Raw genomic sequence first — 144,179 nt, 5'->3', positions numbered from 1 at the left:
AGGCATTGCGCCAGAGGGTGGCATATGGCTCACTGGGATACCTACCCATCATGCACCACACTTTGTGTCGACACAAGCAATCCTAGTGAGTATGATAACTGGAGGGGGGGGAGGGGTAGCTCCCTTATGGACACCCAGCCAGCCAGTTAGCTGTAAAATCCCTCTTGGTGTCTGTTCTCTGCTTGCTTTACCTGTAAAGGGTTAACAAGCCCACAGGTAAAGAAAAGGAGTGGGCACCTGACCAAAAGAGCCAATGGGAAGGTAACTTTTTAAAATTGGGAAAGAAACTTTCCCTTTGTCTGTTGTTCTCTGGGCTGGCGGGACGGAGCAGCAATGCTATAAGCAGGAATGCTGTATAAGGCTTGAACCAGATATGAAAATTCATCAGATCATACGTAGAATTACTTATTTGAACCCCTCCCCCCCAAATATGTAAGTAAATTAGGAATGTTTAGATAGATGCGATCAAGTATGTTTCTTTATTTGGCTTGTGGACTCCTCTGTGCTAACTCCAGATGCTTTTGTTTGCTTCTAACCTTTAAGCTGAACCCCCAAGAAAGTTATTCTGGGTGCTTAATTTTTGGAATTGCTCTTTTAAAATCTAGCAAAAACCTAAGTTCCAGATGCATTTTCTTTCTTTTTGTTTTTAATAAAATTCACCTTTTTTAACAACAGGATTGGGTTTTTGGTGTCCTAAAAGGTTTGTGCATGTTGTGGGAGTAGCTGGTAGCAACAGCTAATTTCCTTTGTTTTCTTTCTTAGCTCTTCCCCAGAGAGGGGGGTGAAAGGGATTGAGGGTACCCCACAGAGAGGAATTCCCAAGTGCTCCTTCCTGAGTCCAAAGGGGTTTTTTGCATTTGTGTGGTGGCAGCATTTACCAAGCCAAGGTCAAAGAAAAGCTGTAACCTTGGGAGTTTAATATAAACCTGGAGGGGCCAGTATTAATTTTTCAAATCCTTGCAGGCCCCCACCTTCTGCACTCAAAGTGACAGAGTTGGGATTCAGCCTTGACAGTATCAATGCACTAACACAAGCAGCCAAGTGTGCGCACACACACAAGCAATATACTAACTGCGGTGGCTTTACGCCAATGTAACTTGGGTTAACAGAAGTTTGTAGTGTAGACATAGTCTTAGCATCTTCTACACTTCTCTCCAGATGTGTTACAACAGGCCAATTCACTGCTTTCACTATAGGTTTGTGAGTTGTAATACAACCTGCCCCATCTGTATTCACAGTTGAGATTGTAGGTTCTTTGTATTTTCCTTACAGTGTGGCTTGTTGTCCTGCTCGTTTGTGATAAAAAGGCCATGAAAGTATCTCACATTAGGACACCTTTTTGCTGCCAAAGTCATATAGAAGGGCCTTAGTAAGAATTGGGGCCCCATATATCTTGCATAGGTACAAAACAACAGAGTTAAGATGAATGATTAAAAACCAAGGAATGTTGATCAGTATGGTTCAAATTTTCAGAGATCAACATTAGCACTGATCTCTCCTAGACCTTCCTTTTTTAGTGCAGGGGCAATTATTGCAAAGTAGATCTGTGCTCTTAGGAATAAGCAACAATAGTAAAGGAGCCAGAAATTAATTTGAAATGTTTAAGTACATTTTCTTCTGGGGTGAGAATTCCCAAGTTAGCTCCCAGACCAGAGGGCGTCTTCACAGCCAAGTCTAACTTTCTCAAATTATTTATACTGGAAATATTGACAGCTCGCACTAGTGCTGCTATGCACAGATGGTTGACGATTAATATGGTGGAAATCAACTTTTTTGAAATGCATGGATTAAACAATCTTAGTAGTTGGCTGTCTCTTAAATATTATATTTCCTTTAAAGTGGAGTGTATTGCAACATGAGCCATCTTCTGACTCTGACTGGGATGTTTCAATTCTTCATGGTACCAGATTGACTTGTTACCGCAGCCATGCTAATATCAATCTGGCTAAAATTCACTTTGATCACTTCTAATGAAACGGAAGTCACTTTTTAGAAAATGCTTCCTCTTATGTAAAACACAGTATCCAATATGGTTTTGGAATGTATTGGGAACAACCTTTTGTTTCAGAAGCTGGAGGACGTAATCAGGGGGACAACCATTTTAAACCTGATTCTGATTAACAGGGAGGAATTGGTTGCAAATCTGAAGGTTAAAGGCAATTTGGATAAAAGTGATCATGAAATGGATAGATTTCCTGATTTGAAGGAAAGGAAAGAATGAAAGCAGCAGAACAAGGACAATGGACTTCAAAATTCAGACTTTAACAAACACTGAGAACAGGTAGGTAAGGTCCCATAGGAAGAAAATCTAAGGGCAAAAGGAGTTCAGGAGAGCAGGCAGCTCCTCAAGGAGATAATATTAAAGGCATAACTCCAAACTATTCTGAGGCCAAGAAAAGTTAGGAAGATTAGTAAGAGACCAAAATGGCTCCATGAAAAGCTCTTTAATGACCTGAAAATCAAAACGGAATCCTACAGATAATGGAAACATGGACTAATTGCTAAGGGTGAGTACAAATGAATAACACAAGCATGTCGTGACAAAATCAGAAAGACTAAGGCACAAAATGAGTTAGCTAGCAAGGGACATAAAACATAATAAGAAGAGGTTTTATAAATACATTAGGAGCAAGATGAAGGAAAGTGTAGGTACAGGAAAGGAAGGAGTGTCTCATTTTGGTGACACAAGGAAGTGGAGCTTGATGTGTGAGCAGAACTTGCTTGCTTGCTTTCCAGTGCTACCCCTGCAAAAGACAAGTGAACAACAGTGAGATTGTGCACATGATGTGAGGTAGGGAAGGTCTGTTTTCTGTTTGCTATAAAACATACAACTTTAAGGGCCCTGGGATTGATCGTGTGATCTTGGACCTGTGGGATAAGAGGGAGCATCCCTTCCTTTATCCTCTTCTCCTTTAAAGGCTGGTTTTCTTTGCAGCTTTAGCTGCTGACTGGGAAGAGCCTAGGAGAGAAAAACTCTACAGGAATGTAGGAGAACCAGTGAGTAAAGGGTACATGCACTTTCCCCAGATTTCTTTAGTAGGTCTAATTATATAGAAAGAGTTGGAGTTTTGTTTTTTCTTTTTTTTTTTTAGTTGTAAACAATGATTTAAAAAAAAAATCTCCATTTTGAGGGAACCAGTGTAAGCCCAACAAAACCAGCTTCTCCTCACTTGGCACTTCGAGCATGCCTGCCACAAAAGTATCCACATGCCTTGATCTGATCCACTTATTTTTTGAGCACTGTTCAGGTTTGCAGTAGGAAATTGCCCTTGGTCTACACGTAAAAATTCGGTCAACATAGCTAAGGCACACATGGGTGTAAAAAATTCCCACTCTTGAACAACGTCGCTATGCCAAACTAACCCCCTGTGCAGATACAGCTAGATCAATGGAAGTATTCTTCTATCAACCTAGCTACTGCTGCTCTTAGACGTGGAGTATGTATAGTGATGGAAAAACCCCTGCCATCGCTGTAGGTAGCATCTATACTACAGTGCTAAAATGGCAGCACTATAGCTATGCCACTGTAGCACCTGTAGTGTAGACATAGCCTAAGAGAGATGTGTGGTTTTGTGTGCTCCTGAGTGGTTTCCTGCCTAAAGAAGGCATATGGCATTGTTATACTTTAGGTCAGAGTCTTGTTATGAAAATGCGTGGAGAAAGGGAAGAATCTGCCTGCACCAGAGCAGCTATTGTGGAAGGGGCATACAGGAGGTATAAACTTCCTACACCATCTCACTCCCTCATCTCTTCCCAAAGTCCTTTTACTTGGGCTCTGAGTGGTTTCACACATTGTTCTGAGGCCATAGCTAGCTAAGAAATTGTGACACTTTTCTTATTCAGGTCCTAGTGGTCCTACCATTCTTAAAATATTTGTAGCTTTTGGCACATCAAAACTTGTGCATGAAATATATTAGGGTACTCCACACCAAAGAGATCTTTCTACATTTAAATCAGTTCTTCGAATGATTGCTCATATCTATTCCAAATAGGTGTGCGCGCACCGCATGCAGTCGGCGGAAAGTACTTCCCTTAGCAGCTCCCGTTGGGTTGGCTGTGGAGCCCCCTCGAATGGCGCCTTCATGGCGCTGAATAGATATGCCCCTGCCCACCTGGCCCCTCCTCAGTTCCTTCTTACCGCCAGTGACGATCATTGGAACTACGGTTGCTTGCAAAATAGCAAGTGCTTCCCTTAGCGTATCTTCTAGTTTGTAGTTGTAGTTTCCAGTTCACAGTAAATTATAGTTGTATATAGTTGATAGAGAAGGTTTGGAAGTGGGGTTTCCCCAATCCCTGACCCCCCTCCCTTGGGTTCTGGGGCATGCCTCAATCCCAAGGATTTAAGCCAGGGGTGGGCAAACTTTTTGGGCTGAGGGCCACATCTGGGTGGGGAAATTGTATGCAGGGCTGGGACAGGGGGCTGGGGTGCGGGAGGGAGTGCAGGGTGTGGGAGAGGGTGCGGTGTGCAGGAAGGGGCTCAGGGCAAGGGATTGGGGCAGAGAAGGGGTGCAGGGTGTATGAGGGGGCTCAGGGAAGGGGGTTGGGGTGCAGAGTGCAAGGGGGGCTCAGGGCAGAGGTACAGGAGGGGTGTGGACTGCAGGAGAGGGCTCAGGGCAGGGGGTTTGGGTGCAGGAGGGTGCGGGGTGCAGCAGGGAGATTAGGGCAGGGAGTTGGGGTGCGGGGTGTACAAGGGGGCTCAGGGCAGGAGGTTGGGGTGCACAGGGGTGCGGCAGGGAGTTGGGATGCAGGAGGGGTGAGCGGTGCTGGCAGAGGGCTTAGGGCAGGGAGTTGGGGGTCAGGATGCAGGGGGGGTTCGGGCTCCGGGGTGGCAGCGGTGCGCACTGGGGCCAGGGCAGGCTCCCTGCATGCCTGCCCTGTCCCCGGCCCCACGCCGCTCCAGGGAGTGCTGCGGCCCCTGGGGGAGGGAGGGCGAAGGGCTCTGTGTGCTCTGCGCTTGCCGCACCTCCAGGTACCTCCCCCGAAGCTCCCGTTGGCCGCACTTCTCCGTTCCTGACCAATGGGAGCTGCGGGGGGTGGTGCCTGGAGGCAAGGGCCCGGGGGCCACAGGGACGTGGTGCCAGCCGCTTCTGAGAGCGGTGAGGGGCCCATGGCACCACAGGGGGCAATTCCATGGGCTGGATCCAAAGCCCTGAGGGGCCGGATCCAGCCCATGGGCCATAGTTTGCCCACCCCTGATTTAAGCCCTGCAGAACCTGCAGCAAGTCTATGCCAACAGGCGACCCCCCCCCCACAACTCGTGCCTGAAGTATCTGGGGGACGTACACAATTGGCAAAATTTGCAGAGCTTTCCAACCCAGGACGAAGAAAGAATGCGATTTCCATCTAAAACAACTCTTGATGGACTCTGCTCTTAACCCCCAGCCTGCTGTGGACTGACAGGACCCAGCACCGAGCATGCCCGTGCGGAGCGCCCCGGCCTCTGTACACAACACGGTGCCAAGGAAGGACTCTGATCTAAGAGACCCTCGGCACCGGCACTCCTCGGCACTGCAGGCTGCGGCGACAACCTGGCACCGCTCCCACTCCCCAGTGCTGCACAAGCAGCATAGGAAAACTGATAGGGGCTGTTCCCCTGTGCCGAAAACAGCGGTGCCGCCAGGTGCAACAACAGTGCGTCCTACGCAGGAGCACTCGGTACCCAGAGCACAGGAGTCGGTGCTGTCAACTTCAGTTCCCCTGAGGGGATTGTCGAGTCTCCAGACTGGCAGCACCAGCTAAAACCTCTCCGGCGCATCATCAACGATCTACAACCTACCCTGGAAAATGATCCCCCACTCACACAGGCCTTGGGAGGCAGGCCAGTCCTCGCTTACAGACAGACCCACAACCTGAAACAAATACTCACCAGCAACTACACACCACACCACAGAAACCGCAACCCAGGAACCAATCCCTGTAGCAAACCTCGTTGCCTACTCTGTCCCCATATCTACTCTGGCGACACCATCAGAGGACCCAACCACACCATCAAGGGCTCATTCACCTGCACATCTACTAATGTGATATATGCCATCATGTGCCAGCAATGCCCCTCTGCCATGTACATTGGCCAAACCGGATAGTCTCTATGTAAAAGAATAAATGGACACAAATCGGTAACATACAAAAGCCAGTAGGAGAACACTTCAATCTCCCTGGACATTCTATAACAGATTTAAAAGTAACTATTCTTGAACAAAAAAAACTTCAGAAACAGACTTATCATAGAATCTCAAGGTTGGAAGGGACCCCAGGAGGTCATCTAGTCCAACCCCCTGCTCAAAGCAGGACCAATCCCCAACTATTTTTTTGCCCCAGATCCCTAAATGACCTCTCCAAGGAATGAACTCACAATCCTGGGTTTAGCAGGCCAGTGCTCAAACCACTTCAAAGAGAAACCGCAGAACTAAAATTCATTTGCAAATTTAACACCATTAATTTGAATAGGGACTGGGAGTGGCTGGCTCATTACAAAAGCAGCTTTTCCTCTCCTGGAATTGACACCTCCTCAACTATTATTGGGAGTGGACTACATCCACCCTGATCGAATTGGCCCTGTCAACACTGGTTCGCCACTTGTGAGGTACTCCCTTCTCTTCATGTGTCATTATATAATGCCTGCATCTGTAACTTTCACTCCATGCATCTAAAGAAGTGAGTTTTTTTACCCACAAAAGCTTATGCCCAAATAAATCTGTTAGTCTTTAAGGTGCCACCGGACTCCTTGTTGTTTTTCCAGGGGACTATGAAATTGTTGGGTATGCACACCCCGGTAACCCAAGGCAGGCCTTTAAAGCCGTAACCCCAGCAACACTGCCCCTATCCTCCTCACCCGAGGCAGGACTTTTACAGACTTTTACAGCACAAGCCTTCCCATCCCCCACCCAGGCAGAGCCAAGGCCCAACCAAGCCATTGTCGGGCTCATAGCAAGGACGGCCCACCTGACTCTGCACTGGATCCTTTCCCCTGTTTCATGAACCGTCTATCCCACTCCTACTGTGCTTGGTCCCAAATAACATTGGACCACTTGGTTCTTTGCATGGTAGAAGTGGCATATTCTCTCCAATTCTGCTCCTCTCCTCCCTCTCACCCCTCTTCCCCATCCCTCTTCAGGGACCCTTCTCACGAGCAACTCCTTATCCAGGAGGTGCGGGTGCTCTTCGCCATAGGAGCAGTGGAGGAGGTTCCTCAGGGGCAATGGATTTTATTCCCAATACTTCCTATGTTCTCCTTGCTTTTCTCCATAACTACCAGTTGTTCATCCTAGTCAGATGATCAAGCAGGTTTTCAACATAAGAAAGGACCTGAGTTTTCCCTCATTTTCTCAAGTCCTCCCTCCCCGACACCCAAAAAACCAAACAAGAACAACCAAACAAACAAAAAATCAGCTGAATGAGTGGAATAACCAATTCTCAGAATGCTATTTCAGCACTGATTTCTTAAGTGGCAACCACAAAGGACCTTGAGTTCACGTAGAGATGTCACATTATGATCCATTGGGCAAGTAGAAAATAATGCCCTCTCCAATTACAACTCATTCAAGGGTTGCTATTTTGTTAAGAAAAATCTAGTGTGCCATATAGTGCATATTTGGCTTTACTATCTTGAATAAGAATTTGCACTGGAAGAGTTTGAGAGTAGCAGCCGTGTTAGTCTGTATCCGCAAAAAGAAGAACAGGAGTACTTGTGGCACCTTAGAGACTAACAAATTTATTAGAGCATAAGCTTTCGTGGACTACAGCCCACTTCTTCGGATGTCCACGAAAGCTTATGCTCTAATAAATTTGTTAGTCTCTAAGGTGCNAAGGTAGACAGTCTAGGAATGGGGGCTGGCCAGCAGTCACAGAAGTTTCTCTGCCTATGCAACTTCTCCAGCCTTAGGCTTACCACTCATGGATATTAAAAAGAGTAGAACTCCCCCTAGAGGAAGAGAGAGGTAGACAGGCAGAGGAAACCAAAATTGCAGCATGCTCAATGAATGGTTAGATAAAGCTAAATTTCCAGGAAGACTAGATTTCTGTAGCTGGGAAGATTTCTGTGCTCGCTAGCCAAATGATAGATTTTGCCTCTGCAGAATTTAGAAGAGCTGGATAAACACCCTCGTCTTTACGGAATATATATTTTCCACACAGATAGTGAAAAATCAAAAGATTCACTGAATCATTGAATAATCAAACTCTTCCAAAAAAGAACAGGAGTACTTGTGGCACCTTAGAGACTAACAAATTTATTAGAGCATAAGCTTTCGTGGACATCCGAAGAAGTGGGCTGTAGTCCACGAAAGCTTATGCTCTAATAAATTTGTTAGTCTCTAAGGTGCCACAAGTACTCCTGTTCTTTTTTGGAAGAGTTTGATTATTCAATGATTCAGTGAATCTTTTGATTTTTCACTATCTGTGTGGAAAATATATATTCCGTAAAGACGAGGGTGTTTATCCAGCTCTTCTAAATTCTGCAGAGGCAAAATCTATCATTTGGCTAGCGAGCACAGAAATCTTCCCAGCTACAGAAATCTAGTCTTCCTGGAAATTTAGCTTTATCTAACCATTCATTGAGCATGCTGCAATTTTGGTTTCCTCTGCCTGTCTACCTCTCTCTTCCTCTAGGGGGAGTTCTACTCTTTTTAATATCCATGAGTGGTAAGCCTAAGGCTGGAGAAGTTGCATAGGCAGAGAAACTTCTGTGACTGCTGGCCAGCCCCCATTCCTAGACTGTCTACCTTCCAGGTAGCCAGGCACTAGGGTGACCAGATGTCCCAATTTTATAGGGACAGTCCTTATTTTGGGGTCTTTTTCTTATATAGGCTCCTGTTACCACCCACCCCCACCCTCTGTCCCGATTTTTCACATTTGCTGTCTGGTCACTGTACCAGGCACTCAGACACCACAGAATATGCTCCACAGAGAAAGTCTGGGATATACATTCAAAACTGCCTTCACCAAACAAGGACACTCCCCCAGAGAAGTAGATCCCATCATAGACTGGATACCCAAATATCCTAAAAGAACTTGCTTCAATACAGAAATAAAACCCCCTCCGACCACACACCCTGAGTTGTCACCTGCCACACTACACTGGAAACCATACAGGGTATCATCAAACAACTACAAGCCATTCTTGATGAGGACCCCATATTTTTTAAAAAAAGCAGTTTCAAATAATGTCACCCCATATGAAAGAAATTTTCTTGAATCCCTTCTTCTGATATTCAAACAGCCCTCCAACCTCACCAAGCTCATCGTCAGAAGCAAGCTCCCCACAGACCAGGCCATACCAACTCAAAGTGGCAGCAGAACCTGCCAGAACAACAGATGTAAAACCTGCAGACAGTTCTCCACTGCTACAATGATCAACACCACCCCACAACACACTTTTCAAGACCCATCGGACCTACACATGCATCTCACAACATGTGATGTACCTCATCCAGTGCACTAAATGCCCCAATAAACAACTATGTGGGTGATACCAGACAATCACTATGTCCTCACATAGATAATGATAAAAGACAAAAAACACCAGATCACCTGCAGGTGTACATTTTTCACAAAGCGATCACAATATATCTGACCTCTCAGTCCTCATCCTCAAAGGAAACCTGCACAACACTTTCAAAAAATGAACCTGGAGTTTAATTCATAACTTTGCTAGACACTAAAAACCATGGACTGAATAGAGACATTGGATTTATGGTTTATTACAGGGGTCGGCAACCTTTCAGAAGTGGTGTGTCGAATCTTCATTTATTCACTCTAATTTAAGGTTTTGCATGCAAGTAATACATTTTAACATTTTTAGAGGGTCTCTTTCTATAAGTCTATAATATATAACTAAACTATTGTTGTATGTAAAGTAAATAAGGTTTTTAAAATGTTTAAGAAGATTCATTTAAAATTAAATTAAAATGCAGATTCCCCCAGACCAGTGGCCAGGACCCGAGCAGTGTGAGTGCCACTGAAAATCAGCTCTTGTGCCTCCTTTGGCACGTGTGCTATAGGTGGCCTACCGCTGGCTTATTACAACAATCTGTAACACTGACAACCCTTCCCTCCCTCCCTCTCTCCCTCGGCCCTCTTCCTTTCCTCCCTGTGACTGGAGGGATGTTAATGGGTCACTTCACCTTGAATGGTCCCTTGAAATGTGTGTTAACTACTTATGCTAAACAATCTGTTCCACTTTGTATTTAGCTGTGACATGGAGTAACATGGAGTTAGTTTCACAGACCTGAAGAAGAGTTTTTGTGTAAGCTTGAAACCTGTATTCCTGGCCCTTTCCCACTTCTACTCAGTGCTGTTTTCCTACCTACTGTCTGAGTGCCATATCCCATTATACTCCATCTGCATCCCCATTCCCACCCCTGACATCCTTGGTGCTTCGTGGCACGTAGTCATTCTGAAGCAAACTGGAAATTAAGTGGCAGCCTGAAACATGGGGAGGAAACACCCTTTCAAGTGGCTTTTAATAGATTCAAAACACAATCTATCCTGCTATATAGAATTCAGTTTAAAAATAATTTTCTATTTCCCTGTGCCACTTTCCCATAGAATTCAGGGCCACAGAATATATGGCCTGTGAGCTAAGTTTGTGTTTATTATCTTCACAACATAGGTCCTGATCCTGTAAACATGCAAGTGAATAGACCCATTGAGCTAATAGGACTCCTCCCATGAGTAAAATTAAACACATGTAAGTGTGCTCAGGATTGGGACTATAGTTGAAGGCCCCCAGATTTGTGTGCAGAGTGCTGGTTGCTACTTTAGTTCAGTGGGGAAGAAGGTTCTTTGTTAGAATTACAATCATTTGTTTTCTTCAACTCTCACTAATGTTCTCAGTTCAGCTTCAGTAAATATATCTCATGAATGTTTGTTTCTTTAATATTTATTTTTATAATGCAATGATTTGCTAGGGTTATATTATTTACGAGATAATTGTGTATGCATCTTATTTATTTAAGACACATTCTTAGAAAAAAGAACATAGCATCGGAGAGTAATTCATTGTTAATATACAATGTTATGAGGTTTTTTCTGATGAGACAAACTATCAAATATCAACTTAGCCAGCAGACTGAAAGTAAATATATACACTGAATTATTCATTAATCCTGTGGTGCAGTGAATGCAAATTCTGGGAGCCTCCTTTGCAATGCACACAATGATTTAACCAGCGGTTCTCGACCTTTCCAGACTACCCCCTTCAGGAGTCTGATTTGTCTTGGGTACCCCCAAGTTTCATCTCACAAAACCTACTTACCTGCAAAATCAGACATAAAAATACAAAGGTGTCACAGCACACTATTACTGAAAAATGCTGACTTTCTCTTTTTTACCATATGACTATAAAAAAATCAATTGGAATATAAAATATTGTACTTACATTTCAGTGTAATACTTCAGACAAGGTTCACAAGTGAAAACCAGGCTCAAGCCCAAGCCCCAGGTGGCAGGGCTGAAGCCCTGCTTGCCACCCCCTAATGCTAGCCTGCACTTGCAACCCCCAAAACCCATCCCACAGCCCCCCTGGGGGTCGCAACCACCAGGTTAAGGAACACTAATCTAGATGAGTTGAGTATGCCCTGGAAGACTTCTGTATACCCCTATGGGTACACATACCCCTGGTTGAGAACCACTGTTCTAAAATACAACAGAAAGAAGTAAACACTGAAAATCTCTGTTGCTCTGTAGTTCCTACCAGGAAAGAACCCCCTTTGCATTTCATTAGACACTTAACATTCATGGCTAATGACTTGGGTTCAGAACAGAGTTTTTTAGTATGAAAAAAATTAAATACACAGTAAAGTTTTTCTACAAATAAAGATTCAAACTAAACAAAAGTCCTGGGCTAGAACTGGGTCCCTGGCTCCCAACCCTGCAAGGCTATAAGCTTTGTTCCACTTCTGCAAAGGCACATAGATGGTGGCAAAAGATTTTTCTAACTGGAAGACGCATAAAATAGCATAGATGGATACACAGATTTCTATGGAGCCATAGTCATTTGGAAGGAAAGTCACTGCAATACAGGGCTTTGATGAATGCAGGGAAATGGAAGTGAGAGATCATCATGGATCTGATATATACCAACGAACAGAATAGCATTTTCAGATGATAGAAAAAGGAAAAATTGTGGCCTGAAATATTTCACCCATACACTAATCTTGAAATTTTCACCTATCTGCTAACATACAACCTTGGGTCCTGATGCTACAAACAATTGCACGCCTGTTTGTGTAGACACTAATGGTTTCCTGGAACTTGCTGGGACTATGTGCATGTTAAAGTTACTCAAGTAAACAAGTGTTTGTGGGATTGAAGCCTAGATATGCATCTTTGAAGAAAGCTGGCTTTTATAGCAGCAATGAAAATACTCTTAATGAAAGGCATAAGCCAATTTATAAAAGACATCACAAAAAAGTCACCTGAAGCATTCAAAAAGCAAATGCATTAACTAGAGCTAGTTTTAAAAAAAAGCAGTTTCAAATAATGTCACTTTATTGGAATGTACCAGTGTATGGTGGAACTTAAAGACAATTCCATTTTTATATTACCTATGAGAATTATTTGCTTTATTTCACTTGCATCTTAACTACATGTATTTTGCATCTGGTTTATAAAATAATATAAATATGGTTGGCATGGCTTTAAAAATGAAATTAAAATGAAAGAATTACTCTCCCCCCCACACACATTATTAAACTGAAGAAAAACAGTTCAGTTTTCATTAAAAATGATATATTTTAAAGGCTGAAAAGTTCATTAAATGTTCTATTTATCTTCTGTCTCCCCATCCCTGTACCACACCCTGTTCTGTTTACTGTATCCTGGTACACTTTGGCCATATAACTTCCAAATAATTAGCTTGTAGGGTAGTAAATCCCCACAGAAGCCTAGTGTTGTCTCCTCCCTAGTTTGACCCAAGTCCTGCAATTTGCTGAGGCCCAGATCTGCAAGAGTATTTGGGCTCCTAACTTCCACTGAATACCTAAATACCTTTGTGCTTCTGGGCCTGTGTAACCAATTATTTCAGTGGAGCTCTGCAGCGATGCGGTAGTGTATGTGCATGCAGTCAATCACAGGATCAGGTCCTATGAGTGTTATGTCATGGTTGCCAAATGGATTCAAGAATGTTTGGGTAGTATGGAGGTGGTAGAATTGCCCAAAGTAAATAAAATCCTACCAGCAGAAAACTGCTTGCTTATTTGTTCACTCTCTGTGTCATATAGAACAAATCCAGAGGTTGCTTAATAAGTAAGTGGCAGTGGTAGTCTGCTCATTAATTGGTGTATCTCACTTTGAGCACATTAGTGCTCCAGTGTGCACGTTGGCTACCTGTTGGTTTTCAGGTGGCGTTCAACATGTTGAACTTACCACTGCCAAGTTATAAAGCAACTTCTGGATGTGTTCTATTTGACAGAAAGAGTGAACAAATAAGCAAGCAGTTTTCTGCTGCTAGCATTTTAAAGTCTTAAATATCAATTTTATTATCCATTAAAATTAGAAAAAAAAAGTCACATTCTGCCAAGCCTCATTATGTCCTATAAAGCCACCAATTATTTGGTACATCCCTATCTGAGAAACTGCCTTTCTGTTGATGTGAGCCTGCCACATTTGAGATGCATAGAGGTGGAATTTCCTTAGCGTACCACAGAGGGAGCTGCTGGCAGAATATTTTCTGTGAGAGTCCGTTGATGGTTTTGGAATTTACTCTCCAAAATAGCCCAGATTTGTTAACCTCTAGGATTTTGCAGAATGCTCATCTATTTGGGTCAGAGTTTAGCGAGTGTTGAGATGTGGGTGTTTCAGGTGGGGGATTAGGACTTTGCAGGAGCTGAGGTTGGGACTCACTTTTCTGCAGAGAAAAGTTGTTAGCTTGCTAATGCCATTTCTGTCTTAATTGGAAGGTACTTCAATTCTGTCAGGGTGCCTAGAACCTGGGGCACGTTTTCCTTTCATGTTTCCGTGTTGAACTATAAATATAATTTTTAAAACAAATATATTTTTGGTGGGTTTAATTTTCTGCATTACTTTTATGACAGTAAACTTGCCCTTACTAGAGTATTAATAAAACTTCAATCCTGCAGCTATTACATCAGTAATCCTTACTCATGCACGTAGACCCATCAGCTTCAATGAGACTGGCTGTATGAATAAAGACTACTTGTGTGAGTACACATTGCAGGGTCAGGACCTTAGTTAGGATTTATAATCATAGGAATACAAATGTAAGCGTCGATAAATCAAAACCATTTCAGGGATATAAAGGTGGTAACCTAATGCAGCGAGAAGTTTCAGTAAGGTACAACACTTTCAAAGGAGACAGGAGAGAAATTAAACCAGAATGACTCTGCTTAAAGATATTTTGCTTGTTTGTTGTTTTACAAGACCTGTGGACCCTCTAAAGTCTCCCTTTGGAGGATGTGTTAGCAACTCTGCAAAATAACTTTAAAAAACTTAAAAAATAACTAAAATTTAATCAAAACATGCTTCTGATTTTCAGAGAACAAAATCAAAGGTCCCTCTTAATAAAAGCCATGTGATCAGGAACAAAAAAAGCATTGTTTCAGCTTCAATCACCAGGAAATGATGGAACAACCAGAAGAATGTATATGTTGAGAAGTCCAAAGATAAACTCTGCAAACTGGTATTGTCAAGTCACAATGCATTTTACAGTGTAACTACAGTACTCTAATACAACTTGCATTTCAATAGCTTTGAAATTGTGGGGTAGGGGACGCCTACAGACAATATCCTGCTCTAGGAAGTGAACTGCCTCAAAGCTCATTTACAGCTTTGCTCGGATGCTCAAACATAAATGGGGCGTTCTTGTGCACATCTTAAATCTTGGTCTTAAATAATGCTTGCTCTCAGCGGAAGGGTTTCGTATGGTTCCATCTTACTGCCATTCCTGCTGAATGTTTCTTTGCAATCACATGGAGAGAGGGGGGCTCAATATTGTGTGTTCAGCGCTTGGCGGAACTGAGCATAAAATAAATTATTATTATTGTGGGGTAGGGGAAGCCTACAGCTAATAATAAAAAATAATCCTACAATTTACCTTTTAAAAATAATATCCCTTCACAAGAACTACAAAGTATAGGAAAGACACCAAGTTGAGAAGATTTCTTTAAAAAGGACTAATTTCTCCATTTTATCGGCTGCAGTGGCCACTCACAATTAGTAAGCTATTGAAATGCAAGTTGTATTAGAATAATGTAGTTATACTGTAAAATGCATTGTGACTTGACAATACCAGTTTGCAGAGTTTATCTTTGGACTTCTCAACATATACATTCTTCTGGTTGTTCCATCATTTCCTGGTGATTGAAGCTGAAACTCAATAGTCCACAAAATGCCAAGCAAGACTTAGTACTACACCCAGCTGAACAGGATGGCTCACCATCCCACTTGACTGTGCTGGCGGTTGGAGCTAGAAGTTAGATACTTAAGTGTGATTGTAGGTAAAGAAATAAGGTACTTTTAGCTGCTATCTCAGCCTAAAACATTAATGCCAGGTCCTGACTGTACTAGCGCCCTAGGCAAATACTCAGCAGCAGAATATAGTCATGGCTGTACAGGACCTGTTTGAGACCTTACCATTGGAATGGCACCAAAACATGCGGAAATCCACCCACACACTGGGCCCCTGTTTTATATTGTGATCTGTATCTTTAAAATATGTTGAGAAAGTTGCAAAACACCAAATACAAACTCAGGATTCCCAAGTGCTTTAGAAAGACAGGGAGGCAGAACACACATACAAATAGCAAATTTGATTAAATCTATGGCTTTTTCTGCTTTGCAGCTCCTGAAAGCCACACTGGACCATAAAAATGCAAATGTTTAATAAGCGATGTGGGAGCATGGAGCCCTCTGTACTCATTCCCTGTAAGGCATATATTGTCTTCATCAAGCCAGAGACAATGGTGAATGATCAGCACTCAACTATCCTCTATTCAAAGTAAAGCACCTTGGGGACAATAGGTTTGCTCTACCTGGGAGAAAAACTTCCTCCTCTTATCTGAAGGGAAGCAGTTTGGGAGCAATGGAAAATTACCAAATAGCAGAACAAAAAAGACAGGTGACCCCAGCAGGGGTCGATGAAGGGACTTACAGAGGGGAACTGGGAGAGAGTGCCATTTTGCACCCGATTAAAATGAGGGAGTCTGCTACAAGGGCAGGGCAGGCAAAGGGCGGAAGAGCCTGCCTGCTGATCTCCCAATGGAAGGATGAGCTAGTGAGGGACATTGTGTTTAGGGTATTTTATTGTGTTGAATGAGCTGTATTTGCCTGTGCTTTATCTGTTAAGTAAAGAACATAAAGTTGATAGATTGAACAAAATGTTTGTGTGTGTGTATGTATATATGTGTGTGTGTGTGTGTGTGTGTGTGTGTGTGTGTGTGCGCGCGCTTGCATTGACTACTTCACAACTGGTGCATGCTCCTGAGAGAGTTAAACTGTAAACCAGAAGCATTATACCTTCTGGGGTGGAGCTTTGGGGAATCTGAAGGGTCAGCACTGTGCCCAGAGGGGCTAGGTAGCTGGACAGTAGGTTCAATACTCAGAAGGGGGGGTGCTAGTAAGAAGGTCTGTGCCCAGAGATTGTGCCTAGTAACCGCAAGACTGGGGCAGTGGCTGGACTCTCTTCAGGCTCCAGGAGCTTAAAACACCCTCAGGGAATCCACAGCACAGAGTCTTGGATTCCCCTCACAGTTGTTCTAGTGGATGACCAAGAAGGGGCGCTTGCTGGGATCTCTCTCACATTACACAATAGAAGTGGAAATAGCAGGCATAACAAAATCCTGCCACCACACAAAACAAGACCAGGTATTCCTAATAAATTACATAGCCTGTAATGCCTGTTAGATAATGTAAATAAACCCCCCTCTTTTCACCTCTCTCTCAAAGAAAATTGATCTGTGTGTAACCCATCAGATCTGGTTTTAGAAATTATAAAGCTTTACGTGTCCTTCACCTATAATTATAACCTAACTATATTTTTTTACTGGGTCATCATCAGGCCATTTGGTTAAATAGTGCCGAGTAAACAATATCTGTTTGGTGCCTGACAGACTCTGTTCACACACAATTCTAAGCACATCAACAGCAGTCTCAGATTTGAAGAGCCACTGTAAAAATCCATGGTCCATTCTAAATACAATTTTCCCCTAATACAAATATTGGTGAAAGCAGTACTGAGATGGAATTACTGCCTAAAGTTTCTTTCCAATAGTGCATAATTTCTCTCTGCAGAACTGAAGCTTTGGCTATGATGTGGCCACTATCTTTTCCAGCTATTCTCATTCTTTGGGATTGCAGAGAAATTACTCACAGTTTGAAAGCACTTACATCTGTTTCAGATATGTAAGGGGTTTTGAAAGAAGGGCAGCAGCTCTGAACTCTGCAAATGCTAAACTGCATCCATGCCCACTTAACACGGTTTATTTTTCATTTAATTTAGGAAATGGATTTGTGCTGTTAGCAAACCCAGAAAGAAATCTTTAACAGGAGCAGAGCCCTAGAAAATTCAGTACATCTGAGCCAGTATTGCCTGAATTTTCTCTTTGTCAATCAAAATTCCTTCTTCGCTAATCAGTTGGAAAAGGTGATCTGGGCACTTGAAATAGCTCACATTTCTTTGGGTTCATTTTCAAATTGGCATTCTTGACCCTATCACAAACCAGTTGTAAATGCATCTGTTCCTGTTCAAAAGACTTAGCATGTACCAGGATATCATCGGGTAATAACAAGATGAATGAAGTGTGCTACGCAGTACCCTCTAGATGAGCAATTCAGATCATGGCCCCTTTTGGTGGGAAGTCTCCCAACACGGACAATGCAGCTCTTTTAATTCAAGAATATTATACTTGAAACAATTTGTTCAATGATTACATAATGTTCTGCTAATAAAAAGAAATGCCTTTTAGATAACTAAATATTTAATTTTAATTAATCTTAATTTGCCTTAAGTAAATTGATGAAAAGTGGTTTATTAAATTTACTACAATTGGTTGAATACATATGCAGTATTTATTTGTAATTCCAAATATATTGTGAAAGTATAAAGAATCTTAATTTTTTTTGAGGAACTTGAGCAAACCTGCTGCATTAAGTAAATTTTATCAAAAATATCAAATTTTACAGGGTGGGAAATGTGACTTTTTATGATTGTATAGAACCTAGCACAAAGTGAGACTGCTGCAAACAAATCATCAAAAATAAGAGAAACTTACTAAAAATAAAGCCACATAATTCAATACAAGTGTCCAGCAACTGCATTTAGTAGAGGACACAAACAAAACAATTTGTTTGGAAGGATTAGATTTTTATTGGCAGATGTTGGTAACTGTCAATTTCAGTGAACATACAACTGACAAAAACTATTTCCATCAATAAGAATAAAAATTTACAGACAGGCAAAGTTAAAAAAAATGCTGCTTGAGAACTTAGTTTAAGACTATTTACTTTGTTTATTTTGATATGTGGTATTGATAATTTTTAATAGTTATAAAACTAACTTTTTAAATCTCAATATTTGCTGTCATTAAATAATTACTCTGACTGCCCCCCATTGTTTGACTCACCCATAATTTCCTGCAATCGTGAAAAGTTAAATTGACAAAAAAATGTGCAAAATTGTGGGTTTTAAGCAACTGTGAAAATTTACATCTATTAAAATTAAAAATTAATATAGATACTATCTGACAAAATTATAAAAAAAATAATCACATTTTGCCAAGCCTAATTGTAATTTAATCCAGTAATGTCTTTCCAATAAGCAGGTAATTTCTGTGCGCTAATAACACGAACAATGTCTATCTGTCACTGCTTATTAATTTAGGGTGTCATTTTGCAATAATAATGATGGACAAAATATCCATAAAATAAACAGACTCAATATCAGGGCCAGGGATCTAGCCTAACATATTTTTATGGATATTGATTTTAAAGGCCCAAACAATTAAAATTAAACTCTTTTCCTATCCAACATTAAACAGTGATAGGTAGGTTCCAGATCATTTAAAACAGAGACCTTGGGGTTTTACTCTGTTACTTGGGAAACACCCAAAAAGCACTCTTCACTTTAAAAAAGTTTATTGAATAAATGCCAAAAAAAAACAAGAAATCAAAACAGGCATTTTTGTTGGGACTGGTGTTGAGTGATTATGCAAAGTAAACTTGGTCAAAACCTTTAAAGCCTCTCTCATTTTGGAAGCAAAATCAGTTTCTTATTTTCAGGCTAACCTTCCTTCGATAAAAAGGAAAGGGTTCCTTTCACTTTCTCGTCTGATGCATAGAGGGTATTTACTTATCCTGTTCTTAACAGACAGACAAGCTGGAGAGGCAGGATAGAAAAGATGGGCAAAATACAGCTTTTGTTGATATCTTTGAATTACTGGACCACTGTTTAGTTACAAGGGGATGCTTTTTGGTTGGCAAGTCAACCCCAGCACCTGTTGCTTGGATCCTGGTTTACGATCTGGTCAGGGAGGTCATCTGATTGGATCTTTTCTTCTTAGACAAGACAAGCTTAGATGAATACAGCATAGTTGATTTCAGGATTTCATGAAAAGCCAAGAGAGTGAAAGATAGGATAGAAGGAAAGAAAAACAATGTAAGATCTTACATACCTCTGCAGTGCTGGCAGTTAAATATCCCCACTGATGGGCTAAGGATTGGATGTCATGATGATGTGGTGACTTTCAGTACTCACTGATGAAAACAAAGTTCCTTGAACAAGACTAAGGCCAGCCAGCCTTCCACTCAGGGAAAAAAAGTCTGTTAGATGAGTTGAGATGAATTGCAGTGCTGGGAGGAGGGAGGAATGACTGGGATGCAAGGTGGGATGGGAGGAGAGGGAGAGTTGATCTGAATTCAAGTGATCATGTCTTTTTTCAAAGGCTGTTTTTAAGGAACCTGAAAAGGTGGAAAAGTGGTAGTCAGTTCATTTCCCTCATTATTTTGTCCTCCAATTAGGACTAATATCCCTCATACCAATCTTGGTCTATTAATTTCTAGTTCCACATTTTCTGTTTTTTTTTCCTACATGTGAAAAAAGGTTTTGCAAGCTTTTTTTTTTTTTTTTTTTTGGTCGTCCCAATACTATAAATCAACTGAGATATTCTACTTTTTGGTGTAATCATCAAGTCTAGTATTTTTAAAAATAAAAATAAAATTGAAATGGCAAATATTTACTCTTGAAAACTGCTTTTGATGCACGTATAGGTGGTTCCTTTCAATAAGTCTCATGCTGCTTTTTACTGATCACAGTGTTGTTTGCAGCAGGTAAAAATATATATTGACTTGAGAAACCATCCTGGAATTATCTTTAAAATTAAAAATCAAAATACATTTTTCACAATAAGTGTTTCCATCAGCCCACTCTCCCTTCCAGACAATCATTTGGCCCTAACTTAATCCACTTGTAGTTAAATTTCCTAAAGTTGAGGAACTGACTATTAATATTAATGGAATTACTTCAGATTTACACCAGTATATGTCCTACATCAAAATCTGGCTCTTTATCCTTAACCTCAACTATTATTACCCATAGAATGAAGTATATTCTTTACTGTAAAGTGCACAGACCCACATTGCAAGATGTAGCCAGTCAGGGTGAAAACCATTTCTCAAGGAGACTTTTTAAAACCAAAATTCTATGATTTTAGCTCTCAGTGGAACTCCTCAAATAGACATATACAGTAAGAGAGCCTAAGATTGTCATCAAAGCATGCTGAGTCTTACACAAAGTAAGACATTACTACAGATGACCTACAATAGTAAAGAAAAAAAAAATTACACCTGAATATTTTAATGAGAACAATTATCTGCAAATTTAGGTGAGGCTATTGACAAACCAACTGCAGTTCTTTGTCTTCAAAGGAGAATGCTGAAGTTTCTCTCATGCTTGCTACAACGTCCAAGCTCAAGATGATGCTTTTGATTTCCACTGTTGGTCTAACTTAGTTTGAGAGGAATTACTTGACTTCACTATATTTAATTTATCTTTGATCTATACAACATTCTTCTTGGGCACACAGAACACATAATTGCTTGTTTGCCTTTGCCCAGGATAAAGAAGTACTGCATGCAGTTATTATTCACCTTTAATTGTTTTTGATTTTTTGGAACAATTATCGAGAGAGTGAGTGTGTGCGTGTTTTCAAGTTTGTCATCTGCAGCCATTATGTGACACAAGATAGTCTGGACATACAGCCCATGCCAATCAGGGAGCAGGGCCCCATTGCTGTAGACATGGTACAAAAAAAAACAAAAAACCAAAAAGATTATCCCTGCTGCAAAATACTATCCATCTATGTAGAGCTTACATTCTATATCTAGGTTTGTACTCTAGTATCCGGGTGCCTTCCAGGAGAAAAAAAAAAAAAAAAAAAAAAAAAAAAAATCACAATTTTTTTTTCCCCAGCCCTGCCAGCAAGAACAAACTTAAATCTTTCTTTTTAAATAAAATCTATTAAGTGTGAGAATGTGGCTAGGTTTGAGAAGGTTGCTGCCACCAAGCTAAGTGAAAGAGATGGGTTTTGGCTAAGTCAAAGAGAGTTTCTAACTGCAGTGAGGGTGGCAATCATGCTTATTTTATAGGGCAGTGAGTTGTGTCAATGTTCTTTGCTGGCACAAAGGGTGTGTGTTTGTTTTGTGCAGGGGAACTGTCATCTGAAGTTAAAAAAACCCAGCCTAGTTAAGTGCTGACATACAGGAATTTAACAATTAAAAATGCACCTTTCAAAAAGCAAAAACTGTGCTCACTAGCCATTGAGAGTAGAATACACAATATATCAGGGTAGCGTTATACTGAAAATACTCAGTGCAGAGAGAAACATGAAGAACGGGTAGCCAAAGCTAATTTTTAAAAAAATCCCTAAAAAAAAAAAAAAAAAAAAAAAAATTATACTAGAAGTAGTAAGGCTTGTAAGCCCTCCTCATACAATGGAGTGAAAGGACTAAGAGGGGAAAATTAGAGCATGATAAGATTGCTACAAAATTGCATTCTCTGCTATGTTTACCATAAATGGTGAGTCTATGTCCAAGGACATTTTTCATGTGAAATCAGAGCATGGCTTTAACAGAAACTGAAATTATGAAGCCATTTCAACAGTTGAATCACTAGCACCAGATGAGACCCACTAAGGAGATCTAAAGGAGATGTGAAATAGCAAGAATATGAGATTCTTTGAAAACAGCAACTGTTCCTAAAGACATCTCTAGCGTGGTGTTCATCTTCAGAAAAAGAAACCAGTGGAGATCCTAGGAATTATATCATGGAGTCTCACCTCAGTTAAGGGGAAATGACAATACAATTAAGAATACAGTAGTTCAACACTTGGATAGTTATAAGATTATTCTAATAATAGCCAGCATGACTTCAGTAACGGAAAAATTATGCCTGTTGAACTTTGGAAAAGTCTAATAAAGACAACCTTCTGGGGACAGTATCTTTATTAAAAGATTTTTGATTATCTTTCTGAAGGACCATAAGGGACAATGGTGAGTAAGGATCCAAGTCCTGTTATGTATTAAAATGTGTTTAAACATTAGGAAACAAACAGCTGTTTACTACTTATCTGAGTAAAATAAGTAGATAGGTAACCTGGATGATGGTATTGGGACTTCTAAAAACATTTTAATTAGTCATTTAGAGGAAAAGTACAGTGACTATATTGAATTTCCAAATGATAAATTTGAGGGGTTGGCAGTAATTGAGCATTGTGGAAAAATGCCAGATGGATTTGGGCATCAGACACGACCAGATGAAATTTAACTAGTAACAATACAAATTGGCCAAAAAACCCACTAGTAAATAAACTGATGGTCTCTGCATATGAATGATCCTCTAAAGAAAAAGACCTGACATTGTAATTTTCTTAATAAGCTGTCTGCTCAGTAATAGCAAAAAATTAAATCTTGAATACATAATGCATAGAATTCATACAAAAATGACCTGTAAAATAAGTCTACTGTTTAAGTGCTAGGTGGAATTTTTAGCTGCTTCAGCTTACAAAACAAAACCAAGATTGAAGTTTTACCTACATGCTTATGGTAAAGCGGACATGCTACTGCTATTTCAGCTCTGATGTTTTTTATACATATATAAACATTAAACTTGCATAAACTCCCAAGAACATTGCTCCCAAGAACAGTTTTTTTAATTGAATCACACAGTTCCATATGACTATGGGGAGAGAGAGAGAGAGAGCACTTAATATAATTTCCACCTTTTTTCTCTTTACAAGATTTGCTTGGAGGGACCACTAACAAGCACCCAGATCTGACTCATTACTTATGAATGTCAGAAAGATTCTGAAATCTGTTAGTCTTCAGTGTACTAAACTATTTTTTCCCCTACAGTATTACAGCTATATATGGCACTTTACAAATAAGAAATGGCAGATTCTTGCTTAAGGAGTTGACAGTCCAGATTAGGCAGACTGCCCCACACAGTATGACAAATGAGAGTGGAAGGTTTGTTAAGTAGGAGGGCAACAATAAAAAAATCATATGCTTTTGTTATGTACACAGTTAATATTTTGTATGCACATGTGCATACAAATAGGATTTTTTAAATAGAAAAATGTGAAGCTACTATAATGTTCACATTAGCTAGAAGGAGCAGAGTTGTGCAGGCATGGAGATCAGTGCTGGAAGGCTAGTTGGAAAAAAAAAAGATCAGATGTTGAGATGGCTTTAAAAGATTGCATATAAGGTTACAAAAAGAACAGTAGGGAAGAAAGAGGCAAGGTATAGGCAGCAGCAGAACCTCTAGGATGAGACGTTTGAATTTGATCCAAAGGGAAATCAGGGATTCAAGGTAAAGAATGACAGCTGCAGTGGCAGGCAAGAACAATTTTTGTTGCAGTATATTTAACAGAGGCATCTACTGGGGACATAATATAGAAACCAGAAGAACAGAAATGGCTGCAGTAGCTGAGACAAGAAAGCCAATGTTTTAGCACATGGGATGGCATGGAAGGGCAGAATTTAGCACCAGTCTGAGTGAAGGAGCACGGATAGGAAAGGATTCCACTATGAAAAAGGTAGAATTACTAAAAATGATGAAGAGGAGGAGATGGGAGAGGAAAAACGTGGAATTCAATTTTAACTATATTCAGCGTCTGTTGACAGCTAGACATCCTAGAAGGAATATCAAAGATAGCTACAGACTTGAGACTAAACAGAGGGGAAGAAGTCAGAGGTACAAGGAGATTTGAGGGATCATCACTGTAAATGTATTAATTATGAGGTCATGCAGAAATAAGAACGTAGAGAAGAGACAGAACCCAAGCTGATGGTTCCCTATTACTCATTCAGCATTGTGAAGGTGGCCTAAGTCATTTTTTAATCTGGTCCTAATCAGTTACAGATAATATCTTACGATAGTTTGACATTAACTTAAACAATATACAAAGCCTACAATGGTGTGCTATGAAGCTCATTCCTGTAGAATAAAGAGCTTACTTAAACATAGTTTTATTTTCCCTTCTGAAGAAGTTTGATCATTTTGATTTTTACTAGTTTAAAAAGGTTATATTACTATACATGCTGCAGTTTGGAATGTTTGCTAAATTAATCATGTCTTACACAAACCATATAAATGTTTAGAGCATCTAGAATTTTGTTCACATTGAGGTTTTTTCAGATTTGACATTTTATCAATTTATGCACCACTTTCATTTCCAATGTATGATCTTTGCACATCTGAGACCTTGCACTACACAACATGGAAGCATATTTAAGGAATTAATACTCCTACAATATAAAAGGGTGTTTTATTAGGACTTTGTTATTTTGTTGTGCAATAGCACCATCCAGCAATAAAACAAAATGGTGAAACATCTTAAGAAATATAAAGCACTTTCTAGACATGATGATTATAACTCTTGAGAGTAAAAATAGACTACAGTGAAGAACAACCTTGAGGGTTTAGTACTACAAATTCAAAACATTTCTAGAATTTGTTGACACAATTGAAAGCAGGGGCAAACATGCTATTTCTGTGTTTAAAAAAAAAAAAAAAAAAAAAAACACCTAACCCTCCACCCCCAACATTATGGCCTACCTCACCTGATTAAAAAAAATGGAATGTAAGCTTTGTGATAGAAGGAAAAGGCCAATATCCTTGGCTCACCAAAGATAATCACACAACAAAAATGAGTGGAAAAACCTCAAACTGTTGCATACATAAGGTTGTTTTGCATTCATAATTCATCACTCAGTCTACTGCATTAAATGTGAACACAGCAGCCCCTGGTGAGGAAATATATAATATCACAAGTGAGACTAAACTTATGGAGAACTATTGAAAGGCACAATAATGTAATGTAAAAGCATTGGATTTCTTCAAGCAGTTTTCATATAAAAAAGCTGGGCAGTTTCTTGACAATAACTAGTGGTAGACACCTCAATGCATCAATATATCATATTTCTAAAAGTGATGACTGGCTATCTTCTACAAGGCCACTTGTAGATACAGTCTCTGCATTCAAATCTTACCTGTAGATCCAGTTTTGCCGTGACACCTCCAAGAAGCAACGTTGTCCACAATTGATAGTTGATGGATAATTGGGATGTCTACAACAATCCTTTTATTACCAAAAACAAACTGGCCACTTATGTCCTATCACTTCCCATTACATTGTGTCTGCCTTTTGCTTTATGAACTCCTCAGGGCAGTGACAGTGCATCCTTTTCTGTTTGGAAAGCACCTAGCACACTGGTGTAATTCTAGAAACAAATTTATTAGTGAAGTCCCAAAAGAGCTAAGTAAACATTTAAACAGTGGTTTGCTTGAAACTGAAGAGAAAAAGGAAGACACTACTCCTGCCCAAATCACTTTAAAATGTAATATATAGCCCTTGGCCCCCCCCCAAAAAAACACACCAGTTTCACAGTTGGTGTTTTAATTCAAACTATGAAGAATATTTTATTCGGGTTTGAAGAGTCATCTTAGGTCATATCTCCAGCCATCCAAAAAAATACAATTGGCAAGGGTTTTGTGTTCAAGGGGGTCATATGCTCTCAACAATCTCTTAAGATTTTTTTTTTTTTTTTTTTTTTTTTTTAAATTCAGTTGTCAAGCTCTGGGGGTATGGTAGGACACAAATAGCTACTGAAAATCCAAACCTGAAGCAGTGATATTTTATTTTTATTTTTTAAGTCAGGAGCTGAACTTCATGCAAAAGGCAAGAAGAAATCAGCAACGGCATTTAAAGAAGAGCAAGATGGGTAGCAAGGTTTTGTTTTAACTGAAGCAGGGTGGCAGAGAAGAGATGACAAGAGATCATAATTTAGTGAAAGGGTTTTAAGCTATAGGAAAGAAGAAGAAAGTTCTGTGTGATGTAGGTGAGAAAAATAATATCATGGTCTTTCTTTGAGGAAAGACTATGTTGACTATAAAATTATAGTAAAACATAGCAGATGATGGCAAAGAGACAATTCAAAACACAAGACTGCACTGACTGGGAGAGCGAAGTGCAGAGAGCAGTAGCTGAAGCCATAACAGATACATCTTGCCCAAAGACAGAGTGGCGAAGCCATGACAAAATGCTAGTGGTCACACTGAAAGATGACTTAACACTGAAGAAATAGGTGAAGAGCTTAGTGGACCAGGACAGCTTACATGACAAAGCCAAGAGGAGCAGTCAACTCTTTCAAAACTGTGGACAAAACAGGAAGATTAGTACCAACTCAAGGCCCTTGCCTTATCAGGCAGAGAGCTAATGTTAAGTGTGACTAGCAAAGGGAACAGAACCCAGCTCTCAAGTAAACCAAGAGTGGGAGAGACAGTGAGTATTAAAGCATGTATGCAACAAGCACACTAGAGACAAGAGGGAAATGGTCCAACAATTAGAGAGGCCACATAGGCCCCCAGAAGTATGTCCTTGTATCCTCTTTCCCTAAAAGGGGCAGGAGAAAAGTGGAATGAGAGGACAGAGGAAGTCAAAAGGCTAAAAGGTAGTAGGAAGGAAAGTTGATAACAAGCAGGGAAAAACAAAAAAGGTTAGTAAGTGGAGGGGAACTAAAAATGTAGTTAGAGGTGGTGGTAGACTACATCTGGGAGAATTCTCTGGATAGGGTCACTTCTATCCTAAAAACTATTGTGAAAAATGGTGAAGTTTGAGTCAAAAGGTGGGGAAGATGCAGGAGTGGACTTGTTTAGAAAGGGAGCAGGGTTATCAGGTTTAAAAAAAAAAAAAAACCCAAGCTTATAGGGCAGAAAGGCTATATGGGAGCCTGGACTCAGCAGAAATGCTCTACAACATAGAACAGCAAACAACCAAAGCTGGGGATTTGGGATACCAGGGAGAGAGGAAACAAAGTGCAGCAGAGCATGTGGTAAATAGCACTAAAAGGAAAGGCAGTGAGAAAGGTAGTAAGAGCTGCAGACTAGTCAGTTCAATCACATCCGTTAGTTCTCCATTCCCAATCAGACAAATGCAAGGAAGGAACAAGCAGCATCCAGGAACATGAAGTGGTGATAAGGAAATATACACAGTAAGAGCAATGCTTAGCAAAGACAAGGCCAAGGGTCACCAATTCACTCAGGAGGCACAAAAAAAGGGGACATATCAGACAGGCACTAACCATGCAAACCAGGATGAAGAAGAGCTAGGCTTCTAACGGAAGAATAGTGAGAAACAGCAGCCAATTGCGGGGAGAAACTGGAGACCATGAAGTGTTGCCAGGATACACTAGTCCATTACATTACAGACAAAAGCATCCATCCTATCAACTGGAACACATATGCAGCATGAGTGGAAGTCAGCCAAGATATTCTTGCTAAGTCCATTGCAACAGGAGCCTTAACGAACGGTTCCACATTGTCGAAGTTGTTCCCTCTGACAGAATGGGATCACAGCTCACACTTTAAAGCCAACACTAGGGGATTTTCTTAATGTGGTAAGATAAGGTGGTTGATTAGGCAGGTACTTTATGTACTATACATGCTCAAGTTGTGGCTTCACAGATTTTTTTTTTTTATTTAAAAGTGCTTCTGGTCTTGATTGAAGGTTCCATAGAGAGGAGGAACTGGCTACACACAGTGCTGTTAAATGCCCAAAATAAGATTTAATATCTTATCTTACAGTAATTGTAGGTTAAGCATTTTCAGTCAACAGTTATTTGTTAATATCTACTACTATTTACCTGCTGACGATGGTATAAAAAAGTATTTCATTAAAAGTAAACAGTTAATCAGAAAGTACGTTAAGAGCAATAGCGTTCAACTTCTTCCTCACAAGCCTTTCCCTAGAGAAGCAGATGGCTACTGTACAAACCTGATTTATTTATTTTTTTGCTTTAACTAGAAATTAGTTTCCATTGAAATCCATGTATGTATTTTTTTCCTAGTAGTAGGTTGTATTGTTTGTTTTTTTAAGTTGTAACTTCAGTGATTGTATTGTCAGATGCCTCCAATTAGAGCGGTGATAAGTGTGACTACTCATGTCAACGCTGGTATTTTCACATAAATATGAAAAACCCAGAATAGGGACCTGCTACTTTAACCATTATGCAAAACAATAGAGTAGTAGTTATTGGTTAAGTTGTACCAAACCAGTCTTAGTTCCTCTTCCTCTGTAATTCTCCCTCTAGGCAGCTGCTCTGTCCCCTGCCACATATATGACTCTAGGCCAAACCTTGTTTTGAAGACGCTGTCAAATATCAAAGGCCAATTATGTGGTATTCAGCATTAAGTGAAAGTTTAAGAATCACTTCCATAACTGCCTTGAGGCCATCTTTGTACATGTCTGTAGTGACCCTTTTAGGCACATAGTAATTACTATTTATTTGCATCATGGTAGCACCTAGAAGACCTACTCTGACCAGGACCCTATTGTGCTAGGTACTGTACAAACAGAAGAAAAGCTGTCCCTGCCGCACCATGTCCCCCAAACACCCAAAGAGCTTTACAATCTAAGGTAACGTTCTTTTTTTGGTTGGCAACATCTTATGATTAAATAAACAGACGCAATGTTAAAAAAATTTAATGCCTAGCTGACAAATCTTCATATGTACATAATATTAAACAAAGATTGTGTGATCAGTATGGTGTTCCTCCTATTGACTTCAATATATTCTCTCTCTCGTCTGCTGTAGGCATATTTGGTTTCACACCATCTCTTCTCCTTTGTATCATAATGGCATGCTGTAAACAGAAGAAAGAGAGTATGAGAACACACTGATGTCTCAGAAGTCTCTGCCTCTAATTTAGCTCCTAGTGAATGTACTTCTGAGAAGTACTTTATAGAAGAAACTAGGTACTTAATCTGATTAGTTGATAACTTCAGTTAAATGCACTGGCATTGGGCAAGTAACATCAGATAATCCACCTTACCGTTTCAGTAGACGGTGAAAGCAAATACTTTTAAAGAACTACAGTATTCTCCTGGCAATGTCAGATTAACTGCATAATTGTGCAACCTACCAAAAAAGCTGTTTGCAGACAAGTATTATTGAAAGTCATTAGCTAAAGGGTGTTGCTAGTACAGCACAGAAGGAGTGATTTCTCTGCTGCCATTCCCACTGCAGAATGTTTTGTCTGAACAAGAAAAAGCTGGAGTTAGAAGGAAACTTAAGTGGCAGCAGCAGAACACCCCATGGGGGGGCAGGAGGGAGTTATGATATATTAATAGGAAGCAAGATGAAGTGTAGGAGAACAATTTCAGGGAAGACAAAGGGTAGGTCTTCACTACCAGCAGGCAGCGATGGATCCAGTGGGGATTGATTTATCGTGTCTAGTCTAGATGCAATAAATCGATCCCCGAGCGCTCTCCCATCGACTTCTGTACTCCAGCTCGGTGAGAAGTGCAGGCAGAGTCAACGGGGGAAGTGGCAGCAGTCGACTCACTGTAGTGAAGACACCGCGGTAAGTTGATCTAAGTATGTCGACTTCAGCTACGTTATTCACGCCCAGCGTAGACCAGGCCAAAGTGAATAGAATGGTGAGGGAAGTTAACATAGGAAGGAAAACTCCCTGATTATATTGTTTAAAAATTTTGTTCTAATATATCCATGAGATTTGGGTCAGGATATAGTACCAGTACTAAATTCTAAGGATTTAGAAGGAGACTGGGCGTATTTAACGCTGCAAAAAACATTTGAGTAGACCCACTCAGATTTGTAAAAAAGGACAAATATAGCAGTTTAAGACTTGCACTTATGCATTACTTTAACGTCCGAAAATTACTTAGTATAGTCATTGTTCTTAAAATTACAGAGGCAAAACTAAAATTACTTTTGTTCTTTCATTACTGTTTTAGCACTATTAAAATGAAAATACTAGACCCTTAATACATGTCAGAGTATTGACTGTATAAACTGGAATTATCTAGTGCAAAAAGTTTGATTAGTGCTAGGCATTAGTTACCAGGATAAACCCAAAGGACTGTTTTGTTAAACCAAAATATTCTGTTTGATTGAGAATTTTGCTCAAGCCTACTTACCCAAAATTTTCTGCAGTTTTTGTACTTTAAAAAATAAGAGGCACACATATCCTTTCTGTAGTTATTGTCATCCAAACATTGTCTAGAGGCATCCGTTTCCTTTAATATGGAAGACATGTCACACTTAAGAGCTGGTGGGGATAAATATATTTACACATTTTTAGTGCATTATTTCATTCTAAAAAATCCCCAAAGTATTTTAGAAATTAAGATTAAGGGAGGCAGCCAACCTGTTTAAGTGCTACAAACAATAGTTGGGGAAGTAGAAGGAGAAACTTTACATCAAGGATACTAGGGCAAACTCCTGCTCTTACAAGAAGGGCCAGGGAATCTGAAAGCAGACTTCAAAACTAGGAGTTGTGGCTGCTCAGAACCTCGGGGGGGGGGGGGGGGGGGGAAATCAAGTCGTCCATCTGCAGAACGCAGATAGAAGTTCTATTTGGCTCTTTCAAAAGAACACAGCAAACTGCAAAACACATGATTTTTTTTTTTTTTTTTTTTAGGTAATTAAAAGAGAGGGGAACAAATCCAAGCTACAAGGATTTAAGTCTGTCCTTGAAACCACAATCAGAATTCCAAACCTGATAACCAGAAGCCTACCCCATCCATTCATGAAGAGCTATTAGTTTCTGAACTTAATATTTTCAACTTAAAAGGTCCAAATATTTCTGATGTTTACAGCCACACATACACCCCTTCAGAAGGAAGATGAAGAATTATAAACTACTTGCTTTTAGAAGGAACTATTTGGGTAGTTTTCATACCCCTACAGTAATGCATCTTCAGATTAAATCATAACTGACCAATCTTACCGCTAGACATGGATTTGTATCGTGGTCTCTAAGTCGCTGCACATTTCTGGACATCCTAAAATGTCTTACTGCAGCTAGAAGCAGAAAAGAAAGAATTTTTTTATATTTGACCCACGAGTGCCATTAATGTTAAGAGCCTCAGTTTGAATTTCCATTTTAAGTGGGTTAATGCAGAAACCTCTACCATAGCACATACATGCAAGATTTGGCAGAGATTTTTTTAAAAACATAATTTAGAAAAAACAGGCATACAGAAACTTGTTCTGTTTTCTGTATACAAGAGGCCTGGTTTTCTACTGTATTAGGATGCTTCATGCTACTCTGATGGTAGAAAGCAGCTCAGAACAGTTTAGCAAGCCACTAGGATTCCATTTTCCTAGCCATGTAGTAGCTCCTATGCCAACTCCTGATGATCAGTGTAGGGATTTGGCTGAGGAAAGGGGTATGTCTCACATAGTCCTACACCCCCAAACTCCCCATATACTACAAAAGGCCCTGGGGACTTTTAACAGCCACTGCATATTTAGAGAACTCTCAAACTGCTCTAATTTAAACTGGTGACCAGCCTTGCACCCAGATGGCACAGAACTGAAAAGGAGTAATGTGCACAAGCAAACCCCTCCTAGCTTGGATCAAGTGCTTCTTGGCCAGTCCACAAGAATCAGGGCCATAGTGGAAACTAGGCTTTGAGTACAGAAACATCTAGATCTACTATATTACCAATTAGGGACATGTTTGAGATACAAAAATGGTTCCTTAGGGTCCACTTATGTCCTACTTAACCCACATTTAACAAATCAGATTTTTAAACAATGATTACATACTAATATTGAAGCTAGTTTCTAATCGCTAAACCAGTGTGAAATAAAGTAGAAAACTAGTTTCAGTTTGACACTGAGCTTCCTATTTGATCTCAAATATTTTTCTGCAAAAAGCTGCTGTTAAAGACATGCTTAGAAATACAAATGTAATTTAAGAGTATCTACAGTAAAAATAGCACCCTGTACTAACTCTGCTTATATCAGTAACAAATCTATTTAGTCCTTTTTAGTGTTCTTACCACTGCAGAGCCAATACATAGGAGGTAGTGGGATTCTAGTACTTTTTGTAAATGAACTGAACTGTTAAGTTTCAATTGCAGGCCAAATTCTGCCCTTAGTTACACTTGGGCAGCCTCTCTGAAAACTAGNATGCCTGCAGGAGCTCCAAGTAAACAAAACAACAATGTATTAGATATTCAATTCAATGATTCCATAGAGTTTAAAATCATCAAATTTTGGTGTAAACCCATTTATAAGCCGACCCCCACTCTTTGATGTGTCACTTTTTTTTACCAAAAACATTCAGCTTATGATCGGGTATATAAGGTACATCCTATCTACATAATTGCTATTAGCATGACATTTCAGAGGTTTGCCCAAGTATTACTTATAACTGGTGTGTTGCATTTATTTTAGAAAAGCAGGCTCAATAAGGACACATTGCTGGTATGCTTTTAAGACCATCGCCATGAAAGTGATCTTTCAAATGAAGAGGCCGAAGGTCACTTACTGGAAGCAGATTTTGTCTAATGTTTACACTATTAATGTCAGTCAGTACACAAATGACTAATAGCTCATTTAAAGCAGAGATATTTCCAGTGCTTGTCAATCTGTCCAGTCCAATTGACAATGAAATGTAGAAAGTGTATTGTTTGTCAATTTGATGTTTAAAAAGTAGGTTTTGTTCTTATGAAGTTGTTTAGTAATTTGGTTTAGAATGTGCAAAAACTTGTCTATTTGCAAAAATACTGAGCACTACTACAAAAAATACTTCACCGGTAAGGGCACCGTGGAAGATAATCTGATGACTCTTGAACTGAATTTTCTATGAAGTGCTTCAACAACATTAGGAGCACAACCCACTATCAAGCCTGACAGACAGGTAGCTCACATGCAAATGCTACTACTATTTGAGTTAACAGGAAGTAATCTCTTCCCCCTCCCCCCCTCCGATTTTTACACATACACAGACAGATCTGCCTGCTTTAGGAATACAGGGCCAACCCCAAACACATCAAGGCTTTGTTTATACTACAGTTTTTAATTATGTTTTACTAAATTAACGAACAGTTGTAAATAATAGCACAGACAAGGAAAATATTTCTTACTAGCACAGTTTAACCCCAGGGCAGACTTTCAGTTCAAGAGCCATCAAGCTATTTTCCAGGGCTCCCAGGGCCAAGTGTTTAAGCGGAACCCAGTACAAGTCAAGCCCTAAAACTGTCATTAACGAGGTGGGCTGAATTAACACCTCGATCTGTGAGAGCGGAGGAGGCTACAAAGGGGGCTGCCCCTCGCCTGGCCTCTCCCGTCTCAAAGCGGGGACAGGAAGGTGCCTCCAAAAATCTGCTTACGGGCCAGTCACTATCTCGGGCGCTGCGCTCCGGGCACCTGGCGGGTCTCGAGAGGCCCCAGGCTCCGTCCCCGAGCTGTCCCCGGGGACACGCAGCACACGCTGGGCGCCTGTCACACGGGAGCCCGGGGCCTTTTACACACTTGTTCCCCCGTTTCGCCGGCAGAGGGTCGGCGCCGCTTCCGGAGGGTAGGAGGGGGGCAGGGCGCCGCCCGCAGCGGCGAGGGGCTGCAACGAGCGGAGACACCGCCCCCGCCCCCCCGTTTCAGTGACAGGGAAGCCTGAACTCCGGTGCAGGCTCGCCCGCCTCTCCCCCGGGCCCAGCTGCGGGGGCGCCACCTGCCGTCAGGGCAGCCGCGGAGGTGAAGCGAGCGGGCCCCGCTCCTGCTCCCCACCCTGAGGCGGGAGGACAAAGCCCCGCTCCCGGAGCGGCGGGTCCCCGGCCGGGCTGCCGGGGGAAGGCGGCGGGGAAGACCGGCCCGCGGCACCCTGGCCCCGCACTTACCTCACGGGCGGTTAAGCAGGCGCGCGACCCCGTCTCCAATTCGAAAGACGTCAGCGGCAGCTCGGGCGGCAGCAGTTATGTAGGGGCGCAGCCTAGCCCGCTCCCGGCCCCGCGGCTCCCCCCGGACTGACACCGCCGCCGCCCACTCCTGGCTCCCCGGCCGGTTTGAGTGACAGCGCCGAGCCCGCGGCCGGGCCGCCAATCCCCGCTCGGCCCCGCCCTCCCCCGGCCTGAGCGGCGTCTTCTTCCACCAATCAGGCGGGCGGCGCGGGCCGCAGGCGCCTCCAGCGGGGCGCGGCCGGAGCCCTGAGTGACGGGGGGAGGCGGCCAACCCGCGGCGCGTGTGGGCGGCGGGCGGTGTGGGCGCGGCGTGTGCGGCAGGCTGGGCTGCACCGCAGCGCATACACTACAATGGCTGCTGGAAAGAGGGGAAAGCAAACAATTTCCAGGCCCGCCGCGTCCAGCCCGAAATATGGGGAAAAAATTACAGAAAAATCGGAGAACACTGTAAAGGGTGGAAACGGGGCGCAGAGGGGATGCTGAGGCTCCCGCGGTGAGTCTGCTGCGGGTTTGGGGGGCAGGCGCCGGGGTTTAGCAGGGAAATATCAGGGTTATTTAAATTATGAAGGGGGAGGAGGAGAAGGAGGAGGGGGGAGCGGAGAGAGGAGCAGCAAGCAGCGGCAAGGAAAAGTTTGTGTTAATCGCGCCCCCTCCCATCTCTGAGCTGCCCCCACTATCCTTCTGGGCACCCCAAGGCAGAAAGTAGGGGAGAAAAATAGATGGTCTGGAAAATGTATTTTATAAAAATATATCTTAGGAGTTTAGTCCACCCTCCCCCCTTCTTCCCTCCTGCACCGTAGTAGTTAAAGAGGGAGAGAAGTTTGCCTGGGGAACTTAAGGAGGGAGAAGGGTTCTCCCCCACCCCTTAGCTTCGTTGGGGAGTTCTGAAAAGTTTTTTACAGAAGTTCCCCCCCTCTCCCATCTTCTAGCACCCCCCCCCCTCCTTCTCCAGGGTCTGTGCTGTGAATAGAGTGACAGCAGCGAGAGGGAGCGGAAGACATTAGAGACCGTGTTGCCCAAAAATGAGGGAAAAATTAATATAAATTCACCCGAACTATCAAACCAGGCGCATTTTGCACAAAAATTTCCCGGGTGGACACCACTCTCCAGAGTTTGTCCTAGGAAGTAGGCAGCTCAATCTTTTGGGGGGATCTGGAGTCACTTTGCGGAACTCAGCCCCCCTTTCCTTCGGTTTTTTTTTTTTTTTTTTTTGGTGGGGGGAAGACTAAAGTTTTTCCTTCCATAATAAAGAAAATAATTTATCTGCTCTCCCCCCTTCGAGTCGCCCAGGAGCCTTTTGCTTCCCTCATTCGAGTATGTTTAGAGGAAAGTGTGAATCCAAGTTAATGCTGAGTGTTGTTGCATTGGGGAGAGGGGTTTGTTAACTGAAAGCAGGAGAGATCCGGAGAGAGAGAGCAGGGACAGCTTGTTGTCAGTATCATAAACAACCAAAATGGAGGGAGAACTGAGGCATATAACAAAATAAAAATTAGAAAAAAATTCCCAAAAATACTTAAAAAGCGGGGCTGATCCCCCTTTTCTTCCTAAGGGTAACGGAATAAACCCCGTGTCCTCGCATGCCCCTTTTAACGTTTCAGGGAGCAAGGAGTTAATATTTATTATTTTTTTTTGTTGATGAATTCTTTGGAAAGGCAAAAGCCTCTTATAACTCGCCACCGACAATAAGAAAACGTGAAAATCCCATTCAGATGAGAGAGGTAGGGGGAGATGGTAGTGCAGAAACTACATAACTTTGGGGTAATGTGGAGTGATTTTTAGATAAGATAAATGCTATATTTGCTCCTTTATAACTTCCTTTTTAATGCTCTTTGTGTGCGGTTGGTTTCTCTTTTTCTTATTTTTTGGCCGGAATGTAATGCCTTTGTAGTGTCACTTTCCTGATCTAATTAGGATGTGTGAAGCAAAGAGTAAACCTTTCCGGTTTATAAAGTACATTTTCGTTGCATTTGAAATTCAAATTTTACTTGTGACTCCATCCTCTATTTAAACTGGATTCTTCAGTGTAGTGTTGGATTGGAACATTTCCTCAGAGAGAGAGAAAGTAAGGGCACCTCTTCTGGCGTAGAGGGCGCAGAGTAAGGGCACCTCTTCTGGGGATGCCTGGTGATTTCACTGGCATGCTTAGTTCACCTGTTTGTGTCCCATAAAGAATGTATTCAGCAGCCTTCTTGTTTTATTTATATAAAATGATGCCTCATCTTGCATCACATTGAAGTTAATGCGAAAGTGCTGCTGATGTTGGTTCCACGTGGGATCAGGGACAGAGCAGGGCATTTTAAAGAGACAGCTTCTCTTTTCTTATAGTTATCACCTATGCAGAACCTCTGCCTAAAGCAAAGGGGTGGTTCCGTTTTTTTTTTTTAAGATAAAGACATTAAAGTGACCTGTGTATGATAAATTAATGCCACATAATAGGGATACACTTGCAGATTCGTTTGGATCCAAGCATTTCTTTTGTTGTAGCAAGCCTTCAGGAGAGTTTTCTTAATGCATTAGTTAAAATGCTGTGTTTTGGAAACGATTTTGGAATGGATGTTGCAGAAATTAAAAAGTCTAACATTATTAATATAAAAATAGTATACTTCTACTAGTTCTCAATTCCTTGAAAGGAGACTAAAGGCTATTGTGTAACAAAATTTCATAGCCATCTTGTAAAAAGTTATTAAGTGCATAATTTTCACTTTGAGTAATTTCAGCTTTATGGGGGACATCTGTCTATTGAAAAGCAGTGCAAAGCTTCTTCTGTATTTAAAACCTGTGAACAGTTCCAAAAGGTTTAGAAAATAGTGCAGTAACTGTTTGCTTTTAATTGGCCAGACTAGGGACTTTTTACACCTTAGTTGTGTAATTATAACATCTCTTGAAAAATTACCTTCAGTTTTTTACAGAATCTTAACCACACTCAAGCTCCATATGTATACATTTAACATCAGTATGGTAGCTGGTACAGATTCCTGCTGTATTTTTAATTTGTAAATATTTAACTACTATGATGTGAATTGTTCTACTTGTCTATATGCCTGTTATCTTGTATGTATTTTAGTTCTCAGTAAGACACCTAACTTTTAAAATTCTTAGCATAACTTCTTAATATACCAATTAGATATCTTTATCAGAAATTATTACATTTTTTCATTACAATTGCTTTGTTTGTGTAGTCTTTATATTTAATTCTAAATTAAAACTTAAATACAAGGAATCCACTTCCAGAGATAGGAGGAGGGCTGAACTTGTAGGGAAGCCTTTTCAGCAAATGGCTTCTTTTGCCCTATAGAGATTAAATATAAGTTGTTATAGCCCACTGTGTTCAATAGCCTTTCCTTACAAGTAATCTGTACCTTTATTGTAAATGTGACTATAAAACTATTGTTGACTGGGATAGGCTTGTGGTTACAGATTTGGAAGAAATCACAAAGTTTTCCAGTGACTCACAGCTTTGAAAATTAAATCACATCAACTATTCTTAGGCAAGAAAAAAGCTCATTAAGGGGGAAGGATTAATCTGTTAGCATGAAGGAATGAAATTGTACATTTTTATAAAACTGTCTTTCCAGGTTTTAGAGATCTTTCACATATTTACAAAAGAATTAAAATTTAGAAGGGCCTCTCCAATTATTTTTCCATAAACCTTTTCCTTTTTTGTTGATTAAAGTTATACTGACGTGAAAAAAACAGAAATTTGACAAAATTCTTAAAGTGTCATATGTTTATTTAGTGAAGTGCAATTTTTTGGTTCTTTAGTTATACAGAAGTAACTTTATTACACTAGTTAATGATACTGAAAATAAGATGTATATTTTTTAAATTTTAAACTAATGCTGCATTGATGATAATTGGAAGTATTTAATGTACGACATTTCATTTATTTGGAAACTTAAATTATCATTTACTTTTTGTAATCCTGAATATAGATATAGGCATTGTTCATAACATCAAGTGTGGTGTAACAGTTGCTGAGTATCTTTCTTGACTCACAACTGCTTATTGTGAAGTGAATCCAGTCCATCCAAGTATAGTACAAAATTCAGTGGGGGAAGATATTCAGACACTCTAATTTGGGTTTTATCTATATTCTGTTATTCTATTTGATTATGTGGTAAATGTTACTTAATAGTATTCTTTATATCCTTAGTTGCTCTCATTTTGTAGAATACTGAATTATTCTTAGAGTGATGAGGTGGTGTTTGGTAGAAATAAAAGTAACATTTCAAGGAACTGAAGCTTTTAGAATTTAGATACTCCTTTTTCTAATATCTATAGTTCTGACTTGATACATGATAAATCATTTGAAAATTTGCCCTTTAAGTACCTAAGGAAATAAATGTTCATGGGCTGTTTGTTGTTGGTAAAGTTGTCCTAGTTTCTGTAGGTAAACTAGAATGTTCTAAATGCATTAAAAGCTTTTGTAGGCATTTATCTATCCTATCAGATAATGTTTGTGTAGTTTTTATTAGCTACACTGATTCTAAAATTGTTCAACAAATGCAAGAATATAGATTCTCATACATTAAACTTTTCTTGCACACTTAATCTAAGTATGATTCTTGGCATGCACACTTTATTTAGTAAATTAGCCTGAAAAATGATTTTCCCCAAGTACAGATCTTTGAAATGTAAATTAAATTTTTTTTTCAAGTTTTTCACTTTATGTAATACAAAAATTCACTGCATCCAAAATGCAACTACTTTAAATGGTCATCCATCTCTAGAGCTATTGAGCCAAAATGGTGCTCTTAAGTCTCCTCCTTTCAGTGCAGTGCAGATGTTTTATAAAATGAATGGGATAAAGTGGGTGACTACTTACGTTCTGAATTAACCAGTATTGTAATGGTTTTAAATGATTTTACTGAAAGACTTGTTTTATTGCAGAATCTAAAACCTAAGGTTTTTATCTGGTATCTATAGCATGTTAGATCTTAAAAACTAGCTTTCATGATTAGAGAAATATTGTTAGGAAGGCGTCCTAAACAAGTTAATTTGTTTACCAAAGGATAATATTTTGGAAAATGTAAAACATGTAACAGTGCTTAAATCATCCTCAGATGCACTGTAGTGTTAAAAGGAACTAGCAACTGCCTCTTCTGTGGTGACAGAATACTCGGTGAGAATATCCTCTTGAAATAGAATAGTGAACTTTTAACTTTCTTTACTTTTGATATTGCATATTTCTATCTGCCCAGTGAACTGCTAACCATCTTTAACCAATTACCAAATGTTTAGGTAGCTTTAGGGAACTATTTCAAAATAATTCAAATATGAGAACAAAGTAACATTTCATATTGATCAGTTGTGAAGTAAGTGTTCTGGAGTTCTAACGTGTGGCAGAAGGTTGCTGCATTTAGCTAGTAAAATATCTTGCTAATAAAATAATGTGTGTTTTTTCTGTTAATCAAAAATCACATCTAGGACTTAGTCAAATGTTTATTGATTTATAAATTGTGCAAACTTGGGGCCTGAACTTAAAACATATTACTTATAACTCATTAGACTCGCTCATGCAGGTTCCTATACTTTAAATTATTTTAATGTAATGGGGAACATAATTATCTATAATCTACAGTTGAATAGATTGCAATTAATAATGGATTTTAAATGACCAGTTGTCCACAGAACATCAAACATAACTACACCAAATATGAAAAGAGTTCTAATTCTTTTGTATTACAATAATTAGAAATCTGCAACTATGAGAACCTAATAATGAATAGACTTGAACATAATAATGCCATGTTAAGTTCTGTTTTCAAGTATATTAATCTGCTACTTGGATTCTTTTCTTCCTTCCACCCTCAAAGTGTACACCTGTCATTCTCATCTTTTTAGGGCATATTAGCAGAAACTCCAAGTACAATTTCATATTTAAAAAAAAGTTGACAAGACATGCTGTAATACTGTAAAAAACCCAAAATCGTGATGTGACACTACTTACAAAGATGGGGCATTCTCACAGAATATATTAAAATTGCTAATATTTAAATAGTCCCTGGATAACTTGTATACAGAGTTACCCCAGGATCATGGTATTAAAACTGCCCACAGTGAGTGAGGGGAATCTGAGATGACTACATATGAAGTGTGTGTGCATACTTGATCATTGAGAAGTGAGAGAGCTTATGCAATTATACTCCTGTTAATAGGATAAATTAACTTGTTTTGTAAGCTTTCCTAATATCTCTTCTTACCTTTAAAATACACTTATCTGTTTAGAATCTGAATAAATTTTGTCCAGTATATTTTATAATAAAAAGTAAATGGACAAAATTCTGTTCTCAGATGTACCATGAAACCCTGCTCATTTCAGTGGAGTTGCATAGGTATAAATGAGGGTAGAGTATGATCTGATGTTCATGATTTTCTTTTTTTAAAAGAGATAACGAGAGTTGTCAAAGTAATACAGCATAAAAACAAAGACTAAAATAGGTAAAACAAGTGAATATACCCAAGGTAGTCAATAATGCATAGAACAGTCATTCAAAACTATGAAGTAAACTAACTTTATTGAATTGTAAGAAGTTAAATGGGAAACAGAAGAGCAAAGTTTAATATGACAATAGAAAGAAATGAAGAATTACATATGTAAAGGAACTTGGAAAATACAAAAAGTGTCTGTTACAGTAAATTGAATTGTTATAATCTTCTTTTGCACTTAGCATGCCAAATGCCTCTCTGAGGAGAATATCCCTAGAAATCAGATTAGAAAGTGTTTAATGGGAATTTTGTCATACTTGTTTTGAGTAATGTTAGGGTAACTAAAAATAATTTCATGTTTCTGTAAAAGACAGGTCATCTGGTTGTGTAGTTTGCATGCTGATAGTGACCTAGGATTTTAAAAAAATGTCTTTTCAAATCTTTACTATCACATATACTATAATTAAAAAAAAAATAATGGAAAGTTCTAGTCTTATGTCTTTTAATGTGGGGTCAAATTTAATATTTGTAGACTGTCAAAAACTGGAGATTTTTCATTAATAAAATTTGCATAGTAGAATCTTGCTTATTCACATTGACCAGGGATCCCATTCCCAGTTACTGAATTGTGCAAATCATAAAGTAAGCAAACAAAAAGCAAAGATAATGCATCACAAAACTCATCTTGTTTGTTGATTTGACAAGTGCATACTGTGGTGTATCTAACTTACTAGTAAATGTTCTGTAACATATTTTGAGAAAGCATTCAAGTCTGAATTAATGAGACATCACTACAACATCATGCTATTTAGCCTTTGAGAAGTGCAAAGACCATTTCTTGTATGCAAGTTAGTGTGATTTTACAATACTACTTTTAATAAGCCAGTGCTTAGTGTGGTATACATATTCATCATGACTGTTACCGATTTCTTTAAAAATGAGACTTTTCTGATCTGTTAGGGAGTATGTTACAGTCGTTGGGTTATGTGTAATATAGGAAACTATTCCAGACTACTAAGACAGACCTTTTGAAAAGGACCATTTAAAAAAAGAAAAAGAAGAAAAATTCTATCCCAGAAGTAAAGGAGTTCTGGCAGTTTAATAATAAACTTCAAGACTGTATATTTAGTAATAAAATATATTTAAGACTTGGTAAATTTTTATTATTTCTTAAACTTCTTAGTATAAATAAAAATTCCTAAAGTGATATTAGTTGTACATTTAATACAATTGATTAATCTCTAGCAAGTACACTATTCATCACTTGTAAGTATGGATTTACATTTTCATACTCAATATCTAAAATTGAAAAAATTAACCTCTACAGCTTGCAGCTATTCTTGTGTGTTTAGTCAAATGGTATACTACAAAGGGGTTCATATACTCTGCTTGCTGAATGTTATCCGTTATTATTGTCCATTTCCTCCAAAAAGTATTTTAAACAAAATGAATATTAAGCCGAATGAGAACAAAATACATGGAAAAAGCCCCTAGAATTTAGCACTTTGTCTGAAAGCCAAATACAGATATTGTCAAAGCTGATTTTGTTCACTGGAAGGTACTGTAGTTAATGCAGATTTAATTGATCTCATCCAGGAGACTTTAAGAAACTGTGAACCATGGAGCTTAAAAAACAGCTCAAACATGGCTGATCGCAATAGGTGCCAGTTTAATTTGAATCTGATGGATTTTTCTTAGTGACTTGACATCATTTTCTTTAGTGTCTTAATACTGGGATTATGTATAGACTAAACCATTCTAATTAATATATTATGGGCTACTTTTCAGTTTCAGAAAGAGTAATAAAAATATTGTTGCACATATGAGTGCATGGTATTACTACATATTGTTTTAAATGGTGTTTAAATACAAGTATAAGCATACTAATACAATGAAATCGAGAGGAAAGTTATTCCTAAGTGATAAAACTTCATGATTTGTTACTTAAGACGTTATTGATAAGCATATTATGTTAATCTAGATGATCAGATTGTTCTTTATGATGTAAAGTTCATGACTGTGGAAACTGCCATAAAGAGTTCATATAAAATAATTATCTAGTGTTCCCCTTTCTTTCTTTATGCTTTTCAAATGTAATTGCTTCCTTATAATAATTTTTGAAGATGTGTTGCTTTGTGTAATACGTTCATGTATGTTTCTCTTTGGTCCTGAAATCAAAGTCAAAAAGTGGTCTTGACTTTTATTCTGTTAGTTTCTTCCTACGCATGACATCACTCGTGCTGATAATATTACTAATATAGAAATGGATTCTAAGCTAAAATGAAAGAGTAACTATCACTAGTATTTGGGCGATGGGAGCAAGCCCAAACTGGATGAACGTTGATACTAGCCTCTGAGAAAGAGATGTGAGTTCTTGAAGACTTGGAGTATTCCTTGCAATCAAATATATGTTGTATTATCATTTCCCTTAGGAAATACTTGAGCATACTCATTGGTACCAACTGCTGTAGAAAGCAAACAGAAAAATAGATTGTGGTTTTAAAAAAAGATGCACTATGAAATACATTGCTTGGTAAGTATCATTTGTATAGGTAACTTGTTTCTCTGAAATGTAATCAATTTTACTAGCTTTGAAAACTGGACTACTCTACAATATTTTTTTTAAGAGAGAAAGTAAGCTAAATATATCTTGGATAACAAGTAGATACAGGCGGTACTAAAAAGTCAGTGTGTTCATGTAAATCTAACTTGATTCTCTTTGTTAAACTTATATGCTGATTTTTGAGTAATCTTTAACTGAAGAGTTTACTAGTTCAGTTGTTTGCAAAAGAAGTAGGGGTTGTTTGGCATATTTATGAGTCTCTTCTATTTTTAAGATATTTTCATGGAAGTTTTTAAAATCTTGAATATAAAAAGAGGTTGGATTTTTCATGACACTTGGTGGGAGGGGCGCTCTAGCTATTTAATCTGGTAGGGATAGACATTTCGAGAAAAATGAGGCCCAGCAGTTTTTACTACTTCAATCACACTGTTAGTTACAGCCATGAAGCTCTCACTATATTCAGTTAGCTTGGGTCAAAGTCCACAAAACCTGCTTGGGCAAGTTGATGTCACTAAGAGTTTTGTCTCAATAATGACTTTCGGATTGTATTCTTTGTTCCTCATAGGAGTGAGTGACAAGCAGATGGACACCTCTTCGTTGATATAGATTATACAGTATTAAGCTTTCTTCCGATATATGTGTACATGTTTTCTGAAGGAATTAACTCATTATGTTAGATAACCTATTTTAGTGATAAATCTCTTTTATTCTCTGAATTAACAGAGGCTTCTTTTATGTCCAGAGTTTCATGTTAAGAGCATTGTTAAGCTGTGCTTGAATATGATGAAATAATCATTTCTATCAAACTGTCCTTTTAGTGAAAGGGTTGATAACTTCATTTATGGTTTTTAGTAAAGAAAAATAAGACAGTCATCTCTTTGAGTAGAAGTGGAATACTCTAAAACTAGCTCCTTAAGTAGTACTTAAACTTAATTATCTTCAGCTCTCATGACAGTTGTGGGAAATGTGCATTGCAGAATGTAGGGCTTAGCTGACTTGTGAATTCTTCCCTCCCAACACATGGTAAATAGGTGGCCCCCCAACTTTTGCTCTTCCCTCCCCCCCAAAAAAGCTTTAAAGGCACTTTATTTGAAGTGACTCCCCAGTGCATGTATATCCAGCCTTTCTGAATCAGAGGCCTTTGCAAGAAATTAAAGGAACTAAAGACAAAAAGATGTTTGCATCTCTCTTAAAGTTTTAATGTGCTATACGTATTTGTAAATGCATGCTGTGACTTCATATCAACTCAGCTATTTAGACTGGAAGACAGGGAACAAAATATATGCACAGCCTGTTGTGTGCAGCCGTGCAGTGTATGACAGTGCCCAATTCTTTAGCACAGTTGTCCTGCCCTTTTGCCCAGGGAACTGAGGTTGCTGCCTTTAGATGCGAGTCTATTTCATATGTTTTTCTGCATTTGATAGGCTTGTTAAGCAGTTTTGTTTTATGTGACTGCTTACAAGGTGCAGTGGCAAGAATAATATATGGTCTGATCTACAGAACTTTTAGACAAAAAATACGTAGTTTCCCTTCATGCCCTCAAGCAGTAAAGCCAGCAGCTGTTCTTCATTGCAAGCCAAAAAATATCCAACCACAATTAAATCCAACCAGTACTTCCCTACCTCACAAGCCCTCTCCCCTTTTCATTCCCAAATTCTAAGTAAATTCATAGTCATCACTGTATGCCTTGCAGATCAACAGTTTCATGCTGTTTCAGTCCAAGGACTAGTTTTAAAATAGTGAGCACCTGCCAGAGAACACTCTAATGACAGCTCCTCTTCTCTTTATACCAAAGGGACTACCGTTTGCATGTCTTCTGATTGTTGGCATGAGAAGAGAAGCAGTGTCTCAAGTAGGCAAGAACCAAGTCATTTAGGGCTTTATGGATCAATACCAGTACTTCAGACTACATTGTGGAACCAAGTCATTTAGGGCTTTATGGATCAATACCAGTACTTCAGACTACATTGAACCTAATCATCAGCCAGGGCAAATCAAGGAACCCTGGTGTCATGTGCTTCCAACAAGATAACACAACAACTTGGTTAGTAAATAATTTAACAGATTACCTCTTTCCACAATGATGGGCAAGGGACTCTTCTTCTTTCTTGCCACTTCCCTGTTCAGGAGTGGTGACTTTTATAGTCTTCTTCCAAAACTCATAATTGTATGACTGGCTACCATGCAAATTAGTGTCTCTAAGCTCTGCTGATATCCAGTCCATGTACTGAGTCTTTGGCCTCCCCCTTGGTTGTCTTCTGTCCACAATCCTTGTAAAGGCCATCTTACCAATATAACTTTGAGGTCTCTGCTGGACATGTCCATACCAATGTAGCCTAGCCTTCCTCAACTTGTCCTCAGTTGGGGTGAGCCACAGCAGGCCCCTCCCAATCTCATTTTGTTTACTATGTTGGAGTGTCCAACCATCTGAACATCTTCATTTCTGTGGTGGAGGGCATACTGATTTCTTTTTTGTGGCTGGCCATCTCTCTCTGCTCTGTACATTAGGATGGGTCAAATTACTGGCATCTTTTTATCACAGAGAACTTGGGTCACCTCCTGCCATTTGCACCAAGCAGCTTTGGTATAATGCCAGGCATGACTCAGGAGAGCACCAGTGATAGGTGGGGAACTGCTGTTAGGAATTTGGTTGTTTTGTAAATAAGAAAAAGTATATCAGTTTTCAGTAGGAAAACCATTGCAATTAATCCAAAACAGCATAATTCCACTAGCAAATATATCCCTGAAATGTTTATTTAAAAACAGTAAATTAATTAATTAAAAATACTTGCTGAATTCTGAAGCTACATATTGCTACAGCAACCTTGTCTAGCCATTTGTTAATGCTGTATTTTAAGAATCCTCAAGAAGTTTAATATTGATTTTGAAATTATTTTAGATTTTTTTTTCAAATTTCAGAATAAAAAGGAAATATTGAGTGACATTATTAAAGTTAGAAACACTTAACAAATTAAATACACTATATACTCTGAGTATTTTTCTAAACAAATTTTAATATATGTATTGTGTAGCTTGAATTGATTGCACAATACTATGGATTGGACGTAGAATAAAAACTTGTTTGTTAAAATTACTGTACTCAGTGTATTTGCCTTCGTTGGAATGTTGTTCTGTGATTGCATCATTTTTAGTTTATACAGCGTTGTGCTAATGTCTTATTTCCCCAAATGAATTTAATTACATTGTCCTCCCTCTCTGATTATTATATGTAGCATGACTGATTCAGCAGATCAAAAGTTATGTTTATTGGAAAACAGGATTAATATTTTATACTTTTGCTAAGACCACTTTAAAATAGCCACATCAAAGATTATGCTTTTAAGTCTAATGTGCTAATCTATTAAACCATACATCATTCTGTGTGGAATGTTTTTAAACTGAGGCAATTGTCTCTTACAACAGTTTGTCTGAGTGGTTTCAAATTATTACAGAAATACACTTATAACATTTGAACTGTATGGGGATAGAATTGTGTTACAGGGTCTCAGTAGGATGCAGTGAGTGGTAGTGCCAATTTAACAGTATTTCCTGGAATTGTATGAAATGTATAGCTCAGCATAGTTTGGCTTACATTAAGGCATTCTGAATATTGCAAACAAAATTATTAAAACCAGTATTTTTTAAAAGCTAAATTTGTAATTAGCAACTTGCTGCCGGTAGACACTGAGATTCTGCCCACTATTTTTACCTTCTTTCAGGTGAGCAGTGAAGTGTGTTTTATTTTAAATGAGTTATATTCCTGAAACGAAATATCTTATTGTATATTGAAAATTTTCCAGAAATATTAGAGTTTTGGAGGCTCATCTGAAGCAGAGTTACTGATCCTGCTCAGAGTTCATCTTCCATATTTTTGTTTCTTTCAATCACATATTCCTCTTTTAAATTTTTGTAAAAGTGTCTTCTGTTGCTGTGTAAAAGACCCTCAACAAACATCATGGGGAAACAGTGAAACGGACTATGCACAAAATTCTGAGAAATGCATAAAGTACAAAATTAGATATTTTCCTCATCTTTTGACTTCAGTAATTTTAAGTGTTACTTGTAACAACAGTAAATTAAAATATTGAGGTTGGTGTGCCTTTCTTTTTTAAGATGACTGTCCCTTTAAACTAGAACCTGCAAGATGTTAAGCTGTTTAATACAAGGACATTTGCATGTACCTAAATTAATTTAGATTGCAAAGTCTATTGAAGGAGCTTAGCAAGAACAGTTTTCATTCTAAATTATCATCTAACAGCAAAAGGTAAAATATCTGAGAAATGTTCAATTAGTTATTATTACTTGATAGTAGTAGTAGGCTGTCTATAGGATTTAGTAATACTAAATTCCTGGGGGAATTCTGTGCCAAAAAATAAAAATTCTGCACACAATATTTTAAAATTCTGCATATTTTATTTGTTAAAATAACACTACATAATCATGCCAGTGTCAATTATTTTGGTAATATATTTCAGAATACCTATCAGCAACTATGTCTGTAACAATACAGACACAAAAAAAATTCCTCTAGGAGTAGAGTGTTAAGGAAACCCGTATGACAACCCATTTCCTGTTTCTGTGCCCCTTCCCCCCAGAGCCCAGCAGGAAGGCCAGATACCTACAGCTCCTCCCCACCAGAGCCCAGCCACGGTCCCCCTCTCTCCCAGTTCAAACACTTACATGCACCCCTTACCGCCCACCACTCAGAGCCCAGCGGTGGGGTGCCCCCAGCCCAGATACCTGCACCCTTCCCCCTCATAGCCCATCTGTGGGGCCCTCAGCCCAGATACTCTCACCCCCTCCCCCGCCCCCCCCCCCCCCCCCCCCCCCCCCAGGGATCCAGAGGGAGAAACAGCCTGATGCTGGGTCCTGGGCTTGTACTGAGTTACCTGTGTGGCGCCTACCTCTCCTTCCTTGAGGGCATGCTGGGAACTGCAGCTGCCAGGAACCCTCCAGCTCCCTCCCCTTTCCCCTGGCAGTGTCTTCTATTTGTGAGCTGGGCTCTGCTGGGTCCAATGCCCCCTAGTGGTGGTCAGCAGCTCTGCTGCCCATTTCAGGGTGGCAGAAATTCTGTGCAAAAAACATTAATTTCGGTGCCAATTCAGCATTGCGCAGTGGTGCAGAATTCCCCCAGAGTAAACTTGGAAGTCTTCCTGCTGCCTGATTGGTGAGCTGTCATATTATCCACAATGGTGTGCTATTGCTAAGAGGTCTGAGGAGCATATAGAGCCAAACTCAGCCTTATTGTAACTTCACAGAAACCAGCAGTATTACACAAAGGATGAATTTGACATATACTGCGTACTAATGTACTTCACTCCTCAGAGCAGTGCATTTTTAAACTGAAGAAAATTTCAAATAAGCCTTACAAATTTTCCTAATAAGTAACAAACTCAACTATGTTTCATTATTGTTTTATTTCAGAGCTGCACCTACATCCACAGCATTGTGTTGAATTAGTGATCACCTTCATCCACAATCATATGCCACTCAGTTAGGAATCACAGAACAGTGAGGGTTGGGGAAAATGTGGGAGATGAGATAGAAGTATTGGTAAACATTTAAAGGTAAAGCCGCAGTGCCCATGCTGGGAAAATGACAAGCTAAGAAATATTGTTCTAAAAAGTATTTTGTTGTAATCCTGTATCTGTTATATGTGAAAATACTTATTAGATTAAATTGTGTTGAAAGGGATATAGATAATTTAAATATTTTTAACTTTAGTCATTTTATAAACCAATATCATGGTGTTATAGCAGAAGAATAGCAAAAGACAGATTATTAACCAAAAAACCTATGTAAAACATATGTCTCTAAATAGGCTGTTGAAATAGGACTTGTCTACGCATACAGTGATGCAGCTACGCAGCTGTAGTGCTTTGGCGTAATACTGTCTTCACCGATGGGAGAGCGTAATCCATCTCCGCAAGAGCTAGTGAAGACTTCCCGTTCACATAGCACTGTCTAAACTGGGGAGTTAGGTCAGTATAAATACATGGCTCAGGTGTGGCTTTTTCACACCCCAAGTGACGTAGTTTTACCAATGTAAATTCTGAGGGTAGACCTGGCCTAAGATTATTCCCAATACACATCCTGAACATTTACAATTTAAAGCCTTGATGGGAAAGCCGTTGCATTAAGCTGTTCTGTTTCAAAGCTGTGCAGCTAACCTTTCTAGCAGGTAGGATGTTTGGTTCTTCTAAGATTATATCTTAACTCAAGCTAATTCTGCAGTAATCTACACTCAAATTAACTCCTTTCTAGTTAGGTTAGCTAAAATGAGAACGGCCGTACTGCAAAATAACACTCGAGCAGCACAGTGTAATTGGATTAATAGTAGAGAGTAGCTGTGCCCCAACTGCATTACTGGTTTGAGTGTCATCTGTGCTTAAACTTCAGCCTATGCTCCTTATGGTCCAGCTAGCTTGAGTTAGAGATATTTGTGTGTGGACAGGACTGGGTTAAGGGCAACACTTGAGTTATACCTTGAACTAACTGCACTGAAGACAAACCCTAATATTAACAAGTGGTGTATATGTCGCTCCCTAAAGCAGCAAGTGGAGCTATCTCAGTTCGCAGCTCTGCAGCAAGATTACAGAGAACTGCTGTATGCACATTCCCTTACTAAGCAGACAGGATAAATGCTAAATCAGAGCTTTTCCCAAAAAATAACTAAAGTGCATTTACTCAATAAAAGAATGATATTGAATAAACTTAGAATGGTAGCTGAGGGTTTATCTGTCTGGTTGGCTTGTTGGTTTCTTTGTTTTTGTTGAGGGGCAGGAGGTGTTAGGAAATTTAAGATTGACTCACTTCTCTCAGGAGCTTCTTTAGGACATTTGTCCTCTCTCAAACACACTCAGTAATCTTATATAAAATTAAAGTAGACCATTGCTTATTTGCAGACTCTAATTCATCAAATAGCAGTCTCTCTGCCAACCAGGAAAGACTCCCGACCACTGTAGTGAATGCGATTTCTTAATAATAAGACTTGATTGTTTAAAAAAACAAATACTTTACAGTATGTTTAAATCATGAAGTATTATTAAAATGATCCAAAAATTGGCAAAATAATAAACAGATTCCTTTTACTTGTTCACTTGCTAATTTGCAGAAGTATTGTTCATGATGGGCTTCCCAATCAGTATGAACTTAAGAAGTTAATGTGTCCTCAGAGTTTCCTGACACATTAATCCATGCTAGTATAACATGTATTATCTTTACAGAGATTGCTCAACATTTCCTTATCTTAAAAATATCGTAGTTTAAATGATTTTTATTAAGAAACTTGTTCCTTAGGAAAACTATTAAATACTTCTAAATACCTTGCCCTTTATATCTAATATTTTTGCAACTAAGTATAGATTTTTAATTTAGTATTTGTGGCTGTATTCTCAAATTGCCATATTGTTACATACGTCTATGCAAGTAATATAGACCTTAATCCATTGCTGTCCACCTCACCAGAACTAATTTCAGTCAAAAGACATAGCTTGATTGTCACAGTCCAGGGTGAGTTTGCAGTTAAAAAACAGCACAAAAACCAAAAAAAGAGCTAGCAGCTCAGGGGAAAAACCCATAATTTTACTTGTTAATTGACTAAGTTTGAGACAGAAAACAGGACGTGAATGGGAGGCTTCAATGCTATTTTTAGTTTCCATTTTCAGAGCAGAACTGTGTGTTTTTTAAAGACAAGAATCTACTTACTGAAAAAGTTTATATTTAAACAAGACATGACAGGCAACAGTTCAAGCCTGTAATAAACTCATTGCAGTGAGGGAAGACCAGGAGGACAAATTAGTTTTTTTTTTTTGTTTTGTTTTTTAAATGTGGATTGAACAGGTTGCTTTTCTTTCTTTGCTACTTAATCGCTGCTTCTGAGAGTTTCTCCCTCTTTTCTCTTCCTTATTTAATGACTTCTTTTCCATACATTATTATTCTTTCATGCTTTATTCCAAGACCTATTAACTTTTCCTCCTTGACTGTTGCATACATACCTTGAATATACTAAACAGGGAAAACGATAAAATAGGGTAAAACTGTCCAACAACTTTGTCAGCACCTAAACTGCCCTTTCAAAACATAATCCATTGATTTTTAAATTTTTGTTTTAAAAAAACTTTCCTCTTGATCTTTCTTTTACATCCTTTTACATAGATATAATCATTAAGAAACAATGTCTTCAATATTTGTCTGAAATATTTGATTTTGTAAATTTCCATTTATTCCTCAATTAATCCTTTATATTCTATTATATATATATATATATATATATATATATATATTATTCACCATTTCCATTGATTTTTTTCATTATTACCTTTGTGTTAATATATATCTTTTTCCTGTGTGAGTTTCTCATTTTTTCACTTTCCTCTGCTCAGATAGAGTATAACTATCTCCTCCCTCTCAAAAGAAAAACATTAGGGCCCTGATTTCTGATGGATGATTGGTCATGAAGGGGCCCTGAAAGTGAAAACAAGCAACTTATATTTGATGCAATAGAGAAGAGGGAGCCACTGGAGGAATGCAGAGAGACGGGTGACACGTTCAAAGTGATGTGCTAGGAAAATGATATCTGCAGCAGCATTTTGAGTGTATATGAACAGGGCAAGATTGCATTTGTCAAGGCCAGAGAAAAGGATGTTGCAATAATCAAGATACGAGATGAGAGCCTGGGCGAGAGTTTTAGCTATGTGGAGAGGAAAGGCCATATTTTAGCAATTTATGCATAAAGAATCCGTAGTCTGGATGTGAGAACTAGGCATCATCTTGGACTCTGACCAAGTTTATGGGCCAGAGTGATAGGTAGAATGATGATGAGGTTCACAGTGATCGAGGAACGGCTAGTTGGGGAGATTAAGAGCTCTGTTTTAGTCATGCTGAGCTTGAGCTAACAGCTAGACCTCCGCAAGGAGATGTCAGAGAGACAGGCTAAGCCTTTAGTATGGATAGGAGGGGGTAGGGTAGGAATAGTGGAGATACCAGCCCTGTCAAATTTTCTGTAATCTTCCCAATTTTTACATGTAATTATGAATTCAGGCCTTACATCTATGACTTTTGCATCATTCCCCATGACTTGGGTCCAGTGAACATATCAAATATTGCTGCAGGGGCCATTCTTCACCACCAGCCCTATGGCAGATGCACAGACTGCGCAGTGACAGGTCTGACAGGAGGCAAGCAGTGGCAGTTTTGAATGGGGTTTGAGGTGCCAGATCCATCACCTAGGCTGGGTGTTGCACTTTAGCTGCCGTGTGCACTTGCTGGATTATGTTAATGTGCTCTAGATACCTTGTAGAGTATGCCAGCAGGATCCACACTGGGCAGTTAGAGCACAACACGCCACCTGTGACTTGGGTGGTGAATCCCATGCCCCAAACTCCATTCAGAATCGTTGTGGCTTGCCTACTATCTGATCTGTTGCGGTGCAGTCTGTGTGGGAGGAAAAGCCAGAAGGGCAGAAGGAGGCAGTTGTGGTGGAGGAGGAGAGGGAATGGGACACTGAAGGGAGAAGAGGAGGATCATCCCGGGAAGCAGGTCTGGGCCTGGCCACGGTAATTAAGGAACCTAGGTAGCATAACAGGGAGGCTTTCCTAGGACCAATCATCCCCTTCTTTCAGTTTGGGGTTCAGGTGCAATTGGGGGGGGGGCTTGGCCTTAGACAGGAAGGGTGCCCCCCCCCACGCCTCTCAGGCTCCCTCCTTAGAATCATAGGTGTGTAGGACTATAAGGGACCTCAGTAGGTCATCTAGTCCAGGGGTTCTCAACTTTTTTCTGTAAGTTCTCCCCCCCCCCACCACCAACATGCTATAAAAACTCCATTGCCCACTTCTGCCACACCACTGTTTTGCTGCATATAAAAGCCAGGGCCAAGCAGGGCAGTTATGCAGGATCCCATGCCACATAGGGTCCCGTGAAGCTAAGTTACTCAGGCTTTAGCTTCAGCCCCATGCAGTGGGGCTTCAGCTTTCTGTCCTGGGCCCCAGCAAATCTGTTGGCCCTGCTTGGCGGCCCCCCTGAAACCTGGTTGCAGCCCCCCGGGGGACCCTGGGCCCCAGGTTGAGAATCACCGATCTAGTCCAGCCCCCTGCACTCAATGCAGGATAAGTAATAACTACCATCCCTGACGGGCGTTTGTCTAACCTGTTCTTAAAAACCTCACTGATGGAGATTCCACCAGGCGTCATAGCAAGGCAGCTTTCCTGAGACCAATCCTCCCCTTCACCCTGTTTGGGGTGAGGAGTGCAATGGGGAAAATTCTGATTGCATCCCTGGTGAGAGTAGTGCCATGGGGGCAAGTAGGCACGATTTTCTTTCTACGCCCTACTTGCCCCAAAGCTTAACCACCACTGTTTATCAAAACGACTGGTACGGGTGATAAAATGAGCCACATGTACCAAAAAACACTCAAAAAGGTTTCAGAAGTTAAAAAATGAACTATACAACCAAATGTGGTTAAGCTGTCAAGAAAAGGCAATGATTATGTCTACTGTCAGCTTTGTCCTATGGACAAATCTGTTGTGCATGCCGGTCATAACGATGTGAAAATTCACGTTGGTGTGAAAAAGCATGTTGAAACTGCAAAAAACAGCAGCTAGCAGAGCACAGATATAAAGCAGTTCTTCACCATGGAAGTTGACAACAGCATGCTTTATACCAGAATGTTGGTAAGAGGATTTCTCATCAGGTATAACTTGCCAGTTGTGGCGAGCAGTTTTCAGAAAATTTGAGAGATGATTGCATTTCCTGATTTCAAAATTGCCAGAAAATATGAATGTGCACACACAAAAACAACAGCCATCATCAGAGATGGCAAATGATGTAAACCATCTAGTAGAAAGCGTTCATGATTTAGTCTAGCTAGTAATACCAGCAGTGAAGCAGACACCAGCAAGCTGTTCCCAGTCGTGATTTGACATTTTGATTACAGCAAATGTAAAGTGATCACCTAGTTGCTATTGGTCCCAGCATGTCCAGAGTGTGCCACTGGAGAGAATATTTTTCAGCTCTGAATCCAAATATGGAGACCAGGAAAATCCTGTTTGGCTTTTGGAAGTGATAGTGCTTCTGTCACAATGAGCTTGCACAAGGGTGTTGCAGCATTAATTCGAGAGCAACAGCTGTCTTTTTTTTTTTCTTCTTCTTCTTCTTCTTCTTCTGTCCTGTTCTCCCTATTTCCCCGCTCCGTGGGCTGCCCATGTCACCTTGTGCACATCATGGCTGAGAAAAGTGTGACGTGCCTGTACATCAGTGTTAATTTTTAGCCTTGCGTGTGCTTCATCATTTGTGCCTGGAGGTAATAAGCATTCTTATTTTATTTGCTCGCTGTCTGGACTTTTTACTGCCATTTTTTATAAGTGTGGGCCACAAAATCATTCCACCTAGTTCCAAGTCCTGTGAGCCTGCTGAGCTAATATTCCACCCAATTTACTGTGTAGGGTAATTGCCAAGAACACCGTGCAAACAATCAGATAAATAGTGTGGTGATCCCTGTTGCACTTTCATATGGAAATTCCCACTACAATTGGGGAAAATAACTTCCTAACTCATTGTTTACTCGCAAATGACTAATTTAATAATACTTTTGAAACTTCAGGTTTCTTAATCAGAAGGAGGTATCCTCTTTTTTTGAACTACATAGTCTCGAATGGTGTTCTCCAGTGTAAATGACACTCAGATACCACATTGGTGGGTGTAGTAAATATGGATACACCTATTCTCCTTTGCTTTATGGCTTGAATCCTTTATTATTTGTAATGTGGTAGTGCCTGCAGGCCCCCATCAGGATCCATTGTGTTAGAGGCTGTACAAAAACACACACACACATCACATTACAGTGTAATCGTGAGACTAGATGCAACAAACAGGAAATGGGGAAGAAAGATAAGGGTAATAAAATAAAGTACTTACAGTACTTTGTAGTAATTGCACTGCTTGACAATTACTGAAGCTACCAAAAATTTAATAAATAAATAAATAAATAAAATCCGCTATCCCTGACTAATACACAGTTAAACCATCATTCCTCCCACTGAACAAAATTTTCTCTGGAGGGAAACTTTGTTGTGAAGAATTAGAATGGTCTGCTGAGACAAGCGTCAGAAGTGAGAATTAAGTCACTTCTAGAAAAAAGATAACATCCAGCTTGTCAAACCCTAGGCTATGAGGGAAGATATACAGTAGGATGCGAACAGATGATTCTTGAAGCAGCCTGAACCCCAGCGAGGGTGTGCTGCAGATCGGAGCTGGGGGGGGGGGGGAGGATTTCACTTCCCATTAGGCAACAGAACATATTTCCTTGGAGCTTTGGTGCACCAGCTAGCTTGATTGTCTGTCCTTTCCCTTGGGTTCTCTGCATCTTACCATCTTATAAAACATCTTAGTGCATATGCACTGTGCAGGACAAGACTGAGCCCGAAGGTTCAAGTGAATGGCTCTTCTGTTTTTTAAGAATCAAATTTCTATTACATTTTGACAGGAATTTTTTAATTAAGGGATCGGATAATTCCATCAGTTATGCTTGAACAACAAATGTTGAGGTCAACTGACAGGATGACTGGACGCATAAGTTCAACGAATCTAGGAGCATTTTGAAGAAAAATAATTTTTTTCTATGTAGCACATTCTCAAAAAATGTCATTTCTTCAAGAGTACTCATCAACTGGAAGAGGGTGAAGAGAAACAAACAGGTAGTTGCAAAAAGGCTGCTTTAGAGCTGCAGCTATGCCTTCTAAATTTAAGGGCTATCCCCAGAAAGGCATCTAAGAATATCTTTCTATCAGAAGGCAACCCAGTTTTAGGGAGGGTCAAGAAGAAATCCCCAGAGAAAGTGTCCCCAAGGAAGGAGCTGTTTTTGTGTTGTATGCAGATCCACCGTATTATGACTTTACTTTTTAAATTATAATTTTTTGCAACATATAACTCTGTGCATAATATGTTATACCTCACCTCTCACATGTTGGTGCATATTAGAAAAGAACAGGGACTGAAATATTCAGTCAACCAAGCTGCTTCAAACAATCCAGTGTTTTCCAAATGTTTTGAAAGCTGAGCCTCTCTTCAGGAAAATGAAATAAATTCCACACATAATCCTCCCCTCTCCCCCAACTGTGCCATGTGTTGTTAAAGGCCTACCTGTCTTAATTTATATATTTTAAGAATACCCCCAGCTTATCTTTTGTACACCATTTGGTGGGGGGGCACATCTAGCACTTAGGGAAATGCTGAGGTAATCTAACTAGTAGCATCTGTGACGGGTTGGATCACAGAAACCCCCTTGGGAGCTGCCACCCGATGTGTAAAGACTACCCCTGCTTCTGTTTTCCCTGCCAGCTCAGGACTCCAGCACCCTGTCTTGCTGAGCCAGACACTCCCGTCTGGCTCCAGACACAGATCCAGGGTCAGAATCTCCTGTCCCAAAGCTGCAAGTTTACCTGAAAACAGCTCGCAGTAGTGTACTTGTCTTTAGCACTCAGATGCCCAACTCCCAATGGGGTCTAAACCCAGATAAATCCGTTTTACCCTGCATAAAGCTTATGCAGGGCAAACTCATAAATTGTTCGCCCTCTATAACACTGATAGAGAGAGATGCACAGTTGTTTGCTCCCCCAGGTATTAATACATACTCTGAGTGAATTACTAAATAGAAAGTGATTTTATTAAATACAGACAGTAGGATTTAAGTGGTTCAAAGTAGTAACAGACAGAACAAAGTAAGTCACCAAGTAAAATAAAATGCGCAAATCTATGCCTAATCAAACTGAATACAGATAATCTCACCCTCAGAGATGCTTCAATAAGTTTTTTCTCAGACTGGACACCTTCCAGGCCTGGGCACAATTCTTTCCCCTGGTACAGCTCTTGTTGCAGCTCAGGTGGTAGCTAGGGGATTCTTCATGATGGCTCCTCTCCCTCTCTGTTCTCTTCCCCACTTTATATATCTTTTGCATAAGGCGGGAACTCTTTGTCTCTCTGGTTTTCCACCCCCCCTCACTGGAAAAGCACCAGGTTAAAGATGGATTCCAGTTCAGGTGACATGATCACATGTCACTGCAAGACTTCATTACTCACTTGCCAGCACACACATATACAGGAAGACTCACAGGTAAATACAGCCATCTGCAGACAATGGGAGTCATCAAGATTCCAAACCATCATTAATGGTCCACACTTTACACAATTACAATAGACCCTCAGAGTTACATTTTATATTTCTAGTTTTAGATACAAGAGTGGTACATTTATACAAATCAGATGATCATACTCAGTAGATTATAAGCTTTGTAATGATACCTTACAAGAGACCTTTTGCATGAGGCATATCCCAGTTACGTTACATCCACTTATTACCGTATTTTCTCTAAAACTATCTCAGTTACATTATATTGACTTATTATCAAGTTTTTATAAAACCATATAGACTGCACAACGTCACAGCGTCTTCCCCTCTTCTTCCTCTTCTGTCCTGCTTCTCACCCCCAAAAAGTCAGAGACCCGCAATCTGTTCCATTCACAGGCAGACTGACTAGCTTGGATATGGCTGAACTAAAAATGCCACCAGTGGGTAAAATATGGTCTACAGCAGGGATTGGCAACCTTTGGCACGCGGCCCGTCAGGGAAATTTGCTGGCTGGCCGGGACAGTTTGTTTACCTGCAGTGTCTGCAGGTTCAGCCGATCGCAGCTCTCACTGGTGCGGTTCGCCATCCCAGGCCAATGGAGGCTGCGGGAAGAGCAACCAGCAGCCCCCGTTGGCCTGGGACGGCGAACCGTGGCCAGTGGGAGCTGCAACCGGTTGAATCTGCAGATGCTGCAGGTAAACCGTCCTGGCCCACCAGCGGCTTTTCCCACCAGCTGCTTTGGCCACATGCCAAAGTTTGCAGATCCCTGGTCTACAAAGATCTTCAGTGGCCTCCAATAATGCCTTCTCTAAGTGCGGAATGAAGGCAAAGCAGATCACCTCCAGGTTCTATTACTGAATTCAAACATTTTCAGTTCCTCTATCATGGAAACGTAAATACTGTTTTGAGACTTTATTTTTTATTTTAAAAATGTACATTTGCATTATAATTAGTTTTAGCACTTAAGTTCATGGCAAATTTACCTGTTAACTTATTTTCTATAGCCTGCATCACCAAAGCATGTAGAAGTTAGGCCTTAAAATATTTTTTTAATTTCTCTTGTGGAGCTACATAATTGACTGCCAAATTAAGTGGTGGTGGTATATGTTCCCCTCTGTGCAAGAGCAGCCCATCTGCATTAAGAGTTTGCATTGATAGAACTAACTTGATTTAGTTACTGATGCAAATTTTATTAATGTCTAGTTATAAAGATTTAATACAAATTATATAATCACCCACGATAAATTGGGGCATAGGAATTAAAGCTATTGTTACCATTATTGTTTGCCAGTGAACTTTAGACATTACCTGTTAGGACAAGATATTAAACAACCTAAATCAAGAATCAAAAAGAAAACCTCTAAAACCAGTTAACTGAACTCTGAATAAAATAAAAGATCTTTAAACAAAAGAAAAGTCCTAAAGTAAACGTCTGGTTTTGTCCATTATGATTCTTGATATCAACACTAGTCTTCTATATTTTAACACCCCCCTTTGCTTTTATGAACATATGTTCCTAGTTGATTTCATTCTTTCAGGTTTCTGGCTGGAAACGTCTTGTGTTTAAGGATACAGTGGTAAGGGCTTTATCTGGAAAGTGGCTGAATACCCCAACTCCCACTAAAGTCATTAGGAGTTGAGGAGTGCCCAGTCACTTAGGGTATGTCTTCACTACCAGTGTTAAAATGCTGCCTCGGCAGCGCTTTAACATGGCTGTGTAGTCACGGCACCAGTGCCGGGGGGGAGCTCCCACAGTGCTGTAAAAAACCCACCCCCATGAGGGGAGTAGCTACCGCTCCCAGTGCTGGTACTTTACACTGCCACTTTACAGCGCTGAAATTTGCATCACTCTGGGGTGTGTCCCAACTCTCATTTTGTGAGCTCAGTCTTGGCATGGTCCATAGCTAGGGCCCTACCAAATTCATGGCCATGAAAAACGTGTCACGGGCCATGAAATCTGGTCATGTGTGCTTTTACCTTATATTATACAGATTTCACAGGGGAAGACCAGCGTTTCTCAAATTGGGGTTCCTGACCCAAAAGGGAGTTGCAGGGGGGTCACAAGGTTATTTGGGGGAGGGGACTGTGGTATTGCCACCCTTACTTCTGTGCTACCATCAGAGCTGGGTGGCTGTTGGCTTAGTGCCCAGCTCTGAAGGCAGCGCCCCACCAGCAGCAGTGCAGAAGTAAGGGGGGCAATACCATACTACACCATGCCATCCTTACTTCTGTGCTGCTGCTGCTGGTGGCTCTGCCTTCAAACCTGGGTTCCCAGCCACTGCCTTCCAGCTGCCCAACTCTGAAGGCAGAGCTGTCGCCAGCAGCAGCACAGAAGTAAGGATAACAGTACCACAACCTTCCCCCCCCCCCCCCCCCCCCCCCCACACACACAATAACCTTGCCACCTCCCCACAACTCCTTTTTGGGTCAGGTCCCCTACAATTACAACACCATGAAATCTCAGATTTAAATAGCCGAAATCATGAAATTTATGATTTTTTTTAAAAATTCTATGACCGTGAAATTGACCAGAATGGGCCGTGAATTTGGTAGGACCCTACCTATAGCAGACACTTGCAATTGCAGGGAAAGTCCTGCTCATCCCCAGGCTGGAACATACTGAGGGCAGACAGAATCTTCAGGAAATTCAGAGCTTAAAATCTAAGACGTCTCTATTGAGCATGGGTGAACTGTAACTTTTGAAAGGCTTATAACTAGATCAAATTGGGCATATTTCCAGGGGGAGGTATCACATTACCTCACTGGTGCAAAGACCACGCCCTGTCAAATTTCAAGTCCCTACGCCGGGGTAGGCAACCTATGGCACGCAGGCTGAAGGCGGCACGTGAGCTGATTTTCAGTGGCACTTACACTGCCTGGGTCCTGGCCACCGGTCCGGGGGGCTCTGCATTTTAATTTAATTTTAAATGAAGCTTCTTAAACATTTTAAAAACCTTATTTACTTTACATACAACAATAGTTTAGTTATATATTGTAGACTTATAGAAAGAGATCTTCTAAAAATGTTACAATGTATTACTGGCATGCGAAACCTTAAATTAGATTGAATAAATGAAGACTCGGCACACCACTTCTGAAAGGTTGCCGACTCCTGCCCTACACCAAAGCATAGGTATGCTAAGAGCTTTTCAAAGAAAAGGTACCAGAATTCTTTAACATTTTTTTTCTGTAGCCTTATTCTTGGAAATGGCTGAACTGTTCTGGCTGAAATTGGCCATGCTGGGTGTATGCCTTCAGGATTAATTTTTTGGCAGATTTCAACTATATAGTTTCACAGTTAAAAGAAACTGAAAATAGGGTCTTATAATGGGAAGTGCCAGGCAACCTTAATAAGCCTATAATAGAGTGGGTTGATATTTCTGAGCCTGTGGCAGGTGGAATCAGTATTATTGAGTGTGAAATCCTGTGTAAGATAGTATAAGAATTATTGTCCTGCTTTTAGTTAAAGTTTGTTAACAAGCCATTTTGTCAGGGCTTATCAGTCCACTTAGGAGGCAAGATGAAGGGCAGTGCATTTCACACCACTGTTCTCTATTGGATTGATTAAAGAGTGGGTTGTCTTATAATAGAAAATTTTTAAAAATCAAAACCGTTTTCTTTGAATTTTGGAACCTAATATGGTTTGATAACATTGGTGTCTGAAATGGCCACATGTTGAATCCCTTTGCTATCCATTTAATGCACCTCAGGCTGGCTACTGTTAGTCCACTTCACTTGGGAAGACTGCCAACTACCTATTCCCATTTCCTGCAGCCCTAAAATTTGTGTGGAGACCACCAGTGGAGTGCATTCTTCTCATCACACCCACCTGCATGGGAAAGGCTTCCAGTGACACTTGTCCGCACCCTTGCAGAGCACCTTCACTTTTTCGCCATCACAGAGCTTGTGAGGAGGTTAGCAGCAGATTTCTTCCCAGTATGTCACATCAGTTTGTATGAGGATGCTGTTAGTGGATTGCTTCCATTTGGCAGTGAAATGTCCAGTGAGATCAAGGTGTTAAATGAACCATTCTGAGTGCTGCATTTGACACATTGTCCCTTTCATTTTAGAAGCATAGGGTTAAAATGTTAATACACCTTTGAGAATCAGTATATTAAGATTGATAAAAGTTTTCAATTGATGTTCATTTTGAATGATGTTTCTTCAGAAAAACTCTGCAGCCTATAGGCACAAATAGGACATAAAACATTTTCCAGGCATAACTAAATTACACATTCTCAGTGTAAAAATCTTTCACTGCTTAAGTCAGGAATTTGTGTCATTTGGCTGTAAAGCTTCAGTTTTATTTCCAGCTTTGGGCTAATTAAAAAAACAATAGAACTGTTTTGTTTTTGTTGTTTTTTAAATTATCATGCAAAAATGTTTGTCTTGAATCAGACGCCATGTAATTATGGATAAAGGCTCTGTTATAGAACAAACTGGGTCTTTGCAAGATTTTTGTGGTGGGTAACTTTTTTGTTTGGGTTTTTTAACTAAAAATACTTATTTTTCAAATTGTTCATTATGCCTTTTCTCGTGTTGGATATTGTTTGAGTGTTATACGTGAGCAGTTCTTAATGTATTGATGTCTGAATTTTTTGGTATTTATTTCAGTGAGATTTTGTCAGTTTGAGAAAGATGTATACTGATTAGCAGATTACCGTAATCAAGCTGAGACTTTAGTAACTTTTAGCCTCAAGGTGTTTATTTTTAAGAACTTTGCTTTTTTGTAGTTAGTCCTAATCAACTGTTGCTATGGAGTATAGTTTTACTTGGTTAATGTCCTAACTATGAATATGATAAAAGAAAAATATTTTTCAAACTCCTAGCTTAAGTAGATAGAAAAGATGGGGAATAGTAGGTGGTGGTTTCCAGGATCAGTGAAGTTCAGGAATCATAACTGGTGAGCTCCCTGTCTCCCTTCTCTGCTACCATGTTTTTTGTGAATGGAGAAAGTGCTGGCTTTTTAACAGTGTGCTGTCCCTGGTTCTTGCCTGGGAGCTCCGTCTCTTCTATCACTTTGGTTACTAGATATTTGACCAACTTCAAACATCACTCATTCCTTTGGCTCCTGGAAGAAACAAGGAGCTTTCTCTCTTGTGTTCTCCACTTGCCATACCCTTGTAGCTGCTATAGGGAATTCTTCCTCTTCCCCAGCCTGTTTTTGGGTCTCCTTCCCCTGTGAATAACTCTAGCACATCTGCTGTGGTTTGCAGAAACAACATGAAATTGAAGTGACTGATGGTTTCACAAACACCCAGGCTTTCTGTAACAGCTGGGAAACTGACCAGAGTTGTTAATTTCATTGCATTGCTGCTACTGGGCTAGACTATGAGTAGCAGTAAAGGCACTGACCTAATTTGTCTGCAGACAGAAGAAGACACTACTGCATCTTTTTACAGTACATTTGGTTCATGTTTTGAAAGGTTTTCTTCAACTAGATATAAATTTTTTTTTAAATGAAAGCTTAATGCCTTTGAGAATTCCCTGTATTGAGATCCATGCTCTGTAGTTGCCTGCCTTTGGTGTAGAAGCTTGCAAGTTTTTGGTCCTTTCTTACAGCCTTAGAAACAGCAAGCTGGAACCGAGGACTGTCCATTGCCTTATCTCTTAGGCATCTGTTAGAGTTTTCTAGGCATAGCATTTGATGTAGGTGGTTTATCGTTTTTTGTTTTGTTTTTATTTTAGACGACATACACTTTGTGCTGATGTGGACTTAGTTTGGCCCTGTTGGTTAGCTCTCAGCAACTGGGATGTCCACTGCTAAGATCAGTGCATCATATGAAGCTATAATGTTGGTGACAGGTGAGTAAATCCAGTGCTTGATCTGTTGTGGATATAATCCCTATAGGTCCTTACAGCTCCCCAAACAGAGGTGCCTCAAGAAGCCCTTGTTTGAGGAAGCTTTAAAGACTCCTTCATTCCAGTCCAGTGCTAAGCCCTTGATGTGATCAACATAAAGGGATTCTAAAGAGTCTAAGGGCAGGTCTGCACTTAACACGCTGCTTAAAATGCGGTACAGCTGCAGCACTTCAATGAAGATGCTGTTATGCAGTGGGAGAGCTTCTCCCATTGGCGTACTTTAATCCACCTCCCTGAGAGACGATAGCTATGTCGATGGGAGATGCCCTCCCGTCAACAGAGCGCTGTCTACGTTGATATAACTGCATTGCTCAGAGGTGTGGATTTTTCACACTCCTGAGAGACGTAGTTATAGCGATGTAAGTTTGTAATGTAGATGTGGCCTAAGTCCTAGTTGGCTAGCTGTAGTGCTGATTGGTGAAGTCAGTGCTAAGGGATTTCTTGATGTTTAAGTAGAAGTTGTTGAAGTGGAGAGGTGAGGTGAGTTGGTGATAAGCAGCTTTGCACTGAAGTCCAATACTGGTGATCAGGAGGTCTATACTGAGGCTGCCTCAGCATGGACTTTTGCAAAGAGAGCTATGATATCGGATGTGGAATCAACCTCTTTGGCTTTGTTGCCATTCTGAGAGCAGAGGATCCAGTGATCATCTGTGCCATATCTGTCAGTGCTGGATTGCTCCACAGTATTAAAAAAAGAAAACCAATTCATTAGTGTGGGAGATGTCACAGTATTGCTCTCCTTGGCCTCAACCATTCTTGAGGCCTAGGTGTCAGCCTTCAGCATTGGCTTCTTTGGCATTGATACTTCCTTCTTGTCTTGTCCCAGAGATGTCCTAACAGACGGTGAAGCAACGCTCTCCTTAATATAATGTATCTGGCTCTTCTCTTCCTCATCTTCTGTTACTCTGAACAGGGAACCTTCAGCAATCCAAACTTTGACTGTGGGCCCTCTTCTGAAGGAAGACTAGATTTTGTGTCAAGAACTGCCTGGGTGATAGACACTGAAGATCTTTCTAGGGTCCTTTACTACCTGAAGATGCCAGGTGCAGCTTATGGATCCTGACTTGCTCTCTGGTCAGGATGATGGTCTGTATTCTGGTCTTGCAACAGACCCACGTAACTGCCTAGCAATCTTCTGATCCTGGAGGGAGGTGGGGGGTGTCTCTGTTTTTCATCTCCCTTGTCAACAGGGACTGCTGTCCATATTGGTCAATGTGAGCACAATAGTCCTGAGGTCAAAAGCTTAGACAATGGCCTCCTGAGAAATCACAAAAGAGACTTCAGCCAGATTCTCATCACCGAAAGAGAGTTGCCTTCCACCAGATTTGTCTTTCTGGGTGTTTTCTTCCCTAGGCTCTGATCAGATTTATGGGATGCTGAAGATGAGGGGTGCAATGCAAGAGTCTTCTGAGGGTTCACCACCTTTACCATCCAGGATGAGGCAGTGTGTAACTTCTCCACCTGATGCTGTCAGAAGCTTCAAGGAGGAGATCTTGGGACAGCTTTCAAAGGTGCTTGATCTAGAGTCTTACAGTAACCTAAGACAATTTAGGCAGGTGGCCATTCCAAATAATGGAAGCATCTTAGAACCTGCAGAGTATTTTTGGCTAAACTCTGCTGAGGTCGTATCTACTTCCAAGAGGACAGATCCCATCTATTCTATCCCTGAGGGGCTTTGAATATGCCATTCACATCCTATACTTGGATCCCCGGTTGTGCCTGATGCATCAGTTTGCCATGAACTTTCATTGGCATCTCTGCCTCTAAGAACAGATATGCCATATACCAGGGATCGGCAACCTTTGGCATGCTGCTCGCCAGGGTAAGTGGCGAGGGATATGCTGGCTGCCGCTTCCCGCCGCCCCCATTAGCCTGGGACGGCAAACCGTGGCCAGTGGGAGCCGCGATCAGCTGAACCTGTGGATGCAGCAGGTAAACAAACAGGCCCAGCCCGCCAGGGTGCTTACCCTGGTGAGCCACATGCCAAAGGTTGCCGATCCCTGCCATATACTTTGATTTTCTGGGATGGAAAAAAGCCTTGATTTGTTCTGTTTCTCTCCTCATGTAGCTAATTAGTAGGGGTTATTGGCCAAATATAACTTCTTACCCTGGATAAACTCCTGTCATTGGTAGAGCACCTTTCTGAAGAGGCCAGGAGAGAGGCAATGACTAAAGTTGATGAAGGCTGATAAGTCACAAAATATGTGAGGGTTTCACAATGCTTTGGACGCAGCTTCTAGATTTTTAGTGACCGCTACTATAATCATGAGACTGTATTTGTGACTGATGGGTTCTGGGGTCTCATTTAGAAGAGAGGCCTCTCTGAAGGACCTTCCATTTGAGGGCCCATATGTACAATGAGAAGACAAACCATTCAGAAAGACAACCTTGAGATCATCAGACCTCTGTTTCTTTTCCTCCTATAAACACTGAACTTTCTATTCCATTTCCTTCTGATAACCTATCTCTTCCTCTTTTGCATGCATTCCTTTATAAGATTGTTTTTTTCACAATAGTTGTGGATGTTTGGTGTGGTAATTGGTTGTGTTGGAGAAAGGAACTTAACTGGATTAAAGATTGGTATCTCTAGGGGACAGAATTAAGTTTGCAGCATGTGGTCTGTAATTTGTGCACTATAGTTGTGGTAATGGTAATGTACCTATGGTTGAAGGAGAAGAGGGTATGTACTTTTAGGCCTTAACTTTTCCTTTTAGGCATTAAATGTTCCTGGCTTCAGAACAAAAGTATGTTCTATTAATTTTCTAGGTGGCTTTAATAGTTAGGTGGACCTGTGTGGGGCAGAAATGAAGTGCTGATGGAGAATATTTTATCCAGAAATCTGTGTATCCTTCTAATTGTCATTGCTTGTTTCTGGACCCCTTCTATTTCTGATGTTTCTTTTTGAGATGGAGTGACCATAACTAAATAGTATTACAAGCAAGGCTGCATTATAGATTTCTATATAAACTTATTTTGTTCACAATCTTTGTACGTATTAACATTGATTGTTCCTCTGACTGCCACTGAATATTGAGCATATGTTTTAACTGAGCTGTCCACAATTGCACCCTGGAGTTTTTTCTTCTGACTGGCTAAATATAGAACTCATCAATGGGTATGAGAATAGTTCAGATTATTTCTTTCCTTGCATTTTATTGACACTGAATTTCATCTGCCATCTTGCTACCTAGTCAATTAATTTTGTTAAATCCCTCTGCATTTCTTCACAGTATTCTCTAATCCTAGGCAATTTTATTATCTGCAAAAACATTACCACAATTATGGATTATCCCACAATTGTCCACTCAAGAATTTCTTATGCTTTCCTCCCCTGTACTGGTCACTATTGGCTAGGATATGGGGCTAGGTGGACCACTGGTCTGATTCAGTTTGCGATTTCCTATGTTCATTTCTTTACAATTGCTTAAAAAAGGCTGCATTCTTGATAGTCATCACATAAGCATGAAGAGTGCATGATCCAGGCTCCCATGCGCCCCCCCACACACACCCCTGACTGTTCCATAAGGATAAGATGGTTCTGTGCAACTCTTCAAGTGTTTTTAGTAAGTAATTTATCTATATTTTCACCAATCTTCATTCAATTTTGGGAGAAGCTAGTTTGCATTGTTCGGATGCTAGAAGAGTTCTCAGTTATTACTTGGACAGGAGTAAGTCTTCTGTAAAACACGTGTGCTGTTCATAGCCTACAGGAATACATCTAGAGGGCAGAGTGTTTCCACTGAAAGATTAAATAGATGAGATTATGTAGACATATTTGTTGTCATCTGGCAGGTATCCCAGTGCCTGAGGTCTTAAAACATATTCAACTATATCCAAGGCAGGTTCAACTGCATGTCTCAAAAGAAACTCCAGGGAGATACGAGGCTGCTACTTGGAGTTCCATGCATACATATACACGGTTTTACTCCATCGATTTGGCTTGTAGATATTATATGACACAGGAATTCAGACTGGTGTTTCATCTAGTCTAGCATCCTATCTTGATAGTGGCCAGTCCCAGATACTTCAGAGGAAGATACAAGAAACCCTGTATGGGATAACCTTCCCAAGGGAAAGTTCCCTCCCTACCCACATTTATTTGGTTTATGCCCTGAAGCATGAGAGTTGATAGCCCTTCTAAAAAACTTGTTTTTAAAACAATCCTTACTGTTATAATTCTGGATAGTCTCGTTAGCTATGTAAATATCCAATCTTAGTTTAATCATGCTAAGCTTTTGATCTTAATGATATCTTGTGGTAATAAAACTCGCAGGCTAATTTTGTTTAGTGTGAACAATTTTTTCTTATTATTATTATTATTATTATCATTATTATTATTATTATTTTAAATTTGCTGAATTTCAATTTCATTGAGTGACTCTTTGGTTTTCGTCTATATCATTAGTTATTTTGTATACTATTATCATGTCTCCTAGCTAATATAAACAGTCCCAATCTTTTCAGTCTCTTAACATGAACTGTTTTTTCATTCTCATTGCCTGGCTTTCAGTCTCTTCTATTTCTGCTAGAGCCTGTTGGAGACGGGGTGACTATAAATGCACACCGTATTTTAGGTGAAGGCACACCACTGAGTTATATAAAAGCATTATAATTTCAGTGTTCATCCCAGTGTTATAAAAGCTAATAGCAAAATAAACCAAAACAAAGCAAATAATAGTGGATGTACAAGTGGCTCCTAGCCTTGGAAATAGGCTTTTGCAATTCAAGATTGAGGGCTATTGCATTGATTGGAAAACTTTGAAGAGCATACTGGTGCCATGGCTACTGATGAACAGTGAAGATTTTGTAATAGCTGAAATAGGTAGCAATGTCGCATTAGGAGCCCATGGTTCCTGGTTCAGGCTTCAGCAAGAATGGATTCCTAACAAGGATGCAGCCTGGATGCAGCCAGACTGGATGCAGCTCCCCAGGAAAGGGCAGGGAGCCAGCATCCACTGTGTGCCATGCGGCACTTCTTAGTGATGGCTCCCTGTGCTCAGTCATGGAGGGGGTTAGGAGGTGGGGCTGTGACAGGGACTAGTGGATCTGTTAATATACATGGATCCCTCCACCACCACCCTTCCCAATTTGGTGGAACAGAGGAAGCACAGCAGGAAGCTGTGGTTACTGTAGCCCTCAATCTGCAACAGTAGTCATGAAGTGGATCCAAAAGTCTGGGAGTGCGAATGACTCTACTTCCTTCACCTCCTACATAGCTTTTCCATAGCACAGTTCATTGATTCAGGTGGCGTGCTGGGATGAAGGCTTTTCCCAAAGAAAGAAATCCTGCATGAAAAATATCCCTCATTTGTCTTTTTTTAAACTCATATTTGTTTTCTTTTCTCAGCAGTGCAGTATCTTAAGTATCCCACGCACTTCAGATGCACTAGGGCAACTGGTAGTTTGTTTTTTGTGTCTTCACAAACTTCAAAATGGGTGCATAAGTGATATAACTAGCAGCGGAAGAGGGTGGTGATTGCTTGAAAATAGGGATGATGCTTTACTTGTGTGTTTGACTGAATTGGGCAAAAATTTTACTATATTCTGAGTTGTTCAGAAAGGCTTGCTGATACCAGCTTTGTGGTTTGTTCACCTTTTAAAAGGCAATTTAGCATGCAACAGAAACCTACGCCTCTTTACAAACCCTACCTTTTAATCCCCATTCAAACCACGAAAGTTTAATAGGAAAAAATAAACTATTAATTGAATATTGAGATTTAAAGCAAAAAAAGCCATGAGAACTCTTTCAAAATGTGTGGGAGATGGGGGTGTGGGGTTGTCCTAAGTGTGCTGCATCTTTAGTTATGCTCTCCTAAGGCTTCTGTATTTTAGCTCATAGGGTCACTTGATATACTCAGCCAGCATCAGAGCTCCAGCAGTAGTAGCAATGGCCATCTTGAATAAATGTAAGTGAAAATTTTTCTTTAATATAAATCATCAATTTTCTATAAAGTTATTTCCTTTTTGGGTAGAATAGCAGGTTCTTGGAGAGTGAAGTGTTTTTAGGACATTTACTGCTGCATAGCAACTGAAAATCTTAGACACGCATACACCCTTTCTCCCGCAGTGTTCTAACGGGAATAGCTTTAGTGAGAAAACATACTAAAACTGGTGCCCCAGTTTGCCCCCCAGGCAGTCATAGGCCATGTCTGCACTATGGGGGCATAGCTTCAACGCCATAGCTATGCTGCCATAGCCCCATAGGGTAGATGCAGACTGCAGCAATGGAAGGGGTTTTTCCATTGCTGTAAGAACTCCACTTCCCAAAGGGCCAGTAGCTAGGTCAGCAAACCATTCTTCCATCAGCCTATCTGTGTCTACACTGGGGGGGGGTGTTGGCGTAGCTACAGCATTCTGAATGGGCATAGCTACAGTGCTCAGGCTGTGGATTTTTCAGTCTGAGCACTGTAGCACCATCAGTGTAAGTTTTAAGTGTACACCAAGTCTTAGTGAAGTTGGAGAGGTATTCAGTTGCCATCTGACATAGGGCAGAATTGGGCCCTTAATACCCTTTTTTGACTGTTGTGTTTATATGTATCATGTACATTCAATACATGGATGTAAAACTAATTTCTGTTTGATAGCGTTATTTCTATCACTTGTGAATTGTACAGTTGTCCCAAATCCATGGGAACTTTTTCTGTAGCAATCTGTGTACCTCTCCGGTGTAGGGCATTGTACTGTGCTTGCCCTGTTCAATACTGCTAGTTAGCATTTATATTGTACTTTGTGCTCATTAAATAGCTAATCCTCACAATCCTGCTAGGCAGGAAGGTAAATATTATCCCCATTTCACAGTTGGAGAAATTGAGACAGAAAGATGACGTGACTTGCCACATGGTGAATTGGCAGAGTTGCAATTAGAATTCAAGACTTTCTCATTCCCAGTCCGATGCTTAATTCTTCAGACCATGCTACTTAAAAACTGGCCCTGCCTTTTGGCATCCTGGTAGCTTTTCCAGCACAGCCAGTTCCTTTGTGCTGCCTGCATAGCAGACTTTCGAAGTGAAATTGCTAAACTCATTGGTACATTCTACTTTTCAGCACATGGTACGAATGCAGCTCAAATGAACAGAGAGAAGTGATGTGACTGGGAGCTACATTTTTCCATGCAATTCCAGCTCTGGGTGCCTCTAGAAGAGACATGTCAGTTGTGTTAAATTATTTAATTTATTATTTAATAAAAACAAAATGAAAAGCAAAAAAAAACCACTATTGCTATATGCCGTAAAGTGCATGAATGAAAGATTAGCATGAGTTCATCAATTTCATTTTCACTTTCTACCAATGGACTAGAACCTGACAACCAAAATGTCATTTGACTTTATTGACTACTGAAAGCATTCAGCACCAGGTCAGGAGTAGAATCCCCTTCACAAGAAGTGAAAAGTTATTGCTAACCTATTATACCACTTTGCCTTGCACCACAACCTAATTATACTTGTTAAACAGTTAACTTCAAAGATACAGGTACATAAAACTTCTTTTGAAATTAATAGCCTATGGCTATTAGAATCTGAAGAGATTTTGAGAAGATTGTATTACACTTTGTGAAAGGTAATAAATGGAAAATTATATCAATTACATAAATGAATTTGATTCTGATATTATTACTGTGCACTCTGGTTATGCTAATTTATGCATATACAGAATTCACCATTGCCTATCATTTGTTCTATATTTAAAGTGACATTTTCATACATGCAAATAAAATTTTGCTACTGTAGTAGCTAAGAGTTTCTTTGCCTTTGTTAGAGAAGTTCCACCATATTAAACATGAATTTGTGCGAATTATTTTTATTTTGATCTTGAAATATACAAATCCACCTGTATACAGGCTTTAGGCACATTGACAAGAGTTCAGTTTACAGCTCCAAAATTGTTTGCATCATAGTCTTTGCAAAGTTCTCAGAAAAGCATCCCTGTGGTGCCAGAGAAATCCTAGAAACAAACAAAAAAACCACACAACACGCTGCAGGGATCAGATTGGTTAACCCAAATCAACTCATTTCCTTTAATTCAGTTTATAATTTGGGATATCTAGTAACCCAAACTGAGTTCTGAAGATTTCAAATTACTTAGGTCCATTTTAAACACTGAAAGCACACAAAGAGATTTCAATATTATGGCTTTTTAAATAATAACATACTAGCTCATGGTAAAGTTTGGTAAGTTCATTTCTTACATGTCCACAAACTAAATAAGATATGCATAGCAAAATTTTTCTGTTCATGTTCAGAAAAGGTGATTACACCATTGTGCTAGTATTCATTGGTTACAAAGTAGCAGCCGTGTTAGTCTGTATCCACAAAAAGAACAGGAGTACTTGTGGCACCTTAGAGAAAACAAATTTATTTCTGCATAAGCTTTCGTGGGCTACAGCTCATTTCTTCAGCTCCATAGAGTGGAACACACAGACAGAAGATATTTATACATACAGAGAACATGAAAAGGTGGAAGTACGCATACATCAATTGATTGGCCTCTTACAATTGGTATGCGTACTTCCACCTTTTCATGTTCTCTGTATATATAAATATCTTCTGTCTGTGTGTTCCACTCTATGCATGTGAAGACGTGGGCTGTAGCCCACGAAAGCTTATGCTGAAATAAATTTTAGTCTCTAAGGTGCCACAAGTACTCCTGTTCTTTTTGCTAGTATTCATTGTTGTGCTGCTATAACATAGTGTAAAAATGAGTTATTTTCTAATATAAAAAGATGGTGCTCTGTAGTTTAACAAGCTTAATATCTTTTTTTTTTTTTTAAACTTGCCAATACTTTCATGGCTAGGATAGAAAACTTCAGGACTTTGGAGGCAAATGCTTGCTTAACTACTAGCTGTAAGATTATTTCTATTCTAACTTTGGTAGCCCGAGCTACATGTTACCAACTTGGGGGTGGGGGTGGGGGGGGATTCTACTTGCCACTTTGAATCCAGCTTTTTCCTTAGCTTACAGAGGTGCTCTCTTGCTACTTGTTTGTCATTAGCTTGAAAGAGACACAGCTCCTATTCTTTCTAAATTTTGTGCACTTCAACCTGTTTCTGGCTACTGTGAATCTCTGTTTTGCCAAGTAATAAAGGCTTAAATTCTGTAATTTTGAATTAATGAAATTCTAAAATCCCTGTATTTTGTACTTTCTCTGACTCGATATTATACTAACAATAGCACAACCATAATTATGCATCCAGTACTTGCTAACATGCTCTCACTACTTCCTGATATAATTCTAGAATGATTTTCTCTGTTTTACTTTTGATACCTATGTTTATATATTCCCTAATTGGAAGAGGAATATGTTATCTATTAAGTAGTTTGCCTGAGGCATAAATTTGATCTCTCACTATCTACAGGTCATTCTCCTGTTTTTGTTTCTTAGGATCATTGAATATATTTTCATTCTTCACTCAGATCTTTTCATTGCTCTACAATGAATTTCATATACCACTCACCTCCCCATGTGCTTGGATTTTGTTTTCTTTTCTCCAACCCATATGTATGTTGCCATTTTACCGCAGTTTCACCTATATATATATATATATATATATATATATATATATATATATATATATATATATATATAATTTTAAAAACTAGTATTTAATCCACAAAAGCAGGGTTCTTTTGTATTGTAGTTTGTAGCATATCTAGGAATCCCGACGTTCAAGTAAAATATGTCAACCTCTTTAACTAGTGGTTCCTTTTGTTCCTCAAACCATTAAAAATATTTCAAATATGGCATGTCTCTATAATTCCATTTTTTGTATCGTTAATTACATCCTTATTATACCTCTCATTAATGTTTCCTGGATCTTTCCCCTGCTGAAGTCTAGTTTACAAACTGGTCGTTTCTTTCATCTCCTTTAGATCCCTTCATAAATTCAGGAGACCTAACTGTCACTAATTATATTAAAATAAATATTTTTAAAAGAAGTGGTGAAACTAATTATTTGTTTTAACATAATTGAAATTCCTATGGAAGTAATAATTTAGGCTGCAAGCCCTATTGAAGAATCTTGTCTGTTTCTTCAACCAAATAATTCAATTGTCCTAGGCTAGATTTTTGGAGTTCAGGTCATTTTAAAATGTTCTTAAAATGCAATTAGTTTTCAAACTGTTAAGTTACCTGTAAAGGGCAAATAGGGATTTGTACTTTGTATTTTAAATAAATTAAATTAAATTAAATTTATTTATTTATTTTATTAGAAATTCAAGTCTTGTTTGCCTGGGAAGATTCTCAAACATTGGAGAATTAGTAGAATTATAGCATCACAGTGCCAAGAAAGTAAAATCTGGTAAATTTGAGAGAAGTTAATTTATTATCAGGGTTTTTGTTTAACACTCAGACAAAGCCCTTACTTTTATGCTGCAACATAGCTGCACAGACACATTATTGTTCTTCTCCATGAATTTGCCTTGTCACTGTGATCTAGAATCAAAGCTTTCATGATAAAGAGATTGCACTATGGTACTTGAATGAGGTAAATTGAATAATACTATTTCTTTTATCATTTTTACAGTGCAAATATTTGTAATAAAAATAATATAAAGTGAGTACTCTACACTTTGTATTCTGTGTTGTAATTGAAATCAATATATTTGAAAACGTAGAAAAAATCCCAAATATTTAATAAATTTCAATTGGTATTTTATTTAACAGTGCGATTAAAACTGCAATTAATCGTGATCATTTTTTGAGTAAATTGCATGAGTTAACTGCGATTAACTGACAGCCCTAATTTAAAAATATTCCTCTTGTTGGAGGAACATTGCCTTGTTCTTTAGAGAGTGGGTAAATAAGCGCACCTGACTTACCTTCTCTATACCATTCACTACTTTTAAATACATCTGTCATGTCCTCTCTTATTAATCAGTCTGTCTTCTCCCTCTCTCCTGATGTGATAGTCCTTCCAATGCCTCTGATAATTAATTTTTGTCTATCCCTGTCCATCTCTGAACCCTATCTGTTTCTACTGGGACTTTTTTAGATGAGTAACCAGAATTGAGCACAATATTTAAGGTGAGGGTGTACCAACAACTTTCATAAGTGCATTTTATTTTCTCTGTAAATCTATGCAATTATATCTGCTTTTGTCTGCAGACAGCTTGAAACAATAGCTCTGATAGCAGAGAGTTGCCCCATTCACTTCAGTGAGGAAGCTATCTTAAATGTTAACTATTTCACTGCTTATCGTTTTAGTAGAAATATCTATCTAATGTACTCTCTTTCTGGTTCATGGTAATGTCAGATGTTAATACAGGGTAAAGTTAAGAGTAGCTGGTTGTAAATCTTGTTCCCCACGTTTAAAGTTACCTATGCTTGAAAGAGTGGGAAAGAAGAGCTCTTTTCCCTCCCTAGTACCAAAAGTTTCAGCTGCCCTTTTCAGTTCCAAAATGTTTCTCCCGCCTTCCTGGATATGAAAAGCCCCAAATACTCCTTTCCAGGTGTCAGCAACCTTCAGTCTCCTTTCCTCCCCCCACAAGTACTTTTTAATGCAGTTATGCATTTTCCATACAAAAATCTGCAGCACAGTGAAAGTTGGGGTTGTGTGAAGTTGAATTGGATACCCAAATAAAGAATACTGTACTGGAGTGGACAAGGTAGTAAAGAGGGAGAAGGTTTGGTATGAGACAGTGCTACATAATTCCTGGGGTTCCTGTCACAAAATTTTCAGGGCCAGTGTGCCACAGAAAACATGGGGCTTTATACCTACTTAACTAAAACAGATGGAGAGATTCAACACCTCGTCCTTACAGTTAGGGATTGAGTAAGCTTGCAATACATCATCATTCAGGAAGCCTTGCAGTAAGAAACAGGAAGAGAAATTTGATATTTGTAAGGAAAAAACTAAGGCTGTCGTTTAATCACAGTTAATTCAGTCGATTAAAAATTAATCTCAATTAAAAAAATTAATCGCACTGTTAAACAATAGAATACCAATAGAAATTTATTAAATATTTTTGAATATTTTTCTACATTTTCAAATATATTGATTTCAATTACAACACAGAATACTAAGTGTACAGTGCTCAGTTTATATTTATTTTTATTACAAATATTTGCACTGTAAAAATGATAAACAAAAGAAATAGTATTTTTCAATTCACCTCATTCAAGTACCATAGTGCAATCTCTCTATCATGAAAGTGCAACTTATGAATTTAGATTTTTTTTGTTACATAACTGCTCTCAAAAACAAAACCATGTAAAACTTTAGACCCTACAAGTCCACTCACTCCTACTTCTTATTCAGCCAATCGCTAAGAGAAACAAGTTTGTTTACATTTATGGGAGATAATGCTGCCCACTTCTTAATTACGTCACCTGAAAGTGAGAACAGACGTTCACATGACACTGATGTAGCTGGCATTACAAGATATTTGTGCCAGATACGCTAAAGATTCATATGCCTCTTCATGCTTCCGCCATCATTCCAGAGGACATGCTTCCATGCTGATGACGCTCATTAAAAAAATGTTAATTAAATTTGTGATTGAACTCCTTGGGTGAGAATTGTATGTCTCCTGCCCAGTTTTACCCACATTCTGCCATATATTTCATGTTACAGCAGTCTCGGATGATGACCCAGCACATGTTGTTCATTTTAAGAACACTTTCACTGCAAATTTGACAAAATGCAAGGAAGATTCCAATGTGAAATTTCTAAAGATAGCTACAGCACTCAACGCAAGATTTAAGAATCTGAAGTGCCTTCTGAAATCTGAGAGGGACAAGGTGTGGAGCATGCTTCCAGAAGTCTTGAAAGAGTAATACCCCAATGCGGAAACTACAGAACCCGAACCACCAAAAAAGAAAATCAACCTTCTGCTGGTGGCATCTGACTCAGATGAAGAAAATAAACATATGTCGGACCCCACTGCTTTGGATCGTTATTGAGCAGAACCCATCATCAGCATGGACACGTCCTCTGGAATGGTGGTTGAAAAATCCAGGGATATGACTCTTAAGCGCATCTGGCATGTAAATATCTTGTCGCCAGCTACAAACAGTGCCATGCAAACACTTGTTCTCACTTTCAGGTGACATTGTAAAAAGAAGCAGGCAGCATTATCTTCTGCAAATGTAAACAAACTTGTTTGAGTGATTGGCTGAACAAGAAGTAGGACTGATTGGACTTGTAGGCGCTAAAGTTTTACATTGTTTTATTTTTGAATGCAGTTTTTTTGGTACATAATTCTACATTTGTAAGTTCAGCTTTCATGATAAAGAGACTGCACTACAGTACTTGTATTAGATGAATTGAAAAACTCTATTTTTTTTAGAGTGCAAATATTTGTAATAAAAATAAATATAAAATGAGTGCTGTACACTTTACATTCTGTGTTGTAATTGAAATAAATATCTTTGAAAATGTAGAAAACATCCAAAAATATTTAATAAAATGGTATTCTATTATTGTTTAAAAATGCATTTAATTGAGCATTTAATTGCGATTAATTTTTTTAATTGCTTGACATCCCTAGGAAAAAGTCATGACTTATTTATATACACCATAAAGAAGCAAAAAAGAGAATGAGTTATTTTTTTCCTCCCTTTGCAGATCAACTTCTAAGCAGATGATATTTCCTGTATAATTAAGCAGGATGAAAGGGTTACATTCTTGCAATGTTGGGCCCATCCAGAAGTCCTTTCTTAGATAGCTTGTTTTGTTTGTTTGTTTGTTTAAAAGATTAGTACTGTGTGAGGATTTTAAGACGGGGCCCAATATTTAAGGGATTTATTTAATTTCTAAATCATTCATACATAGTAGTCTCTTACTTTTTAGATAAATCCTTTGCTGATACGTAATCTTTTCTTTTTATTGTTTCTACCAAATGCAGAACTAACTGAAGTTCTATAAGTGAACTTATGTAAGTTTTAGTCATTAATTGATACTTCTTACGCAGTAAATCCATTCAATTTTAATCAGCATTAGCTCATATTCTATATTTGGGCTATTTCTCTACCGCTTTAATTTTCCCTTTCTATACCACCTGCTCCCCTTTCGTCCCTCTTCCCGCCCCTCCGCCTTTCTGAATATATTGGTTTCACTAAAGTCTAGTTCGTTCTTTCTTTCTTTGTTTTTCAGACCAGCAAAAATGGGAAGTACTGGATTCTGGTTTCCTCCAAGAAGAGTCAGCGGAACTGGTTAAGACCAAAATCTGAGGAGTTTACTGGGCTACCATCAGGTGTGCATTAAAACAAAGGCTACCATAATTCATTTTTAAGTATGCACTTCTTTTAAAATGGTATAAAATGTATGATGTATGTAATGCTGTAGATTTTTATAGTGTATATCATCATTCATCCTACAGTTGTGAAAGCACCAATGAGAGTGAGAATTTTAAGTGATATGTTGAGTCACAAACAGGCGTTTTTACTCATATAAAATTCGTTCAGCTGGTCTTCGGAAAATGTAATATTTGAGCATCAGTGTTTTTAAGCTTTGTCTTCATTGTTCAGTCTATACATCCACAGGTGAAAAGTGGAATTTTTTTTTATATTGAAAGATAATTCTGAAGTTCTTCATTAACTATTGAAAATACCCTAGGAATAGCAATCAGAACAACATTTTTAAACGAATCACTATCATAATCATAGGATCAAATCCACTCTTAATTTGTTTTAACAATGCATATTTGGGTACGTTTTTGAGCACAATGAATTCAAAATCATCTTCATTTGTTTGGATCATAGGGAAATTAAACATTATTAACTCGGCTTGATCCTTTTCAGCATTCTGTGATTTATTTTTGAGACAGAAGTTAGAGAACTGGAGGCTTTGAAGGGGGGGGAAATATAGTACATATAGAGGATCAGAGACTTCAGTTGCAGTGAAGTTAGTTTAATTTTATTTCTCAAATTCTGATTAAAAGGGACTTTGGTAAATGTTTTTGTCCACAAATTTAACTTAACTTTAAAGTTGCTGGGCCAGATCCTCCTCTCATATCAGTATAAATCAGAAATAACTCAGTTAAGTCATGGAAAAATTGGTCTGGGCTTTTACCCTTATGTAAGTGAAGAAGAATTTGGCCTCAAGTTTCCATTGACTGATTCATTTCATCACTTGATAGGGGAGGAGGGCTGAAACTAAGCTTCTTCTTTGATGCCTATGTACGTTCCCACTCAGGAATTGGTTCCCCATGCTCCCATCTCATGAGTGTGAACGTATGGAGGCAACTCTTGAAGAATCACTGTTCTTCAAGACACCGCTCTTCTGTCACTGGTTAACTTAAAAAAATGCTGTTGTTAACCACTGATACAGCTTTATAATAAACTTTCAGTCTGATGCTTTAAGGTTGCAGTGTTGCTAATCCTTCAAATTTAAAAAAAGCATAGCAGCAAAAATATCATGAGATTTAAAAAATAGAATAATACCTTGGTCTGTCAATTAATGGTTTTACCCTGTAAGAGAGGAGGCTTATGCAGACACACTCAATGCATTTTCGGTTTAAAATTCAATCTGAAATGTACATAAAATGAACACACATTTTAAGGAGGACCCTTTCTCTCTTTTCCTCCTGGCCAACCGAAGAGAGACTTTCCTTCAGACACTCTCCAGCTCTCCGAAGTGGTATGTCTGGACACTTGTAAGGTGCTTCTGCTTTTCTCTTCAAGCTGAAACCCCATTTCACTTAGGGATTGTTCTTAAGTCCCTTTTCCAAGCAATGTTTGCTACCTTATTGTCCCCTAAACAGAAGCCCAGCTGCAATGGGGAGGAGAGGACAGCTGATCCAGGGGACAGGCTGCCTTGGAAGCTAGCTATCCTCCCTTCACCGCCAGCTAGGGACAGTTCATTTTGTTCACTAGGGGAGGTGGCATTAGCTTGGAGCAGCTGTTGCCTGGTGCTCTTTGCCTGACTCCTGGCTGCTCTTCCCCACCTGTCCCAACAGCTGCTTCTTTTAAGCTACAAGCATGCAGAAGCACACAGCAGGGAGCTGAGATACTGAAGGAGGCAGCAAGCTTGGGAATAGTGCCCTCCAATGCCAACAGAGAGCTGCACTTCAAAACCATCAGCTCAGGCTACTGACACCGACCTCTGGTGTCTCTGGCAAAACTGCATCTAGAACAGTTGCTCAGCCAGAATTCCTGAGCTGATGGTGCTTGTGCATTGGATTTTCAAAAACTGGAAATTACTCATTGCGATAGAAATGCCAAATTCAACTCCTTCAAATCCTGCCTACCTTTTATATTGAACTCTGTCATTCATTCTGTTTCTCTCATGCTGCCTTTTACCATGCTGTTGTAGATCTAGCTTTTGATCTATGTCACACTGGATCCTTTGGTATTTCAAATTGCAGTTGAGTTTTGATGTTTAAAATAGTGCTGTAGTACTTTTGGCAATAAAAGATTATAAAATACTGTGAGATCACCAAAGATCAGTTGCTACCGTGTATTGCCAGATTAAGAATTCAGAGCTACTCTTTCCAACAGACAATTTCAGTGGGATAGACCTCCTCCTGAGTGGGTTTCTCATGTATTTCACAGATCTTAACACCTCAAGCTAGATTGTGATCCTTCTAGAATGAATGAATAAGTGTTTCCATCTTGATCTAATCTAACTCTCAACATTTTCTCTATTTTATGATGTAGGAATTGTTTGGGGAGGATGGATATTTCCACTGTCGAGCTGAAAAAAGACTAATTTATAGATATCTTTATCCATATCAATTTTGACTTAGTACAGTATACAGTTGCAGGAAAATTTCACTAGGCATTAACTGGAACATTGTGTATACTTTATTTATATATACACAAGTACAATTTAATCCCTTGCGAAATCTGCAGCTGCCAAAAGTCAGCTTTATCTGTATAGTTTTGAGTAAAGTTATTTTTGATGCGTTCGGTAATCTTTCTGAAACATTGCTATTCTCCATCAGTGCCCTAAGGAAAAGTTACAAGGTGTAGTGTCAGGGCACATGTGGATCTATTCATCCTGAGCAATGCATTTTAAGATTTGTGACAAATAGCATAAAGAAGCCAACAGGTATTACATTAGACCAGCTGAACCTAATTTTATTAAGTTTTATTCAGAAGCATCACATAGCAAGTAAACTTCAAAATTAAGTTTAGTTACAAACTAGTTGTTTCTTATTTTTTTTTCCAGTCCCCTTTTGCTTTCTTTTACGACCACATGAAACTTGAGAAGCCATCTAAAGCTAAATCATTTAGTGGAGTTGGGCAATTCCCAAGTGTCCAACAAGAAGGCCTGGTTTAGGCTGCGATGGCCACTGTCATTCCTGGTGATTTGTCAGAAGTAAGAGATACCCAGAAAGTCCCTTCAGGGAAACGTAAGCGTGGTGAAACCAAACCAAGAAAAAACTTTCCTTGCCAACTGTGTGACAAGGCCTTTAACAGTGTTGAGAAATTAAAGGTTCACTCATACTCTCACACAGGAGAGAGGCCCTACAAGTGCACACAACAAGACTGCACCAAGGCCTTTGTTTCTAAGTACAAATTACTAAGGTATTAAACTCTATTTATCTTTCAGATTATATTATCTATTTTATGTTGGCCATTTTAAGCCTTGTAAAAGTATATATTTGTGTACACATTTTTCAGCTGATTTGCAGAGAGGAAATGTTAATTAAAGTAGACATTGGTTTGTTTCTAGAATTCTAAATTACAGTATGTAAGTTTACCAGCTAATGTTTTTGGGTTTGTTTTTATAAATGAGAATAGAATTTTCATTTGTATAAAGAGGTGCCACAAGAAAAGTGTATGGACTGAGAATTTTGGCTATGGACATTTACACAAGTACTTTCATACTTGCCCATATCCCTGTTTCAGTAGCTAAAACCACCAAAATCTAAAGTGTCAATTTAAATGTAATGTTCATGTTTTGCTATATTTAAATTTGTCAAACTGTCTTTGTAGTGTCCTGCTGTCAGCTAAAAAAGATTCTGTTGTGAAGAAACGTTAGTGTAGTATTTAGCTGCCATTAAAAAAATGAACACTTGTACTTTTTGATCAAAATAATTACTTACAGAATATATCTGTGTTTAAAGGCATATGGCTACTCATTCTCCTGAGAAAACCCACAAGTGTAATTATTGTGAGAAAATGTTTCACCGAAAAGATCACCTAAAGAATCACCTACATACACACAATCCCAACAAAGAGGCCTTTAAGTGTGAAGAATGTGGAAAGAACTACAATACCAAGCTTGGGTTTAAGCGTCACCTGGCTTTGCATGCTGCAACAAGTGGTGATCTCACCTGTAAGGTATGTTTGCAGACATTTGAAAGCACGGGAGTGCTGCTGGAGCATCTAAAAACTCATGCAGGCAAGTCATCGGGTGGAGTAAAGGAGAAAAAGCACCAGTGTGAACACTGTGATCGTCGGTTCTACACCCGAAAGGATGTCCGTAGACACATGGTAGTGCACACTGGAAGAAAGGACTTCCTCTGTCAGTATTGTGCACAGAGATTCGGGCGGAAAGATCACCTAACACGCCATATGAAGAAAAGTCACAACCAAGAACTTTTGAAGGTCAAAACAGAGCCAATGGACCTTCTAGATCCCTTTACCTGCAATGTTTCTGTGCCTATAAAGGATGAGCTGCTTCCAGTGATGTCTTTACCTTCCAGTGAGCTGACATCAAAGCCATTTACAAACACTTTGCAATTGAATCTCTACAACACTCAAATTCAGTCCATGCAGAGTTCTGCATCTGCACACCAAATGGTCACCACATCATTACCCTTGGGAATGCCTTGTCCAATAGATATGGAGTCTGTCCACCCGTCTCACCAGCTATCTTTGAAATATCCACTCAGTTCTACCTCATATGCAATTTCTATGCCTGAAAAAGAACAGCCATTGAAAGGGGAAATTGAAAGTTACTTAATGGAGTTGCAAAGTGGTATACCGTCTTCATCCCAGGATTCTCAAGCATCTTCATCTAAATTAAGGTTGGATCCTCAAGTAGGGCCACTAGATGATGGATCTGGGGAGGTTTCCCTTTCTAAAAGCTCTGTTTCCATTAGTGAACCTCTAAATACCCAACCGTTGGACTTTTCTCAGTTGTTCAACTTCATACCAGTAAATGGCCCTCCCTATAACCCTTCTGTTTCAGTGGGAAATCTTGGAATGAGTTATACACAGGAGGAGGCACATTCTTCAATGGCTCAACTTCCACCACAAACACAGGATCCTCACGATCCTAGCAATAGTATAGGTCTTGGGTCCCTGCACTCATTGTCAGCAGCTTTCGCAAGTAGTCTAAGCACAACCACCACCCTACCACGTTTTCATCAAGCTTTCCAATAGGATGTACAAAACTGGCTTTTACTGTCTATTTGTAGAAATGCCTTAGGTAATCATTTTTAACTTAGTGCCTACTATAAGACATTACAAATCCTCTGCTTTTGTACAGTACCAATCTCATGAAGCCAGTAAGAAATTTAAATTAACTTTTACATGTTTTGAAAGTGTTTTATTCTCAACTGTGTTTACTTTGGTTTTTAAAAAAAGTCTCAATGTATTGTTTGAATTTTCACTGCCAATTGACACACTGATAAAAAAATAATAGAAAGCAATTCCTACTAAACTTTGACACACACACCCCTTGTCTAAAACTTTTTTCAAATGTATCAGTTGTTCTGTTTTGTCAAGTAAATGGTAGCTCGACCGTTTTACATTTTGTGCATTTTGTAATAGAATCCTAGTTTTTAATTTTACACACAGCTTCCTGAAGATCTTCAAATGAACTAAATGGTGGTATCTTATCTGGTCCATAATCTGACATAATTTTTTTTTTTAATTAGTATAGAATTCAAACTTCCTTGTTGAAATGTATACATACTTTTCATTTTGACTTAGTCATTATGAAAGGTATTAAGAACTTACTATTTTCTGGCTTAAATTGTTGCCGCCTGTATCAAGATTGGATAAGAAGCAATTTAACTTAATTACTCATCGAAATTATTCTTGCTTAATTGGCCAATGTGTCAAGTTGAAATTGGAACTGTTTTGTGCTTTTGTGACTCTGGTGAAGGGAAAAGAGGCAAAATTAATGGCTGACCCTGAAATATAGGAGTGTTGTAATTTAGTAGTGCAGAATATTTTGTCACCATTTTTGATTTAATTCTTAACTTGCTGTTTTTCTTTTTAGTAGTATAGAAAGAGTACTGCATAGGAGTCTTCAGATTTTATATTCACATCTGTAGGCATCAGTCTTTCCCAGCTGCCACAGCCAAAGTGTGGGTCAAGTCCAGCCAGAAGTTTTATACCTAGTGTCAGTTCAATGTGAGTGTGCAGTCAGAGAGTGAATGTAAATTTGCAGATATCAGTTTTCATTTTTTAAAGTGGAGTGGATCTTTTCAGTTGTGTGACGTGGTGTTATGTCCTCCTAAGCGACAAGTTAAATGTTAATCACACTTACTACACCTGGGTACTTGGCTAGGGACTTTTTGCCCATTGCCAAGGTTTAAAGACAGGACTCTTAGGAGTGAAGTAAAAGCATATTGCTTACACCACTTTTACCTAATCTGATATACTCACGTCTCCTACCCCTAATAACCAAAAGAGAAATAACTGTGATGTGTAAAAGCAAGCTAGATTTGCTTTAACTCAATACTAATATTCATTTTCCTTGTCATTTTTGGATAAGGAATTAAAAAATAAAAATGAAATACATTAGTATCACTCAGTCAGTAGTGAGGATGCATACAAGGTTTTAAGTGGTTAAAATAAATATACTTCACAGAAACAAAAGTTGCTCCCATTAAAGGAGCTTTTGCTCCCAATATTTTATCATTAGCTCCTACTTTTTTTCTCTAGGAGCAATATGCAGGTGTAGTTTTACTATTTTATACTTATATGTATTTAAATTTTATTACTGAAAGATAATGTTTTTATAAATATTTGTGTTCCAAAGGCATTAAAATAAGGATGTATTAATAAGGATAATACCTTTTCAAATTCTGCAAACTACTCCTAGATGTTGGGTTTAGGAGCATATTATCTCAAAGTGGACTTTAGCTCTGCTTCATGACTGCTTCCTTTAGTTTCTATGAAACAGATTGCTTACCTACATCTTTAGTTGAATGATGTGTTCAGTATTGCTTCCTCCTCCCTCCACCCCAAGCATTTTAAGGAAAGAAAAACATTGTGTGAAAAGAGCACAAAATAAACAGAACAGAAACACTTTAATACTAGTTTAAACCAGCAAGCATAAGATAAAAAGCAAGTGGAAAGAAGTTACTTTATTCTGGATCTTATTTAACCAGTTTGAGCTGAAGATAAATGGATTCCATTCCCTTAATGGGCCATATTGTATGTGGAACTGAGCATCTTCAACTTCTGAAAAGTTTTGGGTGCACAGAATCTCACAGAATCATACCCTTCATAAGCCACATTTATCACCCAGAAAAGGCAATTGGAGACCGACAATTCCATTAGGTTGTGTTTGTCAATATACGCAGCTGTTGGAAAATGAATATGCATATCACCAATTTCAGAACTACAGTGAATTGTTAGTCTGGCAGCAGGGAAGGCCACTTGTTAGTGTTGCAAATTAGTTTAATCTTAACTGCCAACACAGAACATTCTGACAGACCTATCCCATTACTTAAGGGGATGGAAGTGGTGTGTATCTAGCATTTAGAAAAAGTGCCATTTGTTTATCAGTTTTAGTTCTGATTAGACTTGATTGAAATTTTTTTTGCCAGCATCCATTTTCTTAGTATATAATCAGAATCTTTACTACTAATGGTAGTGCCTTAGCTTTGTAAAAAGGGATTGACATTTCACTTCAGAAATAGGGACCTCAGACAAGATATTGAACCTCATTCAGTCAGGGCTTCAGTTGGTGGCTACATGATGTATGTTTGCTACTGAACTAGGATGTATGAATATGTGGAAGCAGATTGACACTGTAAGCAATATTAACACATTAGTGCTTTAGAGTATATTTTAGGCAGAATTATTATTGGCCACTATTAAAATGTCAGTTTTTAAACCCTACTTTCTTGTTACCGAGTTGATTTTATTTTTTCAGGGGAGGGGAGGGAGGGAGGCTGGCTGATCATGCACCACTCTTTGTGCAACTTTTAAACTTCTAGTATGTCTTTTTTAAATACATATATTTTTGTGTACTTGTTGCTTGTGCTTTATTTAGTAGTAAATTGTGGAATAGAGTGATTTATTGTTAATTTCACAGTAGCGGTTTTTAAAAACCATATACTGACTGAAACATGAGCCAGAGCTGATTGCTTATTAAGCTAATAATGAATGTTAAGAGTACATATTTTCAGGATCATTTGCCTAGTGAGCTATACATGTATTATAGGCCAATATTTTTTAAAATAAAGCTTGTTCAACCTCTATGTTACACATATTACAAGATATAGCACTTTCAAAAAGAAACCCTAAACCTTTTTAAGAAAATTTCTTACAGGTTATGCTTTTTATTATAAAAACTTTTATTATAACTTGTTTCAAGTGCCATTAGATTACATATATGTAGGACTTTGGTATAATGCTTTGTGTACAAAATGGTAGACGTAATTTTAAACAGGTACATTTTTACAGTGTTTTCTTATCAATTTGCTATATTGCACAAAACCAGTGTGTCTTTCTTAAGGCTTTTACAATGGTTTTTTACTAGGTTTACATGTTTCAAACTACACTGTCTTCTACTGCCATTTTTAACACCAATAAAAAAAATTAGTCATGCGTTCCTCACCAATTATAAACTGTGCACTCTGGAGTTTTGGATGGTAAACTGTCATAGAATTTTAAAATATCCTATCTTAGCTATGCTGCTGTCTGAAGTAAACATAGGGCCTGATCTTACACCATTAAATTAAAGGGAAGCAGGACTGCACCCTTAGTTATGTCTGTTTGTCTCATACACTGGTTTAGCAGCTCATTCTACATACTTTTTCAGTCTATAGAAGGCCTATGAAATGTACTTTGCTATAAACTGTGTAGACACTCAGCTACCCATCCTGCAATCCTCCTAGTGTACAATTAAAACCCCCACCTATTTAACGTTACACAGAAAGTCAAAATAGAGAAATGCATTCTAGTTCAAAAGTGTATCTGGAAAGTCCCAAAGCCCTTATACAGTAAGGGTGTCTTATTTTGTTGGAAGGCAGTGTTTTTTGATAGCAGTTATCTAGCCCTGGAAGTGACACAGAACTATTGCTAATCATATGTAAACACTTTTCAGTATAAGCTTCAGTGGTACAGTTGAACCAGAATGAATGTTTATCTTCTCAGAAACACTCCTGCAATATTGTTATATTGGATCATGCTGCTAATGTAACTTGGGATACAACTCCTCTCATGGTGCTACAAACCTTTCTGTCTCATTCAGATGTATTTTTACCCCTAGAAAAAGGACTATACTAGACCTGTAGGTATACGATATATTTTTATACTGTGACTTAATTTGTCATTAATGAACTTTGTACAACACCACAATGTATTCATATGCACTTGCAAAAGGAAAATCTTGGACATGCAAATGTATACCCAGACAAGCCCAATTTTTGTTCACAAAATTAGAGGATGACTGTTAGTTAAAATGAAATGTGGGCTTTTTCTATGGTGTGGAGTGAAGAACATACTGTATGTTGCTAAGAGCCCTTTTTGAATTTAGACAAAAACTGGGAATACTATATTGGGGAATGGATGACGCACGTGAACCTGACTTGGATTGCTGAAATTATATTTTTGGCTAGTGGGGAAAAAAATGTTTGGACTTGTATGCTAAAATGTTTTAATGATAAAGATTGAGTCAAAAATAGAAAGAAAAAAAAAAAAAAAAAAAACGACCCCTGCATTCCAGACTGAATTTGTATATGTTTCTTGCATTTAAAATTGCTATCCTGTGATATGGGAAATTGAATTGCTTATCATGTATATGTACTTTAAAATGTATTCACAAACTACTGTTGTATTTGTATAAAATATAGACAAAAAGATTGCATATATATTTTTGTGTATAAGCTCTGTAAAATAGCAATCACATTATGAAGCTGCAGCAGAACTTCATTTTAAACATTCACATCCAAAGAAACAGACTATTTATTGTCCACATACCCAGATTATAAAATATACCTTGCTGCTATTAAACAATAGTGCTGCAGCTACAGTGTTATGTTTGCTGTACAAAAATATGTGAACTCCACAAAATATATCAATAAAGTTACAGAATGGTTTTAGTTAATGTATAACGTATGGCTGGCATTTTAATAGATAAACATGGTTGCATGTGTGGGGTTTCAGAAAATGATCATAAATTACAACTGTCACATTAAACACATTTATTTTCATTCTGCAAGGATTTAACAAGTTGTCTGATTTAAAACTGGTAGGATGGCAGTTATTCAGAGACTCATAAAACAAAACATAGGCATCTGCAGTACATGATTTAGCCACGTGACAAATTTGGAGATCCTACTTTCACTGCAGTGTAGTGGCATCTCTACACTGAAAATAAGGATTGAGGAAGCTGCCACACTACATGTTGAAGCCTGCTGTGAGAAACTGGCAGGTGAGTTGGAGACGTCTTAGCACACAGGAGATTGTGATGTGTTGCGTGATCAGACAGAAATATAGGCAATTCATGTTGACTTTACACTTGCTATTTGTAATTATTGGAAATTATGCTTTAAACAAGACTGTTGGCTCATTTCCTTGAAAAACCATCCTGGGAAGCTCTGTGGGGCCAAAACACTACATATGCATGAGTCACTACAGTTAAGGTCTCACTAAAAACAGTCAGTGACTCAGCTGCTAGTGCATGCAGAGGGTAGTACTATGAATCCAGTCAAAATCCTATTCCTGCCTTGCTGTGTATCGTTTGTCTCCCCTTGCTCCCATTCCAAGTAGATACTTCCACTAACTTATGACTACCTACTAGGAAGCTAAACGACTAACAGTTGCCTGACAGTAGGGTTAAATTCATATTCCGTCCATTCTCAACAGTGTATTTGGGTTTATGTCTCTGGGAATATATAGCTTAACCCTCACCACTGTCTACATTTCCTGCTTTTGCTTTCCTTTCCCATATTAAGGGGAAAAAAGAAGAAAAGGCAGAAAGGAATTGGAAAGAGATTCTGCTCCTGCGAACTATGGATGTAGATGTTTCACCTACTTTGAGAGAGGTTTTTTTTTTTTTAACCTCATTCTCACATTTATCTCTCCCCCCTGCACTGGCTAGTGCCAATTTAAAAAAAAAAAATCACTTCTGTACCATGGGTTCCTCATTTGCTTGGGAGAATTGTTTATAGTGAAGTAGTGCCAAAAGAGACACATGAGAATCTGGGCCCAGCTCTATATACATGGAAAGATATGTTCTCTTCCCTGAAAAGCTTACAGTCTGAATTAACTAAACAGGCAACATAGAAACAAAATGTCACATTAGTTACATTTTTTTTTTTACACATTTTCCCCCTAAACCACCCTTCCCCCATTTAAAAAAAAAAAAAAAAAAAACAACCTTTGTCCACGTGCCTCACCTAGTATTCTCCACCCTTGCTGGCCTAACATGTCCTCCTTTCCAACCTGACAGTGCCAGAGAAATAGAGCAAGATGTATAAATGGTTGGACAGGTGGGGCCCAGACGGTTGACTGGTATTGTAAAATGGATGATAGAATAATATTTTTTAAAGGCCCCATGGCATGATCACTTCTTCTCTGGCTGGCAGCTCCAGCTACCTTCTCCAAGGGTAGGGGATAGATACCAAGGGTTCTACTTCATCATGGGATTACTGTTTAGAGTAACCAGATGCTGAAGCCCTTTTATGCCTCCTGTGAGCCTGGCCCTACTGCTAAAGACCTCTCAGCTGGGGAGGGTATTTTTTGTCACCTGCCTTTCAGTATGTCCTCATTTTTAGCTTGGGGAGTGCGGGAGTAAATACTAACTTGCAGTGTTGTACCAAATGGGCACTATGTTCAGCCACCATCTCAGTTCCTGCAAAGTATTAGCACTGCCAACTTTGGTGATATGGGATGTATTTTATTTTTTGAGTCCCTCAGCTGTCTTCTTTCTTCCCCACATACAGAGAAGGGATTACTGAGTGACCCCTGTGGAAAGCTCAGAGATGTTATCACTTCAGCTATATTAAATTAAAAGGTAGCTTGGAACTCCCGACTATTTTAGCAGGCAATATCTATGGTAGAGGAGAGGAGATGGGGGCTCACTATCTTTCTTAGCAATACATCTAGTGACTTCCTTATCTTCCTTGTGACTAGAGGGGAAAGCCCACTTTTTTTTTCCCCCTCCCTCCCGTGGATTCCCCAATATGAAGAAAATTGCTTGGGGGGGAGGATTTAGAACACGTTTCCAAAACTATGGTCTGAGAGCGAGCTGACTGGTCACATGATGTTGGCTTCTCCATTTTCAGTTGCTATAGTCTATTGTCAGGTGTAAGTGTACTTTTAATTTTCCATGTTGCCAATTGCAATTGCCAGAGGAATGTTATGTTGTCATAAATGGGCAGGAGGCCTACAAGATACTCGGTAATAAAGTACAGTCCATGCGATGTAAAAGTTTGAGACAGCGTGCTAAATGATTTAACCCTTGCTTATAGTAATTGAGCAGAGCCTTTAAGCAAAGAACCAGTGATGCCTCATCCCCAGATTTATAACAGCACTGGGGATGGAGATGTTGAGGCTACAAGCATGCAAGAAAGTGGTAGAAGTTCTAGCCAATCCTCTCTGGCATTCTCTCTCCATACTTCTACTTTGATCATTGTCACTCAGAAGTTAGCGCAAGCGTGGCAACCATCTCCAAGTCCTAGAGCATAAGTACCCGGGTTCCTCAGAGAAGGTAGTGCAATTTTCTTCATAGATCCGAAGTAGATGCAACAGTGTTATCTTCATTTCTCATGTATTCCTCACTGAAGCCATGACTTGTGAAAGGCCTGGGTGCATTTTGTCCTTTGTAAGGCTTGTGTGGTGTTAGCTTCCATCCTAGCTTTTGACTTCCTGTGACCGATGCATTTTTTGTGCATTTATCTTGTGATACTTTTTACCCATATTTTTGGGGAGGAGAGGGGGCAGAAGAATTAATGTCTTTGGAGTAGCATATGCTACAGCACAGTGGTGGTCTTTATAGTGCATAGGCCTCTAGTGGGCAACAGCGATGCTGCTTGTGTGTATCTTCTCCCCCCATTGCCTTCTTGAAATTTCAGACAGACAGGGGTTTGTTTTTTAATAAGGTGCTAATAAAACTGGTCATTTAAAAGGCACATGATGCATCTCTACATGACAGTGTCCTTGGCTCACAGATACTCTGGAAATGGAACACCAATAGGAGTAAGAACGCCCTGGAGAGGCAGAGTGCTCCAGGAACAGCAAGGATCGCAGGCTTCCTCCTCTCCCCCGCCCACCTGCCCCAAGCTAACCCCTGTAGGCACACAAAGCAAGAGAAAACCCATTTTACTTAGGAGTGAATGTGCTGTGAGGAGTAAGTCTTCTCGTCTCTCTCACCAGGAATAGAGAGGTGTCATTGGACTCACTCCATGTGTATGTCTCTTCCCCTCACTGCACCATACTGAACATTGAGACAAGTAGCAGTGGAGAGGTGAAAAGACGGGATGCCGTGGGAGGATTAATACTAGGGAAATGGACCTGGGGCAGTGGAGTGTCATAGAGATAGAAAGGGTGGTTTGGGAGTGTGGAGAGGAAGTGGGTTTTGGAATGTGGGGGTTTAGAGAAGATGAGGGGAAAGGAAAGAAATGGGGAAGAGATTGAGATGAGAAGCCATGGGAAAGAAATTGAAAGTAAGTACATGAAGGAAGAAAAAACATTCTTTGAAGGGGGAGAATGGAAAAGTGTAGAGAAGCAGAGGGAAGGACACTAGGATATATAATAAGAAAAGGAAAAGAAGTGTGAAGGGTGATAAAATGAAAGAATGATAAAAGCATTTAATATTTTTATTCCGAAATAAAATAGTCTGCCTAGTGTGCATGTTCTGTAATAAAACAGAGTATTCAGGCTGAACAATTATATATTCAAGTCAAGAAGTAACAAAGGTAAGGTTGCCCCCTTGTGCATGTGCATTACAATCCAGTCTCTTCATGATCTTTACCCTATATCAGGTAATCCAGTATCAGATGTTCCCTACTGCGTTAGATAGATGTGTAGTATCTTCTAAATGTTTCATTTATGCATAATTATATTAATTCATTGGCATAATGGTTCACTATGTCTTCAAGGACTTAAATTGGGAAGATGAATTCTGTGATACATATTTTTAAAATGTAATCAACAGCCAGTCACTGTACAATTTCTTTTCAACCTGCAGTCCGGCCGCCTTTTTATGCAGCTCATGTTATAAGACAGTTAATTGTGAAAACACTTAGCTAAAAATGTAAGTGGCTTCTGATGGTTAAAATAGATTTAAACATGTTGGGAAGATCACACCACATTGTTGCATTACCCCTGGGTGGGCTATATATGCCACTAACTTTCACTATTACTTTAAACAAGTGATACTCAGACCTTAGTGGTTCAGGAGCCAAATTAGGGATTAATATTACCTGAGAGAGAGAGAGAGGTAAATTCTCAAGCAAAATGACTGACCAAATATTTTATCAGCTACAATTGGTTAATAACATAGTAAAAGCATCCTGAGTGGTTAGTAATGAAATCACACAGTGTTTTAATAATTGTGCTGCAAAGAGCCACAGGAGACACATTAAAGAGCCAGTTGCGGCTCACGAGCTTCAGGCAGAGTATCACTGCTCTAAACTGTTATACTTAATCTATAATATGTTGTATAAAAATGGTGGTAGTGTGTCCTTTTCATATAAATCATTTCTGTGGACTCTGATATACACAGAGTAGTACAGGGTACTAGAAGATGTTATACACACTGATGTCATAGAATATATATAAATTTAGAACTGTTTGCTCAAACTTAAAACAAAAAAAATTACCATGCGGACAGACCAACCCTGGAAAAGTAATTTATCACCAGCTATGTTGTTGGGGCGTTTTTTTGTTTTGTTTTTTTTTTAATTAAAAAAAATTAATGATGGTTGGTTTTTTGTTTTGTTTGTTACAAGCCCAAGCTGGGTGAGACAGCTAAAGGTTCATACGGGTTAAGCCTCTACATCTGATTTCCAAGCAGGCTGAAGAGTTTCTCACAAATATTTGATTTGTCAAAGAGAGATGGTAACTACTTGTAGAGCATACTGAGTCCTGCCAGGAAGGTACCTGTCAGACCCTTACACGTTTTGACGGATACAATTTCAGCATGAAAGTTCTTCAGGCAGTGACTTTGAACATAAGCCCACCTTCTGGCTTACTGCTTTTATAACTAAATTAAATATAAGGGACATTACATGATATTGTTATAGGTAAGTTCATCTCTATCCCTGTTCTCACAGAATCGGTGTTCAATTTTAAAGTGGGAACAGACCAGCAAAATATGCCAGGGCAGAGGACTGTAGCTCAATTGAACACTAATGTAATGGACACTAAAGACAAGTAGCCATGGAATAAAACCCCAAACTCACTGAAATCCTATGCTGGGCAGGTTTACCTACCTCTGACAGATGGCTGAAAGCTCTCTCCTTTTTTACATTTCAGTGGAATGCTTGTCATGCCAGTAATGTATTATGGGATTAGCCAGTGTTCCTACCTCTCCATCTCTTTGCAAGAGGACATCCCAAAATACTTTGTACAGTTATTAAAGGGAGCCATCATGTTCATTGTCTGTGATATAGATACAGTGCTGGAACTGAAGCAGGAGATGGACCTGTGTTCATGGTTGTTCATAGGACTGTGGAAGATGGTAGGCCTGGGTGACACTTTGTTCATTACTATCCAACTTCCTCTCACCTACAATACAATATTCAGATCCCAATCACCACCATTATTACTGTTGTACTAGGACAAGGAGTAATCAGTAAGTGATGGAAGCCTGTTGACATCATTCCCAAGCCCTTATAGTGTGTGTGTGCCATATTTACTCAGCTCTGTGGAAAACCATGATCCTACCCCTAAACTACAAGCTTCAAAATCCAGCATTGCCCTTTATCCCTCAGCTGCCCTATTGGAAAAGTAGGCTATTAATTAGCTTTCCAAGGTATTTAGGTGCCTCACTGACATTGATTTCAGTGGGAGTTAGGTGCCAAAATACCTTGGAGGATCTGGGCCATAAATTCTAAGGCCAGAAGGGATCATCTAGTGTGACTGGTATATCACAGACCTTAGAACTGCCCTGAAATAACTCCTGTTTGAACCAGAGCAGATCGTTTAGAAAAACATCCAATCTCTATTTTAAAATTTCAAATGATGTTGAATCTACTATAAGCAAAGGCTAATTACCTTCACTGCTAAACATTTACATGTTCTTTCTGCTCTGAATTTGTCCAGTTTTGACTTCCACTCATTAGATCTTGTTATACCTTTGTCTGCTACACTGAGAAGTCCATTATCAAATATTTGCATTGGGCTAGCAGTTAAATCTTCCAGTACAGTTATCTGAATTTGTCTGCCATACAATGCCCTTATTTCACATCATACCATCTTCCTACAGTTAACAGGCTTTGACACTATTGTGGCTTGTTTCCACAGAATCTGACCGGTGTGCAATCCATGACAGACACATAATAAATTATTTAGAAATGTAGAAAAGCAAAGGGCTAACTAAATGTATGTCAAGGTCACCTATAAGATAGTTACAACACAAAAGAGCTTGTAATTTTTTCTTGCAGTGGCCTGCAAAATATTCTATGTTATAAGTCATCTTTTGAACATGAATAAGGGTGTTCTTATGTTCTTCCATTCTCAGGGTAGGAGGAGGAGATGATGAAAAAGGGTCATCAGCTCCCAAGAATAACCTGGGTTGGATCAGCCTTCTGTGAGCACAGTGTTCATTTAGTGCCACAAAGAGAGAGAAAGCCAAACAGACATCTATTAGGCAACACCTCGACTGAAAGTCAGGCCCAACATACATGACTCATGAATTGTAAACCCAGTTGGGATCATCTAGTCTGACGAATGTACAACACAGGCCATAGGACATCCCTGTATTAATTTCTGTTTGAACAAGAGCATACGTTTTTGAAAAACATCCACTTTGGATTTTAAAAAAACAAGTACGGCTGTTAAAAAATAAAGTAGTGACAGCTGTAGCAGATGTGCTCATTGAGCACATTCAAATTCACATACAACTACTTGAAATGTTTTACTATTTGCTTCTCCATCCCATCTGTCCTGCAGAAGCACTCAAGCTCTGGAATACTGAACTGGCTCGTGTTCATCCACAGAATTTGATAACAATTGTAATTGTTCAATTGCAAGATAACCTGTGTATCTCCATTGTCCTCAGATTATGCCATCAGTTACACTTTTGCAATCCTACTGATGGCAAAAAGATTTCATGAATATAAATGAGTATACAATCTGAGGACCGTGAACTTGCATAGGTGTAACTGAGGGCAGTATTTGGACTGTAAAATCTTTATTAAGAGTGATGATACATGAATCAGAAAGAACATAGCTTGACTTTCAAATGCCAGACTGAAGATGCAAGGACTGACAGAAAAAAAATATTTTGAATTGTAAACTGAGCAAATTTGATATAGAAATAATTGAATCACAAATGTAGAACCTTACAGACATTTTTACAAAAGGATTTTCAGAATAGAACTGCAATTCAAGTTAGGGTTGTCAGGTGTCCGGTTTTTGACTGGAATGCCTGGTTAAAAAGGGACCCTGCCAGCTCCAGGCAGCACTGCTGACAGGCCTGTTAAAAGTCCCGTTGTCGGTGCAGGCAGGCTTCTAGGGTGACCAGATGTCCCAATTTTATAGGGACAGTCCCGATTTTGGGGTCTTTTACTTATATAGGCTCCTATTACCACACCCCCACCCCACCCCATTCCGATTTTTCACACTTGCTGTCTGGTCACCCTACAGGCTTCCTACCTGCCTCCCTGCAACTCCCAGGAAGCTTCCGGCATCTCCTTCTGGCTCCTAGGTGAAGGGGCAGCCACGGGGGCTTTGCACGCTGCCCCAGCGCCAGCTCAGCAGCTCCCATTGGCCAGGAACTGTGGCCAATGGGAGCTGAGGGGGTGGTGTCTGTAGGCATGGGCAGCACGCAGAGCCACATAGTCACACCTCTGCTTAGGAGCCAGAAGGAGAAGTTGTTGCTTCTCAGGAGCCACCTAAGGTAAGCACCACCCGGATCCTGCACCCCAAAACCCCTCCCATGTCCCAACCTTCTGCCTCAGCCTGAAGCCCTCTCCTGCACCCCAACCCCCTCATCTTTGGCCCCACACCAGAGCCTGCACCCGCAGCAGGAGCCCTCCTTCTCCCCTGGCACCCAAACCCCCACCCCCTGAAAATGACCAAGTGAGTGAGGGGCGGGGGAGAGCGAGCAACGGGGGGCTGGTGTGGATTGAGTGGTGGCAGGGCCTCAGAGAAGGGGCAGGCAAGGGTGTTCATTTTTCTACAAATACAAAGTTGGTAATCCTAATTCAAGTCCTAAAATGATAAATCTGAATAATTTTGCATGATTTTCAGTAGAAACCTCTATAAATCTCTTCTTAGAAGTTATACAGCAACTAGATACTATAGGGTTTGGGTGTATTAGAAATGCAGAGAGAGTTCTTCTGGGGAGGGAAATACCACTAACTATACAGAGTTAAATTCTCTGAGGTAAAATCAATTCTAAATGTCAGTTTTGTACTCGTTTTCACATTTGAGGCCTAAAATATTTCCTACTCATCTAAAGCACGCACATCTCTACACCCACAAACACTAGTGCACATTAATCAAATTCCAACTCCACCTAAAGAAAGGGAACAATTGATCATTTAAAAAAAATGTTTGCTAATAACTCCCTATGGATTCCCTAGAGTGTCATGTCTTATCTGGGTCTGTTGTTTAGACTGTAAGCCCTTCCAAGCAGGGACTGCGGTGGTTTGTTTTTCTCTTGTACAGCAACAAGCACATTGTCAGAATTTAATTGTAATAACAAATATAAACATGTCCTTAGATATGACTGAGGGCAAACAGCAATGTTCACTGGGGCTGATCCTGCATTCCTTTTGCACTGGAACTCTCCCTGACTCGTGAGGGAGGCTTGGGTGTGCCCCAAATGCAGTATCATTTGTTACTTTTTAGAAATACTGCACTAAACTAAGGGTTGATCTTCCAGATGTAAATATTTTTTGCCATAGATGATTTCACACGTATGATACTGCAGCTCTCATGAAATAGGATATATATTGCAATATTGTCATTTTAAAGATGAACCATGAAACCCTGTTTTTAAAATCCCTTGTTACATATCTGTTCCTAATGACACCTTAAGAGTTTAAAAATGAATTGTGCCCACAACTTCCACTGATGCTTTGCAGTTGATGCAGCTTCCTCTCTCTTTGCCTGAATCTAGAAAGAGAAGCCATTTGTTGGTGGTCTGGTTGTGCTTCCTCTTCACGTACACTAACGTGGTGACATAGGTTGCTATGAAAGGCTCCTTTGGAGGAATTGCATTGGATACAGTAGAACTGCTGTACTGGGAATTTTATTAAATAAAGGGGAGTGCTCCCCCTCCTGGTCAACAAGGATCATGCCACCAGATATAGAAAATGGTTGAATAGATAGGCATATTCATGCGGGTGCAATCTCTTTCTCTCTTCTGTATACCTGGGTAACTGGGCCCAAACAATGGAGGGGTTTGGGCAATAAGTATAAAAAAGACACTCTTCAGTAATGTGCTATGTAATGTATTGTGCAATGTTACTGTGTTATATGAAAATCAAAGCTATTAAAAGTCGGTTCTCTTTCTAAAAAAATCTGCTTTAATTACATTCAGACTGAAAGAGGCCAAGTATCCCTCCTCGTTCCCTGCACCCTCCCCCCAGCAACTACTGTCATGCATAGGATTTAGTTTCCTCAAGGGAAGATACATTTGGGGACCTAAAGCGTATACCCCTTCATTTAGCGTATACCCCTTCATTACCAAAATCTACTGCAATGAACACCTAGAGAAGAATGCAGTTTGCTTTCTCTGTGTGTTCATGTTTTGGGGATGAAGGGACATCATCAATGTGGAAATCATAATTGTCTAACATTACACTGAAGATGACCGCAAATCAAAGAAGTGAGTGGAGGGGAGAAGACCCTGAACCATCAACATCCGAGCAGAAAATCCCTTATAAAATTACTTCGAAAAGGACTTTTAAAAGAAAAAAATAGGGTGTACTATTTGAAAGGTGCTTAATCAGAAAGTGTAATGTGTTTAAATGAGTTGATTTAAAGAAATTGGTGCCCTTCAATTTATTCCTCCTGTTCTTCAGTCTAATACTTTTCCTGGCACAAAAACCAGAAGCTTGACTTTTTCTTTTTTTTTTTTTTTTACAGGTGCTGAGTGCCTGTAGTGATCTTTGAGGTCAATATGGTGTGGCTGCTCAGGTACCTCTGAAAAACAGAAACATGGGGGTGAGGGGAGAGGACAAAGAGGAGTGGAAGAATTCACATGAGAGGGGAAATCCTCATTGTTGAGGAAGAAAATGTTCTTAATTTAAATATTCCTCTATATAACCTCCAAACCTCTCATCCAGCATTCAAGAGCCTGTCTTGGTCTGCTGGAAAGCATCTCTAGCAAACAGGTTTCACCCACCTAAAAGATGCCAAAGTCCCCTGAGAACCAAAAGCAGGGACTGTCTGTATAGGTGACAGCACGGTGGGACCATGATACATTACTAGAGTTGGTAGGGGCTGCCATAAGAGAAAAATAGTAATTAATTAATTAATTATAGTCTCCTGTCTACATTATAGATTCCTCTATTTACTGTGCCACATCTCTTCCACCTTATCTCCTCAATATGGCTAAAATTGGTATCTGCCCAGGAGGTGGCATTCACTACCTGAACACCCAGAAGGTAACCTAACATGCCTAATTTATTAATTGCACCCAAAGTCTGCTAGGCACTTTACAGACAAATAAAAGACAAGTTCCTACAAGGGTGCTGGAACAATTTGTATAGTGGGGTTGCTGAGTAATCCCCATATATAATGGAAACCACTTCAAGCCAGGGGGTGTGGCAGCACCCCCAGCATCCCTAGTTCCAGCACCTATGTATCCCTGCCCCGAAGAGCTTACCATGTAAATAAACAGACCATGAGACAAGTGAAAACAAAACTCAAAGGAAGTGGGCTAGGGGAAGAGGAGGAGGAGAAGAGTTATAATGGTTGTGACTTTGCTTTAGGGGTCAAATACACATTGCCGGGGGGTTGATTTGTCTGCTGTTGTTTATTTTATTTTTATTTAAACACAAATAAAAGCATAGAACCATTGCTCCCCGACACTATTATTATCATTGGTTATTCCCTAACAAAAACCACATTCCCATTCCCTCCCACACACTCCACCCTCTCACCACCAACTTAATTCTTCTCCCTCACCAAAAGCCAGGGGAAAGAGATAGGCTTTGCAGCATGCCCTAAGGCCATAGCTTTAGGATATTTTGAATGAAAGTTCCAAAGTTAAGGCAACTCCCACCCTGAGATCACTGTGCACCCAGCCTCCTATCTTTTATAATGAGCTCAAGTGACTTTACTGACCACAAGTGTGGCAGCAGGGCACAGTGGGAGAGGTAATTTCACAAATAGGCAGGCCATTTAGCCCATTATAGGTCATAACTAACACCTTGAAGTCTATTTCGAAGCTAATCGAGATCTGCAGAATGTGGAGCACTGGTGTTATATGCTCAACAAGTGATGATGATACTCAACAAGTGAACCACCAAGTTTTCACATCAGCTTCAGTGGCTCGATGGATTTAATACATCGCTTCTCAGAGAGCCTGTTGCAAGGTGGCAAAGGCACGGAAGACAGTAGTGAGCTCCATTCCCAGAGGAAATGGGCATGTTTGTTGCCCATTAATCGTTGGGAACTGGTTAAAAGACCTTGGCCTAAATCCTTGGAGCTCCTAATGATTTCAATGGGTGCTATGTAACTAAATACTTCTGAGGCTCTGGGCCTTCATGTATAGAGAGAACTGTTGGTAGAGTGCTATGGATGGGAGCTGTTAGAAAGAACTGGCGGGAATAGGGGGAACTGTGCTGAGTAGAAAGCTTGTGCAGAAGCACTTAGGTAAAGGGGAAGAACCAGCTCAGGAAGGGCAGGCTGAGCCCAGGAACAAGAAGGTTGGTTTTGGAGGGAGGCTCCTATGAGCAGAGGTAGGATTGGCAAGTAAAGGGACCGGAGGAGTGGGATGCTATGGGGAATATTCTTGCAAAAGACCTGAGTTGAGGATTGTGGGAGAAAAGCTGCAAGAAGCATGGAGAATTTCTGGAGGTGTGAAGGCCCTGGGGTAGGGGCATAGGAATTGGACAAGAGGGAGGGTTGACTCTTGGGTGGGGAGCCTGGAGATAGTGATCCTGCAGTGGGCATAAAGAACTGCTGAATTTAACCTATCTTACTCTGAGGGGTCTGCTGATGGTGGCACTTATACTGATAGATTATGCCTGGAAGCAGGGCTTGAACTGGACTCAGAGGGACAACATCCCTTTCCCAGTTGAGGGGAAATGACCACTGGTCTGCTCTGTGGTAGAGAAGATGGGCAACTTGGTTGGCCCTGGGGACAATAGAGGAAACTGAGGCAGGAGTTACCTGTAGCACCAGGGGTTGGCTGCTGGAGAGTTCTCTATTGGGTAGAGGGGCATGACCCCTGTTTCAAGCATACATTACATTTCCAACAACATGCATTGATGAACACACAAAACAACATTCCAGAGCTGACAGAGGAGGGTACAATAAAAGGAATATTGTGTATACAGCACTGTTGGACATATTGTTGATGGTACACACACATCTGAACCAGCTGAGCATATCTTATCAAACGTGCTTGATTCACCTTTGGAGATGAGTTATTAATTCTAATCCTTTCCTGTTCTACATTCAAACTGTCTAACTGCTTTAGCTATGCCAGTGGATTCCATTACATATGTGCTGTGAATACTGGAGATCTTTTCCTGGACCCAACTGCTCACAGGGACATCTGTAAATGCAGTCATGGTCCTTTCTGAGGGAGAGAATGCATGGTTGTACCTGTCAGAGAGAGACATGGTCTCACCACACTTGGAATGTCCCTTGAACACTAGGCTGCTTCCTGTGCATCCTGAAAAGAAAAAGGGTTACAAAAATGACAACTGTTGGAGCAGCATCAATCAACAGAGTTAGTGCAGGCCAAAGCCCAACTCAGAGGAAGCAGGAGCTAGCACTTCAAGGAAGTAGGTGCTAAGAACTAGGGGCTAGATTTTCATAGGTATTTATATACATGAAGATTCAGATAGGAGCCTAGTGGGATTTCCAAAAACACCTAGTCACCGAATTCTAATTTAAACCAATGGGAGTTAGGCACCTAGGTATTTTTGAAAATCCCACTAGGTACCTATCTGCAACTTTAGGCACCTAAATCCCTTTGGAAATCTGGCCCCAATGCATCAATGAATATAGCTGGTGTCTAGAACAGAAACAGTTGGCACAAAATGCTCTGAAGAAATGAGAGCAAGGGAGTCAAAGCCCCAAGGCACTGCAGAATATTTGGCCCAGTTTGTCATAGCTACCCATTGGAGCATCTTCACTCATCAAAGTCCAAAAGGAACTAGTGGGGAACACTTGTGGATGCTTTCATGCACTCCAGGGCATATAAGATGCCTTGTGCTAAAACCAGTGGTTCTAGAACTTCAAGCTTGAGGCATTCCTGACTTTGTGCCCAAGGACACAGAGGGGGGAGCCAGCACAACTGTATCCTGAGAGAAATGATTTTTTCTTTCTTTTTCAATTAGAGTTTTTTGTTCATTTTATTGTATTTATTAACTATAATTCTGTGTAAGTGTTTTATTTTTCTGACAGAGCAGCTCCAGTAACTTCTCCAACTTATTTACTACACAGGATCTAGAAATAAAACATTTATCCTCCTACTAAGCTGACTGGGTGGGCTGAAATGTTATGGGGAGACTAGAGGGAATTACTATACATTTATTATTTACTACTTATAAATAGATGAAATATTACAACATTTTGCTTTTACCCTAATATTATCCTTGTCTCTCTCTGTGCTGACTTGGGCATCCAAGTAATTTTGTTTTGTACCAGTTATATTTAGGTGGCAACTAATCATTCTCTTAACTAACTAATCAATACTGGCTTTCTCAGTGTCAACTACTTCCACCAATAATAGCTGAGAGGTATGTAATGCACCTGGTGACTATCATTCTTGCCTACAGTGAAATATTTCACTTGATCACTGTGGTCCATTTACTCTTGGGATATTTTCTAATGACATTCAGTTGGGAATATTTTAAATAACATTTTATCCTGTGATGAGAAATGATACAAAAGGCAAGTATCCCATAATGTGAGTTAACATATTTTAGCCTAAACCTCATTTGTATCAAGGAGCTTTCTTTAAAAGCCTTGATTTGTTTTCCTGAGTGCAATTTGTTTTCAGTGTTGGAGAAAAATGTTTGCAGCTGAAACTGATTGGGGTTTAGCTACCTGGTGACAGATGCAGCTCATTTGGAGAGACAGAGAGAGCATAAAAGAGGCTCTGGGGAAAAAAAACTGCTCAGCTCCTCTTTTTTTAGGAGATTCTCAGCCCTTCTTTGTTTGTTATTGTTAACGCAGCCCCTGTTCTTATTCCCAACTCACTATGCCATCCCCTATCCCTCTTAATCATCTCCTACCCCTGGAGTTTTCCCCCTCTGTGGACTTGCGGCCCTGCAGTAGCCCCTTAGTACTCCCTGGAAAAGGTGGAAAACTCTTCTTGGGGGGAACTCCTTCACCGAGGGCTCGTCGGCTGCCTCCACGCCTGGCCTGGTGCTCTATAGACTGGGAACAATTGTGCCTACTACAGCCCCTGGGCTCTGGGGGCTTTGGGTCTGTCTACAAGGCCACCTACCATGGGGAGACAGTGGCTGTGAAACAGGTGAAGAAGTGCAGCAAGAACCGGCTGGCATCACGGCAAAGTTTCTGGGCTGAGCTGAATGTGGCCCGCCTACACCATGACAATGTGGTACGTGTTGTAGCTGCCAGCACATGTGCCCCTGCCAGCCAAGACAGCCTGGGCACCATAATAATGGAATATGTGGGCTGCACTACCCTGCACCATGTCATCTATGGCACTGGCTGCCTGCAGGGAAAGGGAGAGGATGATGGGGGTGGCTGTGGCAGAGAACCTCTAAGCATAGCGGAGTCCCTGGGTTATTGCTCTGACATTGTGACTGGCTTAGCTTTCCTCCACTCACAGTGCATTGTGCACCTGGACCTGAAGCCTGCTAATGTGTTCATCACTGAGCACGGTGTGTGTAAGATTGGAGACTTCGGGTGCTCCCAAAAGCTGGAGGATCGTGTGTCTCCAGGTCCCCAGCTTTACCAGCAGGGGGGCACATATACCCACCGTGCCCCTGAGCTCCTGAAAGGGGAGCAGGTCACACCCAAAGCAGACATCTACTCTTTTGCTATCACCTTATGGCAAATGGTTACCCGAGAGCAGCCTTATTTGGGTGAGCGCCAATATGTGCTCTATGCTGTGGTGGCCTATAACTTACGTCCGTCTCTGGCTGCTGCAGTCTTCTCCGAGTCAGCCTCGGGCCAAAGACTTGAGACTGTCATTTGCAGCTGCTGGAGATCTGATGCAGAGGAGCGTCCCAGCGCACAACTGCTTCTTCAAAGCCTCCACTCCCTGCAGGATAGACTGTAGCAATGCAGTAGGTTCTGCAGTGTCTTTCTTTTTTTCCCTTTTATTGCTGACTTTTCTCCTTCTCCTTCTTCTTTCTTTGTGTGTGGCTGCATTAGTGTGTTCTGGATCTGACCCTTGTTTCTTCCAAAGGGTTTAAAAAAAAAAACTATGTTGTGAGATTTCTATAAATAAAGTGATTAAACCCAGCTTGGTCAGTGTTGAAGAAAAGAATGGAGGTAAGACTATCCGAAATAAGTCTGCTGTCCTGGGACTGGGCTCTGTCCTGCCTTACTCAGGAGAAACTAGAGAATGAATCTGGGCTTCTAGTCTGTTTCAAACTGTTTTTTTGAGGGGTGAAGTATAAGGGTGTGTTAAGTCCTCCTTGTTGTCTTTTTTTTTCTTTTTTTTTTTAAAGGGGCATTTTTTTAAATGCCTCAAACTAGAGTGATGCGAGTCGTGTAATAATCTGGCTAACTATTTCCAAAATGTGAGATTGAGGTAGCATTTTAAATTGCCTCAAAGAAACTTCCTGTTTAATGGCCTTCCTTTTCATTCCCAATTTCCTCAAACAGATATTGATCATACATCCTATGAACAGATGTACAGAGAACAATGAAATATTGAGTATAATTGAAATCTTTCTTCCACCACTTCCTCAAATGTAGTTTCATTTTATGTGAAATGGGTTAGGACTAAAGATATTGTGTAGCTTGTGTGCCCGTTTAGCAATTTCCCAATGAAATAAGGTGGCTTTTTCATCAATCTAAGGTTGCCAAGATAAGAAATGGGCTCTACAAATGCTGTATTAGCAGGTGTATTGGGTTAAGAAAAAAATGCAGTGTTGCCAATGGTTATGGTGAATCTATCTGTATTTGATGGTTTACTTAAAGCACCAACCCCTGGAGTCATCAGAGAATCACAGCTTTCACATATTAAAAAATAGTTCGTTTCTAGTCACCATGCTGCAGAAAGAGCTTGGAAATGGTAAGCCCTAAAGGCTCAAAAAACTGAAAGGAAATAAAAAGAACCCAACATTTTAAAAGCCAAACTCATGACTTGGGGGGCCTGACTCTCAACTTTTAAATAGTTGAGGTCGTTTTGTCACCAAGGAAGACATTTAAAACAGCTGGGGAAAAGATGCCCTAACAACATTAACATTTTTAGTGATATTCTAATTGAGAAACTACTACCACTAGATCATCACACTTGTTTGCTTGCTTTACTGTTCTCTCCCCTTCATAGATTCTAGGACTGGAAAGGACCTTGAGAGGTCAGAGTCCAGTCCCCTGCCCTCATGGCAGGACCAAATACTGTCTAGACCATCCCTGATAGACATTTATCTAACCTACTCTTAAATATCTCCAGAGATGGAGATTCCACAACCTCCTTAGGCAGTTTATTCCAGTGTTTAACCACCCTGACAGTTAGGAACTTTTTCCTAATGTCCAACCTAGACCTCCCTTGCTGCAGTTTAAGCCCATTGCTTCTTGTTCTATCCTTAGAGGCTAAGGTGAACAAGTTTTCTCCCTCCTCCTTATGACACCCTTTTAGATACCTGAAAACTGCTATCATGTCCCCTCTGTCTTCTCTTTTCCAAACTAAACAAACCCAATTCTTTCAGCCTTCCTTCATAGGTCATGTTCTCTAGACCTTTAATCGTTCTTGTTGCTCTTCTCTGGACTTTCTCCAATTGTCCACATCTTTCCTGAAATGTGGCACCCACAACTGGACACAATACTCCAGTTGAGGCCTAACCAGCGCAGAGTAGAGCGGAAGAATGACTTCTCGTGTCTTGCTCACAACACACCTGTTAATACATCCCAGAATCATGTTTGCTTTTTTTTTTTTGCAACAGCATCAAACTGACTCATATTTAGCTTGTGGTCAACTATAACCCCTCGTTCCCTTTCTGCCGTACTCCTTCCTAGACAGTGTCTTCCCATTCTGTATGTGTGAAACTGATTGTTCCTTCCTAAGTAGAGCACTTTGCATTTGTCTTTGTTAAACGTCATCCTGTTTAACTCAGACCACTTCTCCAATTTGTCCAGATCACTTTGAATTATGATCCTGTCTTCCAAAACAGTTGCAATCCCTCCCAGTTTGGTATCATCCGCAAACTTAATAAGTGTACTTTCTATGCCAATATCTAAGTCATTAATGAAGATATTGAACAGAGCCGGTCCCAAAACAGACCCCTGCGGAACCCCACTCGTTATGCCTTTCCAGCAGGATTGGGAACCATTAATAACAACTCTCTGAGTATGATTATCCAGCCAGTTATGCACCCACCTTATAGTAGCCCCATCTAAATTGTATTTGCCTAGTTTATCAATAAGAATATCCTGTGAGACCGTATCAAATGCCTTACTAAAGTCTAGGTATACCACATCCACAGCTTCTCCCTTATCCACAAGGCTCATTGTCCTATCAAAGAAAGCTATCAGATTGGTTTGACACAATTTGTTTTTTACAAATCCATGCTGGCTATTCCCTATCACCTTACTACCTTCCAAGTGTTTGCAGATGATTTCCTTAATTACTTGCTCCATTATCTTTCCTGTCACAGAAGTTAACAGGGCCGGCTCCAGGGTTTTGGCCGCCCCAAGCAGCCAAACCCCCTTCCCCCCCCCCAAAAAAAGCTGCGATCGCGATCTGCTGTGGCAATTCAGCGGGAGGTCCTTCACTCCCAGGCGGAGTGAGGGACCGTCCGCCGAATACCTGGACCTGCTGCCCCTCTCCGGAGCGGCCGCCCCAAGCACCTGCTTGAGAAGCTGGTGCCTGGAGACGGCCCTGGAAGTTAAACTAACTGGTCTGTAGTTTCCTGGGTTGTTCTTATTTCCCTTTTTATAGATGGGCACTATATTTGCCCTTTTCCAGTCTTCTGAATCTCTCCCGTCTCCCATGATTTTCCAAAGATAATAGCTAGAGGCTAAGATACCTCCTCTATTAGCTCCTTGAGTATTCTAGGATGCATTTCATCAGGCCCTGGTGACTTGCAGGCATCTAACTGTTCTAAGTGATTTTTAATTTGTTCTTTTTTTATTTTATCTGCTAAACCTACTCCCTTCCCATTAGCATTCACTAGGTTAGGCATTCCTTCAGACTTCTCGGTGAAGATCAAAACAAAGAAGTCATTAAGCATCTCTGCCATTTCCAAGTTTCCTATTACTGTTTTTCCCTCTTCACTGACCAATGGGCCTACCCTGTCTTTGGTCTTCCTCTTGCTTCTAATGTATTGATAAAAAGTCGTCTTGTGTTCCTTTATTCCTGTAGCTAATTTGAGCTCATTTTGTGCCTTTGCCTTTCTAATTTTGCCCCTGCATTCCTGTGTTGTTTTGTCTATATTCATCCTTTGTAATCTGTCCTAGTTTCCATTTTTTATGACTCCTTTTTATTTTTGAGATCATGCAAGATCTCGTGGTTAAGCCAAGGTGGTCTTTTGCCACATTTTCTATCTTTCCTAACCAGCGGAATAGCTTGCTTTTAGGCCCTTAAGAGTGTTCCTTTGAAAAACTGCCAACTCTCCTCAGTCGTTTTTCCCCTCAGTCTTGATTCCCATGGGACCTTACCTATCAGCTCTCTGAGCTTACCAAAATCCGCCTTCCTGAAATCCATTGTCTCTATTTTGCTGTACTCCCTTCTACCCTTCCTTAGAATTTCAAACTCTATGATTTCATGATCACTTTCACCCAAGCTGCCTTCTACTTTCAAATTCTCAATGAGTTCCTCCCTCCCTATTTGTTAAAATCAAGTCTAAAACAGCTTCCCCCCAGTAGCTTTTTCAACCTTCTGAAATAAAAAGTTGTCTGCAATGCAGTCCAAGAATTTGTTGGATAGTCTGTGTCCCGCTGTGTTATTTTCCCAACATATATTTGGATAGTTGAAGTCCCCCATCACTACCAAATCTTGGGCTTTGGATGATTTTGTTAGTTGTTTAAAAAAAGCCTCACCACCTGGTTAGGGGGCCTGTAGTAGACTCCTAGCATGACATCACCCTTGTTTTTTACCCCTTTTAGCCTAACCCAGAGACTCTCAACACTTCCGTCTCCTATGTCCATCTCCACCTCAGTCCAAGTGTGTACATTTTTAATATATAAGGCAACACCTCCTCCCTTTTTCCCCTGTCTATCCTTCCTGAGCAAGCTGTACCCATCCACACCAACATTCCAATCATGTGTATTATCCCACCAAGTTTCAGTGATGCCAACAATGTCATAGTTGTATTTATTTATTAGCACTTCCAGTTCTTCCTGCTTATTACCCATACTTCTCGCATTTGTATGTAGGCATCTAAGATACTGGTTCTACCTTGCCTCCCAGTTTTGCCCTGACCCTCCTTTCTCTCTGCCATTATAGCTCACGCTCCCTCTGGTTTCCAACCCATCTCCCAGGTCTCCATGTTCCCCACTTACCTGTGGGCTTTGCTCGCCTGTCCCTGACGACACCATCTTCGCAGCCAGGCATTCACCTCCATGATGCATCTGTCTCTGCCCAGGCCCCTACCTTTGACAGGAAGAATCGAAGAGAATACCTCCTGCACTCCAAACTCCTTCACCCGTACTCCCAGACCGCTGTAGTCACTCTTGATCTGCTCAGTGTCACACCGCGCAGTATTATTTGTGCCCACATGGATGAGTAGCATGGGGTAGTAGTCAAGGATTATCCAGCCCTCTGACAATGTCTCCCTAACATTTCGGATACGGGCCCCCAGTAGGCAGCATACCTCCAGAGATGAAATGTCAGGGCGACAGATGGGCACCTCCGTCCCCCTCCACAGAGAGTCTCCGACCACCACTACCCTACGTTTCCTATTCGCAGTGGTGGCAGCAGACCTCCCAGCCTTAGGGGTACGAGGTTTCTCCTCCTTTACTGTAGGGGGTGATTCTTTCTCTCCTGTATCAAGAAGAGCATAAGTTACCTATTACCACAGCGGGAGGGTTCAGAGCAGGGGTGGAGCACTGACTGCTGCCAGAAGTAACCAGCTGCCAGTGTCCACCCTGAGCCATCTCCTCCACCACCAGTGGTGTATCAGCAGTCCTGTGTACTGGGACAGCTACCTCAGCTGTCTCCACATGGACACTGTCCAGGAATTGCTCATGGATTTGGATGCTCCTCAACTGTAGCTCTCCCACCTGCTGCCTGAGAGATTCCACCAGCAGGCACCTTTCACATTGGATGGTCCCCCCAGCCTGGATATCAGTATGTGGAAATTGCAAGTTACAGTCTCTGCAAAAAAACACACCAGGATCTGGGTAGAAGCATCCATGCTCAGGCGCTCTGTCTGGCTACAGGCGCAGGTGGAGGAGACAGAAGCAGTGCTGGCACAGGTGTTGCAGGTCTTCCTAACCATCGTAAGCCTCCCTCTGTCAAACTCCCTCTCAAACTCCCCTGTCTGCAGCCCCCTGTCCACTGAAAGGGTTGTTTAAGCAAGAAGTTTTGAATGTAGTTGGTTTATAGGTTTTAAGGGGAATAAAGGGATAACAGAACCAGCAAGGGACCCTCGCCCCCTTCCCGCTCCCTTCCCAAACTCCTTTGTGAAACTCCCTGTTAGTAGCCCCTATTCGCAAAAGCCACAGTGATCATGTTATCCATCTGTTGTCTTTTCATAACCTATGCTGTAAGCTCTCTGGGGCAGAGACTGTCTTTAACTATGTCTGTGGAGTGCCTAGCATAATGGAGCCTTGATTGTTGTCACTGTAACTGATGATTACAGCACTAATTGTCCAGAATGTAACTCTTATTTAGAACTATGAAGACTAGACTGCTATAGTTTGAGCTTTTTCAGCTCTTTCCTTTGTCTCATTTTTGGAAGATGGAAGGGGGAAAGTGGTGGTTCAGTCCAATTTTGTTTTTTCTCCATTCCTTAAAGGATTAATGTATCACAAGCAGGGCCGGCTCCGGGCACCAGCGTACCAAGCTGGTGCTTGGGGCAGCCACTTCGGAGAGGGGCGGCACGTCCAGTTGTTCAGTGGCAATTCAGTGGATGGTCCCTCACTCCTGCTCGGAACGAAGGCCCTCCCGCCGAATTGCCGCCGCAGATCGCGATCGCGGCGTTTGTTTGTTTGTTTGGCTGCTTGGTGTGGCCAAAACCCTGGAACCGGCCCTGATCACAAGTCAGAAAATGACATCATGTCTCATGAAGTCTTGGAAAGGGGTAATTCTGAATTTTGAGGTGGAAATTCTATTCTTTAATATGAAAACGTCTATAGTTTGTTGGTCACAGAATGAACATATTTAAAAGGTACTCCTAAATCTTTTAAATGATTTTTTTTTTATTAAGGAGGGCTTTGAAAAGCATACTGAAGTCTAGAAAATCCTAAAGGTAAATATTAGATTGTAAATTGCCACACACAACCTCCATAAAGCACTTTTTGAAGGAAACAAGAAGCATGAAGAAAAAACAATGTACCATGATCACTGTAGCTTGCCCTATAATACTGTACAACTTATGTCTTATAAATTGGGATTGTCTTATGAATTTTAACATGGGTTTACCATATTGAGTCAATTGGCTGTCTTGGAAACGTGCTGACCAGAGTGCATTTAATGTAAAACCTAATTTAGAATATAATCCCCACCAAACTATCCACATATGGGACTAATGGTCTGCAGACATCAAATTTTAAGACCGTGACACCCAGTGATCTGTATTAGAGGGGTAGCCGTGTTAGTCTGGATCTGTAAAAAGCAACAGAGTCCTGTTGCTCCAATACATCTGTTAGTCTTAAAGGTGCTACGGGACTCTGTTACCTAGTATTCTGAATGCAGAAGAACACCATAAGACTAATGGATCTCAACTTGTATTACAGTAGCTTCTGATAGTTTGTATCAGGAGTGGGGCTCCCTTGCAGTAGGCACCGTACAAATGTTTACTAGTTTTTTTTAAAAAGACTTGTCTAAACAGAATGAAGTGTCCAGGGTATATAGGTATCAAGTTTGAAAAACAAAAACCTTTCAAACTGTAAGCAGCATTTTTCTCTCAAAAAAATCTTATTCCAAGTCAGTGTGGCAAGATGATGAGGGGGCTGGACAAACGCTGTGGCTGCCTGAACAGAAAGAAAGATGGATCTGACAGATATTAGAAATCTTATGAATGAAGTGACAAGATTCAGACACAGTATGGATGCATGGGGAAAGGAGTCTGAGATGACCCTGGAATTATGGGCTTGGTCAACAGGGAGAATGGTGGTATTCTCAATTTGAGAGTGGTGAGGCCATATGGTGACTCAATCCAACTTCTCATTTCCTGAGGGGGCTGCCAGTGGTCACTTAAAAGGCCTTTACTAGCTTTTGTAGAAACTTCAGGGGTGGTTTATAGCAGTTTGACTTGTGATTATTTAAGGGGATTTCCCACTATTGCCATCTCTATGTTGGTGTGAACAACTGTACCATGACCACAAAGTGATGCAACTGCAACTTTGTCTCTGATATCCTCTGGCAGGATACATGTTTCAGTGGGCTGTGTTTGAGACTTACGTTGTTTGAACATAAACAGCTAAAAGTTTTGTTAGATTCTTTTCATTTTTGGAAACTGTCCACTCCCTCCCTACTTTACCAAATACCCTTTGTCTCTGTGGGGCTCTATCTCCTTTGTCCACATCTTGCTATATCCATTCAAGTGGATAGCAGATTCTTTAAAACACTTTTGTTCTGATAATCTACTTCCCAAGCCATGCCCCCAAATTATCAATACATAATTAACCATAAATTGGGGATATAACAATAGCCTTTCACTTAATTCTGGCATGCTAACAGCAATTAAAGTTAGTCAGATGTCTTAATTACAACAGACGTTATACACTTGTTTGGTCACCCTGGATTCCACGGGGGGCAAAATCTTAATACCACTTCATAGACTCTCTATGGAACTGGTTTCCAATTTTGTCCTGTAATTGGACAATCTCGTGTATCTTTAGCTGTAATATATCCCTAATGTTGATGAATATCTCCATATCTGGAGAAAATGGTCAATATGAGTGTGTGTTGTAGAAATTTTCTGATCAGGTAACTAACAATTTAGTGTAAAGATCTGCAAAGCAGAGCTGCTCTAGCATAGAAAGACTAAGCAGAATGCTGGATTAATAGAAAATTTTCCATTGAAACTTTTTAGAAAGAAAGTCATGATGTAATTAAGAAACAGATTTTATTTAATCCTGGTGCTGTCAAGTTGAAGCCTCAACAACCCTTGTACGTGGAAGATGAGATCCAAGTGTATGTGACCAAACCAATCAGGAGTGCTCTGGAAGTGTTTTGGATCAAAATGAAAACTCTTCTCAGTCTAAAAAACAACTCTGATTTTCCTTTTTGAATCAGCCCTTTAGACCTTGTAAATATTCCAGATTTCAGCAGTTAACTTGGTCAGCCAAGTGACCAGAAGGAAAAGATGGCTACTCCATGGGTTATCTTGAACTGCAGTGACAAAGGGGAATGAGAGTGAATGGAAGAAGAGATCAAATTGGAAATAGAGTGTCTAGAGTGAATTTGAGAGACAAGGTGAGTAAAGTAATTTTTTTTTTATTGGACCAACTTCTATTGGTGAGAGATGCTCTTTCAATTGGGGATTGGACTGAGATCACTGACTTGCTTTTGGTAAGTCACCTAACTGCCATCACATAGTAATAGCTTGTCTCTCTTACCAACAGAAATTGGTCCAATAAAAGATATTACCTCACCCACCTTGTCTCTCTAATAACCTGAGGCTGACAGGGCTACAACAATACTGAATACAGTGAATTTTGTCACTTTGTATTACTTTGACTTGTTCTTCTGTAGCTATTGCTACTCTTTTATGTTTACAAACAAAGTTTAGGCATCAATTCTTTGGGATAGGCACCATGTTTTTATTCTGTAGAGTTCCATATCATTTGAGAGTTCAGTTGGACTACTTGCATGTTTGAAGTTAAGCTTGTACAAAAATGTATGCAGGATCATGGTTCTGGTTTCTAATTTTAACTCTTCCATTATATCTAGAAGTATAATGGGACTAGGGTGGGGGAACAATGACTATTTTATTTATAAAATGTTAAAAGGCAAATTATTTCAGCCATTTCTGCCACAAATATCCTATGTAATCTTGGACACATCTCAACACCTCTGTGCTTCTGTTATCCCACCTCATGGTGAAATTGGGGTTGGTTAGTTTGTCAGTTCAGGCAAGAAGTGGGAATAAAAAGTCTACTGGCTCCTCACCCAGTGCTCCATCTAAGACATGGAGTATTTTGACTGGGAAAGCAACTTCAGATCCTAAATTTCCCAAAATACATTCCTGAGTTGTTAAGCAGCCCAGCCTGACAAGGAGCAAAATGGACCAAATGTTCTGCTAAGGAGTTAAATGGCTGCACTTGTTTGTGCAGTGGTTCTCAACCAGAGATACCTGTACCCCTCGGGGTACGTAGAGGTCTTCCGGGGGTACATCAACTCATCTAGATATTTGCCTAATTTTACAACAGGCTACGTAAAAAGCACTAGCAAAGTCAGTACACCTTTACCCCGATATAATGCGACCCGATATAACACGAATTCGGATATAATGCGGCAAAGCAGTGCTCCGGGGGGGAGCGGGACTGCGCCAGTGGATCAAAGCAAGTTCAATATAACGCGGTTTCACCTATAACGCGGTAAGGCTTTTTGGCTCCTGAGGACAGCGTTATATCGGGGTAGAGGCGTACAAACTAAAATTTCATACAGACAATGATTTGTTTATACTGCTCTGTATACGGTACACTGAAATGTAAGTACAATATTTATATTCCGGTTGATTTATTTTATAATTGTATGGTAAAAATGAGAGAGTAAGCAATTTTTCAGTAATAGTGTGCTGTGACACTTGTATTTTTGTCTGATTTTTTATAAGCAAGTAGTTTTTAAGTGAGGTGAAGTTTGGGGGTATGCAAGACAAATCAGACTCTTGAAAGGGGTACAATAGTATGGAAAGGCTGAGAGCCACTGGTGCAGTACATGTGGTGCTAACAGCATATTTCATAACTTAACAGACTGTTCTATTGCACAAGTGCTAGGGCCATGAAGAATGAAGTACATAAGTTGGAAATTTATATGTTCAGCTGTTTATTAAGAAGCTATTTTCCTGAGTAGGGGACTAAGGGATGTGAGAAATATTATATAATCTTACGTATTTACTTTAGAGTTGTTTTTTCCCTCCTGCTTAATTCAAAAACTTATGCAACAAACACCTTCAGAGACAAACATGGAAAACTTCAATTGAAAAGATGAGTTTAAAAATGGAGGGGATAAAGTGAGAACTGCTTTCTTACAGTATCTGATTTTGGTAGCAAAACATGTAATAAAATATAGTTTAATTTCTTGTCCTTGCATGTTTCCTCCAGTGGTTCAGTTTAAACCACAGTGAAAACGAATGTTTTTAAAAAAAAAAATTTTAAAAAAAAAAAAAAAGTTTGTGGTGTTGAATGTGTCACTGCAGAGAGATTCAGCTGACAGCTGTCTGCTGGCATTTCACTGAAGTATGTAACCAATATAAGGTAATAAAACTAATAGATTCCAAGGCCAGATCTAGTCTGATCTGCTGTATAACACAGGCCATAGAACTTTCCCAAAATTACTCCTAAAGCATATCTTTAAAAAATATATATAATCTTGGATTTTCCATCACTGGCAATTTTTAAACCACCGCAACCCTTAGTAAATTCTTCCAATGGTTAATTATCTTCATTGTTAAAAAATTTACACCTTATTGCCAGTCTGAATTTGTCTAGCTTCAACTTTCAGCCATTGGGTTGTGTTAAACCTTTCTCTGCTAGATTGAAGAGTCCATTATCAAATCTTTGTTTCCTGTGCAGATATTTATAAGACTGTAATTGTTACCCCAAAACCTTCTCTTTGTTAGACTCAAGGAGCATGTCTTCTAATCCTTTAGTCATTTTTGTGGCTCTTCTCTGAACCCTCTCCAATTTATCAACATCCTTGAGAATTGTAGACATCAGAGCTGAACAAAGGCTTCCAGCAGTGGTCACACCAGTGCCAAATACAGAAGTAAAATTATCTTGCTACTGTTACTTGAGATTCTCCTGTTTATGGATCCAAGATTGTGTTAGCCTTTTTGGCCCCTGCGTTGCACTGGGAGGTCATGTTCAGACTGATTATCCACCACAACCCCCAAATCCTTTTCAAAGTCACTTCTTCCAAGGATATAGTTTCCCATCCTGTGAGTATGGCCTACAGTCTTTGTTCCTAGATGTATATATTTACATTTAACCCTATTGAAATGTATATTGTGCGCGTCCAATGTACCAAGTGATCTGGATCGGTCTATATCAGTGGCCTCTCTTCTTCATTATTTATCACTTCCTTAATTTTTGTGTCCTCAACAAACTTTCAGTGATGAATTTTATTGTCTTCCAGGTCATTGATAACAATGTTAAATGGTATACATCCAAGAACCAGTCCCTGAGAGAACACACCTGGTTATGTCATTTCTGCAAATAAAGTGAATGAAGTGAGAAATTAAAGGGTTTTCTTAATTTACTAAATAAAACCAGTCCTATTAACAAGGATTAAAACTCTTAGACAGGCCAAAACTTTTTTTGTAAAACCTATTATTTAGGTTTGAATATGTAATGCTTGTACTGAACTTTGAAAAAGTAAAATGTTTAACTGCTGCAAGTACAAGCAGCATTTAAAAAAAAAAATTGTCCAGGTCATATAGGGTGGTACAAGCCAGCAACACTCTCCTACTGGAAGTATATTTTCAGAATGGTTCTTAAACACAATTTTCAAATTGGAATTTCTGTTATGTGGGTGGGGTAGGTACATTTCCATAGGAAAGAGTCGGGTCCTTATGCAAACCTTCCAACTAGCCGGGTTCCTTGGACTCCTTTCTACTGGGGATTGGACTGAGATCACAGACTTGCTTCAGGCAGGTCATCTAACTGCCATCAGACAGTAATAGCCTTTAGTCACTACTAATCTGGGCAGAATGGTGGAAGGCTCTGTATTCCATTATGAATCCCTAATTCTAGATCTAATACTGCATATTTTTCTCTTCCATTCCCCAGTCACTGCTGTGAATGCTCTTCTGTGCTAATGGATCTTGTCATCTGAAGCTTAGACAAACACTTTAAACCTAAATTTCTCTCTTCCTCTAAGAGAAACACAATCTTTTAAAATAGTTTAAAACGTTTTATTGGTAAAGTGCTATGATTTACATGATGCCTTCTGTAGATAATACCTTTCATGCCCCAAAAAGCTTGCAGTCTAAGATAAAACCAACAAACTGGCTTTGTTAGTACATAGTGACAAAGGAAAAATCATCATGTGCTATAGTTCCATTGGGGGCATCCGATCATTAAGTTACAGTTGCATGTGTTACAGACTCACTGCACCACATGTGGATTTCACTTTGATACTGTGCAGCTCACTACTGTAGGGGATGCACCTGCCTGTGTTCCTTCTGTGAGGCAGAAGTGCAGCGGATACAATTGGAGCTAACAGTTGCTGTGAATGTATCAATCAACTTTGTTTTGGGGAAAATGTACCAAGTGGTGTATTCACATGGAAGTGTGAAAATTGGCATCTGCATTGGTGGTGTAACCAAGATCAGCTGGAATTAATGGACTAAGCTTCTGCTTTTTCATGTCATGTTAAAGCAATATACAATTTTCAGGGGGTTCTCGTGGATATAAATACCATAACTAGAAAACCTTGTAAAGAATCTACTGTTGCTTAAGAACAATAAATTATTTTTCCTTGATCTTGTGTGCTAGTGAGGCAGTATGCATGAAGTTCTGCTCCTGCCAAGATGTGCAAACATACTTAAATTTACCACCACTGACTTCAACTAGACTACTTACAGTAGTAAAATTAGACTCTTGTGAGTCTTGGCAGGATCAGGGCCTACATATGGGATCTAAGTTTTTTACCATAATCAGCATTGGGAGAAGTTAGGTCAAAACTGAGCACTTCTGCAAATCTCACACTTTAACTCTTTCATGTGGTCAATTACAAATTTCCAATTAATGTAAAGAATGCACCTTATTAATCGTGAGACCTACAAGCAATATAATGATGCATGTAGTAGAAACAAAATATTAATGGATAATCACTGGTCTACAATTTGAGAAGTCGTCTGCTTCAGAGATAAAATGTGCTATTTATTATGTATTTTGATGTGCTGAATTCAAATGACAATTAAAACAACTGATTGGCTACTGTTTCTAAGATATTTAAGTTTTGACATTTTATGTCTATGTATATTGTGTAGATAGTAGAGGTTTAATCATAAATCGTAAACCTAGATCTTTTCATGTGTTTATGGTTGCTTTACATGATAATATTTCACCTGTCCTGTTTATGTAACACTTTAAAAATCAGCAAAAGGGTTATATAAATAAAATTGATTATGAAACAAAAGGCAAAAAACTATTATGTACATAGTTTGGTCCTATTCAGTGTCTACTCAGCGCTTCTTGGCTTGTCTCTTGTATTCATTAAATGGAGCATCTCTTGTCACTGTCCAGCAATAGTCTGCAAGCATTGATGGGCTCCATTTGCCCTGATAGCGTTTCTCCATTGTTGCAATGTCCTGGTGAAATCGCTTGCCGTGCTCGTCGCTCACTGCTCCGCAGTTCGGTGGAAAAAAATCTAGATGAGAGTGCAAAAAATGTATCTTTAGTGACATGTTGCAACCAAGGCTTTTGTATGCCTTGAGGAGGTTTTCCACCAACAACCTGTAGTTGTCTGCCTTGTTATTTCCGAGAAAATGTATTGCCACTAACTGGAAGGCTTTCCATGCCGTCTTTTCCTTGCCACGCAGTGCATGGTCAAATGCATCATCTCGAAGAAGTTCACGAATCTGAGGACCAACAAAGACACCTTCCTTTATCTTAGCTTCACTTAACCTGGGAAATTTTCCACGGAGGTACTTGAAAGCTGCTTGTGTTTTGTCAATGGCCTTGACAAAGTTCTTCATCAGACCCAGCTTGATGTGTAAGGGTGGTAACAAAATCTTCCTTGATTCAACAAGTGGTGGATGCTGAATACTTTTCCTCCCAGGCTCCAATGACTGTCGGAGTGGCCAATCTTTCTTGATGTAGTGGGAATCTCTTGCACGACTATCCCATTCGCACAGAAAACAGCAGCACTTTGTGTATCCAGTCTGCAGACCGAGCAAGAGAGAAACAACCTTCAAATCGCCACAAAGCTGCCACTGATGTTGGTCATAGTTTATGCACCTCAAAAGTTGTTTCATGTTGTCATAGGTTTCCTTCATATGGACTGCATGACCAACTGGAATTGATGGCAAAACATTGCCATTATGCAGTAAAACAGCTTTAAGACTCGTCTTCGATGAATCAATGAACAGTCTCCACTCATCTGGATCGTGAACGATGTTGAGGGCTGCCATCACACCATCGATGTTGTTGCAGGCTACAAGATCACCTTCCATGAAGAAGAATGGGACAAGATCCTTTTGATGGTCACGGAATATGGAAATCCTAACATCACCTGCCAGGAGATTCCACTGCTGTAGTCTGGAGCCCAACAGCTCTGCCTTACTCTTGGGTAGTTCCAAATCCCTGACAAGGTCATTCAGTTCACCGGGTGTTATGAGGTGTGGTTCAGAGGAGGAGGATAGGAGAAATGGGGGTCCTGTGACATTGATGGTTCAGGACCAGAAGTTTCATCCTCTTCCTCTTCCTCGTCTATCTCAAGTGAGAATGATTCTGGTGCATCAGGAACCGGCAGTCCTTCTCCGTGGGGTACTGGGCGTATAGCTGATGGAATGTTTGGATAATGCACAGTCCACTTTTTCTTCTTTGACACACCTTTCCCAACTGGAGGCACCATGCAGAAGTAACAATTGCTGGTATGATCTGTTGGCTCTCTCCAAATCATTGGCACTGCAAAAGGCATAGATTTCCTTCTCCTGTTCAACCACTGGCCAAGATTTGTTGCACAAGTGTTGCAGCATATGCGTGGGGCCCACCTCTTGTCCTGATCTCCAATTTTGCAGCCAAAATAAAGGTGATAGGCTTTCTTAACCATAGTGGTTATACTGCGCTTTTGTGATGCAAAAGTCACTTCACCACAAACATAGCAGAAGTTATCTGCACTCTTCACACAAGTACGCGGCATCTCTGCTCACTTTGACTAAACAGAAATGTGTCCCTTTGCAAAATCAAACACTGACAAATAAGAGAGCACGACACTGTATGATTTCTAGAGCTGATATAGGGCAATTTGTTCAGCAGAGTGATGTAAGCTTCGTTATGATTGCATCATCCATGACTTCTAGGAATAACATGATGCAATTCATATCATGTATGACGCAATACCAGCTTCAGAATGCATCATTCATTGTTTTGCCTAAAAAGCAAGTACTGTCCAAACCCAGTCATAGATTTATTCATAGATCCAGTCAAAGATGTATTTTAGTCATTTCTGGTTTAAATTGAGATCCCTTCCCTTTATAACTCACTTATCCTCTGCCATTCCCAAGTCAAGGGTCGTATATACTGACCCAACAGCGTATCTTGAAAACTAGAGCCAATCAACAATTTTAAGCATCATTTTCATTCTCAATGACCCAGAATTAGTAAAGTTTGACTACATTTATTTCAGAAGCATTTTGGCTGTAGAGCAGTGTAATCAGAACAGCCAGAAATAATTAATTAGTAAGCTATACTTATGTGGATCGTAAGAGTGTGGTGTCCCATACCTGAATTTCAGATACCGCTCGAAGTAGCCCATCCAATTAATAGAAGACATTAGTGTGACAGATATGGCAATTTCCTGCAATATCCTTGAAAAACCTTATTGAATTAAGTATCTTTGGAGTCCATTGTATTAAATGCAAAGTTTACGTATTAGTGTGAGCCCTGGGAAGTGTTATGAACTTTGGAGGACTGTATTGATCAGGAAGGGCCAGATAAGAATGGACTTTGGGGATAAACAGGGTCAAGAGATGCTTGACTAGTGGCATCTCTAGTAGAGGTGAATGCAGATTCCCACTTCCAGTTATGCAAAAAATTCAGGGGCGTGTTTTTTTCTGAGATAAATCTGTTATGAATTCATAACTGCAGAAAAACCCTTGGTGGGGGTTGAAGAACTGACGCCTACCAGAGCCCCTTCTGGACCTCTGGGTTGAGGAGGGTGATCTCTAGTAAGCTTATTAGTATGTGTGTAGGTTTTTATTGCTTTAAATGTTTTCTCTCTAAAGCTTTCACCTTTAGAATAGATGTGCTTGCTTAGAAAGAATTGTGTGGCAGCTTATAACTGGGCAATTATGTCATTTATAGCCTCTGGGAGGACAGTAAAATGCAGAGGCTGGCCAGTTAAGGAAGACTGGCTTGATGGGAGTAGCAGTGTAGGCAGGGTACTGTGCAACTCAGTAAATCCTGATCAGGATAGGGAGAGATGGGGTGGGGGGGTCTCACCAAGAGAGGTGACAGCTGAGGGTCTGGAAACCTGAGGGGTGGGGGGTGGAGGGATGCAGTTGCCCTGACCAGTGACAGTTGGTGAAACTGTAACTCTTAAAGTCCTTTTATTTATTTATAGTAACTCAAAGTTCTACTTCCATCTGAAAAGGTGACTCAAGCGTTGTATCCTTACATGGTCTAGTATGCATATTTGCCTTTAAGAACAAAACTAGAGAATTCTTCTCATAGTCAGAATCTTTTAACGGGAATATATTTAAAGCAGTTCTTCATGTGAGCACACAAGGGACTCCTTTTGAACAGGAAATATGCCTGCTGGAAGTTTTCAGAAAGGAGGTCAATGAAGAAATGAAGTACACTCTGGGTGGTCTCTGAGGAGAGCCTTAGAACAGTCACAACTAGTGAAAGGTTATAGTGGAACATGAGTATTCCTTACCTCCCTTTTTAAATTTTTTTATAAAAGAAAACATGTGGGTTTACTAGGAAAAAGTGGACAGACTAAAATAAGGAGTAATGGGATTTTTGTAAGACTGGATTTGTGTATTTTTTTTCTTTTGCTTTTGTCTGGGAAGAGGGGAGACTCATTTTTAAATGAGTCAGAACTGAAGACTCCAGAAAAAAGTCCTGTTTGAAAGCTCTAGGAATACCATAAAATACATAAATATTGAGTATTGGTATCCCTAAAATTGCTGATCAGAAAAAATATTTTTGTGGCATGTTTATTAGGGTTATAATATTATGAAAATAAGAAACGTGATACAAAATCCTCTGATAATTGTCTCAGCAACATGGTGATGAGACAAACATCCAGACTGAAAAATGCAGTATCCAGGTATTGCTGGTGGCATACTAATCTATTATTCATCTCTCATATACTAAGGCCTTATTTTTAAAATACTGCTTACTTACGTGTACTGAGCAGATAGGTATATGGCAAAAAGAAATTACTGGAGAACTGCAAACTGTCCTGGTTATTCTATCTTGTACCCTGTTAAATAGAAACTTGGGTAACTTTAAGAATGGGCATTCCATAGAACTCTTAAGCATTTTACTTGTCTTAATGATCTGGAGGATGGCGTGGACTGCACTCTCAGCAAGTTTGCAGATGACACTAAACTGGGAGGAGTGGTAGATACGCTGGAGGGTAGGGACAGGATACAGAGGGACCTAGATAAATTAGAGGATTGGGCCAAAAGAAACCTCATGAGGTTCGAGGACAAGTGCAGAGTCCTGCACTGAGGATGGAAGAATCCCATGCACTGTTACAGACTAGGGACCAAATGGCTAGGAAGCCGTTCTGCAGAAAAGGACCTAGGGGTTACAGTGGACGAGAAGCTGGATATGAGTCAACAGTGTACCCTTGTTGCCAAGAAGGCTAACGGCATTCTGGGCTGTATAAGTAGGGCATTGCCAGCAGATCAAGGAACATGATTGTTCCCCTCTATTTGACATTGATGAGGCCTCATCTGGAGTACAGTGTCCAGTTTTGGGCCCCACACTACAAGAAGGATGTGGAAAAATTGGAAAGAGTCCAGCAGAGGGCAACAAAAATGATTAGGGGGCTGGAGCACATGACTTATGAGGAGAGGCTGAGGGAACTGGAATTGTTTAGTCTGCAGAAGAGAAGAATGAGGGGGGATTTGATAGCTGCTTTCAGCTACCTGAAAGGGGGTTCCAAAGAGGATGGATCTAGACTGTTCTCAATGGTACCAGATGACAGAGCAAGGAGTAATGGGGAGCTTTAGGTTGGATATTAGGAAAAACTTTTTCACTAGAAGGGTGGTGAAGCACTGGAATGGGTTACCTAGGGAGGTGGTGGAATCTCTTTCCTTAGAGGTTTTTAAGGTCAGGATTGACAAAGCCCTGGCTGGGATGATTTAGTTGGGAATTGGTCCTGCTTTGAGCAGGGGGTTGGACTAGATGACCTCCTGAGGTCCCTTCCAACCCTGATATTCTATGATTCTATGAGACCAGCAGCCAACTTCTATTTACTCAAAAAATAAGCTTATCTAAAGTTTTGCTACTAGTGGCATAAGGGTATGGCTTCTTGCTCCTAATGCAGGAGGTCATGGGCTCAAATCCTGATGTGGCCATGGCAGGTGGAGTGAAAATGTTGTATCTTTATGAACCCAGATAATGCACTGTGAACCTGGATAGCTAGGTTCTTTCTTTCTTTCTCTGGCTCACATGCCTATTCACTACAATTCATAGTCATTTAGAATGTCAAGGACTAGTCATGTGGACCATGGAAAGAGTAAGAATGTCTGGCCCTGTCGATGTGGGAGACTCTAGTTCTAATCCTTAGAGCCATGACTGTGTACACAAAGTGAAACAAGTGCACGGGGGAGATTGGAAAAAGACCCCCATCAGATTAGCTCAGTGGCTAGGCCACTCCTAGTTTTGGGACACCCAAGTTCAAATCTCTCTTCCACATCACGTAGAGGGGGGAATTCGTAGAATCATACAAATGTAGGGATAGAAGGGACATCAAGAAGTCATCAAGTCCAGCTGCCTGTGCTGAGGTGGGATGGGATAAACCTAGATGGCTCTGACAAGCGTTTCTCCAACCTGTTCTTAAAAACCTCCACTGATGGGGATTCCACAACCTCCTGTGGAAACCTATTCCAGTGCTTCTCTATCCTTAGAAAGTTGTTTTTTCTCATATCTAACCTAAATCTCCCTTGCTGCAGATTAAGCCCATTACTTCTTGTCCTACCTACAGTGGACAAGGAGAACAGTTGATCAAATTCTTCTTTATAAGGTCCCTTAATATAGTTGAAGACTATTACCAGGTTCCCCCCTCAGTTATCTTTTCTCAAGACTAAACATGCCCAGTTTTTTTTTTTAACCTTTCCTCATAGGTCAAGTTTCTAAACCTTTTATCATTTTTGTTAGTCTCCTCTGGACTCCAGTTTTTCCACATCTTTTCTAAAGGGGGGTGCCCACAAATGGCTGCAGTATTCCAGCTGAGGCCTCCCCAGTGCTGAGTAGAGAAGGACAATTACCTCTTGTGTTATATGTAAGACACTTCTGTTAATACACCCGGGAATATTAGCTTTTTTTTTTTTTTTTTTTTTTTTTTTTTTTTTGCAACTGCATCATATTGTTGACTTGTATTCAATTTATGATCCACTATAACCCCCAGACCCTTTTCAGCAATACTACCACCTCTCCAGTTATTCCCTATGCTGTAGTTAAGCATTTGATTTTTTTCTCTTCCTAAGCGAAGTTCTTTGGACTTGTTTTATTGAATTTCATCTTGTTGATTTCAGACTATTTCTCCAATTTAAGGTCCTTTTGAATTCTAGTCCTGTCCTCCAAAGTGCTTGCAAACCCTCCCATCTTGGTGTCATTTGCAAATTTTATAAGCATACCCTCTACTCCATTATCCAAGTCATTAATGAAGCTACTGAATGATACCAGACCCAATACTGACCCCTGCAGGACCCCATTAAATATGCTCTCCTAGTTTGACAACAAACCATTGATGACTACTCTTTGACTGTGGTCTTCCAACCACTTGTGCATTCATCGTATAGTAAATTCATCTAGACCGCATTTCCCTTGTTTGCTTATGAGAACGTCATGTGGGATTGTGTCAAACCCTCACTAAAATCAAGATATCAGATATACTGCTTCTCCCCTATCCACTAAGCCAGTAATCCTGACAAAGAAATTGAACCTAGGCCTCCCCCATAGATGCCCTAACCACTGGTCTAAGTTATGTGACCTCATTTAAAAAAAATTGTTCCCTTTTTTTGATTTTCTAAAAATTTTATTTTTGGTTTGATCCAAAACAAAACTTTTTTTTTCCATGGAAGTGCCAGGGAACAAAAAAGTCCATAACCTGTCCCACTCTACTGATTCAAGTAGGGGAAACCTACCCGAAGAATCACACAGGCCCAGACAAAGGACAGTGGGAACCCTGATTCAAGGGGAATAAAGGCTGGAATTGAGGCACTATGGGCTAACTTGAAATACCATAAGAGACTTAATAAATGGACCCCACAAAGAGAGTGGATTGGGGCAAGGAGGGAGTGGGATTTTTTTAGTGTTCTGGCCTGACAGTAAATTCTTATAAGAACCAACAGGGATCCGAGAGCACTGCAGCTGCAGAGCCACGTAGAGTGACAATGAGGTGCCCAGAGATGGTTGCCTGTCATAGTTTCATTTGTTTTATTTTTCTTTTAACAGTTGTTTTGTTTTCTGCACAGCAAAATCTTCTAAAACTTCAGAAATATAAGGAGGCTTAAGTAAGGTTCAGCTTCCTCCAAACCCAGCTAGATAGATGCTGGAACTAAGGGTGCTGCTGCACCCCCTGGCTTGAAGTGGCTTCCATTGTATACAGGGTTTATAGTTTGGTTCAATGGCTCTCAGCAACCCTACTATAAAAACTGTTCCATCACCCCTGACAGCCAGTGACTGACAGTAGGGTGTTGAGGAACCACAGCTGGGAGGCAGTGCGTCCTAAATTCGAGGAGGAGGAGAGGTGGGGGGGGGGGAGTGTACGGGAGATTCCCCCCCCTTCCCTTGACAGTGAAACTGAATGGTTCACACAGTGTATAAAGCAATCTCTGAGCTGTTTCAAAATGGGAATGGCAGTGAGAACAGGGGTTGCATCAACCCAAAGGGCAATATATGCCCCACCCTATAAATGGAGGACAAACCCTCACAGCAATTTCTCTCAAGAGAACATTAAAGAACTGAGCCTCAACTAGTGCAGTGTAGAGCAGCATAGCAGCTGCAGTACTGCCTGAAGATCCAGATGGAAAAGTAGCCAGAGCAGAGCCTCAATTCTGCAAAGACATACACGTGCTTAACTTTATGCACTGTGAATAGGCTCTGTTTCATTGGGACTGCTTGTATGTAAAGTTAAGTGTTTGCAAGTCTTTGCAGGAATTGATCCTAGGCTATGTATCGGGCTGCTATAGATTGGGGAGTAAGTTTTATAACCTCTGCAGTTTCCTCACCTTGCATGTGGAAATTGACTCTCCTGGTTCACAGTTAATGTAGCATTGCCATATGTAAGCATACTTTTCAGTTCTTATTTTCTTACTAGCTTTTGAGTTGTCCAGTTCCAAAGCTTTTCTCTGCAGCCATGGGGGTTAGAAATTTTTTTAAAATTAAAGCTTTTAAAAAATTATGTAGTTGCATCACTCCAAGAGCTAGCTCATCAAGACAAATATTAGGCTTGCAAAAAATAAAAAAGAGCAACAGTTTTTTTATATATGTCAGTAAGTGCTTATCATGCCCCAGATGACCTTCTACACATACTTCAGAATTTAGTTCTATTTGATTAAATAGTTGAATAAATTGACCAGTCTTGTAAGCCCTTAAGACAACGATAACTTCTCTTTCAGTGATAAATGTGCAAACCCAACATTTCATCCTGTTTTGTGGATGGAACTCCTGTTGTCATCAGTTTAATTCTATATAGGAAGGGGCAGGCATGTGGAATTGGAAGGCATAAGTGTTTCTTGTAGTTCTTGTTGGCAGGACAACTAAAATGGTAGTTTAAAAAGTAAAATAAAAGGGGGAAATACATTGATGCATGTCGTGAGATGCTAAATAATCCATGTTCTCTCATGTTGTAGAAACAGAATTGTCTGTATATTGTGTGCATGAGAATGTAGAAAATATGCTTTTATTAAGTATGCATTTTCTGAACTACTGTGGTAAGATTCAGTGTAAGTCAAAGAAAGGCTTAGGAAGTGTGCTATACAGATCCAGACGCTCTTAACTGCACTGCTGTGTGAGACCACAGTACAGACTCTACAGTTGTTTTTTCTTCTAACCACAATCTCTTAATTTAAATGGTAGACTACAGCTGCTTCTTTGCTATATTAACTTTTCAGAGAGAAGTGGGTAAGCCCTTTGAAACTCAAACTTCTTAATATTTGATGCCTCTTGGATCAATTTCATGCTACATTGATCCAGACAGCTGTTCCGGGTAATGATTTCTTCAATTTAGTTCCTGTTTCTAATCAGATCTTGAACACCAACACATCTCATTTTCTTCTGAGTCCTAAGCTTTACCTGACCTTTTATTATTCCTGCTTGCTTCTGTCAAGCCATAGTGTGAGTAATATAGGTCACAAAAGGTGGAGCATCATTGACCTAGCTTCAATCTCTCCTCTCAACCAGATTCCAAAGAGTTAGGAAAAGTACCCACTGTTCTTCCTCAAGGGGATAATATGTTAAATCTCAGAGTACAAACCTTTCCCCTTTCTTTTTATTAACATCTACATGTTAGGTAAGTGTGAGATGCCACCAATATGCTGCTCTAATGTTCCAGTAGCACCAATGTGCTCGTGACACCTTATCTTAAATCTCCCTCTCATCAGCCACAGACAACACTTTCACACAGGTCCCAGTGCCTGAAAAAATGCTCAGGACCTGAAAAACAACTGGTTCAAGTAAGTGCAGCAAATAGGGAAGTTATGTTGATAAGTTGAGGAAAACAATTGAGAGAAGCTAGATGAGACGTTCTATTGAGGCTCTCTATTGAGAGCATTAGCCCTCTAGTCATTAAGATAGTGTGATGCCTTGGGCTACTTCTTGATAGGTAGGCACTTTAAATATCAAGAAATACCTTCTTCCACATCTGATGTGCCAGGCAATTATATTACTTAGTATTAAAGACCAAACTACTGTGACTGGTCACCTCAACATGGGACTATAACTCTTTACCCAAAGCTTGTGATCAAGGTCACAAAAACTCCAGATGGTGAAAAAGGCAGCAGGCTGTCTCCTAAGGTCTCTTACTAAAACTTCGTGGGTTTGTTTGGCCCTCATCCAATACCAAAAGAAAAGGGAAGGATGAATTGGAATTAGGATCCTGATACTTGCAGTCCCCAGAGCCAATGGAGAGATGCCAAGGCTCAGGCAGAGCCGGCACCAGGCAACCAAGCACATGCTTGGGGCAGCATCTGGTAAGGGGTGGCCAATCTTGGGGTGGCGGGGGGCAGCGTGGAGCGGCGTGGCATTCCACGGGGGGGAGAGGCACTCCGGTGCTTGGCGGGGGGCGCTCTGGCGTGTGGCACTTGGCGGGGGGGCGGTTCTGGCGGCACGGCGCTCGGCGTGATGTGGGGGATTGGCAGGGCGGCGCTTTTTTTGCTGCTTGGGGCAGCAAAAATGTTAGAGCCAGCCCTGGGCTCAGGTCAGCCTGATTGGCCTGCCTACCCAGCCAATGAGGGAGTGAGGAGCCCGGGGGCCTGTCCTCCATGGAGCTGGAGCTGCCTGAGCCACAGTAGGGCATAGCTAAGGAGAGAGCAGCAGCCTGAGCTGAGCTGGAGGCCCCAACCCATCTTGCCAGTGAGTATCTAAACCAAAAGGGGCACTTTTCCATTTACGCAAGTGCTAGTGGCTCAGTGTGGGCTGGTCAAGGAAGATGCATGATGCTTGCATCTGTAAGAACATAGGATTTTTCCAAAGGCTGCTAGCGGGGATATTTTTCCCTGACTCCCACATGCCCATAGTGATTTTGGGGGACTTCGTCTACTCCTTGCTCCTTTGTCTCTTGAAATTCTACACTGGCCACCTCGACAGACCCAGGGAAATATTTAAATACCAGCTCAGCAGGTGCAGGATGACTGTTGAATGTGCTTTTGGTAGATTTAAAGCTCAGTGGTGATATTTAATGGCTAGATTTGATCTCAGTGAGGCAAACATTCCTATCATTATTGCTGCATGTTCTGTATTACATAATATTTCTGAGGCAAAGGGGAAAAGGCTTCCATCAGGGGAGAGGTGGCTTTCTGCTGAATTTGAACAGGCAGACAGGGCTATTAAGAGCCAATGATGGAGTTATATGGTTGAGGAGGCTATAAAATAACATTTTAACAGTCAGCCATAGCAGTGTTGTGTGATACTTTTCTGAACTTGTGTGCCTTTGTGCACGCAGAGCTTGAATATGGTCATTGCATGGTCAAGGGTTATTGACTCCCCTTATAATGTTGTAATGTGGCATTTATGCTTGGTACAAACAAGTATATGTTGAATTTCAAAAACAATTTTATTTGGTGAATATAAACAGGAAACAAAGCTCAAGTGCAAATACAGAAGCACTGTAAGAGGCTGACCCAAACTTATAAAAAATAAGTAAACAATTAACATGTTTGCATATGAATGAAACATTGTAATATGGTTTTTAATGTTAAAAACAAGTAGTACACTGTAGTGTAAAGTCATGGTTGTCCTTATTTTCCCTTAGCACAGAGTGATTAGAGGAAAGGGTTCATGTCCTGCTGCAACCTGTGATGTTGGGGGTACAGGAAGCAGCAAATGGAGCAAATGCCAGACACTGCTGATTAAAACAAACAGATACAGAATTAGATTTAGATTTACCGTCACAACAAAGTAAAAGATGTCTAAAAACTCCCTTACATGATTCCTAAAAAAGACCTCTAATAAGAAATGCTATTTTTCACTTTAGCTTCAGAGCCTCTTGTTACATAAATTTGCAGCTCAAGCAATGGTGAGAATGGACTAGTGGGAGTGGTGGAGGGCTGTTGCATGGAAGGTTTAGACATTGGGTGCCCCTCTGTGTCAGTAATGGGAAAATGGAGTGAATATTGAATATTTTCATAGGCAGTGATGATTTTGTCTGATATCTCACTCCCCAAGGACCCAGCTGCCACTGACATCGCGAAGCCGTCTGGGCCCATATGCTGCTAGCCTGTTGAAATGGTGTCTGCAAAATTCATTGCAGAATGGTGTGGGAATGTCTCTGCCTTGTTTCTTCTCCTGTGATAGTCATCCTTCACAATATTCAGGAGAGGGCTACAAACTATCTCCATGAAAGTTTCATCGAGTTTGTTCAAGAGGATACAAGGAGCAGCCGGTTGAGATAAGCAAAATACTTTGCATGGCCCCCTGGCTAGCTTAACAAGGAGAAGCGGATGCCACCTCTACCCAACCACGGGACAGTGATCTGATGCTGCAGACTGTGTAACTTGGACTGCCATATTATTATTTTTTTAATTTCTAACATTTTACAAGTTATCATATTAATCATGAATGGGATGGGTACCATTTTAATAAAGAGAAGGGTGGATGGGTGGGACGGAGGGAGGGGAGGTTTTGGGCACAAAAAAGTTAAAAAAATTGCTTATAAGGAAAAATACATCTCTACACTTAGCTGAGTTCCCTTCCCTGTCATCATCAAGCTCATCAGTGCTCACCCAGCAAGACTGTCTTGATGCCAGCTGAGTTTCGAACAACACCTGGCTCGCTGAATGGTTCGTGTCCCTTTCTTTGTCCTCCCCTACTCCCTCCTCATTGTGCACTTCAGAGGTTTCTGCACCTGGATCCCACAAAGTGTCAAAATCACATTCTGGGTGCTGGTAGGTCCTCACCAAGTATGGCATCTCGGAACAAAGACTGTAGGTTGCATTTACGGGAGGGAGGGGAGGGGACTATCCTGGCAAGCAGACACTCTGAAAAAGATGTGTGGGTCATAGTGGATAATCAGTGCACATAAGTGCCCACGGCAACACTGTGGCTAAAGGACCAGTGCAAGCCTGGGATGTATAAGCAGTGGAATTTCAAATAAGAAGGCTATATTACCTCTGTGTTTGACAGGGTTGTGACTACTAGTGGCATGCTGTGTTCAGTTCTGGTGTTAATTCAAGAAGACTGTTGATATCTCAGAGAGGTTTCGGGGAAGAGCCAGGAGAATGGTTAAGGATTGGAAAGCAGGACTTATAGTGATTTAAGGAGCTCAATTTATTTAGCTTATTAAAGAGAAGGCAAAGGGGTGATTTGATTAGTCTATAGTATCTACAGGGGGAACAGAAATTTTACACTAGAGGGATCTGCAATTCAGTATACAAAGGTATAACAAGATCCAACTGAGTTGAAGCTAGACAAATTCATACCAAAATAAGGTGCAATTTTTTAAGGGAGTGTAATTAACCAGTAGAATAAAATAGCAAATGTTGTTGATACTCCATCACTGGAAACTTTAAAATCAAGACTCAATGTTTCTTTAAAAGATGTGCTCTAGTTCAGTGGTGCCCAACTTCATTATATAGGAGGGCCACATAAACCTAAGCACGACCTTGTGTGAGTCAACAGATTCCACAAACTTTAGTAAGATTTAGTCATCTATATTGATTTATAGTTTAAGTTCAGCTTGTTTTGTATTTATTTAGATAGTTTCTATGTACAGTATTGTCTTTTTACACATCTGTGTAAACTAAAATGATGTAAAGGCGATGACAAAACCCTACTGAATCAGTTGTTAGTATATGGTGTTGAAGCAGGCTGCGGCCCTTACTAAATGCTTTGGTGGGATGTGTACAGGCTGTAGGTTGCGCAGCCCTGCTCTAGTTCAACTACAGCTATTGATCTTGAAACAGGAATTAATTCAAGGAAGTGTGTTCTTATGGAGTTCTATGGTATGTGTTACGCAGGTCAGACTAGATGATCACAATGGTCTCTGCAGGGCCTTAAAAATCCAAGAATTCATGATGTGGGATGATTATACTTAATAAGGAAGATAAAATCACCAAGCTCCCTAGTGAGGTTTTCAGAAGCTGGAGTACTCTCAGTAATAAGTATTTGTACATCAGTAAGAGCCTGCGGAGCCTCAGCCTGACCAACTTCATCTTACCACAGAACTCGTTTTAGTAGAAATCTTCTTACAGTATCAGAAGCAAAAGGATACTAAAAGGGAAAGGTGACTTAAAAAAAATCAAGTATAAGTAGATAAATCCAAGACTAAGTGGAGCAGGGTCCTGCTGAGCTTTAACTTGATGCTAACTGATATTTCTTTTTGCCCCTAGATAGTATAGTAGTGGCTATAATATAAATACTTTGCATGAATAGACAGGAACAGGTTCATCACCCTTTAAAGCAAGTTAGCATGTATAGCAAGGCGTTATTGTTCCTACAACAGCCAACTCTATTCAGCAAGAATGGAATTTAAAATGATTATAAGCTGTTCGGGGCAGGGTCTGCCTCTTTGCTCTGTTTGAACAGCACTTAGTCCAAGGGCCTTGATTCACAACTGGGGCATTAGGCATTACTGTCACACAAACAAATAATACTTGCCTAGTGTTCTTTCATTTAAAGAATGTGTTACTTTACATGAGGGAGACTTTAATGAATTATTTTTTGCTATAATTACATTATTAAGATCTGGACTTTAAAAGTAGTAAGACTGCCATCTTGCAAAGCCCTACACATTTAAAGCTAAAGAAACCATGCTGTATCTACCCTGTGAGGACTGGTAAAAAGGCTGAGAGTGGGCTGTCCCTGTCTCTGCAGCCACCGACAGCACCAAACTGAAATACTGTGCCTAGGCAAAGGGGGCAGGATTTGGCCTTTTAAAAGTGGGAAAAGTTGACCAATTGTATTTAAAAGCTGTCAGTTCGACAGTGGCTCCTGCCACCAACTTTTTGCTAGCAAACAAAGTCACTGTGACTGGCTGAGGTGGTGTTCAATCTTTTTTATCTTTCCATCCTTGCTTTATGCTAGGCAAAATCAACTGCTTGAGGCTATGAGGCAATAACAATCCTTTAAGAACCTCCTGAGTGCCAACTCTAATCACAAATCACCCCAAACATTGACGTGTTTAGTTAATTTAGGTTATTTTCTTTTTAAAATCCGGCGGTGAGGCTCTGGGCATTTCTCTCTTTGAGCCCTCACTAACCCCAGCCTTGACAGATTTTTGTCACGAACTCAGCCCTGCCTACAACGGCTCGAGCCTGGCTGCGGCCACCACTATCAACCCCAGTGCTGGGGCTGCCAACTACGAGTCGCCTCCATTCCCCGCAGCCCCGGGCGGAGAGGGGCTCAGGGAGGACGCCGAGCTCAGGGGCGGGCAAGGGCGCTGGGCTGCGCTATGACACAGGCAGTACAACTGCCCCCCGGGCTCGGACTTCATTATGCCCTGGCAGTCTTGCTGCTCCGCTCCGCGTGCGGCCCCCACACCGCGGAGGGAGCCCGGCGGCCCTACCCAGCCCGAGGGCGCAGCGCCCTCCCCGACCCGCTGCCCCCGCGGGCTAGTCTGTCTCTCAGGCGGGCAGCCTCGCCAACCTGACCCCAGCGCAAGGCAGGGGCGGGGCGGGGCGGCGCGGCGCGGCCCTGCTGACGTCAGAGGTCGCGCGATGCCCGTATGGAGCGCTGCTATATAAGCGCCGCGCGCGCGCCCTCTCTGTCTCTGCTGTGAGTGACTCCGTCGCGGCCGCTGCCCCTTGCGCCGCTCCTGACTCACCGCTGTTCGCTGGGCCGCCGCGCCCCGCCCCGCCCGGGAATAAGTCGGTCAGGAGGAGTCTCTGCAGCCATGGTGAGCGGTGCCAGCAGGGCCGGGGTGGGAGCGGGCCGGGGAAGGGCGCCTAGCGCTGCCGCGCGGCTGCTCACGCTCTGTTAGGCCTCTACTCGCCGCGTGCTCCCAGCCTGTCGCCCGAACCCCCGGGGCGGCGGCTCCCGGCCTCGCTGTCGTTTGTTACATCGGGGCCTTCCTCCTCTACCTGGCGCTGATCTCGACAGAGGTGCCGGGCGGGCAAGACCCTAGCGACCGCCGGCGCTGACGGGGAAGTGGCGGGAGACACTGGCCGGCGGCGACAGAGCGGCCGGGGCACTTTACACCTGGGGGCTTTGGGGGTGTTCCTGGGCCACGACCCTCACGCGTCTAGCGCCTGCCAGCTTTGGCCAATAGTAGGGTGACCAGACAGCAAATGTGAAAAATCGGGACAGGGGGTGGGGGGTAATATAAGAAAAAGACAAAAATCAGGACTGTCCCTATAAAATCCGGACATCTGGTCACACTAGTCAATAGACACCCCCGCGCTGGGGAAATAGCCTCCCTGTGCTGCAGGCTGAGCTTCGCCAGCTCTGCCCCTCCCTGCAAACCGCTACCAGTTCCAAGCTATATGCTTAAGGAGATAAGGTGGGTGAAGTAATATTTTTATTTGACCAACTTCTATTGGTGAGAGAGACAAGCCCTCATGCTACACACAACTCTAATGTCCTGGGACTGACACCACTACAACACTACATACTAAGGCAGGGGTGACCAGCCTGAGAAGGAGCCAGAATTTACCAATGTGCATTGCCACACTAATACATCAGTAGCCCCACATCAACTCCCCTCTCCCCTGTCCCCAGTGTCTCCCAGCAGCACAGCCGATCAGAACCTAACCTTCCATCCCTGCGCCACCTGCCAGCCGCGATCAGCTGTTTTGTGGTGTGCAGGAGGCACAAGGGGAGGAGGAGGAGGAGGAGCAAGCGTACACCAGACTTGGGAAGGGGCGGGGGCAGACCCAGGGGTTGAGCAGTGAGCACGCTGTAGCGCATTGGAAAGTTGGTGCCTGTAGCTCCAGCCCCGGAGTTGGCACCTATGCAAGGAGCCCCATATTAACCTCTGAAGAGCCGCATGTGGCTCTGGAGCTACAGGTTGCTCACCCCTGTACTAAGGCTCGGTCTACACTACAGAGTTAAGTTGATGTAAAGTAGCTTGCTCTGTGTCTACACTAAAATAGATCTCCCATCGACGTGACTCTCCCACTACATCCGCTTAATAACTCCACCTCCGTGAGAGGCATAGCCCTTAAGTTGATGTAGTTAGGTTGATGATGTGTCAGTGTAGACACTGTTGCTTACACAGACCTGCTACCTTTCAGAAACCATCCCACAATGCCCCACACTGGCAGTTAAATCGGTGCAAGTGCTCCTGGTGAGGATACGCATAGCTGACACAAGGAGCATAGTGTATACATGTAAAACTGATTCAATTACTGCAGTGGCTGCATGTCCACATAACTTGCATCAACTTAATTTTGTAGTATAGACTTGCCCTATATGATTAAAGTATTTTGGAGGGGTATCAATGGCTAGATGGCCTGTTCAATATAGACACAAGCCAGTGTGGGGCGCTTCTGTTGTTTTCCAAGATGGATAATTGTTAGAGTAACTGTACAAAATGCCATCTCTGAAACTGGATTCTTGCCCTTTCCTGTTCTTCCCCTCCCCCCCCCTTCAGAATCATACCTACATCCTTTTGATATGAACTCTAATAAAAATTTTATAAAAACTAACTACGTCTAACTACGTTTTCAATTTTAGAATGCTTTAAAGAGCATACATGCAATACTGACCAGTTCGGCTGTAACTTCTAATATTCATAATGTTAATGTTTCAGGCATTTAAAGATAGTGGCAAAGCACCTGTGGAACAGGAAGTAGCAATTCACCGAATTAGAATTACCTTGACGAGTCGCAATGTAAAGTCCCTTGAGAAGGGTAAGTGGTTTTTTTTTTTTTTTCCGGGGGGAGGGGGGGGGGCAGTTGTTTATGATTTGAAGTCTCAAATATTGCAAAACATAACCTGTCAATTAGGGAAGTTGCCAACTGAAGTTATTAGCCCAGAAGTTGTCAATTGTGTTTAAAATTCTTTACCACAGCCATTGACCTACTCTGCCAGTGACTTAAAACAAACTAAGGAATAAACTTATGTTAACCTGCGTTAAACACTTACTTTATCCATGCTAGCCAAACTTTTAACTATGAACTCTCTTGAACAATGTTTTAGCCATGTGTTGTGAACACTATTCTAAAATAGCTATGCTCTCAAAGCAAAATGTGTTTAAACCATGTTAGTTTAAATTCTTAAGTCTTTAACTAGTTAATCTAACACTATATAAATGCCATTGTGGACAGGCCTAAAAAGTAAAATTACAAGTGACCTTGCTAATTCTGGGGTAAGCAGTTTATTCCATATGTAGTTGGCTATGAGGATAAATTGTAAACTGAATTACTATGATTGTTATTTACGCTATTCTGAGCCAACATTTTATGTGAAGTGGAATATTAATTCAATTAAAAAAAAAACTTTTCTAAACAGTTGTTTTCTTTTACAGTCTGTGCTGATTTGATCAGAGGTGCCAAGGAAAAGAATCTAAAAGTGAAGGGACCTGTTCGCATGCCTACAAAGGTACTTACATTTTAGGAGGCAGGAAAACCATGATTAATTCTACAAGATTTTATTTGTAAATTACAAATAGTAAAATTGAGAAGGAGTACAATCTGATTAAATATATTAAATCCAATTTAAACTCTAACCAGTTAATGAATTAGTAGCTGGCATAAACATGACTAAATGGTTAAATACAAAACATGCTGAAGAGAAATACGGAAGAGGATTTTGACCTGCCTCCTACCTGCATTCCCCTTTTTGACTTAAGACTCCTTGGGCAGCTATGAAAAGGGGGTGATGGTGGCCATCAAGATATAAGTAGAGTTAATTTTTGACAACTATGTAAAAAATACTGCAAGCAATATTTTAATTACATTAGAGCTATAGAAAGTTTTGATTTTAGTCAAAACCTCTGCCAATCTGTCTTCATCTATTGGTTACTATTCCTTTTTCTGTTACAGACACTGCGAATCACTACTAGGAAAACACCTTGCGGTGAAGGTTCTAAGACCTGGGATCGTTTCCAAATGCGTATCCACAAGCGTCTCATTGATTTACACAGTCCCTCTGAGATTGTTAAGCAGATCACTTCTATCAGTATTGAACCAGGTGTAGAAGTGGAAGTTACTATTGCTGATGCCTAAACACCTGTCATCTACTTTAATAAAAGTTGATTTGAAATTTTGTTTACTGTTGCTTTGTGTTTTCTGAAATAGAATCTCGACTAGAAACTTTCAAGAATAAAGAACTGAAACAAAGTGGCATAACAATCAAGAATCTAGGCATTGTGAGGGGAATGGTTGGCCAAGTCTTGAGTAGAGGTGAACGTTACATTACTTTCTTTCTTTTTTTACCATTGATATATAACTGCTTTAATGTATTTTGAAGAAGGGCGTGCAGTGTGATGTAATGTTTCAAATTAAAATAAGGAAGAAAAATTTTCATAGTGAATTTTATTTGCCTGAAACAACTTATAGGCTGTACTCGGTCACTTTTCTCAGATAAAGTCTGGTTTAACAGTGAACTGCAAAGGCTCAAATCCCCTTTAGCCTTTCTTTATACATCATAAACTTTTTTTAAAAATCATGCTTGTTAAGGAAGACCAAGGGATCCTGGGAATATTTATTGTGAGACTTTATTTGAAGCAGTGAGCATATTAAATATCTAACAAACACCTCTAATCTCAAATGTGAATTCAGCATTGAAGTTAGTTAGCTGTTAAAAGCTTTTAAACAGGCTGACTTAAACTCTTCCCCTCCGAAGCGTAACTATTTCTCTTGTGATATTTCACTAGTCTTGGGGCTTGTCTTCACGTACAGCGGTGCAACTGGAACGGTGCAGCTGCGCCGCTCTAGTGAAGATGCTAATATGCTGACAGGAGAGCTCCCATTCGCATAGTTAATCCACCTACCCAAGAGGCAGCAGCTATGTCCATGAGAGAATGCTTAAGGTTGGCGGGTTGTCTGTGGGTGAGGACTGGCCTGCCTCCCAAGGTCTGTGAAAGTGAGGTATCATTGTCCAGGATGGGTTGTACAACCCAGGATGGCAATATATCGATGCACACAATAGCAGATGTAAAGGTAGCCATCTTACAGCAAAAAAACTTCAGGACCAGACTCCAAAGAGAAACTGCTGAGCTCAAGTTCATTTGCAAATTTGACACCATCAGATCAGGATTAAACAGACTCTGAATGGCTATCCAACTACAGAAGCAGTTTCTCCTTCCTTGGTGTTCACATCTCAACTGCTAGCAGAGCACCTCACCCTCCCTGATTGAACTAACCTCGTTATCTCCATACTGATTTATACCTGCCTCTGGAAATTTCCATTACTTGTGTCTGATGAAGTGGGTATTCACCAATGAAAGCTTATGCTCCAATACTTCTGTTAGTCTTAAAGGTGCCATAGGACCCTCTGTTGCTATAAACCAACTAAATGAGCTGTTGCTGTAGTTCATTATATGTTGTCCTCTAAGCAAAAATTTAAAATTCTGTAGAATCCAATTATGCCAATATATTAAGAAGTACTTCATCTTACAGCTTACTCAGTCATCTACAATGATTCTCCTAAATAACACAAATTTACAGGTTTCTGTGTCTACCTCACTGTATTCTCATCTATTCCTAAACCAACTGATTGTGGAAACAGCTACTCATTACATATACTCCAGCCTTATCAGGAGCGCTTGCACCAACTTAAGTGGGGCATTATGGGGTACTGACAATCAGAGCCTCAGCACCAGGGACTGACAGCTGGAGCCCTGTCACACTTGGCTTGACAAACCAAGCTGTCAGCCCCGGGTAGTGGGGCTCAGGCTGTCAAAGGCAGCAACGGGCAACGTAATGTCTACACGGACACTGCATTGACCTAACTACACTTACCTAAGCCTCTCGGAGCAGTGGGTTGGCATTAGGGTGACCAGACAGCAAGTGTGAAAAATCAGGACAGGGCATGGGGGGGTAATAGGAGCCTATATAAGAAAAAGCCCCCAAAATCGGGACTGTCCCTATAAAATCGGGACATCTGGTCATCCTAGTTGGCATAGCGGGGGGAGTTAAGTTGGCAGGAAGAACACTGTAGTGTAGATGCTTAGGTCAAGGTAAGCTGCCTTACATCAACCTGTAGACCAGGCCTCAGAGTCAATAACAGACCCAGGAACAAAGAGTGGTAATCTCAATCTATAGTCCTGCATTTTAACAATTACTTCCCCTATCCTTCCTGCAACCACAATATTGCTGCCACTAGCTTTAGACGATCTCAAAAATGCAGGCTTAACCAGACTGTTTGAAAACAATGGCTGGGAAGCTCCAGTGTTAGGGCTTCTCAACCTCACGTTTCCTTTCCGAAGGGTTGGCTTGTGCGCCAGTGCCCTCTGCTAGACATCCAGCCTGGTCGCCACGTGGTCGGGGAGCGACTGAACTCCAGCCCGCTTTGGCATTGCCTGGCTGTCGCTTCGCAGGAGCGTTTGATGATATCTCATGTGTGAGCTGCGTGGCGGTCTCACTTCAAGTCACTGCTCCCTTGCTGGTAGCCCCACGAGCGAGCCTGCCGCGGCGGGGTGGAGACCAATGATATTCCAGGCCAGAAGCGGTGCCCCGGGGGGGGGGGTGACTCCATGGCTGGGGAAACGGCCGGGTGCTGCCGCCGGCCACGCTGTACCCATGTGAACGGGGGGCTCAGCCCCCAGGCCTGTCCAAACAGCGGATCCATCGGTACCAGGCAGGCCCTGGAGGGACCTTAGCGGCGGGTACCTAAAGCCCCCCCCCCGTCACAGACATTCCCCCGAGCTCGGGCCGGTACAATTGTTCCCTCCCCCCGTCAGCCCTGGAAAGAGGAACCGGTAACTGGAAACCCAGTCCGCGGGCGTCCAGGTGCTTAGAGCCACCCCAGTCCCCAACCGTCACAACGGGCTTATCGCTGGCAGGTGTAAGACGAGCCCCCCCTCGGGCGGCACTCGGCAGCATTGGCGGGACTCCCCCCCCGCACGCACCGCCGGGCCGGGCCCGCGGCCAATCAGGGGAGGCGCCGCCGCCCAGCGGTGCCAGCGCCTTGCCGGCCCGCGCGCGCTAAAAAAGGCGGCGGGTGGGGGCAGGCCCAGGCAGCGGTGATTAGAGCGCGTGAGGAGGCGGAGGGGCTGGAAAGCCTGCAAGCTGCACGCGACGCTCGGCCGGCGTCATCGGCCTCTCCCCAGGTGGTGTGCGGGAAACCCCTCCCACCCTGAGAGCGGGCGCACCTCCCCCTCCCTCGCGCAGGGAGCCGGGCTCCGGAGCTGCCACGGGCCGGGGCTGCGGGGGTTTGCGGCTTTCCCGCGTGTCTGAGCCCGCAGCCCCGCCGCTCTCCCGGGGCGGCTGAGGGAGAAGCTAGTAGCTCCTCGCGCGCCTCCAGCCTATGCCTGGGATGAGGCAAACCCTGGCCATGGGCCGCGCCCTCCTCTCACGTGGACTCGGTGGCCAGCTGCTCTCCCTCTGCCACAGGCAGCTCTGGGTGCAGTTCCTGGCTCTGCCACTGATTCACTGGGCCCTTGGGGAAGGCATTGCCTCTAGAGCCCGCTCTGCCCCCACGGACAAAGGCGAACCAAAGAGATTTATGCCTCTGTTCATTAGGGCCAAACTCTGCCCCCGGCATCCTAGTGTCAGGTGTGCTCCAGCTGCAGTCAGCGGGAGCCCTGCATAGGGGTAGGAGGGGGGCAGAGTTGAGCTCACTGTGAGTTTGATCTTGTTAGGGTGCTGAGCACCCTCGCCTTGTGAGTCACGACATTTTGGGACCTCCTTTTGACAGCTGCGAAGGAAAGGGAATGATAGAAGCGCTAACTATCACCTTCAGATGTACCTATTTACAGGACTGCCCATGTCACTGGTCTGGTATTGTAGATAGTAAATGTTTTGGATTCCCTGCAGACTCTTTTCATACTATCTGCAGTTTTAAAAATGTGGTTCTTACATTGCAGAGCATTTTTAAAGGGTAAATAACTACAAGTTTTCTGGGGGTCATGTCTTTAGATCTCCTTCCTTCCTCCCCTTCTCCTCGCCCCCCCCTCCTTCAGGAGGGGTGTGTGTATATTAAAAGCCTTACTTGTTTCTTGCATACTCTCCACTATTTGCATGTGAGAACACGTGTGTTTATTTCTTATTCCTCTCAGTGTGAACAGGATAAGAGAATGGACTATGAGGTGGGAAGCTATGCATCCTCACCAGTATGTGATGAGTTGGACTTCACCTGTTATGAGGACTTAATGGGTAAAACCTCACCCCTGGAGTTGCCAGTGATACCTAATGCTGATGAACAGCAGCAGGAGGAGGGGGTGTGTTTGTAATCATTTTTTCTAATGATGCCTTTGCATTTAAGTAGCAACAATTCAATAACAAGTTTATCTCTGTATTTGAACTCCCTCCCTTTTTCCAAGTCTGTTTCCTTTTCCCTTTACTTAGAAACAGATCATGTCCTGCAGCAAATTAACATTTTAAACGGTACTTACAACATTTGTCTTAAGCATTTGAGGAGCTAAAGGATTGCAGTATAGTGCAGAAATACACGTGGAAGTTTGCACATCACCCATCTGGAGTATGCCTAGTTCAAACCAGTGCTCTTATTACTATCTCACTCTTACCATGAGCCCCAAACTGTTATACACTCTTGCACTTGACCTGCAAGCCTTTTAACATTGTAATATAACTACTGCATTATGCCAAGATCTGGCCTTGGAGTCTGTTTCTACTGGTCATGCTATCTTACAGCAGCAGGTCTACTGATTCGGTACCTTTTGGTCAGCACTCCTTCCATTCTACCTTTTTGGCAGAGTGATGATGAAAGGAGTAGTTGGAAGAGTTGTGGTAATGAAAGGTGCTAAATGGACAGGTCAGCAGTTGGGAAAACTCTAGTGTACCTCTTCTGTTCACATAGCTGGGTGGGAACGGAAGGCTCATAGGGATCCCTCTGTCTAAAACAGAACAGTGGGGAGACCCACTTGGGTTATTTTTTTCCTTTTAGTAGCTAAGAGGGGAGATCCCCGATTTCCCAGCAGCCAAGAAGGCTTCCTCCATGACTGTTTCTGAAGGGATGGTAAAGGGTTTGTGGCTTGGCGATAGGGGCAAGATGTTTTTTGTTTATTGAGCCCCAGTAGTGTGCCTTGCACTATATAAAACTAGAGTACAAACTTTCCATTTTATTATACTAGCAACACAACTTAGATACAATGTGCAAAGTGACCAGAAGGTGGAAGCAGTGCATTTTTTTGTGAAAAATAAATAAATATATAATGTGCTATTGATGGATTAACATTGGGCTGGCTGTGTGAAATAAACATTTTAAAGAATTTGAATGAAAAGGGGTGGATAGTTTTAGCACAGTAGGTGTTCTAAGTGTAAGGGACAGCTTGGAGAAGACATGAAGATGAATGGAAGGATATTAGTACAAAAGTCACAGTAATGTGGGTGGCATGAGATGGAATGGTGGGGGGAGGGAAAAACATCAGAGATGTAAGCAGGTACAAACAAAAACTCTGGAATCCTGAGTCTTTGGCCTATAGATGTAACTATATATATATTTTTTTTTTTTTCAAATGAGCAGATATATCAACCTTTGAAAGTCTACTTGAGAGTCAGACCCTTCTCCAAAGCAGAGCTTGAAAGCAATGAATCTCAGGTTAGTTGTTCATTAATGACTTATTTTTTTGTCCTCCATGGAAAACACTTGCATTTCATCTCAAGAATTCTAAAATAGAAAAAGCTTCTGTAAGTTTTCAGTTTCTAAATTCTGTAACCAATAGATGTCACTTCTGAGGCATTCTTAACTTTAATGGTGAGGAAAAGTGCTAATTCCATCTCCTAGAAATATGCTACTTATATCAGCAGTCTTTACAGTCTCACTGATTCCTACATTACAGTTTTGGTAAATGTGGAAAGCCAAACCAGAACAAGATCAGCGTATTAATTTTGTCCAATAAACTGTTCTGAATGTGGCTGCTGTATGAAGTCTGACCCTTAATCCCTGAGTTTTTTTCAGTTACAGTAAAATATGTGACAGGTAACTTAAAGGCTGAACACAGAGAAAATAAATATCTGCTATGCACCGGTAGAACTTGTCCAGGTAATAGGAAAACAATAGATCAGGGGTCGGCAACCTCTGGCACGCGGCTCGCCAGGGTAAGCACCCTGGTGGGCCGGGCCAGTTTGTTTACCTGCCGCGTCGGCAGGTTCGGCTGATCACGGCTTCCACTGGCCGCGGTTCGCTGTCCCAGGCCAATGGGGGCGGCGGGAAGCCGTGGCCAGCACATCCCTCACCCGCGCCACTTCCCGCAGCCTGGAACAGCGAACCGCGGCCAGTGGGAGCCGCGATCGGCCGAACCTGCTGACACGGCAGGTAAACAAACTGGCCCGTCCCGTCAGGGTGCTTATCCTGGCAAGCCGCGTGCCAGAGGTTGCCGACCCCTGCAATAAATGGTAATATTCCATGGGTTGTGTGTCGTGCAAGGTAATTACTTCTGCTACATCAGTCACAAAGTCATGTTCTCTTGCCACTTGAACTGGGTGAAATTCTCCATACAAATATTTTGTTCGCCAAAAAATGCAGTTTTGGGTTGATTGAAACTATTTTGACAAACTTGTCAAATAGTTTTGGACCCCCCAAAAGATGTTCTGGTCTAGATGCATATGGTTACTTAGGGCCTCCTCCCCACCCCCTTTTTGTACCAGTGGTTAGGGCACTTCCCTGGGAGGTGGGAGATCCATGTTCAAGTTCCTGCTCCAATGAATATTGAATTATTTATACAAAGTGGAACAGCTTCAACAGGAGAGATTAAGAGCTGAGCCAAACCAAAATAGCCCGTAGCCTTCTGGTTAGGGCCCTCAGCAGGGAGATTAACTTCAAGTCCCTGCTCCAGATTAGGGATTTGAATTTGGGACTCCCACATCCTAGCTGCATGCTGTAACCACTAGGCTACTGGGTATCTGAGCTCTACCCATTACCTCCTGTGAATCCGGTCCTTCGTTTAATCTTTTAAAGTAAGTTGGGTTGAACAAAACATTCATTCAACCTGAAATGAAATTTTTATTGACTTCAGTTTACCAAGAATTAAAATTGGTTTCAATTTGGGTTGAACCTAATCTTTCAGAACTGCCAGTTAACTGAAAAATAAATAATTTTGCCCAGCTCTAACTACCACTGTTATCAAATGGATTATGTTATGGTCTTATAATACTTAAGAGGCAGAAGATAAATCATGTAAACTCTGCAAGTTTCCTTTCCTAGGTTATAAATAACACCAAACATCATTCAAACTGAAACTCTTCAAATCCAGTTTGCGCTCTATTTAGGCAGTTCATAGTTTACATTTTGTCCAGAAACAAAATATTGAGAAAACTAGTCAGTTTCTAATCCATCTTGTTTGCAGGCTCTCTTGCATGAGTACAATACTGCAGAGCTTGGGTTGCAAACTCTACAGGTGTTTGGAGTGTGTGTTGCAAATAGGAGTGGGTGGAGGGGCTCCTGGCAACATTTTTAATGGTCTTGGATATTGTAAAAGCTTACCTTTTACAAAGCCCATGCTTTGGTTCAAATCTTATATTAGTGTCCCTTTAAAGTTGTAATTCACCTCTTAAATATTTTAAAACCTATTTTTTTTACAATGTTAAAGCTTTGGTAGACAAAGGTGTGCACTTCTGGAAAGCTATTTTAGAAAGAAGAACTTCTATGTCTGTGCTTTAGGACTGTGTAATTATTGAAAATCCAGAAACAGTAACTCTACAGGCACCCAAAGAATCCTTTACAATGAAAAACAGTGAAAAGGGGATTGGACAGTCTGTACACCAGTTCACCTTCACTAAGGTAGGCTAACTTTCATGCCATGATCTTTACTAGGAAAGCAATTTTACCCTATAGGAAACTAAAGTTGTGGCTTGTTTTTCCATTTTTAGTTATAGTGCAAGTGTTTCTGTTTGTATCATTTGTTAACTGACCTTTCAAATTTGAATTACTTGTGGTATCTTCTCAACTGCCTTTGAAACAAAACACAGTGTATAGGACTCGTATTCACTGTTAATTCATCAGGAAGGCTATATTTTCATGCAAATACTAATTAGACGAGAGAAGGAAATTTATGCAGTAATCCTATTGCTTTCTTTGATTAAATGGTGTTTACAAAAAGCTTCTTGCAGGCAATTTTATATGAAACAACATAGCACAAGGAAATAGTGTGACCACATAAATTTTTGTGGTTTCACTATCCTCCTAGATCACAATTGGATGTATAGGTATTGTAAGAATGTGTTACTTAAAACTGGCATCTAGAAAGGTATATATTCAATTCGAGAGTATGGAAGCTTTATGGCTTATCCATTTCAAACCTGAAGCCTAGCTTTTCTTTACTTGACACATGAATGCAAAATCCAGTAAGGACTACAGGAGCTTCTGTTCTCCCAGTATCAAGAGCAAGTGGTTTGCATAACTTGTTAAATAGCTTCATATTTAAGACTTGGTCTTTCTCTGAGTAATTTTTGAATTGTAGATTCATATTTCCATATGTCTCCCTCCTATTCTGCAATACAAGTATAGGTCTTCTTCCAGGATGAGGAGCTCAGGCTATTCTTGGTTCTTGCCAGTTGAATGGTGGTCAGAAATAAATGCAAGCCTGCATTTATCTCAGTAGCTGGAATTAAACATGCATGACCTGGAGCCGAACAGAAACTTGTGATCAGTTATAGGGGATCCAGACCATGAAGCTTGTATTGTTTGTTCAACTTTCTCTGTACAGCTAACTTACCTTATTACTCAACAGTGAATGGTAAAAACAAAAGTTCTTTGGACCATTTAGTAATCCATTTTTCAGCTGCTCCAGATGTCATTTGAAAACTCTTGTTCTTTTTTTGGTTAGGTCTTTGGTCCAGAAACTACTCAAAGTGACTTTTTTGAAGGCACAATGAAAGAGATAGTAAAAGCTTACATTGATGGAGCAAATGGACTGGTGTTTACCTATGGGGTTACTAATGCAGGCAAAACATTCACTATTCAAGGTAACAAAAGCAATCATGTAAACTCAATAATTTCATAAAATCCAATTAACACTTTTAGTGAGACTAACTATGTATAATACACTTACTTTTCTTCACAGGTTCTCCAAAAGATGGTGGTATTTTGCCTCGTTCTCTTGATATGATCTTTAACCACATAAGAGGAAGACAATATCTGAAGATGAACTTGAAACCATACTTAAGCAATGATGTAAAGAAGCTAGATGTGACACAGGTTAAACAAGAGGAAATTATAAAAGCTGCTGTTCTTGCTTCTCTGAAAGAGGTCGGTAACAAAATATTTCCTGGTTACCTAAGCTAACATCTAGATCTTCCCCTTAATATTATATATATATATATATATATATATATATATATATATAAGGGGCTGTTTAGTACTTTCTTACAAGGCTCTGCTGCTGTAGTAAATTCCATTTCCAGGTTTGTGCAGCCTCTGTAGTGTCAATTAAGATATGAAGAC

The 144,179-nt window shown here is 40.6% G+C and overlaps 5 protein-coding genes and 1 non-coding gene across 9 annotated transcripts in view; 5 read left to right on the top strand and 1 right to left on the bottom strand.

The window, feature by feature from the left end:
- Positions 1-27,994: 27,994 nt before the first annotated feature.
- CHCHD7 (coiled-coil-helix-coiled-coil-helix domain containing 7) lies at positions 27,995-34,312 on the bottom strand. Of its 2 annotated transcripts, none has more exons than XM_034762952.1 (4): positions 34,164-34,312; positions 31,265-31,338; positions 30,453-30,551; positions 27,995-29,155 (listed from the first exon to the last, which is right to left on the bottom strand). In XM_034762952.1, exons 2-4 carry the CDS (start codon positions 31,316-31,318, stop codon positions 29,051-29,053), a joined length of 258 nt encoding a protein of 85 aa, XP_034618843.1. In that variant the 5' UTR covers positions 31,319-31,338; positions 34,164-34,312; the 3' UTR covers positions 27,995-29,050. The 2 variants fall into 2 exon arrangements, 1 of the variants encoding a protein (XP_034618843.1); XR_004644741.1 differs by having other exon boundaries at positions 29,105-29,155; positions 30,453-30,583; positions 34,164-34,271.
- Positions 34,313-34,557: 245 nt separating this feature from the next.
- PLAG1 (PLAG1 zinc finger) lies at positions 34,558-87,562 on the top strand. 3 transcript variants are annotated; one of them, XM_034762950.1, is made up of 5 exons: positions 34,558-34,716; positions 63,026-63,142; positions 77,290-77,389; positions 80,308-80,666; positions 81,209-87,562. In XM_034762950.1, exons 4-5 carry the CDS (start codon positions 80,425-80,427, stop codon positions 82,470-82,472), a joined length of 1,506 nt encoding a protein of 501 aa, XP_034618841.1. In that variant the 5' UTR covers positions 34,558-34,716; positions 63,026-63,142; positions 77,290-77,389; positions 80,308-80,424; the 3' UTR covers positions 82,473-87,562. The 3 variants fall into 3 exon arrangements, with proteins under 3 accessions (XP_034618841.1, XP_034618840.1, XP_034618842.1); XM_034762949.1 differs by lacking the exon at positions 63,026-63,142; XM_034762951.1 differs by lacking the exons at positions 63,026-63,142; positions 80,308-80,666 and having other exon boundaries at positions 81,209-87,560.
- A 14,276-nt stretch (positions 87,563-101,838) lies between these two features.
- Positions 101,839-102,888, top strand: MOS (MOS proto-oncogene, serine/threonine kinase). The gene has a single exon (XM_034759445.1). The coding sequence runs from the start codon at positions 101,839-101,841 to the stop codon at positions 102,886-102,888; it is 1,050 nt and encodes a 349-aa protein (XP_034615336.1).
- Positions 102,889-131,418: 28,530 nt separating this feature from the next.
- RPS20 (ribosomal protein S20) lies at positions 131,419-134,881 on the top strand. Its single transcript, XM_034762948.1, has 4 exons — positions 131,419-131,568; positions 133,423-133,522; positions 134,140-134,213; positions 134,657-134,881. The coding sequence occupies exons 1-4, from the start codon at positions 131,566-131,568 to the stop codon at positions 134,837-134,839; spliced, it is 360 nt and encodes a 119-aa protein (XP_034618839.1). The 5' UTR covers positions 131,419-131,565; the 3' UTR covers positions 134,840-134,881.
- LOC117873976 lies at positions 134,006-134,070 on the top strand. The gene has a single exon (XR_004644850.1). It is a non-coding gene; the product is annotated as a small nucleolar RNA U54 (small nucleolar RNA).
- A 3,958-nt stretch (positions 134,882-138,839) lies between the features above and the next one.
- The window catches only part of LOC117873497 (kinesin-like protein KIF20A), a 36,959-nt gene continuing 31,619 nt past the window's right edge, over positions 138,840-144,179 (top strand). Inside the window, exons 1-5 of the mRNA XM_034762943.1 lie at positions 138,840-138,996; positions 140,262-140,336; positions 142,398-142,517; positions 143,563-143,701; positions 143,800-143,984. Coding sequence (XP_034618834.1) covers positions 138,853-138,996; positions 140,262-140,336; positions 142,398-142,517; positions 143,563-143,701; positions 143,800-143,984 — 663 coding nt within the window. The 5' untranslated portion in view covers positions 138,840-138,852. The remainder of the gene's footprint in view (positions 138,997-140,261; positions 140,337-142,397; positions 142,518-143,562; positions 143,702-143,799; positions 143,985-144,179) is intronic.

The sequence above is a fragment of the Trachemys scripta genome, chromosome 2, assembly GCF_013100865.1.
Source record: "Trachemys scripta elegans isolate TJP31775 chromosome 2, CAS_Tse_1.0, whole genome shotgun sequence".
Taxonomy (NCBI): Eukaryota; Metazoa; Chordata; order Testudines; family Emydidae; genus Trachemys; species Trachemys scripta.
Note: the sequence above shows the minus strand (reverse complement) of the source record. Positions and strands in the feature narration are given on the sequence as shown.

Coding starts and splice junctions, on each gene's coding strand:
- CHCHD7 (XM_034762952.1), bottom strand. CDS start 31,318: ATGTCCAGAAATGTGCAGCGACTTAGAGACCACGATACAAATCCATGT. Junction 30,552..31,264: donor ATACAAATCCATGTCTAGCG/GTAAGATTGGTC, acceptor TCCATATTAAAG/GAAACGGATGCCTCTAGACA. Junction 29,156..30,452: donor AAAACTGCAGAAAATTTTGG/GTAAGTAGGCTT, acceptor TTCTGTTTACAG/CATGCCATTATGATACAAAG.
- PLAG1 (XM_034762949.1), top strand. CDS start 80,425: ATGGCCACTGTCATTCCTGGTGATTTGTCAGAAGTAAGAGATACCCAG. Junction 80,667..81,208: donor TCTAAGTACAAATTACTAAG/GTATTAAACTCT, acceptor CTGTGTTTAAAG/GCATATGGCTACTCATTCTC.
- MOS (XM_034759445.1), top strand. CDS start 101,839: ATGCCATCCCCTATCCCTCTTAATCATCTCCTACCCCTGGAGTTTTCC.
- RPS20 (XM_034762948.1), top strand. Junction 133,523..134,139: donor TGTAAAGTCCCTTGAGAAGG/GTAAGTGGTTTT, acceptor TTTCTTTTACAG/TCTGTGCTGATTTGATCAGA. Junction 134,214..134,656: donor CTGTTCGCATGCCTACAAAG/GTACTTACATTT, acceptor TTTCTGTTACAG/ACACTGCGAATCACTACTAG.